Genomic DNA, 144,179 nt, shown 5'->3' with positions numbered 1-144,179 from the left:
TGGGATGCTTAACGGCCATTAGGTAGAGTGTGGTCTTTGGGAGGAAATTAGGAACAGCCAGGGTCCATTTGACTGTCAGGCCCTTGGCATGGCATATTTTGAGACTTGTGCAATCTTTTTAGAAAATTGTCTTCTCGTCTCTTGCCTCAGCTAATGGCCTCATTCATTCATTCATTCATTCACTGATATAAAATCTTAATGATCCATTTGTGTATGGCTCATGCTTTAGACTTTAATTAAATTACTTCTAGTTCTTATTGGATGGATTTTCTTAGACCCATTTTAGAGGTGGAGAACCTGAGGCTGAGATAGAAAATATAACTTGTCTCAGGTCACACAACTAGAAACTCAAACCCAGTTTGTTTTTTAACTCTGAAGCCCATAATCTTTGCTCTTGTCATAACTTCTCTCCTCTTCTATTTATTCAGCCAGTATTTTTTGAGAATCTCTTATGTGCTTGGTTGTACCCTAAAGGCTGGGGCTATAGTGATAGACAAGACAGAAATCATCTTTGCTATGTTATTACCCACATATCCAAATACCTGAAGAAAATACTCCCTGGATAACCCACCTCAAACTCACCAGGCCCCCAAACAGCCTTCCCCTAGAATCTTCTCCCCACTCCCCCATCCTGATCCCTCACTTAGCAGGGCTCCTAATAAGTGTTTTCTTGCATATTCATGAAATGTTTCTGAGTGAGAGATTTCAAAGTGAGCATTCAACGTGGAGTGCTATGAAAACCAACCCCACAAGTGACGCCTGGCCTTGTATTTGCATGGGAGCTGTCAGCCCCAAACACTTTTGCCTCCTTTGCTTGTCCTGCCAAAAACAATTTAGAAGGGAGGCTGGGGAAAGAGGTGGCTGGGTAGGATGCCAGGTGACATGTACTGGATTCCAGAGGTTCAAGTCGACATTGGTTTTGTTGTGAGTTACCAAAACACAGAGCCAGAGCCAATGGAGGGAAGACGCCCTGTTTCTTTTTTTTCTGCTGAGATGTAGTTTTATAAGGAATACAAGACATTCCCATCACTGAGCAGCTTTAGGGGATGCAGAATTTCCATCCCTCAGCACTTCTTACCCACCTGAGAGCTTCCTGTGTTTTGTTACCCAGGGAATAATTCCTATAGGGACACCATACACACACACACGCACACACACACACACATACACACACCCCGCACACACTCTGGCTCCTTCACTTCATATGCAGAAAGCCTTCAGAGAGAAAATACAGAGTGCCAAGTTGGACAAAAGCTTGTGTAAAGTCTGTGTTGTCTTTTTAAATTTTTTATTGTGTTTTAAAAACATCCCCCCAGGATGTGACTATGATGAAAGACTGTGCACGAATGGAAGCTTGAGCTTCTGGAACTTTCTCTTTGTAAGTACATAGAAGGGCTGTACACATGGAAGGGGCAGATGCATCCTGCTCATCCTGCTTTATGGCTTGGCCCACATCTAAAGACCACAAATGTCCCTCTTCTCTCACCCAGTGAAGAAATCCTGAGCTGCAGAGGCAGAAAGGACTTGGGGGCTTCCAGACCTGCCTTCTCCCTAGGCTCAGCCTCTCCCAGGCTTTGTGACCCTGGCAAGTGGTTCAGCTTCTCTGAGCCTCAGTTTCCTTATCTAGAAAATGAGGATGAAACACCTATGGGTTAGTTGGTTGGGAGCAAAAAAGAGAACGGGTCAGGGAGACCTTTAAGATGGCAGAGGAGTAAGACGTGGAGATCAACTTCCTCCCCACAAATACATCAGAAATACATCTACAAGTGGAACAACTCCTACAGAACACCAAATGAATGCTGGCAGAAAACCCCAGACTTCCCTAAAGCTGTGTGGCTGACAGGGTCTTGGTGCTCTAGCCGGGTGTCAGGCCTGTGCCTCTGAGGTGGGAGAGCCGAGTTCAAGACATTGGTCCACCAGAGACCTCCCAGCTCCATGTAATATCAAATGGCAAAAGCTCTCCCAGAGATCTCCATCTCAAGGCTAAAACCCAGCTCCACTCAACAACCAGCAAGCTACAGTGCTGGACACACTATGCCAAACAACTAGCAAGAGAGGAACACAAACTCACCCATTAGCAGAGATGCTGCCTAAAATCATAATAAGGTCACAGACATGGCAAAACACACCACCAGACGTGGTCCCACCCACCAGAAAGACAAGATCCAGCCTCATCCACCAGAACACAGGCACCAGTCCCCTCCACCAGGAACCATACACAACCCACTGAACCAACCTTAGCCACTGGGGGCAGACACCAAAAACAACGGGAACTACAAACCTGCAGCCTGCGAAAAGGAGATCCCAAACACAGTAAGTTAAGCAAAATGAGAAGACAGAGAAAAACACAGCAGATGACGGAGCAAAGTAAAAACCCACCAGATCACACAAATGAAGAGGAAATAAGCAGTCTACCCGAAAAAGAATTCAGAGTAATGATAGTAAAGATGATCCAAAATCTTGGAAATAGAATAGCAAAAATACAAGACACGTTTAACAAGGACCTAAAAGAATGAAAAAGCAAAGAAACAATGATGAACAATAAAATAAATGAAATTTAAAATTCTCTAGAAGGAATCAATAGCAGAATAACTGAGACAGAAGAACGGATAAGTGACCTGGAAGATAAAATAGTGGAAATAACTACTGCAGAGCAGAATAAAGAAAAAAGAATGAAATGAATTGAGGACAGTCTCAGAGATCTCTGTGACAACCTTAAATGCACCAACATTTGAATTATAGGGGTCGAAGAAGAAGAAGAGAAAAAGAAAGGGACTGAGAAAATATTTGAAGAGATTATAGTTGAAAACTTCCCTAATATGGCAAAGGAAATAGTCTATCAAGTCCAGGAAGCGCAGAGAGTCCTATACAGGACAAATCCAAGGAGAAACATGCCAAGACACATATTAATAAAACTACCAAAAATTAAATGCAAAGAAAAAATATTAAAAGCAGCAAGAGAAAAACAACAAATAACGTACAAGGGAATCCCCATAAGGTTAACAGCTGAACCTTCAGCAAAACTCTGCAAGCCAGAAGGGAGTGGTAAGACATATTCAAAGTGATGAAAGGGAAAAACCTACAACCAAGATTACTTTACCCAGCAAGGATCTCATTGAGATTCAACAGAGAAATTAAAACCTTTACAGACAAGCAAAAGCTAAGAGAATTCAGCACCACCAAACCAGCTTTACAACAAATGCTAAAGGGACTTCTCTAGGCAGGAAACACAAATGAAGGAAAAGACCTACAATAACAAACCCCAAACAATTAAGAAAATGGTAATAAGAACATACATATCGATAATAACCTTAATGTAAAGGGATTAAATGCTCCCACCAAAAGACATAGACTGGCTGAATGGATACAAAAACAAGACCCGTATATATGCTGTCTACGAGAGACCCACTTCAGACCTAGGGACACATACAGACTGAAAGTGAGGGGATGGAAAAAGATATTCCATGCAAATGGAAAACAAAAGAAAACTGGAGTAGCAATTCTCATATCAGACAAAACAGACTTTAAAATAAAGACTATGACAAGAGACAAAGAAGGACACTACATAATGATCAAGGGATCAATCCAAGAAGAAGATATAACAATTGCAAATACTTATGCACCCAACATAGGACCACCTCACTACATAAGGAAAATGCTAACAGCCATAAAAGGGGAAAGTGACAGTAACACAATCATAGTAGGGGACTTTAACACCCTGCTTTCACCAATGGACAGATCGTCCAAAATGAAAATAAATAAGGAAACACAAGCTTTAAATGATACATTAAACAAGATGTACTTAATTGATATTGGTAGGACATTCCATCCAAAAACAACAGAATACACATTCTTCTCAAGTGCTCATGGAACATTCTCCAGGATAGATCATATCTTGGGTCATCAATCAAGCCTTGGTAAATTTAAGAAAATTGATATCATATCAAGTATCTTGTCTGACCACAACACTATGAGACTAGATATGAATTACAGGAAAATATCTAAAAAATACTAACACGTGGAGGCTAAACAATACAATACTTAATAACGAAGAGATCACTGAAGAAATCAAAGAGGAAGTCAAAAAGTACCTAGAAACAAATGACAATGAAAACATTATGACCCAAAGCCTATGGGATGCAGCAAAAGCAGTTCTAAGAGGGAAGTTTACAGCAATACAATCCTACCGCAAGAAACAGGAAACATCTCAAATAAACAACCTAACCTTACACCTAAAGCAATTAGAGAAAGAAGAACAAAAAACCCCCAAAGTTAGCACAAGGAAAGAAATCAGAAAGATCAGATCAGAAATACATGAAAAAGAAATGAAGGAAACGATAGCAAAGATCAATAAAACAAAAGCTGGTTCTTTGAGAAGATAAACAAAATTGATAAACCATTAGCCAGACTCATCAAGAAAAAAAGGGAGAAGACTCAAATCAACAGAATTAGAAATGAAAAAGGAGAAGTAACAACTGACACTGCAGAAATACAAAGGATCATGAGAGATTACTACAAGCAACTATATGCCAATAAAATGGACAACCTGGAAGAAATGGACAAATTCTTAGAAAACCACAACCTTCTGAGACTGAACCAGGAAGAAATAGAAAATATAAACAGACCAATCACAGGCACTGAAATTGAGACTGTGATTAAAAATCTTCCAACAAACAAAAGCCCAGGACCAGATGGCTTCACAGGCGAATTTTATCAAACATTTAGAGAAGAGCTAACACCTATCCTTCTCAAACTCTTCCAAAATATAGCAGAGGGAGGAACACTCCCAAACTCATTCTACGAGGCCACCATCACGCTGATACCAAAACCAGACAAAGATGTCACAAAGAAAGAAAACTATAGGCCAATATCACTGATGAACATAGATGCAAAAATCCTGAACAAAATACTAGCAAACAGAATGCAACAGCACATTAAATGGATCATACACCATGATCAAATGGGGTTTATCCCAGGAATGCAAGGATTCTTCAATATACGCAAATCAATCAATGTGATACACCATATTAACAAATTGAAGGAGAAAAACCATATGATCATTTCAATAGATGCAGAAAGTGTTTTCAACAAAATTCGACACCCATTTATGATAAACACCCTCCAGAAAGTAGGCATAGAGGGAACTTACCTCAACATAATAAACGCCATATATGTCAAACTCATAGCCAACATCGTTCTCAGTGGTGAAAAACTGAAAACCATTTCCTCTAAGATCAGGAACAAGACAAGCTTGTCCACTCTCACCACTATTATTCAACATAGTTTTGGAAATTTTAGCCACAGCAATCAGAGAAGAAAAAGAAATAAAAGGAATCCAAATCGGAAAAGAAAAGTAAAGCTGTCATTGTTTGCAGATGACATGATATTATACACAGAGAATCCTAAAGATGCTATCAGAAAACTACTAGAGCTAATCAATGAATTTGGTAAAGTAGCAGGATATAAAATTAATGCACAGAAATCTCTTGCATGCCTATACGCTAATGATGAAAAATCTCAAAGAGAAATTAAGGAAACAATCCCATTCACCATTGCAACAAAAAGAATAAAATACCTAGGAATAAACCTACCTAGGGAGACAAAAGACCTGTATGCAGAAAACTATAAGACACTGATGAAAGAAATTAAAGATGATACAAACAGATGGAGAGATATACCATGTTCTTGGATTGGAAGAATCAACATTGTGAAAATGACTCTACTACCCAAAGCAATCTACAGATTCATTGCAATCCCTATCAAACTACCAATGGCATTTTTCACAAAACTAGAACAAAATATTTCACGATTTCTATGGCAACACAAAAGATCTCAAATAGCCAAAGCAATCTTGAGAATGAGAAATGGAGCTGGAGGAATCAGGCTCCCAGACTTCAGACTATACTACAAAGCTACAGTAATCAAGACAGTATGGTACTGGCACAAAAACAGAAATATAGATCAATGGAACAGGATAGAAAACCCAGAGTCAAACATATGCACATATGGTCACCTTATTTTTGATAAAACAGGCAAGAATATACAATGGAGAAAAGACAGCCTCTTTAATAAGTGGTTCTGGGAAAGCTGGACAGCTACATGTAAAAGAATGAAATTAGACCACTCCCTAACACCATACACAGAAATAAACTCAAAATGGATTAAAGACTTAAATGTAAGGCCAGACACTATAAAACTCTTAGAGGAAAATATAGGCAGAACACTCTAGGACATAAATCACAGCAAGATCCTTTTTGACCCACCTCCTAGAGAAATGGAAATAAAAACAAAAGTAAACAAATGGGACCTAATGAAACTTAAAAGCTTTTGCACATCCAAGGAAACCATAAACAAGATGAAAAGACAACACTCAGAATGGGAGAAAATATTTGCAAATGAAGCAACTGACAAAGGATTAATCTCCAAAATTTATAAGCAGCTCATGCAGCTCAATATCAAAAAAACAAACAACCCAATCTAAAAATGGGCAGAAGACCTAAACAGACATTTCTCCAAAGAAGATATACAGATTGCCAACAAACACTTGAAAGGTTGCTCATCATCACTAATCATTAGAGAAATGCAAATCAAAACTACAATGAGATATCATCTCACACCAGTCAGAATGGTCATCATCAAAAAATCTAGAACAATAAATGCTGGAGAGGGTGTGGAGAAAGGGGAACCCTCTTGCACTGTTGGTGGGAATGTAAATTGATACAGCCACTATGGAGAACAGTATGGAGGTTCCTTAAAAAACTTAAAATAGAACTACCATACGACCCAGCAATCCCACTACTGGGCATATACCCTGAGAAAACCATAATTCAAAAAGAGTCATGTACCACAATGTTCATTGCAGCACTATTTACAATAGCCAGGATATGGAAGCAACCTAATTGTCCATCGAGAGATGAATGGGTAAAGAAGATGTGGCACATATATACAATGGAATATTACTCAGCCATAAAAAGAAACAAAATTGAGTCGTTTGTAGTGAGGTGGATGGACCTAGAGACTGTCATACAGAGTGAAGTAAGTCAGAAAAAGAAAAATAAATACTGTATGCTAACACATATATATGGAATCTAAAAAAATAAAAAACAGTAGTTATGAAGAACCTAGGGGCAGGACAGGAATAAAGACACAGATGTAGAGATGGGCTTGAGGACACGGGGAGGGGGACCGTAAGCTGGGATGAAGTGAGAGAGTGGCATGGACATATATACACTACCAAATGTAAAATAGACAGTTAGTGGGAAGCAGACATATAGCACAGGGAGATCACCTTGGTGCTTTGTGATCACCTAGAGGGGTGGGATAGGGAGGGTGGGAGGGAGACGCAAGAGGGAGGAGAATTGGTGATATATGTATATGTATAGCTGATTCACTTTGTTATAAAGCAGAAACTAACACACCATTGTAAAGCAATTATACTCCAATAAAGTTGCTAAAAAATCCCCAAACTATCCTTATACTTAAAGCTGCTTTGAAACGGTTTTCTTGTACTTGAAACCAAAAGCATCCTAACTAATATATTGGTCTCGTAGATAAATTTCTCCAAATTTAGTGTGCACCCAAATCACCTGGGGATCTTATTAAAATGCAGATTTCAACTTAATAGATCTGGAATGGGGCCTGAGAATCTTTATATCTGACCAGGTACCAAGAGATGTCAATACTTCTGGTCTGCGACCACACCTTGAGTAACAAGGTTCTAGACTGATCTTCTTATTTTCTTATATATTCTCTCTTTTCTTCTTATATCTTTGATTTTAAAAATTCTTTCTGGGATATTTCCTTGTTACAATGTGTTTTTATTGTATTTTTTAATTATCATTAATAAATCAAGATATCTTTAAAAAAAAGGAGAGAGAACGGGGCAAAGCCACAGGCACATACAACCGATAGATAATGGTTGTTACCCTTTGCTTATTGTGTTAGAAAAAAGAAAACTTCCACTTTTAAGAGTTTACATAAGGAAGTTCTGAGCTACATCCACAAGCCATTCTTGTGCCATGGACTTTAGACGGTCAGATGTGTTGAATATCCATTATGTAAGCCATGGGGCACTGGGTGCTTTAGATTTATTGACCAATGAGCATCTTACAACAGCTCTAAAGCTGATTACATTATCCCCATTAAAAAAAGTTTAACGGTAAGGTGATTCATTAACCTGGGTAATTGCAAAGTCTGAAGATAGAGCAGCTTCTGGATTGCCTTGGTTTAAGCAATCCAATAATATTATCAATAGACTTTTATTATTATTATTCTGCTCCCCATTGTTGCCCTTCCTTTCTCCCTTCCTTCCCTCCTTTTTTCTTTCTTTCTTCTTCCTTTTTCCAGCATCGAAAAGTGCTTAGCACAGTGCCTGGTGCATAGCGAGTGAGAGAGAACTATTAGTGTTGATGATGTTGAGGATGATATCCAAACGTACTCTGATGCTGTCACACTCTGGGTGGTCATTGACAACCCTCCATGTAGGTCCTGGTAGGCTGGTGAGTGTAGGAGGCCCCTCTTCCACCCCATCTGCCATTCCTCCCTGACATCAACTCTATAAAGACTCCAGAGAACAGTACTTTTACCAACTTCTGCTCCTCGCTTTTTGTTCTTTGTGGAATTGTGACACGACACTGGGGCTACATCCTTCTCTCTCCCCAGCTCTTGAATTCAAACCCTTTGAGATCTTTCAGACTAACATGTAAATGACTAACAGCAATGTCACCCCTGCATCCCACCACCTTCTACCCATGTGGCCTTTCCCATCTTTTAGGATTTTTCTCATCTCTTTGCTTTCATACATCTGTCATCTGCCTAATGTGCCTCCATTCTGCCCATTTCCTACCTAAAGATACTCTCTCCAAATTCCAACTCCAGTATCACCTCTTCTGTGAAGCTCAACCTGAGATCTTCCAGAAGTTTCTGCCTTTTCTCTCTTGTTTTCTGCCCTGCCTTTCCCCCTTGTGTTGGAGTCTTCATCTCAGGGCGCTGTACTTATCTAGACCCATCTAGTCCTGAAATGAGCTCCCCGAGGTCAGGAGTCCCACATATGGCGAGTGGTCATGGGCAGCCCGGACTTGAATCAGTGGAGGGTGTTCCTCTATCCTGGGTTCAAATCCTGCCTCCCCTCTTACCGTCTGTGAGCCCCTGACAGGTGTCTTCATCACATTATGCTCCAGGTGTCCCATTTGAAATCAGTTCAGTAAGTATCAAATACCACAGACCAAAGCATGAAAGTATGAAGATAGGGATTCAGGAATGGGCCACCTTATGGGATGATTTGGGATGAGTGGTGAACAGGATTTTTTTCTACTGATATATGAGGACCAGTTTATGAGTTCATTGGAACCAACATAGAGAAACCAAACAATGGTTGAACATATTCCTGAAAAACGCACAGAGCTTTATTATATTTGGTAATTGGGCAGAAAGAGCATTGCACTGAAATCATCAGTCTGGCTCATTCAGCTCAAAGAGTGGTCCTTACTGCCCATAGAAACATAGCTTTGTGGGCCATGGAAACATATAGAGGTCAACAGCCTCTTAAAATCACATGTAAGGAAATGAATATAAAACAAATTCCAAAATACAGAAACAAAAATTATAAAATCTGTTTAAATAATCCATTGCACTCCTACAGCACAAATGTTCATCTTACAGGGAACTGGGAGATCTTTACAGCATATGGCAGGGCTTTGACGTGACACCTCCTAATGGACTCTGTTCCCTTTTGACCTCATTAGCATGAACTGCCCTGTACCATGGACACGAAGAATTTGCAGAAAGAGCTCCAGGGCTCCCCACAGTACTCCAGGGCCGTCTTCCTCTGGTTTACCAAGTCTGGGTCTTCCACACACTCAGGATCTTTGGTGTTCATGGTCTGGGTCTTTGCTGGGCTGGTGGGGGTGGTCACTTTGGCCTTGCTCTGCTCATTGGGAGACGGCTCCATTAACTCCTGGCTGGGCTTCTTGATCTTAATCAGAGTGGAGTTAACCAGCTTGAGATTGGATTCTGGAAACTTCTTTCTGCACACCCTGGTCTTCAGGATGCTCTTGGCATCACCACAGATGACCTTCTGCGAACGCAGATTCCGGCCAATTTGTTTCCAGTAGGCATTCTTTTTGTCTGATTCTAGGCATGAGGTTGGATTGCCGGTGAAGAAACAGGAAAACTCGTTGTCCTGTCGGGTGCACTCGACCTTCAGGGCAATGCCCTCCTCCTGCTTGGTCACCACCCATCTGCAGTCAGCATGGTCTTGGGTGATGAACTTGCCTTTGGTCAGGCGCTTGGATGGCTGGCTGCTTGCCTCAGTCTGGGGCGCGCCTAGAGTATGCAGTTTATCTGTGCTGACTTTGTTGCCCTGTCTATTCCTCCCTTCCTTTTTGGCCTCCACCGAGAGCATTGGAGCAGCCAGAAGGAGGAAGGAGAGCAGGGCGAGGCTGTGGATCCTCATGGCTTCAGCTTGGTGGGAACCTGTCTGACAAAAGGCAGGTGAGTCAGTGCTGGGCAGCAGTTCAGCAGCACTAGGCTGCGAGATGACCCTCCCTCCAGCCTGACACATGGCTGCCTGCTTCAGAGTGAGATCAAGGAACCTTCTGTTTCCTCGACTTAGTAGACAAGCAACCTGTGTATTCGCATGTCTGCTTGACTTGAGTCTTGAACATCAGAAACTTCCTACTCTTCATTCATTCTTCCCCACCCTCTGTACCTCATTAACTCTCACTCCCTCATCCACTCACTTAGTTACTCCTCACTCCTTCATTCACCAGTCAGTAAGCATTCGTGGGGCACCTACTACTGGCCGTGCACTAGACTAGATGTTGAATTTATCAAGGTGAAAAAGAAAGTCTCACATCTTAAAAACTTAGAGGCAACTCTTTGGGGAATCTAAATAGCATTGATCAGGAGTCTGTCCCAACTGGGTCCCCAACTTGATCTTGGGCAAGTCACTCTCCCACTCTGGGTCTCAGCTCCTTTATCTGGAAATCAAGATGCTGGATGAGATAACTGTCAACTCTCTTCCAGCTGCAGTGGACTGAATTTCTATCTCACTGTCCTACATGGACTCAGATGACCACACAATGAGAAAGGACATGGTAAGTGACATGAAAGGTGATGCTTGACCCAAGGTTAAACACGCATGAGGCTTGGACATTCTGAGATGGGTGGGTTTGTGAGGAGGGGTATTTGGGATTCAGTAAGAGCCTAAGGAAAGGCATGAAGGAGGGGTAGGCCATCCGAACTGACTGGGCAAAGTGAACCAGGGGAATAGAGGTGAATTTCTATCAGAGCATTTAGACTGTTGAGGCACTGTGCCTGGCATAGAGAAAGTCCTCAATCAATGCTTTTAAAAATAAATCATTTAATAAATAGGATGACCTTAACTGCTACACTAAACTGCATAGATTTTATCAGGTGGGTAACAAAAACCACATTTCAAAGAAGAGAATTAGCATTTCTATTTGACACCGACTATGTGCCAGAGCACTTGACCTGTATTTCATTCTCACCTTGTTAATTAGCACAAGAGCCCTTCCTGGTAGGTAATAATCCATCACCACCAGGTTACAGATGCGACAGTTAGGTTCAGACTGGTAAATAAATTGCTCAAGGTCCCATAGTGGGCAAGCGACAAAGCTGGGACAGGCAGCCAGAACTTCTGTCTCCGGTTCTTTATACCACCCCTTCCTCATTGAATACCTCTTGCCTTCACCTTACTCTGCCTTTCAGAAAATATTGGCAAGAAATAAAAAAGCAATTATGAACAACTCATTTGGTTTGGCTTAGTTTATGACGATAACTCATGTTATCAGTGCTCCATTTGAAAAGAACATAGAATTTTGTTTAAAAAGAAGCAGGTCTAAGTCTGATCTCATTCTACCCTGGGCATATGGCCTCTCTTTAGGACTGATAAAGGGGAGACAGTCACAAACTGTGAGTAATGAAACTCTTAAGAAAGCCAGGCTCTTACCTTGTTCTGAGTTTGCAGGTCCAGTACGATCCAGATGTGAGAGGGAGCTTGAAGGCTTACTGCTGTCTCATCTGCAGTGAGGCAATGAAGGCCCTTTATATAAGAGCCCAGGCAGACCGGGTTTTTTACAGCTCATATACTTGTGTAGCTTTATTCACACTCCTCCCAGCCACACCCCTTCAGAGAGAGCCAGTTCCTACAGGGAAAGTGGTTGGTGTAATCCTGTGGGAGGCGGGTTACATGCATGGCATTAGACCTGGTTCTTCCAAGCCCTTTTCCTTTCCCCTGGCAGCCAGTTGAGGAGGACACCTCAGCCTTGCAAAGACCCTCCATGAAGGGATGAGGATTCCAACAGCAAAATCTGTGGGGGAAGTTATAAACAATAGGTCCATTTTACTCAAAGCTTTCCCTTAATTCTCATCACAGCCCCTCCATGATATGGTAACATATAATTCATCCCATTTTACAGATGGAATATTGGAGCTTGGAGACATTCAGGGCTGGTCCAAGGTCACAGGACTAGGAGGATGAGGAGCCTAGAGTTGAAAGCCTGGACTCCTGGGCCCCACTGTCTGATCTCTTCTTACCTGACATTCTGTAAACATTTGGTGAACTGAGCTGGGGAAGCCATCTCAGTGTCTGAATTCCTGTTTTCTCTGAAGCACCTGAAGTTACTGTGTGGGCAGAGGAAGCCTCGGGCCTCGAGAGGCTGGTAAAGAGGAAATTCCTGATCTGGGTTTTTGTTAAAAGTATTCACCTTTTGGTCACGGGTGGGGACCTCACTCTGGTGAGCCTTCTCTAGGCAGAGTCTAGTAGCAGGATGACCTAGTGGAACCCTGGATACAGCATTTATTTAGCTGTGATCTTGACTTCTCTGACCCTCCATTTGTTCATCTATTGATAGCTGACAATAACAGTACCTCATTTAGGGTTTCAAACTAAATTTTTTAGGAGGCTGAGCTATTAACATCAAGTGGGGCAGAACAGATTTGGTTCATAAGATGGCCTTCAGTTGTATTCTTTAAAAACAGATATATTTTGTTTCCATGTTGAGCATATAAAAAGAACTCACTTCCACAAAGATGTGGACCTCACTATATTTTGTTACTTTACTTTTCATGATGTTTGAGCATAAGAAACTCTTCATTTTCTTCTTGACTCAGCTGTAAGGAAAACAGTAGCACAAGAGCTATAATAATAATAAATAATAAATGGCAAGTGACCTTTGCCTTTGGGGCAGGAACAATAAGGAGTGGTGGGGACTGAGGCAAACTGTGTAGTTCCTGATACCTAAATGTCAACACTCAGTGCCAGGTGACTGAAAACATGTTGGCATGGAGGTCAGTATCTTCAGACCTAGTGAATTTTGTTCACATACACATTTTTTTTAAAAAATGGACATTTCATGAACTTTTAAGAGATTTCTAACTTCCAGATGTGTGTACATGGAATTGGCTTCTAACTGAAATTTTCTAAAACAAAAGATACAAAAAGTTGTAACAGTGGTTGGATTTCATCCAAGTTCCACCTGTTCAATAATCCAAGGTCACAGAGTTGTGGATGTTGACTGGTTCACTCAGTGGTTCAATGGGTTTCTTCATGAATTCCTTCAAAGTAGGTTATTTCCCCAAACTCCACGCCTCATGTAAAATTGGCTCACCCAGAGATCCATTCCCACTGTTCTGACAAACACGTTATTGAACCATGACCTGCACAAACAGGCACTCACATTGTGGTATTTTGAGGGATTATTTGGACCCAAGCAAGACAAAGCTGCTTTGTTCCACAAGGAGATATAGACCAAGGTACTCTCCTGTAAAACAAGAAAATCATCTTGATCCTCAAGTGGCAGCCAGATTCTTTCTGGATAAAGACTGTAGATCAGAACACAAAGCAAATTTAGAAGGAAACATGTGGACTCCAGGATCTTTTCTGAGAAGTGACTCTAAGCTTTGGCAGGGAACATGGAACTTCCCCCACTGGCTTCCCATGGACCTTTGGCCTTCCTGTGATCCCTTCCCAACTTCTGTCTTGACCTTTCTTTTCCAAACAGGGGACACAATATTAGACCAGGCTGTGTAGCCCTCTCTCTGTTAGCTCAGCCTATTATTTCAAACTCATTTCTAGACACACACACACACACACACACACACACACACACACACACACAGAGTCCAATCTGGCCACACTAAACCCCTCACCCACCATCTCCTAAATACTTGGTGAGCTTGTGCCCTTCCTGCTTTTGCTCCTGCTGTTCCCTTTACTTGGAATGCCCTTCCAGTCCTACTTTGCCAGGAACACATTGGCTCATCCTTCAAGATCCAGATCAAATATTATCTATCTGTTGGTGTCATTTGTCCCCTGATCCTTCCCCATGTCCCTCTTTTTATGGATGTTCATGGAGAGAAATAGACTGTCACTCCTCCAGTGAGTGTTTACAGCGTGCCAGCATTGTGCTAAGGATGTGTCCACACATTAACTCACAGCTCGATATACTGAGAAAATGATACACTTGCACTACAGTGCACTGGGGAACCGAAGCAGGTTTGGAGCCCCAGCAAGGGTGCCCACTACAGGTTCTCCCCAACTCCCCATACTACCAGGACTGAGGGGTTCCCTGACTCCTGGAGAATTGACTCTGGATCCTTGTGGTACAGATGACATACAATTAGAGAAAGACTAAATGGAGGCCACTTCTAATATTTTTATTAAAAACAAAGTAATGTATCCACACTTTGATAAATTGTAAACTTCTCTCTCTTTAATATATATATATTTAAAAATATTAGAATAGTATTACCTTTAAAAAATGTTTGCAAAGACAGTTCCTTTGCCCTACATCTCACCCACGTTCCCCTATCATTGACTTTTTGCATTATAATTCTGCATTTATAAAACTATTGAACCAATATTGCTATGTTTTTACTAAAGTCCATATTTTGTTCAGCCCTCCTTACTTTTTACCTAATGTTCTTTTTAAAAATGATCAATAGGATTTATTTTTATTTTTTTAATTTTTTAATTTAATTTTATTTTTGGCTGCGTTGGGTCTTCGTTGCTGCACGTGGGCTTTCTCTAGTTGCGGCAAGCGGGGGCTGTTCTTCGTTGCAGTGCTCAGGCTTCTCATTGCGGTGGCTTCTCTTGTTGCAGAGCACAGGCTCCAGGTGCACGGGCTTCAGTAGTTGTGGCTCGCGGGCTCTAGAGCGCAGGCTCAGTAGTTGTGGCATATGGGCTTAGTTGCTCCGCAGCATGTGGGATCTTCCCGGACCAGGGCTCGAACCCGTGTCCCCTGTATTGGCAGGCGTATTCTTAACCACTGAGCCACCAGGGAAGCTGAATAGGCTTTATTTTTAAGAGTAGTTTTGGTTCCCAGAAAAATTGAGTGGAAAGTACAGAAAATTCCCATATCAACCCTGTCTTTCACAAACACAGCTGCCCATGCTGTCAATATCTTCCACTAGAGCAGTACAATCGTTACAGGTGATGAACCTTCTTTGATACATCATAACTACTGCAAGTCCATAGTTTTCATAGTAGCTCACTCTTGGTGTTGTACAATCCATGGATTTTGACGAAGATATAATGGCATGTTTTCACAATTATAGTATCATACATAGTATCTTCACTGCCCTAAAAATCCTCTGTGCCCCACCTATTCATCCCTCCCTCCCAGCAACTGCTGGATATATCCCATCTTTTTACTGTCTCCATAGTTCTGCCTTTCACAAAGGTCATAGAGTTGGAATCGTGCAGAATTTATTCTTTTCAGATTGGCTTCTTTCACTCAGTAATATGATCTTAAGGTTCCTGTGTGTCTTTTTCCGGCTTGATAGCTCATTTCTTTTTAGCAGTGAATAATATTCCATTGTCTGTTTGTACCACAGTTTATTTATCCATTCACTTCTTGGAGGACATCTCAGTTGCTCCAACGTTTTGGCAACTATGAAAAAAGCTGCTATAAACATCTGTGTGCAGGTTTTGGTGTGAACATGTTTTCAACTCCTAATGGTCTTTTTTTGTCCAAGAACCCATCCAAGATTCCATGTGACATTTAATAGACGTGACTCTTTAGGCCTCACTTGGTTGTGACGGTTTCTCAGATGTTCCTTGTTTTTGATGACCTCGTCAGTTTTCAGGAGTGCCGCTCAGGGGTTTTGAGAATGTGCCCCGTTCGGAATTTGTCTGGTGTTTTTCTCATGATTAGATTTGGGTTATGTCATTCTTCTTTTCATCAAAGATTTAAATGATGGATAGCAGGTTTCCTTTGGGGGTTCCATAGAAAGTCTGAACACAAGTGGTTGAACACATGTCTTAGGCAGTCTGGTCTCTGATAATTTTGAAGTTCAAAAGCTGATTTTACTCTCATGCATGTTACTACTACATGGTTCCTTGACCTAGAGGGCTGGCCCCTGTGGATGCAGTCATCAGAGATATATCAGTGGGTGTGATTTTGTACTGTGGTGAGTCTTAACTGTACATTTTATCAGGTCAAATTTGCTCACAAATTAGTCCCTCCTTCAAAAATAACCTCATATACAGACAAAATACTTTGTCACTGTGTCAAAGCAATATTAATTTTTTGGTCAAATTTTGTGCATTAAAAACTTATTCATGGGGCTTCCCTGGTGGCGCAGTGGTTGAGAATCTGCCTGCCAATGCAGGGGACACGGGTTCGAACCCAGGTCTGGGAAGATCCTACATGCCGCGGAGCAACTGGGCCCGTGAGCCACAACTACTGAGCCTGCGCGTCTGGAGCCTGTGCTCTGCAACAAGAGAGGCCGCGATAGTGAGAGGCCCGCGCACTGCAATGAAGAGTGGCCCCCGCTTGCCACAACTAGAGAAAGCCCTCGCACAGAAACGAAGACCCAACACAGCCATAAAAATAAATAAAAATAAATAAATTAAAAGAAAAAAAACTTATTCATTGTCAGAAAATGAGGAAATTGGCCAAGTAAACATCAGCTAAAATATAACTAGCCTGACAGGAAGCATTCATCTTAGACCTACAGAAGAGTACTTGCACTACAAATTTAAACTGCTCATTATTCATGAGATTTAAGTATTCCTGTGCAGCAAATCTAATGATATATACTACTAAAGTTTTACTTTAGAACAGTAAGAGTCAGTGAAGAGTTGATGGCACAGCATTGTGTATGGATGCAAAAGGAAAATATATTCATTTTTATTTATCTTAAAGGAGTGTCCTATGTCACACCTCATAACATTGAAATTATTTTTTTCAAAGCCATGTGCAATGCTTGGTTTTGATTCTGAATCCATCTAAAAGGTAACTCATGGTTTTTGAATTAAGTTAAACCAAATGAAATTGCTGTTTGTGGTAGGTTAAAATGGTAGAATATCAACAATCTTGAATAGATCAAACTAATAATAATTAAAGGTTTTAGAAGGTTTTTTTCTCAAGTAGTACAGCTGTTTTAAAGCCTTATATATACTTTTTTAAAACTTTTTATTTTATATTGGAGTATAGTTGATTGTTGTGTTAGTTTCAGATGTACAGCAAAGTGATTCATGCATGTACACACTGCTATATTTAAAATGGATAACCAACAAGGACCTACTGTATAGCTCAGGGAACTCTGCTCAACATTCTGTAACAACTTAATTGGGAAAAGAATTTGAAAAAGAATAGATATATGTATATGTATAGTTGAATCACTGTTGTACATCTGAAACTAAGAAAACATTGTTAATCAACTATATTCCAATATAAAATAAAAAGTTTTAAAAAGTTATACATATACATGTACCTATTCTTTTTCAAATTCTTTTCCCATTTAGGTTGTTACAGAATATTGAGCAGAATTCCCTGTGCTGTACAGTAGGTCCTTGTTGGTTATCCGTTTTAAATATAGTAGTGTGTAAAAAAATTTTTTTAGTGTTTTATAATAAACTCCCATACAAGTTAAGTTCATTGATTATCTCTAGGTTTTTAATATCTTTTTTTTTTCTTTAAAGGAAATCACTCTAAAACATCTAATTCATTCTTTAAAGAAGTCTGCTTCTTTTGGATAAAATCCAAAGCACACAAATTGCTGTGCACCTCTACACATATGCACACACACATACACATACACCCACACACTCTCGTGCAGGTACATCACATATGGATACACATACATATGCATGCCTGCCACCTCTGCATCTTGGGGCAGAAGGTCTTGGAGAGTTTCCCTTTGGAATTATCAGTCTCTAACCTGTGTCTCTAACCCACAGTCTCTTTTTTTACAAAGAGCGTCAGTTGCCATCCTGGGAATCTGGAAAAGAGAGAAGACAAGTTGCCCCTTGCATTAATGCTGTGACTCATTGTGCACGTGGGCATGTTTCGCTGCTTTTGTCACATGAAAAGATGAAGAGGTTTAGATGAAAGACATCAGAAAACAGCTCTGAAAAGGCCTGTGATGGCACTGGGGCAGACGGTACCCACGCCCAAAGAGCAAAGCACTCTTGCCTGCTATGGGCTATAAGGAGAAGACAGGGATGGCAGGGAGATAAGAGACTGTTGGCTCCAGGAAGAACAGGGCTGGCCTCTACCCAGATTTCATTCGTTCTGTCACTCAATCTGTCATTCTTCTGTCACTCATTCATTCTTCCATTCATCCAGAGAGCACTCCTGAAGCACCGCATGTCCCAGGCTCACTCTGTCATTGAATGAAATGCAGTCAAGAATGACATGATCCTCAAAAAGATGGAATTAGGGGGGCAAGATAAGGATACCAGTCACAACAATGTAGGGGTGATTGAAATGTTGGAGGGAAGGCTGGAATGCCCAGGCTGGAGACATCTGACCTAGCCAAAGGCAGGGAGAATTTCTCAAGAGCCTTCAACTGGTTAAGAGAACTCAACGGCTGGAGAGAAAAGAACAGTACTTATTCAGTGATTACTCAGTAACCGCTCTATGTAAAGCACAGTATTAGTCACTGTGTGGAATGCAAGGAGAATGTGATTTGGCTCCCAGCTTCAAGACTGCCGGCTCAGTTGACAGCTCACTCTCTGAGGATGGCTGTAGGGACGATATCTCATCGCATCCCAGCCTCAAGCCTCTGATGCTTTTCAGCTGCTTACAGAAAAGGTCCAAATTTCTGAGTCTGACATATGAGGTCTTTCCCGTCTTAACCCTAGCCAACCTCAAGGTCAATACCCACCACATCCTACATGTGTCCCTGGGCTCCAGCTATATCTTACTGTCCACTCTTCTCCCCACATGTCCTGTTTCAGGACACATTGCCTCTGCCAAACTGTTATCTTTGCCTGAAATTCCATTCCACCCATATCTACCTGGCAAATTCTCTCTCTACCTGACTCCCTGTGCCTTCGACAGAATTCACTGTCCCTTCATCTGGGTTCTCATAAATTTTTACAGACTTCACCATTATTACAGTTGAGGTGTCACCTTGTTTTGGTTCATTCATGGGCTTGCCACCATCATCATCCTGGCTAGTGACATCCCTAGCCCAGAGCTCAAGAATGAAGCTTAGAAAGCACTTAGCAAATGTTTATTGGATTGAATTGGATTTTGTATTTATCAAGATTATTCTGATTGTAATAATAAAAAAACTGAAAACGACAGAAACAAAATTGAGAATTTATTTGAAGTTTCTTATAACTCATGGAAGGCAAGGGTTGTGTAGGACCACTGTCTCAAAATGTACCTTTGGTATTTTAATTTAAGGAATTTACTAAGTGACTATACAGAGAGTATAAAGCTTTTGAAAAAAGAATTTATAACTTACATTTTCCACTAGAAGGGGGCCTCCGATGCCATGCCAGGCCACATGGAGAAGCATCTGGTAAAGAGCCTTGGATTGGCCATTTGAATAGCTCCAGTGGGATCTGGGGTACAGGGGTCTCCCTAGCTATCTTGTACAAGGCCCTGGATGGATTTAGGGCAGGGAGAATATTGGCCTAATGTATGAGTGCTGAATAAAGGAGGTGCTTAACTTGCAAATGAGAGGTATGCTCCCAATTAAGTTGTTTGCTATCATTAGGAATTAACTACCCTGGGAGGGGCAGTCTCTCCTCAAGTTTACAAGGCCCTGCAAAATATGGAAACATCATAAAATGCAGAATATTAAAAAAAATTAATTCAATCTATCCTCTGATGTTTTAACATCATATAAGGAAATCTTGGTGAGATGATCATGGAGATTTTTAGGGAGTAGGGCATAAGTTGCCCCAAACAGCAAAGAAAACATTTTGTTATGGAAGTGAAATAGAGGACCACAAGTAGAGGTGTATGGATTTCTTGTAGGCCAGTCCATAAACAGGTTTTCAATTTATATGATGTAATCCAAGAAAATAGATCTGGAATTTGGGGAGGTTTCTAACAGTACCTTGGTGGAGTTGGAAATCATTAAAAGTAAGAGTTTAACAATAATGTCTTTGTGTACCTACCTTGGTTCAAGGTGGTAGGCCTGGCGTTATGCTGTTAGAGGATATAAACTAATAAATGAGTACAGTATACGTAACGATTAGTGGTATCATGTGCAGTTAAGGGGAAGGACTGGTTATGGCGGTTGCATGGGAAATGCAAGGCAGGAGATTGTGTGGGTAAGCGGTTGGGGGGGGGCGGTGGTAGCAGCAGGAGGCACTGAGGAGAGGATAGTCCTCTACCCAGGGGCCCGAGGTGATTGACTGATATGAGGCAGGAGTCTCCTGGGGAACGCCATAATCTCCACTGATCTCTACAATGGCTCAGACAGTGGCAACCTCTACGAGACTTCCCTTTAGACATGGAGTATAGTAATTTTAATAATGCTGGATATTGGGTATGAGGGCCCTGGTGGATGGGAACACAGCACTAAAGTTGTAGTAATCCACCAGGAGGTGCCCTCTATTTTTTCCAAATTTAAGAGCAGGCAAAATTGGGCTGTCCAATGGAGAAGAAATAAGGATAATCATCCTTTCATTAATTAGGTTTTATATAATAAGTTTTCATCTCTGAAGGTCCTGTTTTAACTTACATTGAGCCCGATATTAACTATTTTAATGGGGAGTCATTGGGTCCAATTCTATCAAGCAAATTTATAAGTGCCAAAAGCTGTTTTAATTTTAATTTGTTATTCATTATGTTGGAGCATCTATGCTCAATATGGGCTGCTTTAAGGCAGTGGGTGCCATGACCATGGGGAATTTAGGCAAGGCTACAGTTATAGGGAGGCATATCTATTTTTCTTCTATTTTATGTTTCCTTACTTTTAAGATTACACTTCAATAAGTGGTGCTGGGAAAACTGGACAGCTACTTGTAAAAAAATGAAATTAGAACATTCTCTAACACCATATACAAAAGTAAACTCAAAATGAATTAAAGACCTAAATGAAAGACCGGATACTATAAAACTCCTAGAGGAAAACATAGGCAGAACTCTCTTTGACATAAATCGCAACAATATTTTTTTTGGATCCATCTCCTAAAGCAAAGGAAACAAAAGCAAAAATAAATAAATGGGATCTAATTAATCTTAAAAACTTTTGCACAGCAAAGGAAACCAAACAAAATGAAAAGACAACTTACTGAACGGGAGAAGATATTTGCAAATGATATGACCAATAAGGGGTTAACATCCAACGTATATAAACAGCTCATCCCACTCAACATCACAACAACTTGATTAAAAAATGGACAGAAAAACTGAATAGACATTTTTCCAAAGAGGACATACAGATGGCCAACAGGCACATGAAAAGATGTTCAACATCACTAATCATCAGGGAAATAAAATCAAAACCACAATGAGATATCACCTCACAGGACTTCCCTGGTGATGCACTGGTTGAGAATCCAGCTGCCAATGCAGGGGACACGGGTTTGATCCCTGGTCCGAGAAGATCCCACATGCCGCAGAGTAACTAAGCCTGTGCACCACAACTACTGAGCCCACACATCACAACTCCTGAAGCCCGTGAGCTCTAGAGCCTGTGCTCTGCAACATGAGACGCCACCGCAGTGAGAAGCCTGCGCGCCACAATGAAGAGCAGCCCCGCTCCCCACAACTAGAGAAAGCCCACCTACAGCAACAAAGACCCAACACAGCCAAAAAAAAAAAAAAGATATCACTTCACACCTGTCAGAATGGCTATCACCAAAAAGAACACAAATAACAAATGTTGGCTAGGATGTGGAGAAAAGGGAACCCTCATACACTGTTGGTAGGAACATAAATTGGTACAGCCATTGTGGAAAACAGTATGGAAGTGTCTTAAAAAACTAGAAATAGAACTACCATATGACCCAGCAATATATCCTGGGTATATATCTGGAAAAAACAAAAACACTAATTTGAAAATATATATGCACCCCTATGTTCATAGCAGCATTATTTACAATTGCCACAGTATGGAAGCAAATGAAGTGTCCATCAAGAGATGAATGGAAGAAGAAGATGTGGTGTATACATACAATGGAATACTACTCAGCCATAAAAAAGAATGAAATTTTGCCATTTGCAGCAACATAGATGGACCTGGAGGGAATTATGTTAAGTGAAATAAGTCAGACAGAGAAAGGCAAATACTGTATGATATCACGTATATGTGGAATCTAAAAAAATACAACAAACTAGTGAATAAAACAAAAAAGAAGCAGACTCAAAGATATAGAGAACGAACTAGTGGTTACCAGTGGGGAGAGGGAAGGGGGGAAGGGACAATACAGGATGGGGGAAAAAAGTGTTATTATGGGATCACATGAAATCATGTGTGTGAAACTTTTGAAAATTGTAAAGCACTGTAGAATTTAAAGAATCTTTCATCCAATAATAAAAAAAAGATGACAAGGGATATAATGTTTCAATTTAGTGGGACCCTCAGATATAACTATAATTTGAGCCACAGTAATGAATAATTCTGCAGAGTTTTGTCAATTTGTCATTTGCCAAAGCTAAAGTTACTTTTTAAAATCTTTTGTTATTGAGAGATGTCCATGCCACCCACTGCCACCCACCACACTCACGACAAATACGTGGTGCCTTTTTTAGCACCACTTCTCCAACTCTCTGACATCAATTTGGTGTTTTACAATTCAATTCAATTCTGACATTACCTGCAGTCTGTGCAGACCCCCCAGGTTAAGGGCTCAGTCCCGCAAGACTGCCCTCCAATTCCGAAGCCAGCCCCAAATGGGGTGCCCAGGCAGCTCACATGTCTATTGGGCAGACTACAAATTCTGGGGTTTCCACAATGACCCTCAGGATAGATAATTCAATCGAATGAGTCACAAAACACAGGAAATTGTTCTACTTACTATTACTAGTTTATTATAAAGGAACAGCCCAATGGGAGGGATGCAGAGTGCAAGGTCGGGGGAGGGGAGGGTGAAGGGCTACCATGCCCTCTCGGGGTGCACCACCCTCCCAGCACCTCATGTGTTCACCCATCTGAAAGCTCTCCAAACCCCGCTGTATAGAGATCCTTATGCAAGTTTCATTAATATAGGCACAATTGTTTAAATATTTCAATATGACGCAAAGGCAGGGCAGAGTAAATAGTTTAGGATTGGTCAGTGTGAATAATTTTGGCAGGCTTGGGGCATAGGGCTAGCAGTTTGGTATCTGGCCGTGGGTTGACTTAAGGAAGGAAAAAATATTGGTTTGGTGTATTTAGAGTTAGATAAAGGGATAGTTTGCTTGCATATGGGAGGTGTGCCCATAATTACACTGTTTACTATCTTTAGGAATAGCTAGCCTTGGGAAAGGCAGTCTCTCTCCGGGTCTGTTGGCCACCCCACCAAGATGTCAAAATTTCATAAGATACAGAAGATGAACTAGATGATTAAGACAACCACTCAGGCCCCTAGGGACTTGAAAATCACCAGCAATCTGTCTAATATCACGTCTCAGTTTTCTCTGCACGTGTGCTTTGTTTTCTCAGAATGCTTTTCTCTATATGGTTGGAAACATGGATGTCAGCAGCTCTGACTCGAGGTACAGTGTGGAAAATCTCAGGGAGAGACTTTGATAAGCTGGGCTTGAGTCACGTTCCTGCTGGTGGCCTCATCCACCGTGGCAAAGAGCAGGACTGGAGGGGAAAGAGCCCCGTCCCCTGACACACGTGGCTGGATCTGGAGGAGGAGTAACTGTCCTCAAAGACGTGGAGAGCCGTTCCCAGCAGGGAGAGAGTCCAGGGGTTTCATGTCGCGTGGGAGATAGTTATGGATCAGGTGGATGAGGAGGTGCGCAGGAGGGCATTCTAGAACTCACCTGAGGCTGCAACCACAGCAGTGGCTCCCTGTCTCCCCAAGATCGAGGACCCTTTGATGACACCCACTCCCTGGGCAGGTCTCCCCATCATAGTGCTCACACATTTAATAAAGGTGCTTGAGCAGCCATATGATGGTAAGAGTGACCGTGTGGGGGAAAGTGTCACCTACCTTATCAGTAAACAAAGGATGTTGCTACCATCAAGGCTGCAGCCACTGCAGCTGCCCCGACTGTGCACCCTAAGGGGATTCAGGATGGAGAGAAGCAGGATATGGGTCCTAGATAGCTAAGGTGCGTATCAAAGAAATGATTTCAGTGAGCCCAGACTCTTGCATCTTCCCATACATAGAAAAGCGCTAGGGGCTTCCCTGGTGGCACAGTGGTTAAGAATCCGCCTGCCAGTGCAGGGGACATGGGTTCGATCCTGCTCCGGGAAGATCCCACATGCCACGGAGCAACTAAGCTCATGTGCCACAACTACTGAGCCTGTGCTCTAGAGCCCGTGAGCCACAACTACTGAGCCCACGTGCCGCAACTACTGAAGCCCACACGCCTAGAGCCCGTGCTCCACAATGAGAGAAGCCACTGCAATGAGAAGCCCACGCACCGCAACGAAGAGTAGCCCCCACTCGCCACAACTAGAGAAAGCCCGCGTGCAGCAACGAAGGCCCAACACAGCCAAAAATAAATAAATAAATTAATTAAATTAAAAGAAAAAAAGAAAAGCGCTAAATTCCTTAACTTAAGATGTCTGGTTTTCCTTAATGAACAGTCATCTTTGGATGTTCTGACTACCTGATCTTTGTTGCAAAAGCTCCTATGTATCCGGACTCCTTCCTTACCTCTTCGGAGGAGTCCCTCAGGGCGATCTGAGAGGCCGTCTCCCGGGTTTAAGTCCTCAGAAAGTCTGCCAAATAAAATGGAATTCTCAACTTTTAGGTTGTGCTTTTTTTTTTTTCTTCAGTTGACAACAGCAGCTATCACTTGAGCTGTTACTCCACAAAATTTGCATGGATAGTAGCACTTAATCCTTGAACCATGCTTAGGAGATTGGTGATATTATTACACACATTGTGGAGAGGAGGGAATTAAAGATTACCAAAGACCAGACAGCTAGTGACTGGTGAAGCCGTGTTTTCAAAAAGATCATTGAGACTCTAAAAAATCTGTGCACCTAAACTAATTTGCTGTCAAAAAGTGCCAAAGGGACTTCCCTGGTGGTCCAGTGGCTAAGACTCTGTGCTCCCAACGCAGGGCGCCCGGGTTTCATCCCTGGCCATGGAACTAGATCCCGCATGCCACAACTAAGGGTCCACATTGCCGCAACGAAGATCCTGCGTGTCCCAATTAAGACCCAGCATAGCCAAAAAAAAAGGAATAACAACAAGAAGGTACCACAGAGCCAATGAAATTATGCCTTTAAATAGATATGCAGTTAATTTACCACTATACTATGTACTGTCGTTTGAACATGAGTTGTATATCTATGTACAAGCTGTAGTAGTAATTTAATGGCCCCAAGATTCCCTGTCACATCTGTCCTTGAAACCCTATGGTCCCTCTACTCCTCCTCTCCCTGCCATCTTCTTACTGGGGCCCTTTGGGACGAACAGTTAGAAAACCCTGAGATCACACAGGCTGCCCCCTTCCAATGAGAGAAGTATAGAAATCCCAATCTGGGACTGGGAGGGGATAAAGGTATAAGTAATGCTGTCCCAGCCCATCCAGGTTCTGACCTCAGAACTGACACAGCTTTTCAAATACAGGAGAGTCAGGCTCCAAGAACGACAGTGGCATCTGAGTGTGACACGGGAGGGAAAGAGAATCCGATGTCAGCCACCTGGGACAAGCTATGGTTTAGTAACTGGCTCCCCTCTCCTTTTGACTTCAAATGATGTAAATGCAGAAAAGGGGCCTCTCACTTTTCCTTAACTTCTCTTTAAAACAATCACTTGAATGAATTCAATGGTTGAATTTGTCTTAGACTCCAACTTATAACAAGACTCCAACTCCAACTTATAACAACCAACTTTTACAACAGATGTTCATGGTTACGGGTTCTGTTTAGGCTAGTTTAGACCTTTGTCCTCAGTAAGATCGGGAGCCTCTTGTTACCAGATTTCAGAAGCATTGTTGACTCCATATCACTGCCTTGTGGTGATCTTATCCTGGAAGACCACACTGGGATATGAGGTTTTTTTTCTTCCTTTTTGAATATTTCCATCTCTTTTCTACTTGAGTGATAATCAGACTACACATCCACATAGCACCATGTCATTGTTATGCTTTCACTGTATATTATTACATTAGATTTTTATAACAACGCTGTAAGGAGTGGCTTTTATGCTTAAAAGAAAGATGAGAAAAGTGACTTACGGGACTTCCCTATAGTCTCAGAACGCCATCCTTTCAAATGCGCCCAGATCTCCTACTCCAGTTACAGTATTCTTTCTCCTCTGATAGAAGAAGATTTTTTTTCATCTTTTTGTGACACCACAACCCCAGATTAAGCCTGACAGCAAATGAGTGCAGGATTCTTGAAAAAAAAAAATCAGGAGATAGAACTGCACATAGAAAATCCTGGTAAGACTTCAGTTCACAGCCTGGGGGCTGAGAAAGGAAGGAGAGGCAGAAAGAGAACAGATGCTCCTGGTGGGTGTGGGTACCGGGGGAATGATTCAAAGGCTGGAGAAGGATGGGGATATATACCTTTGCATAAAATGGTCACTATCTTTAGCAGGTCTGAAGTCTTCTCCAAATCTGATTTCTAAAACATTGATGGATATATGACTTCAGGGGAACATAAAATATATATATTGTTAAAGAACAGACACAAGACTCCCCAGCTGCCTCCAGGATGGCCTCAGACTTGAGCTCTCCAGGCAGAAAAAAGTCCTTCAAAGGGTTTCTTTATGCTGATTATAAATTGCCATCACTGTGGAGCTCAGAAACCTGCATATATTTGCAACTAGACACACAGCAAGGGATTTTTTGTGCTCACATATTTCTTAGCCGTTAAACTCAAAGCACTTAGACCCCTTACCCCAATGCATTTCTCAGGCATTTCTTAAATCCTTCCTGCAGACAGTGATATTGTTGTTAAAAAGGTCAATAATTGGCCCAGTGTCCAAACTGGCCCAACGTTCAAATAAACTTTGAATCTCTGAATGTAAGAGGAGGAGTATATGTGAGAGATGAGTGAAGAAAAAGTTACCCTAAAGACCTCACAACCCAAGTAGGAAGTCCTGACTCGGTGGGGCTGTTTGGGAACAGGAGACAATGTGGGCTTCATCCAGGTATTTTGTTGAGCCGTGTGTACAAAGTGACCAGAAAATCTGCCAACTATACCCGGGGACCTGGGTAGCAGGTGTGCTCGACTTCCCACAAGCTACCTATGCTGGGGCCCCGTAAACCCCAAGGATTTGGTGAAAACTGGCTCTCTGATACTGCGAGCTTTGCTGCGGAAGGTAGTCTCTGCCCAGTCTGCCCTTGGGGTACTGGCTTCTTGGAGACACAGTTCCCAGCAATACCCCACTTTAAAAAAAATGGCTCCTGCCCTGCTCTTGGGCACCTGTGGAGACCAAGGGCCTTAGAAAGGACGGCCAGATATCATCGCGTCCAGGGATCCCCATCCGGCATTGGTCTCCTCAGATGTTAAAGGCAGAGTTGGAAAGGCAAACAGATTTCTCATAAAAAAATGAAAATGGAACATTCCAGAGCATCCAGCCTGGTCCCACAGATGAGTGCTCTTCACACAAGAAGGTTGAGGCCATACCCTTCAGGATCCATTTTATCTCCTTTGGTTACTCTCAGGGCCAAGTTTTGGCTACCTGGAGATGGCTCCTAGGAAGCCCTGAAGATGCTTGGGTCTGGTTTACGGAAGGCTCATCCCAACTAAAAACTGATGGAGTCCCCTGGGTGGAAGGTTTACATCTGTGTGCCCAGGGGACTGGAGTGGCTCTCAGGATGTGGTACTGTCAGTAGTTCATCTGTCTTTCTGCAGGTAAACGGGGACCCTTACAGCTCTAAGGGTGAGCCTTGCCCTTTTCTGGCAAATAGACTACATGTGTCCTCTGCTGCCATCTCATGGCTACTTACGGCTTCTTTTTAATAAATTTATTTATTTATTTGTTTGTTTGTTTGTTTGTTTGTTTTTGTCTTCGTTGCTGTGCGCAGGCTTTCTCTAGTTGTGGAGAGCGGGGGCTACTCTTCATTGAGGTGCGCGGGCTTCTCATTGCGGTGGCTTCTCTTGTTGCGGAGCACGGCCTCGAGGCATGCAGGCTTCAGTAGTTGTGGCACACAGGCTCAGTAGTTGTGGCTCGTGGGCTTAGTTGCATCACAGCATGTGGGATCTTCCTGGACCAGGGCTCAAACCTGTGTCCCCTGCATTGGCAGGCGGATTCTTAACCACTATGCCACCAGGGAAGTCCCTACTTATGGCTTCTAATGGCCTTTGACACTTAACCCCCTAACTGGAATTGCCATTCTGTGCAAGTGGCAGATTTGGGCCACACCATAGTAGCACTTGAGACAAGGCTCTGCCATATTTTTGGATATTTGGTTCATTTACGGTCATAGATGCCATGCCACTGGCAGCAAAGGGCCCCTGACAGTGGGCTAATGAACACGACATTCCACAGACGTTTCCAATTCCTTCTCATACTCAGCTGGTGGCATCATCCAGAGGTAGAAGGGACGTTGAAAGACGTGGCTGGAAAAGGTTGCTGGACAGACTGTGCTCCCAGCACTGTGGACTACCATACAGCCAGACAAGGTGAGCGTTAATGCAGCTGGCCCTCAGAGGGAGTGAAAGCAGGGCCGCTCACTTCTGCGTCTGCACTTCTGTGATTAGAAGCAGCAACCAGGGATCAGAACACAGACCTCCAATATCTGAAGGACAGGGTCCTTAATGCCCATTCTTGCCCTCAATGTCTGTGTGCAAGCTACTCCAGGAACTCATGCACCACTGACTGGCTGCCATCGGAGTAGGGTGGGGGAATAGGTAGTGGCTACAGAGCTTAGAGTTGAAATTGACCAAAATTAACCATAATTTACCATCCAAGACTTCCTCTGGAATTTGGCAGCCTTCAATAGACTCCAGGGTTCCATAATAATTATAGCAGACAGATTCTGCCTGTGCAATTCATTTTCAAGTGGGGAGATAGATCCTGGTACTCCCTACTCTTCCACCTTCCCTTTCCTTTCCTCTTTGAACTGAATGGAAACACCTCTTCATGGCCTCTCACAGGTAGGATAGTTTGACCAGCCTTCCTTGAACCCCCAGTGACAAGGAGTTCACTGCCTCAAAAAGAAACATGATCTGCTATATATTGAAAGCCTACCATGTCACTGGCAGGTGACATTAGCTCTCCTTTATTGAGTCTACTCAGTGCTAGCCATCATGATGACCATCACATCCACCCAATGAGGTGGGTGTAATCCCCTCCCCATTTAACAGAGTGGGGGGGATGAGGCTAAAGGAGCTTGAGTTGCTTCTCAAGGGAGAGCACTTTTGAACTGAGGTCTCTGAGTCCAATCCAGTATCAGTCCATACTGCCTCTTGATGACATATTTAAGATCATTTAAAAATCAAAATGGAGTAACTGTGGTTCAGACATCCAAAATGGAGCTGGGTGGCCTTTGTGGTTGTGCTTTCAGACATGTTCCTGTGTCCCTGAGAACTTGAATTTTCTCTGAGTAGTATCAAACTCAAGGGTACCACCAGCATTACATTTGCAAACATTATCTGCTAGCAGCTGCTAGTTGCAACCCTGTAGTTTCAAAATCCCCTCTGCACCTCACAACACTGTATTCATTCAAACCCCAACCAATCCTTCCTTAACAAGCACCTTTACTTCTTGCCAGCTCCAATTCTAACTCTTGACAAACAACTTTATGTCACCGTGAGGTGTTTTGCCTTTATAAGCTTCCCCCATTTTCTAGTCTGGTGGAACACAATTCAAGTGCTTCTTTCTTATCAAACCAAACTTGGGTCTGCTCACCCGTGTGCAGTAAAGCCAATCTACTAACACCAGCTGTAGTGAAGGAAAGTGCAGCATTTATTGCAAGGTGCTAAGCAAGGAGTCCAGGCAGCTAGTGCTTAAAAGACCTGAACTCCCAAATGGCAGGAAATGTTTTCAAAGACAGGGTGAGGGAGAGGGTTGCAGGGTGTGTCATCAGCTCATGGACATTCTTCTGACTAGTTGGTGGTGAGGTCATCAGGAGTCAACATCATCAACCTTCTGGTTCCAACTGGTCTGGGGTCTACGTGCTTGTGGGCAGCATACAGTTAACTTCTTCCACCTGGTGGGGGTTTCAGTCTCTGCAAAACAGCTCAAAGGACATGGCTCAGAATATTATCTAGAGCCCCTGGGGAGGAACTAAAGGTCATACACTTTGTTTAATTGCTAAACAATTATTATTTTGTCTTGCTTGACTATTTTCCTTTGTTTCTGCATTTTCTCACTTATCTGATTAAATTTATTCTTTGCAACTTGGGGAAGGCCAAGGAGACTAAAGTTTTTCTACAAACAAGAGGCAGGCAGAGGACATGGTGGGGTAGGGGTGACTGTCCTGGCAAGGTCCCATAGGGTCCTGCTTGGTTACATCTTTAATCTGTGTCTCCTGGGATGCACTCCTAACAAATCCCAAATAAACACCTCTCTAATCAGATGTCCATTTCTGAAATTGTGGTTAACACTCTAAAGGGCTATGGGGACTCAAAGGAACTTAAGACCTGGGCTTTGTACACAAGGGTTTGAGATCTTGTTGGGGAGAGAGAGCAATAGAGTAAATGCTCATTTAGAAGAGGGCGGAGAAGTGGTGGGTGTCACTCATCTGACTTGATGGCAGTGGTGTTTCAGGGAGGGAATGAAGGCGTGCAGGAGCCCCTTCTTCAGGAAGATGGGAGTGGAAACAGGCATTTCAGATGGAAGGATGGTGGGTTTGGGCCTGGTGGTTAGCCATGAACATGCTCTCAGGACTGCCTCCACCCTCTCCCCTTTCCCCTGCAGCCCTTACATAGGCACCAAAAATCAGTAGTTTGCACTGGGGCTTAGCCACATTTCTTGGACAAAAGCTAGTTTCTAAATGATCTTTTCCATCAGGGTGATTTGAAGTATGCTTGGCCAACTTTATGTACTTTGGAGTCATCTGGAAAGCTTGTTAGAATACACATTCCTGGGCCTCACCCTCAGAGACTCTGATGTAGGGTGTCTGGGGTGGAGTCAGAATTAGCCTTTTTTTGAGCTCCCCAGGTGATCCTTCTGGTCCTCAGGCCACACTTTGAGTAGCACTGATTGATACTGCATTTCATCATTAGAGAACCCCAGACAGCTATCTGGTGATTTTAGTTTGAAATGTTGTCAGTAAGCGGTCTGTGCCAAAACCCACCCTAGCTTGTGACGTTGTGACTGAGTCCAAGCTCGTACTGCTCGCTGTAGGATGGGCCAATAAATCGAGAGATGAGGTGTTGAGGCAAGGAAAAGCGACTTTATTCGGAAAGCAGCAGACCCAGAAGATGGTGGACTAGTGTCTCAAAGAACCATTTTACCCGAGTTAGAATCCAGGCTTGTTTTACACTAAAAGGGAAAGGGGTGCGCTGATTGTTGCAAACTTTTTGGTGCCGGAATCCTTTGTTCTTACAGGTCTGGTCACAATGTTCCTATAAACCTCACAACGGGACAGATATCATTCTCTGTTTATCTCTATATGAATGGCAAAGCGTTACACCTCTAAAGGTCAGAGCCTTGAGAATGGGCTATCCTGTATATTTCAGGTTGTAGGCAACATTCTTTTACAAAAGATGCAGAGCCAGCATGACTAAGCAGAGGCAACAGAGCACTAAGGTTAGCGCTAATGGAATAGATTCAACAGGAGAGCCAGGAGCTATGGCATCTGGGGGACCTGGATCCTCTTCTGACCCAAACACTTATGAGCTGGGTGATATTGGACAACTCACTTCTGTAAGCTTCAGGCCACTTCGTTTATAATTAGAACTAAAACTGCTGACCCCATAGGGATGCAGTGAGGATTACAGGAGGGGACAAGTGAAAGGCACAGAACCTTCATAAGAAACAGATTTGTTAAATGTGTCATAGGTTTTTCATGCATATATTTTTCAGAAATTCAACTGCAGGAACCCTCCCCTGACTTCCACCACCCCACAGCCTTCTGTGTCTCTCATATACTCATCAAATGGGTCGTCTTGGTTTCCACCACTGACACTGAGCTCCTAGGAGGCTGGATCTAGTCTGTTAGCTCACCTCTTCCCCATCCAGTGTCTTGCACAGTGCTTGGGACATAGTAGATGATCAATGAATATATATATAAATCAGATGAAATGCATGTAGAAGCTGTATCAGTAATTCTCAACCCAGGTTACACATGAGAATTACCTGGGATACATCTCAGAAATTCTGATTTAATTAACCAGAGGCAGTATTTCTCAACCCTGGCTGTACATCAGAATCACCTGGGAAAAATTTTAAATCCACATGCTCAAGCCACATCCCTAACCAACTACATAAGAATCTCTTGGGATGGGACCCAAACATCAGTATTTTTAAAAAGCTCCTCCCTCAGATGAATCCACTGTGTAGCAGGGGCTGGCATCACTGGGTTAGATGGAGAGACAATCGACTGACACATGCAGTGGGTTATTAATGTGCTCTTAGATACAGACAAATCTTAAAGGTTAAAATTAAGAGGGAAATGAGTCACTATTTTGTGTATGTCTATTAACATTTTTTTATTTTCTGCCATTTCTGATTTTGGTAATTTACCTTCATTTCTGTGTGTACAGTGTCACTTTCTTTTGTGTCCAATTCTCTATCTCTTTGGCTATTTGCTATTGTTGTTGGGTGACTGTGTGTGTTTTGTGAGGGGAATAATCTCCCCCTCGCCTACCCCGCCACCAAATTTATGTCCACCTAGAACCTGTGACTGTTTGAAAATAGGTTGTTTGCAGATACGATGAAATGAAGGTGAGGTCATTCTTGCTTAGGATGGGCCCTGACCCAGTGACTGGTGTCCTTAGGAGATAAGGGGAATTGGGACATACACACACAAGGGGAAGCTCCATGTGAAGACAGAGGCAGAGACTGGAGTGATACATCTACAAGACAAGGAAGGCCAAGGATCGGCAGCAATCATCAGAATCTCGAAAAGAGAAAAGCCCGGAACAGACTCTCCCTCAGGCTCTCTGGGAGGAACCAACTCTGCTGATGTGTTGATTTCAGACTTCTGGCCTCCATAAAAGTTCAAGAACACGTTGCTTTAAGCCACTCAGTTTGTGTGATGTGTTATAGCCGCCCTAAGAAGATAATACAGAGACTTCATTGACATCTGTAGTTTAGATCTATTTTTCAATAAGAAGATTAGAGTCATAATTCTGAAATCATTCTTTTATTGTTCACACACAGATCTGCTATTTTCTGGACTTTCTCTAACTAGGAGTCGAAGTTCCCATTGGATGAAATGTGCCCAAATTCCTGTCTTGCTCCAAAGGCTAAAGTGGGAATTCATGAATGTTTTACATATTAAAATTTTCATAGAAGGCTCAGATGATTAAAGCAAAACTTCTAAAAATTAGGCGTGTGCGCTTTCCACTCTTAGGCCAGTCAGTGCATACTCCATGTGACCCACTGAACTCTGTAAGCTCCTGAATGGAAGGTTTCTTTCCCAATATTTGGAGATGCTGCAGGTCATGAACTCGTGCAGTTGGATCTGTTTAAAAACTTTGTTCACTTTGTCTGGGTGTCTCGATGTCTATGAGAACCGATATTGGCATTTTCCATACTGGGGGCTTGATGTCTACGAGAACCAGTATTAGCATTTTCCATACTGTAACAAAAATAAATGCACCAAAAACACCATGTTATTTCTAAGATGAAGCATTTACATCATGGATTACAAAGACAATGTAATGGTTGTAAGAAAGTATATAACAATTTGTTAAATCTACAAAGAAAGTAAAAAAGTATATTTACATTTTCTTCCCTTTAAAAAACCAAAGATCCAAACAAGCATTTTATATATTAATAAATTTAACATAGACAATTTTCATTCATTCAACAAGGATTTCTCCACGCGCCAGCTCTCATTTTAAGAGGCATCAGCATTTATTTTTATCCGGGCGTATTTATTGTTGTTATGTAACTTAATGTTATTATTTTAGTTTTAAAAGTTTGTCATCTAATAATAAAGCCCTCCCCAGTCCCACCTTAGAAATATGGCTTAAAAAAGAAAAGGCTTACTTTTTTCATGGGTATAGTTTCAACACTATAAAACACAAAAAAGGGAGATAAAACGATTTTTCAATTACAATTACAGTTCAATAGCTGCATCCCCCCACCTTTTTACTCTAATACAGATGTTGACAAAGCAAATTCAGGAGAAACACATATTAAGAAGGAGGTAAATGAAGTCAAAGTGAACATATTTTGAATACAAGTTCACCAGGCACAGAGTGAAGGGTGGACCATGGAGCCAAAATGAAAACTAGTAAAAACAGTTATAAGGTAAAGTGCCAAGTCCCCGAGACAGAGGAACTGCAAACAAGAAATAAGAAGGCTGGTTAAGGAAGCTGAGACAATTAAGCAAGCGGAAAAATAGTTAAAATAAGCATAAGAAAACCAGTACAAAAATTTCATCTGAATAGGGATGACCTATTACACCAATATGTATAAAATGGATAACTAATAAGAACCTGCTGTATAAAAAAATAAATTAAAAAAAAAAAGAATGTCATATAGTTGTAATCATAAAAAAAAAATGGGAGATTGGGATTGACATATATACACTAATATGTTTAAAATGGATAACTAATAAGAACCTGCTGTATAAAAAATACATTAAAAAAAAAGAATGTCATATAGTTGTAATCATAAAAAAAAAAAAATCGAGTTTAATTGCATCAGAGCCGTTCTTTAGCAAGTGCTTGGAAGGTAGCGCCACTTAGAAAATGATTCCCCAGCCTCTTGTCTACTTACTCATCGTCATATACATCTTCAGAATCCATTCGACGGTAGTACTTAGCCAGCTTTACAGCAAAAATGATAGCCGGAAGTAAAAATGCGGTAGCTTTTCCTATACCAAACCAAAACAAATTCTGCGGGGAAAAAGGAAAATCATGAGGATTAGATGCTTGAAGATGGGAAACGGAAAACAACACTGGCTTGGGGAAAATAACTTTATTTTGCAGTTTTTTTAATGGATTCTAACTTTGTGAACTTCAGACGAGCCGGCCACTGTGTGAAGTGCTACCTGTTATGATAAATCATTCCATCTTTCTGAAAACCTTGAATAGATCCTATTGTCATATTTATTTTACAAATGAGGAACAGAGGCAGCAAGTGCTGAAGCAAGGTTTAGCATCTAGGACGCCCCCAAACAACAGCTAACCATCCCACTAGACGGCTCCCGGCTTTGAGGCCAGCCATAAGAGCACGGACAGCCTGCAGGCCTGAGCTCAGATCCGTCTCTGAGTTGTTCTGATGTGAGGGTGGCTCATTAAACTTCCTGGCTTTGCTCTGCCTCTGAACAGTGGGATTGGCAGCAGCCTCATCCCAAAACACTATCATGTGAAGAAAACAGATGCAATGCTTGGTACTGTAACGATGCCCCCAACAAACGTTCCATGATGAATTTAACCAATCTTTAAGGACGGTCATGGGCTGAATTCAATCCTGTTCTGCCTAAAAAGCGATGTTAAAGTATTTTTTAAAAGACAGCTGCCTATATTCCTAAGTCAGATGTCACACAGAAACCTGGCTTTACGTCTTTTCTCGAAAAGTCTCAAGTCGGATCTCGTAATGCTGAGCCCTCGTTCCCACAAGGCAACATCAGCTGGAGCTGAGTGATGGTTCTTCCTTCAACAGGGGTATCTGTCCTCAGTTTGTTGCAGGCCATACCACTAGCTCTTACAGGGGTGATACCCAACATTATTTAACCTGACCCACCAATCAGAACAGAGATGGCTGTGCACAACCAGTATGGCCCTGTGGGTACCAGACACTAGCCAGCATCTGGCCTTGGCCTGTTTTGTAAATCTACAACCTTCCAGATCCCTGTAGAGGCTCAAGTCTGCGGCCCCTGCCTTAGGATAACCCTATAACACTAGAGCAGCCCTCCCCAGCCCACTGGGAGGTAAAAGGCAGCTCGGACATAAAAACAACTGCCCAGACCCTCATGTCTCGGCCACTGCGCTTCTGCTTTGTTCCTGGTTGAGTTTAGCGTTGGACAGAGTGGCATCACTTGGCCCAGAATTTTCAGTAAATTTGTTCTCCTTTCCCACATATTCTTTTATTGGTAGATTTCTACACTTTCAACCTTGTTTTGAGAGGCTTAGAGCGTTATGACAACCATACCTTTTACTGGAAGCTGCCTCAACCCTTCTGGGTACAATCAAGATATAAAAGAAACATGTTTGCCAGCCGGGAGTCGATTTTCCTGGCAGAGCCAAAGGCCAGAACTCTTCCTTACTCTTTAAACCACCTGCTACAAAGCTCTAGCCTACAGTCTTCCTGAGCACCCTCCAGGCCTCCCCTCCAGTGGTCCCCGATTGTTTTGGAGAGGCATCTGCTAGTTGGGTGATCTGACTGGCTGCGGGCAGGCAGTGGAGACTGGGCGCAAGGAGATCAGTTCAGAATGAACCAGCCTAACTAACCGAGGGCTCCCCTAATGAGGGCTTTAATCAAAGCCATCAGCAGGGGCTCCAAGCAGCAGACAAAAGGGTACAAAGTCAGAAGGGGAGGGAAGCAGCCAGGAGACCAAGGCGGGGGATCTGCATGGCTGGGAAAGTGGCAGGATCATTTCCATCCAGGTACAAAAGTCCCTCCCACAGAGACAAGTGATAATGGAACAGAGAGATGGACGGATAGAGCAATCTGAATGTACTGTGACAGGCAGCTATCTGATCATCCTACGGCCTGTGCCAGACAACACTCCAGATGACAGGGTCACAGCAGTGAACACACAGCTAGTGCTCATTGAGTTCAGAGTCTAGTGTGTGTTGCGGGGGACAGGTCTTACCAAAGAGCCACACCGATGTACAATACAAACAGCAAAAACATCTCTACAGGAAAAGCAGAAAGTTCCATGGGAGTGTACAAAAGGGAGCCAAATGTAGTTGGGAAGATCAGAAAAACCTTCCCTGAAAAAAAGATATGTTTGAGCTAAGACCCGAAAACAGAACAACAGCTAATAACAGTGAACATTTATGGAGTGTGTTAATGTACCAGGAAAGGTGTTAAGGGCTTTCCATGTAGTCTCTCTTTGAACCATCAAAACAACCCTATTAAGGTGAAGAAGCTCAGAAAAGATAAATAATTTTTCCACGTCACGGAGCTCAGAAAATGTAGAAGTGGAATTTGAATTCAGAGTCTGTGTTCTCAACCATTATATTATAAGACCTAGAGGAGTCAGCTAGGTGGGGTATGGGTGTGGAGGGGAAGAATGAGAGAGAGAGAGGGAGAAGGAGCTTGTGTCTAATTTCTAGGCAGCGGAACTGGCATATGCAAAGGCCCTGGGGTGGGGAAATCTAGATTTTTTTTTTTTAACATCTTTATTGGAGTATATAAAGAAATGAAAGAAAACACTGAAGCACAGTGAGAAAAGTGATCAGATAGTACAAAATGTGCCAATGGGCAGGTACCCAATCATGCAGGGCCTAGAGCATAACAGTAAGGATCCTGATCCTTCCTGTGGTATTAACAGTAAGCCACTGAGGTGCTTTAAGTGAAGGGAATGAGAGGATTGACTCATGGAGAGAGTCAGTGTATATCGAGGAGTGAACAGAGCTGAGGAATAAACTTGGTTAACTGGAACTTACCAGCCCAATGGTAACATCTTAAAGGGCTATTAACTCAAAAATTAAACTAAGTTTGCTATAGCTTTAGGGTTACATATATAGCTGCACTAAGAGTCCTTTGGAATATTGGCCATCTGCATACCAGTGATGTTCCTTTCTAATTATTTCAGACAAACAGTTTTCTTCATGAGGGCCTCTTGACTTCTGTAAATAAAATTCAAGTAAGGAATGAAGATACGCAGTGAGGACTTTGACTTTTCTAGCTTATTAGTGTCAGAACACATTCATCTACATTTTAGATCTTAGGTCTTGGATTCTACAACTGTAACAGACCCAAGCAGAAACCTATTTTATATTATAGTGTGAACTACCATCTGAAAAAAAAATCAAAGATAATGAGTTTATTGTGTTTTCTTCTTTTGAAAGATGAAATTCTTACCAGGGGGTCGATAATGTAGCTGCACAGAAAGACATCAATAGCCGAATCTAGGGCGGTGGCCACTGGTTTGCAGGCTGCCATTTGCTCAGTGATCTATGGGGGTAAGAAAAACAGGCAAACTTTGATGAAGCCACACCCACAAAATTCCACAAGAATAAAATTAAACACCCTATTCACTTCTGGCCTGTTCACAAAAAGAATCCTTAGGCCCTCTGGATATGGAGCTGATAGCTGATTTCTATGGATGAGTTCTACGACATAAAAAAGTATGTACTTGAAAGGAAGACCCCAATTCTCTCTGAGCCTCGGTTTTTAGTTCCCTGGTTTGTTATTTGGAAAAGTAAGACCCATCTTGCTGGACTCTGCAGAGACTTAAAGAGTATACGTGGTCAGCACAGTGCCTCAGTCTGAATTTCTTACCTGACCCCTTTGTAGTCTGACAAAGGATGTGGGAAAAAAGTGGAAAGTTAGGTAATGAATAAGTCTACATTTTAGAACAGGGGTTGGCAGACTTTTTTCTATAAAGGGCCAGAGGGTAAATATTTTAGACTTTGCAGGCTGGGCTGAGATATATCTGTCGCAACTGCTCCACTCTGCCATGGTGGGGCGAAAACAGCCACAGACAATATATGAACAAATGGGTGTGGCTGTGTGCCAATAAAACTTTATTTACAAAAATGGCAGGACCTGCTGACAGAAGACAGAAAACAAAGTACTCATTACTGAGGTAAGACTAAACAAGTTTAATGAATCACAGACAGATGCTCCAATCCCATTAGCTTAAGAAAACAATATTTATTCATTCAAAAAACTCTGGAGTAAGTACAATAAGCTAGATGCTAGTTCCTGGGGTGGGGAGTGTGCCTTATTTCTTTTCCTTTATTGGTTGGCTCATCTCCCCCTTTTCTTCCACCTCTACCTTACAAGGCAGCCCATATTAATAACATTATGTTTCTCCAAGCTCAAACAACCGTATACACTCTCTTTATAGGCTTTTTCACTGTTAGTTTTATAAAAAGTGGGGTAAGGGTACACATGGATCAGTGGAACAGGATAGAAAGCCCAGAAATAAACCCACGCACTAATGGTCAATTAATCTATGACAAAGGAGACAAGAATATACAATGGAGAAAAGACAGTCTCTTCAATTAGTGGTGCTGGGAAAACTGGATAGCTACATGTAAAAGAATGAAATTAGAACATTCTCTAAGACCATATACAAAAATAAACTCAAAAGGGGTTAAAGACCTAAATGTAAGACTGGATACTATAAAACCCTAGAGGAAACCATAGGCAGAACACTCTTTGACATAAATTGCAGCAATATTTTTTGGATCCCTCTCGTTAGAGTAATGGAAACAAAAGCAATAATAAAGCGATGAGACCTAATTAAACTTAAAAGTTTTTGCACAGCAAAGGAAACCATAAATAAAACAAAAAGACAACCTAAGGAATGGGAGAAAATATTTGCAAACGATGTGACCAACAAGAGCTTAATTTCCAAAATATACAAACAGCTCATACAGCTCAATAACAAAAAAAACAAACAACCCAATCCAAAAAGACAAAAGACCTAAATAGACATTTCTCCAAAGAAGACATACAGATGGCCAACAGGCACATAAAAAGATGGTCAACATCGCTCATTCTTAGAGAAATGCAAATCAAAACTACAATGTGGTATTACTTCACACCAGTCAGAATGATCATCATCAAAAAGTCTACATATAATAAATGCTGGAGAGGGTGTGGAGAAAAGATACTATAATTCTCCATAGGTTGCGTGCGCCACTGGAAACTTCACTCTGCTCCTCCACTTCTCTCTACTCATTTATTCATGGAGACTTAACTTTATGGACCGAATTTTGTCGCCCAAAGGTTCCCATGTCAAAGTCCTAACCTCCCGTACCTCAGAACGTGACTGTATATGGAGATAGGGTCTTCAAAGAAGGAATTCAGGTTAAATTAGGTCACTAAGATGACTAATCCAATAGGACTGGTGTCTTTATAAAAGAAATTTGGACACAGACACAGAAGGAAGACCACGTGGGGACACAAGGGGAAGACGGCCACCGACAAGCCAAGGAAACAGGCCTCAGAAGAAACCAACCTGCCGACACTCTGATCTTGGACTTCCAGCCTCCAGAACTGTGCGAAAATAAGCTCCTGTTGTTTAAGCCCCCTAGTCGACAAATACACCAATGACATAGCAGGTTCAGTGCTGCCCAGGGCGTGTACAAACCACAGCTGCAAATGGACTCTAACGTAAGGAGCTCACGGTTTGCCAGGGGAGACACAGTCGAGGAGACCAGAATTCCTACAGTAATGAGCAAAGGGAGCCGGGGGAGAATGCAAGGGGCATGCTGTCTGCGGTGGGCAGGCCCGGGAAGCTGCCCAGCATGGACACACTTGTGCTGAGTCTCATGGTGCCTCCACCCGTGGCTCCTACATTCAAGGTCCTTTTACTTATCTTCTGTCTAATTTCTGTGAATTTAATTTGATTTCCTCCTGATTTTATCCTAGAAAATAACTATCCCAAGACACAGCCCCCTTATGTTCATCAATGATAAACCACTTACAGAGATCTTGACCCACTGCAGATAACGTTCAAAGTAGCTCATTATCGAATTCCCATACTTCTTACTTTCCTGGAAAGACATCAAAGAGTAATAGAGCCATTAAAATGACTCTACCATACTCTATGTAATCATGCAGTTATGGTCACACACCCACTTATTGGCATAACAACTTACTTCAGCAATAATTGTGGAGATTCGGTTTGTGATGAAGTCCTGAGCAGAATCCAAAACGAGACTGATATTGGCCACTTTCACCTGGAAAACACAGCAACGGTCGACACGGTATCAAGTGATAAAAGAATTTCATCAGACAGTTTGTATGTTGATGCGAGTACTGTTAACTCAGCCCCACACCCCCATGACTTGCTAGTTAAGACTCTACTAGCTGTTCATGATTAGTGACATCTTCCCTGGCTTGGCTTCCCAGGAGATGGGTATACGTCCCCACCCCATGATGGTGAGCTTGGCTCTGTGACTTGCTTTGGCCAATGGAACACAGATGGGGTGGTACTGTACTGGTTTTCTAGTGAGAGTGAAAGTTTGTGTGTGGAAGGCACTGGGATTTGGAGGCTGTTTGTCAAGCAGCATTATCTCTGTAAAAGTGACCGATGTACCACCTATACTTGCATCCTACACATCCAAAAACAGCTTTCTCCTGTGTACATAACATGCCAGGATGAGGTCTTCATTTACAGAGGTCCTTGTAGAAAGGAGAGGGTGGGAAAACCCAATTTGGTGTTTAAAATGGGTGGATAACTGAGACTTGATTTTACTTAAAGTACCTGCAAAACCCAACATCTCTGAAAGTCTGTGTGTGCTTTTGTAAGAAGACCCCAAGACAGAGAAAGAAAACAAATCCTTACCCCCAATCCACTGCTTTTCTGTTGAAGCTCCTTCAATTTTTGGTGCACAGCACTCTGGTGAATAAACACAGATCATATTTCCTGACCCGTTACATGAAGCTGCAAGATCACGTGCTTTGTATCCCCCCGACCCATAAGTCAGCAATCAAATCCGACTTTACTCTGTAATAGTTTCATTCGAGAAAAAACAACAGACACGAGGAACAATATGCACCTCACATATTTGGGTATAAGAAAACCTGAAGAAGAAAATTGGGATACATATTCTAGAGCTTGAAAGGGCAGCACACCATGTGTAAGGTAGCCACAAAACTCTTTTGAATCAGGTTTGCTCAAAGTGGCAGGCATTGTTTACAGTAAAACCTGTTCAACAAGAGTGGCTTAATTTGCATGGTTTAGATGAGGAATTGGCAAACTTTATCGGTTAAGGACCAGATAGTATATACTGTAGACTTTGTGGCCCATACCCTGTCCTAATCTCTCAACTTTGCCCTTGTAGCCAAAAGCAGCCACAGATCATCTGTAAACTAGGTGGGCCTGGCTGTGTTCCAGTCAAACTTTATTTGTAAAAACAGGCAGCAGAGGAATTCCCTGGTGGTCCAGTGGTTAGGACTCTGAGCTTCCACTAACTGGGGAACCAGGTTCAATCCCTCATCAGGGAACTAAGATCCCACATGCGGCAGGGCGTGGCCAAAATAAATAAATAAACAAATAAGTAAGTAAATAAATAAATACAGGCAGCAGGCCGGATGGGGCCCATGGGCTGCAGTTTTCAGGGCCACAGTTTGCTAACCCCTGGTTTAGAGTGTAGGTCACATCCACAGAACAACTTGCCTAATTGTAGGTTGCCCGAACTCTGAAAAGGCCAAGGAGTCCTGTGTCTACTTGAAGGAAAGCCTTTAAGGAACATGTCAACACCAGCTTAAAATGTTAACATATTTGTGCTAGGCATAAAGTATAGCAGAGAGAGAACTGTGATGAGTGCAGCACACAAATTAAGAAAACTGTAGAGGAGGACTTTGTGAAGACTCGACTGAATTAGAAAGGCAGGAGAAAAAATGAAGAGAGAGATGGTAAACACTAGTTCTAGAAGATTCTGAAGTTGGAGTCAAACGGACGAATAAGCTTCTTCAAACCTGAGCAGGCTGACTCTGTAACCTGGTTCCCACGCAGTCGCCCCCTTGATGACTGCAAACATGACCCTCCCACATGCAAGCATAATAATAATGGCTCCTTTTTGCAGAGTCCCTCTGGGAGGTCAGATCCTTCATGTCCAAGAGCCAGGTAACAGTGAGGCAAGGACCCTTCCCACCATTTTTAGATGAGAAAACTGAAAGCCAAAGGACTTCGGGGAGGCAGAAGCAAGATTTGAAATCAGGTCGACCTGACTCCAGAGCCCATGTTCTTTCTCTGTTACAAACTGCCTTTCTGGCATTTAGGAAAGAAGCCAGAAGGCAGAGAGGAAAAAAAAGAAAGGAAAAGTGAGAAAGCTGGATGGAAGAGAGGGGCAAAGAACATCAGAACAGGGAGTAGAGCTAAATGAATGTGGAAAGAGAGGGCATCGCCTTGCCTCACATATTTCATGGCAGGGTATGAAGACAGAGAGTTTGATAATAATAAACTAAGTAAGAGTGAGTCCAGCACTTCAGCTGCTGCACGGCTTAGGGGAGCCTGTTTAAGGCCATGGAAACGAGAGAAAAACATAGGAGGCAACCACAGATTTAAAATAACTGTTCACACTCAAATAGAAAAAGGCAACAAAAAGGCAGAAAATCTGTGGTGAAAATTGAAAATGTGTCCTCTTCAAAGCCCAGCTACTATCATTTATTTTAAAAATAGCTCAATTTCTTAGCCTGAGGTTAACCAAATTTGACCTACGCGTGACATACGAATATATCATTAAGCTAGGTGAAACAGAGTTTGCCCAGGTCACAGCGAAATATCAAAGGTTGTTGATTGTTACCATTAATTTTTGCAAAGGAATGATTTCGTCACGATGAATATTTCTTAAGATTCCTGCATTATTTTTCAGGGTCTGTTTCAAATTTCCTTGGGGCTACAAAGAGAATAAAGTAAATAAATATTAGTACCTGTTTCCAGACTCTGGAGCACTCTCTCTAATCAGGACAGAAGTATGCAACCCTTCTTATATGATGATGAACTTGGAGGGATGGTGCCAAGACGCCCTCTTTCAAATCATGGAACCATGAACTCTCAGCAATAACCCACCCGCATCGGTTCTTTCTGAGTGCCTGAGGCTGCCTTCTCTCTCTCTCTCTCACTTCACCATAATAAAGCCACTGTAAAGCCGCTTTACAGTAGCTATAGCTTCATTTTACAGATGAGAAAACCAAGGCTCAATCAACTGAGAAATTTTATTTAACCCACACCTAAATCATTTTTAGTATAGTAACATCTAACAAGCGTTACTACTGCCTCCATTTAACAGATGAGGAAACTGAGGCACACAGGGGTGAAATATTGTGCCTAAGTTCCCACAGTTAGGAAGAGGCTGACTCAGGATTTAAATCCTGGTCTTCCCCCAGAGTCCAGGTCTGCTGCTTTGTGAAAGGGACCAGTTACAGCCATTAGTCACCAACCAGCAGGGAAGCTGGTAATGGGGAAGCTTATGGGGCTTGGATGGTGTCTTTGCCCTCCCTTATCCGCTCATTACTGGCGATGCAAAGCACCAAACAGGATCTCCCTTCCATGTCCTCACTTACCATTCCCTACACTGCAAGAAAATGTGTGCACAGGTGTTTGGCAGTGGAGGGGTGGACGAAGTGAAAGCAGGTCCGGTGCTGAAGCAGTGAGGGCAGCAGCACCACGAGCAGAGGCTGGAAGAGCCTGCACCCTGAAGCTGCCCTGGGAACCTTCACAAGCTCACGGACTGTGAGGCCGCGTGGCAATGGCTGCTGATGGGAACTTTTAACGTGCACAGAGCGGCGTGTTTAAACAAGGCTTCCATAGCTTCTCTAAGAACGGTACTGACATTTCACAGCTACAACAATGACAGCCTTGAACCGGACCGTCTGAACTCACCAAATCGTTGGCTTTTACTTCTAGATCATTTGCAAATGATAAAAGATTCACTTTTGTGGGATTTTTCCCAGTCTACAAAAGAGATGTAAAAAGCTGTGTTATGGATATGGGATTTTTGAACCTTAACAACATGTAATAAGCAACAGAGTGAACATGGGTCCATAACCATAAAGTAAGGCTAGACACTCTAAAGCTAGACACATCTGCATTCTTGCTTATACACACAGTATTATTTGTATGCAACCATAAAGAGAAATAAAATACTGATACATGCTGTAATGTACATGAATCTCAAAAAACTTGGGCTACATGAAATGGACCAGTTAAGGTTATCAGACACAAAAGGTCATATACTGTATGATTCCATTCATATGAAATATCCAAAATAGGTAAATTCATAGAAACTGAACATAGAGTGATGGTTGCCAGGGGCTGGGAGTGGGAAATGGGGAACAATTGCTTAATGGGATCGAGGCTTTCTTTTGGGGTGATGAAGGTGCTTTGGAACTAGATAGAGATGATAGTTATGTAACATTGTGATTATACTAAATTCTAGTGAATTGCTCACTTGGTAAAAGAGTTAATTTCATGTTGAGTGAATCTCATCTCAATAAAAAAACAAAAATAAAAACAAAAAACATTTTATATATATATATATATAAACACACACACACGATGCCCAAACTTTTCCCCAAAAGATCAAGTGCGAACATATGGGTCATACCGCAGCCATGAAGGCACCATAGTCTATTTTGTCTATTCCTGAAGAGCTGAAATCCATAAGGTTTCTTTTTCCTGCCTCATCCAGCAGAACTATATTGTCAATTCTTATATTCATATTTTCAAAATTATTATTTATGTTTCCGGTATGCTGCATAATAAAAAGGAAAGATATAAATAAATCCACTCTTCTCCAAAAACTTCACCTACTTAATGCTTTAAAAGAGCAATAAAATTACACAGACCAAAACAAATGCACATGTACCTGACTGGCGTTTGTTCCCGGTTCTCTTCTCTCCCCTCCCATTCCTTCCCCGCCTCCCTGCCTTCTTCCCTATGCCTTATGCCAAGCACTATGTGAGGAGGTGGAATGCAAAACAAAATCATATTGCATCTCCGCCCTCAAAGATCTCAAAGGGAAGAGGCAGTGTCGTGATAAAGGCACATGAAATGCATTGGGACACCAGGGACAGAGCCTTTCAAGGCAGGAGGCTGGGGAGGGCAACAGAGAGGAGGTGGCTTCTGAGCAAGTCTTGACAAACAGAGATGCTGAAAGGGGCTGGGCAGGCTGCTTTCCAGGGGAAGGGGGCAGCATGCACTGGACTTGGGTAATAGAGAGACTTGAGATCAACGGGAACGTGGTTCATGACTCGGGGGCCTGCGTGTCTAGGGCACTCTCCCACCCTACGCATCATGGTGCACCAAGAAAATGGCACATGGCATAATGAGTAAATGAGTAGAGGGCATCGATTAGGGCTTGCTTGCAAAATTATATTTTATTTATAAATACATGCAAGCTATATTTAGGGAAGAGAATCCAAAATTTGTATACAGCTTTCAAATAAACCTCTTCACATCTGAAAATCATCAGGCTGTTGTGGCCTCATGGCAACCCCGGAAGCTTTCTGTGATGCCTCAGTGGGTAAGCCATGGGGTTTGGGGAACAACCTCTGCCCTTGATTTTCCTCGGTAATTGCTTCTATATCGGAAGCCCAGAAGAAAGAAGGTTCCTTAAGATTCTCGCCTGCACAGCTGAGAAGGCCAGAAGGCCTCCAGGTATGAGGGAGTGGGCACAGCCTAGGCTAAGGGCGCCCTCGGCCCGGGCTGCTGAAGCCCCCTTGCCCCTTCCTCCAGCCAGTGTACTCTGCAGGGGTCTCTCCTTGGAGTCTGAACACTCAAGACTTGGGTGCCGGTCTGGGCAAAGGAGGAGGAGAGGTCATTCCCTTCTGTCCCTTCCATCCTTGTTGCCACTCTGTCTCTTGCTAAGGGCCTACCTGGGAGCCCTGGGGCCACAGCCATCATTCATAAGGAGTGAGGACTCTGTGGGCCACGGTTCTTGTCCCCACTCAGGGATGTGACAGAAAAGGATGGCTGGTCTGGGAGAGTCAGTATCCCTGGGAAACAAGTGGGGTTTGTGCCTCCAGGAAGAGGGACACTCAAAGGATAAACTCTTTCCCCGTGAAGTGTCTGCAGGGAGGCCCCTGGAGAGGATCTTCCATCATCTGCTAGAGAAACTCATGCCTCAAGAAAGTCAACCGGTCGGGGGTGCTGCAAATGTTCTGGAATTAGGTAGAGGTGAGAGTTGCATAGCCTTGCAAATGTACTAAAGTCACTTTAAAATGGTTCATTTTTATCTTATGTGACTTTCATCAAAAAACAAAAAAGACAACTGAATTTAGTAAAGAAATGTCAATTTCCTGATTGGTTCTAATTACTCACCTCTTTAATGCTGAGAAATTCACTGATATTGTAGGTGTTCTCTAGCTTAAGTGTGGCATAAATGCCTTTATTTTCTTTGCAATCACTGAGGGAATAAACAGAGAAATCAGGATCCAGAAAGACAGTTGTGGCTACCTCTGTCCACTGCTAAGGATGGAGAGAAAGGCGAACTGTTCGTCTTTGTTTAATCTGTGACCACAGACGTGGCATCTGGGTGTCGACACAGAAGGCCATCACCAGTGGCTGCACGAATCCCCCGGGTGCCCGCCATTCCTGACTTCGTTCCCTGTTTTACTAAATGTCCCATGTTTGCAACAGATACACTAGGACTGGTAAATACTACATCCTTCTATCTGTGTCCTTTGTGTTCTTTCCAGTGCTGTGAGTAATAACAAGTTTACAAATTGGGAAGAAATAAACTCTAATCTAAAAAAAACAACAGATGTCAGAAAGAGGTAAGTTACAAAGCACTATCATTAAAAGATTTCATAAAAGATTAAAACTCTATCAAGCCCCTGCCAGACCATCTCCGTCCATGTTTCCAGGGTTGAGCTTCACCTACTAAACTTAAGGTTGGACTAAGGGTAGGATGGAGATAGGGAGGGGGCAACAAACATCCAAACGGTCAGTCCACTTCGGCTATAAACCTAACTTGGCCTCACTTCTCCGTGCTTCTTTAAAATGTGACAAACGCCTCCTCGGCTGAGCTAAGCAGGGTGGTCTCATCTGATGCATATCCTTGCCACCCAGATGGCCACCTCCTGGGGCGCCTCTTCCTTGTGCAGCAGCCAAGGCCCTCCAGTCCCAAGGTATGCCTGGGAGAAGCAACTTTCCCACATCCCCAAGAGGTGTGACACTCCTCTCCAGGGAGCCCCAAGTAGGTTGGCATTGGAACAGAGAGTCTGATACACTAACCAACAGAGGTAAGACCAGAGAGTTCCACAGGAGCCAGAATCACAGAGAGCTGGCAGACCGGGCCAAGGAGCTCGGCCTCCTCCTCTAAGCCTAGGGATGGATTAAGTGTGCACAGAAACTCCAATGGATTGAAAATGTCTACCGAGAATATGCTGTTGAGAGGGCTCCTGTGACCCTCTGGGCAAAGCAGAAGACCACAGTTGATGACCAATGTCTGCCGTGGAGGCGAGGTGTGGGGAGGACTGACACCTGTGATGCTTGTTTGCTGTCTCATGCGCTAGAGGTGACGGGGAGCTGGTGATACTCAGACTACTATCATCATCATCCCTATTGAAGCGACAGGAAGTGGAACTGCCCAAGATCACAAAGGCCCCGATGGTAGAGCCAGGACTGGAGCCCAGGCAGCCTGACTGTACAGCCTGGATCTCCAGCTGCACTGCAATTAGCATGTCTGAGATTTGGACCTGACGAAAGAAATGTTCACATACTGAGGTCTCGGGAAGTCATTCTGGCTTCTACATGATTTAACTCAAATTTTATGCTAACTAAAACAAGCTGTTTGTGGCCTGTCAAACACACACTGTACAACGGCTTTAATTATGAAAGAAAAGGGTGCATTGACCAGAAGTAGAGAATGTCCATGTAAAAAATAAAGATTAAATATCTCCCTCCCGGGGACATCTATGTTGGTACACCTTCGATGATAAGACTCCCTTCCCAGGTGCCAAGGCCATAGTGACTCACTGTGTATATCCTGATTTTTTTTTTTTTTTTTGAAACCTTTAATGAATGTATCCCTGACTTGTTTAATGTTCTTTGTTCTGACAAGATATAAAACTATTCTGAAAGCCATGGTTCTCTGGAACAATTCCTCAGAGCTATCTGAGAGGCTGTCTCTGGGGCTATAGTCCTCAGTTTGGCTCAAATAAAACTCTTTTCTACTCCTATTATAGACTGTTTATTGATTTTTTTCTTTTTTTTTTTTTGCCACACCATGGCTTTCGGGATCTTAGTTCCCTGACCAGGGATTAAACCTGGGCCCTGGCAGTGAAAGCGCCGAGTTCTAACCACTGAACCTCCAGGGAATTCCCATGTTTACTGACTATTTCCATCAACAGACCCATCCAATGAATTCTTGTTATATGGCATTTACTTGGGGCAGGGTGATTCTTAAACAAGAATGCATTTTAGGGTCACTGTTACCAGTGAATTCTAGTAATTAAGACAGGGCGGCTTGGGACAGCACCATCCTAAGGCCTAGAAGGCTTTCAGGGAGAGGATTATCTTTTTGGTCTTACTGCTAAGACCAGAGAACAGCTTACTTCTAAAACTGGAAAGCTGACCATTAAAATTAAAGACATGTTGAAAGCAAAATTCTCATTGTAAAAACACAACATTCTAAGTAGCAAAAAATGCATGATGCAATTATTTATACCTGTAAACTTGTTCAAAAGTGAGATGAATATCTGGTTTGTTAAATACCATGCCAGAGAGATAGTATTTCCAATCCGCATTTAGTAAATATGGCGTGTCCAAAACCTAGAACAAATTAAAAAACTTTTTTTTAAAGACAGTTTTACACAAACATACATGCATATAATAAAATGAATATTCTGTTCAAGATACGGTATTTGGGGGATTTTTATATCATGATTTTCCTCATTGATTTTCAACTTAAAACTAGAAAATAATAGTGTGATTGGAATAAAGATATCGACCACTGGATAGCATCAGTAGGAATTATTGAGACTACTTTTTGGGGGGAACATTTCATTTTAGTAAAATAAACACATTAGAAATGGGAGAAAAATAGATAATTTGATTCAGAATATCTAATAGAAAGCCATGAAGCAGTAGACCCAGATCTTCACTACTTCCCTCTAGACAAAAGGAATTAAATCTGGCACAATCTTTGACTTCACATTATGTATATTTAAGGTGGGATAATTGGTACATGACTGTATATACACTTACGGAGTGTAAATGGTTTCAAAATATCCTCTGTTTTTTAAGAATTCCTTTTTAACAATTTAACACAGTACAAAAGATGATGAAGTCTGGTTTGATGTGTTATTATTATTTTTTATCAAGAGGCCAAATGGAGATAATTTGACAAACTGATGCTCCCAATTTAATTTTCTTCAACCAACTGAGTAATTAAAATACCACCACCACAACTGGTTTATTTTAACAGTCATTCACCTGATTTTATAACAGATTTGAGGTGAAAAAATAGATACAATAAAATAGGAAAACAAATATATTTTAAAAATCAGAATCTAGAGAAAAACACTGGAAAGCCAAAGTTAGAAGACAGACATGTAGATCAAAACTTCCTCATTAATTAATGAAGCTAAACTTGCACCTGTGCCCTAGAGTGTGAAGTAGTTGGTCTTAGATGGAGAAAGTGAAGCTTGAATTCAATTCCCAACTACCTCGTCAGATTTCCACCAGGGACAACCCTCAGCTATGAGGTGTGTCATTTATCAGTCTCTCTCACTTCAAATTTACGACCCTCAAACCATCTGTTTGGGCAACTGTCATCTGGGAAGTTATTTGAAATGTCAGAAACCTCTTGAGGTATAGAAGGAACCCGGGAACTTATCCTCTGATGTTCTGCATTTGGGAACTACTGCTGAGGAGAATTGTATTCTCTCTAAATATTACAATCAACATTCAAGAGCAAGCCTTAATTCCTGGTACTGATTTCACTTACATTAAAAAAAAAAAAAAAGAATACAGTTGACCCTTCAACAACATGGGTTTAAACTGCGAGGGTCCACTTATAAGCGCATTTTTTTTGGTAGTAAATACTACAGTACTGCATGGTCCAAGGTTGGTTGAATCCAAGAAAGGAGATATGGAGGAACCATGCATACGGAAGGCTGAATATAAATTGTACGCAGATTTTGAGTGCGTGGAGGGTCAGCGCCCCTAACTCCCTGTGGTTCAAGGGTCAACTGTACTGCCATATTTTTTTGCTCTGACAAATAGATGGAATCTCAACCTACTGAATACAAACTACCTGCTCACCTTTTTGCTCTCGAAGAAACCCACAAGAAAGGGGAAAAGAAAAGTTTTGGCTCAAGCTCTTCATAATGGGCACAAAAACCACGTTTACCTGGAATAACTTTTTGTTTTGGTAAGGTTCACAGACCAGTTTTTCCACATTTCCACCAACAACAAAAGTCAGAACCACGATGGTCATCAATAGCCAACAAAAGAAGAAACTGAATCCAACCCCGCTGGAAAAAAATAGAAATAAAGTTAATAATTCTACAAGGAATTATTCAATATTACCTACTAGTACTTACTCATTCTACCTATTCAGTGTATAAAATGACCTGGAGTCTTCAGCTTTCTGCAGGTTAAACGGGTCGGCCTACCGAGGGGTGCAGATAGGAAGTACGAGGCGCTTGTTTAGGGAACACTCAGGACTGAGTCCCTCGCCTGCTTGCAAGCCCAGCACGGTGGTTCAGACGTGGGCTCTGGAGTCATGTGAGTGAACCAAGGCTTTCCAGTGAGGGAGGAGGTTGTAAGGCAGTGTCAATGAAAAAATGTTGCCTGCCCTATCAGTAAACAAAGGATGTTGCAGCCATCAAGCCATCACATTATATCTGCCCCATCAGCGAGCACTGAGGGAACTCAGGATAAAAACAGGATGCCCGCCATCAAGCCGTCAGCTGCTGCAGCCACCTTCCAACGGGGCACCCTGAGGAGACTCAAGATGAGAAAGCGCAGGATACTGGCCCCAGATAGCTGAGGTGCAGAGCAAAGGAATGATTTCAGTGAGCCCAGACTCTTCCATCTTCCATACATAGAAAAGTGCTAAATTCCTTAACTTGGGATGTCTGGTTTTCTTTAATGAACAGTCACCTTCTGATGTTCCTACCACCTGGTCTTTGTTGCAGAAACTCCTCTGTATCCGGACTCCTCCCTTACCTCTATGGAGTAGTCCCTCAGAGCGATCTGAGAGGCTGCCTCCTGGGCTTAAGTCCTCAGTTTTGTCTGCCGAATAAAACATAATTCTCATCTTTTATGTTGTGCATTTTTTTCAGTTGACAGTAGGAAATGTACTCTTGGGAGTCTGACGGGGCTGACGTAACTCTGCATCCAGAGAGATGGCAGAGAACGAGCAGTGAACGGCAGCTCGAGAGGCGGGTAGGGGCGAGCTGGGTGGGGCGTGGGGATGCAGGGAGGGAAAGCTATTGAAGGCCTTTAAGCACCGGAGGAACACACCCCCAGTTCTCTCTGAAGAAAAGCCCTCCTAGCAGCGCGTGAAGGATGGAGGGACAGGTGCCCATGTGGAGAAGGATGCCACCAATGAGGCTGCTTCCAGCCCCGGACGGTGGCCTGATGCAGCTGGCGGTGGTGGAGGGGCGCCAGCGGCTGAAAGAGGTGTGACCTGGGAGGCAGATGCAGCAGGACGTCGTGAAGACGTGCACTGGAGGTGAAGGAAAGGGAGGGCAAGGGGCGCCAGGGCTTGTCAGCAGCAGGGACAGGGAGGGCAGAGAAGATCGGCTTCTGGTCACTTTGCCCCGGAGACATCTCGGAGGACATGCTGTGGAGGAGTCCACCAGGTGTTTGGAGCGCAGATGCCTGGGTTACAGACCTACTTTAGCGAGTCAGTGGCTTAGAGATGATGATTGATCCCTGGGGCTGGGGTTGGAGGGAGAAGCAGCCTAGGACTGGGCCTGGGGGACCTCACCATTTGGAGAACAGGTGGTGGAGAGACAGTCAGCAAACGAGACCAAGGTGAAGGGTCAGGGAGGTGGGAAGGAGACCACGAGGGTGTGAGGTCACTGATGGGGTATGAAGGAGTGTTTGCAGAAGGAGTGGCGGCTGTTCCAGTCACTGCTGTGAGGACACAGTCGAGAAGGACTCGAAGAAGTCCACTGTATTGGAGACACAGAAGTCACTGCTGACCTGACAGTGGCAGGCAACGAAGTCACCGTGGTGTAGGCTAGGCAGGAGGTGGGAAACCAGGAGACGGGCAGCAGGCACAGATCTTTATTTCGAGACGTCTGTGCAGAGAGTGGAGTTAGATGGAAGAAGCGGTGTTGGTAGGGGTTTTCTGTTTTGGTTTTTAAGGAGGGGAGAGAACAGAACATGTTTAAGTGTTGAGAAGAAAGTCTAGGAGAGGAGAAGAGAATGGAGATGCAGGAGAAAGAAGGGAGGCTTTGTTCCATCCTCGGGATGGTGGGTGGGGATGGGCTGAGAGCACAGCGGGGGTGCTGGGTAGCGGGGGAGCCTAGATGGGAGAGACCCTTCTGCCTCTGGCTTCCCATGCGTGTGAGCACAGGTGCCTTCAGAGGTTTGGGGGTGGCAAGTTTACGATGGCTTCTATTTTCTCCGTGAAGAGAAAGGTAAACCCATCAGCTAAGAGAAGAGGAAAATAAGGAGGATGGATGTATCAGAGTGGAAAGACCATGGCAGAATAAAGGAAGGGAGGGAGGGAGGAAAGAAGGAACTTGCAGGGTTGTGGAGGGTCCATGTGAGGTAGGGAATCAAAATTCTGTAGGGATCCTAATGTGCTCTGTTGTATGACTTTTCTCTAGCAGTGCTCAGTGGCCCCGGTGGAGACACAGAGGGAGCAAACTCTTAAACCAGTCTAGATGGAATAGCCAAACCCTATACCATCGCTGGTGCACACCAGGAAGGACCCTAGGAAGTGTGAAGGCTGATGCTCTCAATCACAACAGTGTTCCCAAAGGGCACGACTCTCCCCAGTGCAAATGCTCAAGGCATAATTAGAAACAGTTGCATGGCTCCTCTGAAATAAATAGCAAGGTATGTTTGCTGGTGGGGCCCTACGTCCTTTTGGACCTTCTCAGACCGACAGGGCTACCGCGTTAGGGAAAGTGTGAAGAAGGGGAAGGTGTGTGCATAAGGGGAAGAAGGGGAAGGTGTGTGCATAAGGGGAAGGTGTGTGAAGGCTCTGCCAGGCACCAGGTTTCTAACTGTGGGCATCAGAGGGTGCGTGTGTGTGTGTTAGTTACACAAATAATCAAAACCTCTGAGAGAACACTTCGCTTCAAAACAACCCCACTACTCTAAACAGCATGCTGTTAACACTTCCAGCCTTTGTTTTCTAAATATGCATGTATTAAGAGGGAGGAGATATGGGGATGTATGTATAATGTAGAGCTGATTCACTTTGTGATACAGCAGAAACTAACACACTGTTGTAAAGCAATTATACTCCAGTAAAGATGTTAAAAAAAATGCGTGTATTCAGGTCAGGAATAGGCATGCAATTGCCCAGGGCCTGTTTTTGTAAGATCAGTGGGATAAGAACGGCTGCTGTGCTTAAAGTGCTGTAAAGGAGGAGGAGGAGAACAGCTAGAAGAAGAAAAAACAAGAACAAGAATGATAATACCCAACGAAGACTGTATGTGATCAGCAGAATCTAAAATATTGATTATCTGGACCTTTCTAGAAAAAGTCTGCCGACTCCTGATCCACATGGTTATAATAACACGTGCATAATTTTGTGGGCCCTTGTCGAACATCTTAGAAACTTTCGTCAGCCACCCAGGACAGCCAACCTCTCTGTCCTTTCAGCGGCCACATAATCTACTCCAGCCTCCGAAGTGGCTGACATGTGTGTCACTTCGAATGCCTATTACCACTAACACCACAAAAACACATCTCTGCTCAAAATGCTTTTCCCATAGTTTGGTCTACTGCCTCAAAATAAATTCCCTAAAATGGGAATGACCTGCTATAGCCTGACAAACTGCTCTCTGAAATATCTATAACCACTGAAACTGCCACCAGCCGTATGTAATATGCCCATGGAAACACGTGATCTTAGTTTTTCTTCAGAGGTCTCGATAATCTGGGCATTGTTTTCAAGAGCTAAAATTGGAAGTTTTATAATGGTCTTTTGTACAACAGGTTGTTTTCTGGTTGCCTTAATTAGGTCTCCTTATCTCTGGGGAAACCATCCATATCCCCCCCGCTGATGCACGTTCACCAATGCATCCCATTCAGCCCCTAAAATGCTCCCTGGACCCTCAGAAGACACAGGATAGGAGCCAGGACTCTGCTTCCCTCCTTCCAGGTCTTTCACTAGGATCTTCTTGGGAGGCAAGGATTCTTGCTTGGTTGTTAAAGAGACCACGCTCTTGATTGGATAACGTCATCGTTTTTAAAGAGCAGGTGGTGTTTTGGTTGAAGCTGAACTAAATATACTCTTTCTCATTTCTACAAGCAAGTAAACAATTATAAAGAAGAAACGGCATTCTTCTAGTTAGTCTGATTAGTCTATCCAGTTGTTTACCAGATGTCTCAAGAGAGAGATGGAGAATTCTGCTAAGCGTAGCAAAGCATGCCATGATGAGTGGTAGGCTTCAACAGCACAGAAATCTCAGCCTGCAGACCTCGCAAAATGCATCTGACAGCAACTTAGAGTTACCAGCCTTTTCCCTACTGCTGAGATAAATCCTACGGCTCCTAAGCCATAGATTTCCATGTGACTTTAACCCTTTAGAGATTCCTTAATCTGCAGAAGTGAGTATTGCAGCCAAACTGAAGTTGCTCTTAGTCTCCACCAATTTACTCATGACTCTCCTATTTTTAATTTTTTTTCTTTGAAGCTAGATATCACATTTTTTGGTTTCATCCCTAAAAGTGGAATAGAATTTTATGAAACTTGTACCTTTTCAGAGCAAGTTACGCCCTCCTTTCAAATAATGAAATAGATGTAATACATAAATGTATGTAATAAATAAATTCACCATCAAAACACTGACAAAACAGCCAAGTGTCAGGATTATTAAATTCTGAACATTAAATTAATTTTCTGTCTGTAGTTGTGTACATTGAAACAAAAAGGCTGGGCACATATACTCTTCCTTGCTGGCTAAATTTCTTAAGTTTAGGTATGTAAGCAAATAGGCTTTTCCATGTGTGGAGCTCTGTCCAAGTCTGTCCAATTCTGGCAGACTCCCATGTCATTAGCTTTAAGGTTATTTTTAAAACTCACTTAAAAAACACACACACACAAATGAACCTATCTACGAAACAGAAAGACTCACAGACATAGAGAACGGGCTTGTGGTTGCCAAGGGGGAGTTGAGGAGGGAGAGGGAGGGACTGGGAGTTTTGGGGTTAGTAGATGCAAATTACTACATTTAGAATGGATAAACAACAAGGTCCTACTGTATACATAGGGAACTATATTCAGTATCCTGTGATAAAGCATAATGGAAAAGAATATAAAAAAAGAATGTATATATGTGTATAACTGAGTCACTTTGCTGTACAGCAGAAATTAACACAAATTGTAAATTAACTATACTTCAATTAAAAAAAAGAAACTCGTGTGCCTGTATTAATGTTAATAAAGTGTACTATAGTGGAGCCTGAAGGTTTAAGGAAAAGGCCTTAGAATCACAGCTCATAAGCAGCATGATTATTATAGTGACCCAAAGTTTAAAAAAGCAAGTTAATGCATGTCACTAGTGACATAAGCAAAGAAATGGCTGTGGTTTTGATTCTCTATTGCCCAAAGGACTTCTTCCAAATCTTTACACACCCCTCGAGCCCCATCACACCCCTCGCCGCTGATTCTCCACGAAGCTTATCAGAAAAGAGAATATCGAGTTGGAACTCACACAGATTCCCCTCTAGGGAGCATTTGAAGCTTTTACCCCTGGTTACTGGTTTACATTACTGGCTCCATCTCCAGTTCCACCCAGCTCATGCCCCCTCTGCTTTGTTATACCCTATAAAGGTTTTTTTTTTTCCCCCCCAAAAATATGAACGTGGATATGAATGTAATTGAAATGGGGATAACTGCTCCAGTCCACTGCTGGCTCACCACTCGCTGGTACTTCACACCTGATCGCATCACGAATGTAGGCTACTTGTCTAACTCCAACGGTGCCAGGTAGGCAACCTCTGTTCTAAATCAAGTTTCAGAGTGAACAATGTCTGTCTGCCAGGTCAATATTCAGCAAGTATCGTCGTGAATGCATGGATGAATGGATGGATGGATGGATGGATGGATAGATACGCAGATACATAGATATAGGGAAAAACAATGAGAATTAAGAAAGCAAACTTGGAAATAATTTCCCTGATAGCTGCTTTAAAGAGCTATCAGCTTTTAAGCTTGTCAATCAAAGTGCAACCAATCTAGAGTTTCCTTTACTTTTCATGCTTAATGGAATTTCCCAGACCGATGAAAGTACAGTCACACCAGCCCGCCTACGTCACTGGAACCCAGACTGCTTGACCCAGAGACCACCGGGTCCCTGTCACACCAGAGTTACCTCCCTGCATTCCCCCACACGGCAAGGAAGAGCCAACACTCACACCATGAGGAAGATGCCTCCAGTGTTTGAGACGCAGCCTCGTCTGGTTGGGGTGGCATTCTGGTTGTAGCCGTACGTGCCACACAATAAGCCCAGGCAATAAAAAATCACTATGAGGGTCAGTAAACAGCAGACGACCAAGGAACCCAGCCACCTGGTGGAGCAAACACAGTGTTAGCAAACGTAAGAGGTGACATCATCACAACACAAAAGCTGCTAGACCTGGGCTGGAGTGGTTGAAAAACCCTTGGCAATCAAATATCAGATTCCTCTGTTAATTCCTCAGAGGGTGAGAGTGCTGTGAAAAGACCCCTTTTCACCCCTAGTCCTCCAATCCAACCAAGACAGTGTTTATCTTGGTTTCAAAGAGCTCTCAGTGGTCATGGGATTGTCGTTTCTTTCCTTTGCTTTATCTCCACAGGGCCCAGAAGCAGGTTTGACTCAACCTCTCCAAGGCTACCGATAACCATGCCCCTTAAGGTTTGTAAGTTCTTTCAAGGTTCCTGAGGCTGTAAGTGCTTATTATAATGATGATGAGATGGAGACAGATCATGATTAGACAATAGATAAGGAAATTCGGGTCTCCTTCCTCTGGTCTTTTACCTAAAATGTTTTGTGGTTGCAGGAATATATGGGGGTGGGGTGGGGAGTGAATTGTGTTCTTTACTGAGCCAGACACTTTCTATGTGATGAGTGCATTGAATATTTTAGAATTCTAGGAGCATCCTAAATCAGACGCCTGCAGAATGCAAGTCTCGATTTTGTAATCGTCCTGTGAGACGTTCCAGAATGGATCCTCAATTACGTCTTACTGGTATTCCCGGAATGTACATCAAACTTTTCCAGCAACCCAGGAGCATTCAAGGGTAGAAATGCTTCCCAACCTTTAAAACACTATAAAACAAAGAATTTACTTATGCGACAAAAGCTGTCACTACAGTTTTTCATTCAATTAAGAACAAACTCGTGTAAAATAGTTAGCTAGTGGGACACAGCAGCATAACACAGGGAGATCAGCTCGGTGCTTTGTAACAACCTAGAGGGGCGGGATAGGGAGGGCGGGAGGGAGGCTCAAGAAGGAAGGGATATGGGGATATATGTATGCATAAGGCTGATTCACTTAGTTGTACAACAGAAATTAACACAGTATTGTGAAGCAATTATACCCCAATAAAGATCTATTAAAAAAAAACAACTCGATAATTATAATAACCACCTGCACCCATTCTGTGACTTTTTGTTCCAGATACTGAGGACACAAAATTAAATAAGCCATGGAACCTGGCCTCAGAAATCCTTTACAGTTAATGCAAACCTCATCTGCTTCATTAAATTTCTTTTTAAAATAAACTTATAGTCTCAGGGCAGGGGAAGGTGGAAGGAAGGGGGAGCTGGTATGTAGACAGATCACTGTACCATTCTTTTCATCTGTGAAAGTCTGACCTCTGAGATTGTAAGTTCATTGGGAAAGGGTCTGTCTTATGTTTGTTCCGACACCTGCTGGGGTGGCCAAGCCACACAGTAGGAAATGGCATATTGATAATTAAGGGCATAGTCAGGTGGGAGTTGAAAAATCACTTCACCTCCCTGAGCCTCTAAGAAACAGGATTATAAACAGAATACAACCCAGGAGATTTTTCTGAGTATTAAATGAGATGCCATTTGGACAGCACGTGGCAGGCACATTGTGACTCTTCCCTAAAGGCTAGCAATTATTGTTATTATTTTATTATTTATCTTGTGTTCTTGCATAATAAATAACCTGAACAGGAATGGGAGTGTCCAGAATCTCCGTGGGTTTGAGTAGTAGGAATACTTCCAGTGGGCGGTGGTGGGGCTGAGCCTTTCAGAGAGGAGAGTACATCTTACATCTCACATGATCCTGGAAATGCCTCGAGTCTCTAAGTCCTGCCTTCCCTAGCGCTCTTGTCTGAGATCTATGTCCACCATCATCTCCCAAGGCCAAACCCTACCACTAGCATTTTTCTAAAGGGCAAAGAGCTGGGAACGACAGCAGCTTCACACAGTTCACTGGTTTCAAGGATGCTCTTTCTGTAAGAACCAACCTCTACATATTTCTTTTATAAACCAACAAAAAGAAAAATATTATCCCAATGCCCTTTTTTAATTCCTTTTAAGTTTTAAAATCCTGTTACATGCCTTAGATAATTATAACCAAGATTTCAGAAGCCACGGATGACATCAAAATTGCAAATAATTGACTATTTGGCTCAAGAACTTTCAGTCCTCAATTAAAAAAAAAAAAAAATGGAACGCTTCATGAATTTGCATGTCATCCTTTCGCAGCAGCCAAGCTAGTCTTCTCGGTATAGTTACAATTTTAGTATACATGCTACCGAAGTGAACACTTCAATTTTTTTAATGAACATAAACTAGAGTGAATACATATCACATTATGGCCTCTTTGTACAATTTGCTCTCATAAGATTATCCTGGTTATATTGTCAAATTTTTATCTCATTCCATAGCAAGTTTCACTCTTTAGTGTACCAGCTCAAAGGAGGCACTCACCTGTATGAATCATATTCTTCCAAAGTGGGTAAATGGCGGTGGATGTAATTTTCAGTGTCGTTAAGGTAACGAATGAAATTTGACAGCTTATCCTGAATAGGAATATTTTTGCTTATATTTTTGATGTCAGAACCAATGGAATCCAAGGTCATTTTGACATCTGAAAACAAAGATGCCCCAGTTATGCATTTTCAAACCTAGAGGAGACAAGAAACTTTGTCTCGGAACTCAAGTGAAAAGCTTGAAATGCTTTTAGTTTTTCCCATGTTATGTATGTGTTTAAAATATGAAAAGGTTCTACAACAAGCATGAATGCAGCTAAGCCCATCAAAAAGCAATTACTTAACAAAAGAGCAAGCTATGAGAGCTAACTTAAATGACATGGTGCTGAAATCAAGCCAGAGTTTTCTTCTACTTATTTCACTAAAAAAAGAAAAAAATGGATCGGGTGATTAAAATGTACTGTGTGCCAGTACAATGGACCAGGCACTTTTATAAATGTTAGCCCATTTCTTATTCCCATTTCACTAACGGTGATGCTGAGGGTCATAGGGGTTAAATCACTTGCCCATATGTCTCTTTTTCAGAAAGCACTAGAAATGGGATGAAAACTCGGGTTTATCTAACTGTAAAGCTTCTGTTAAATGATTTTGCAAAAATAATTTAATAATATAACAATTCCTCCATCTACGAAATGGTACTCAGGAACACAGTAATTCTCCAGGACCAATTTTTTGAACAAGTGACCCCAGGTGACACTTTTGTTAAAATTTTATTTGACTCATACAAATTGAGACTTGTTAAAGCACACCTGTGTCTCTTACATGTAAAAAGCAATATTATTCCCAGCAGCCAAATAGTTTCTATTAATATCTACCTTAACCTTTCAGAGAGGAGGTAAGTTCCAGTTTTCTGGACAGTGTCTGACCATCATGGCAGGTCCTGGGATCAAAGCCACCAGGGGTGGGAGCTGTCATGTGGTCCAACACTCACACCTGATCTGAAGGTGGCCTTATCCACTGTGATTATTGACAGGGACATACCAAAAACATACTAATTGGTTCAAGGTCCACTGATCCTGAAAGGTGGATAAGTGTCTCTGCAGCAGCAGAAAAAAGATTGGCAGAGCTCACAATGCGATCCCAGGGCCCCCAGCGAACTTAGGGAAGGTGGTAGCCTTGTCCAAAAGGAAATTACATAACAATGGTGGGAATTCTTTTTCAAAGCCTGTGGTTCACATGGAGAGCTCATAGGAGGAGAGCTCACAGTGGCTCGATGTCTCCTCCAAATGGCTCGTGTGCCACAAGACCCAAGGACCCTCCACGAGGTAACTCTGCAGGTCTCTTTTTTAACCTTGGGAATTCTGGGGGTTTGAGAGATGTGGTATGTAGACGTTCCCTCTCCTACGCACAGTTTCCTCAACTCAGAATCGGGCCCCTTCTGCTTCTCAGGCTCTGCTGCCCTCCTACACTCCACAGCCTTGGTGGGTCTGTAAGGGGCTGGTGCCTCCTTCAGGCCTCCGTCTGGATGTCGCTTCCTCCAGGAAGCCTTCTGCTACCCTCTCTCCACCTCAGATCCCTTGCACACACCTCATCAGGTTCCCAGAGGGTGATAAAGGGCATCTGTATCCACGCCCAGCTGAAGGGTAGGCAGGGGTCGTGCCTTCTTTATCTACCATCCCCAGAGCCCAGCAGGGCCTGGCACACAGCAGGCACTCAAAATATGTGTGCAGGGTAGGACCTAATGCCCAAAACATGGGAGGTAAGGGTTATTGGTTTTGGAAAGACATAAAAACCAGCGCTTGGTCTTCAGTCTGATGGAGTGGCACTTGCTTAGATTCAGGAAAACTCTGGCTCGTGTTTATGTGATGACAGTGTGTACACCCAGCCTCACTCACACGAACTGCAAGCCTCACTTGGCCAGACTTACAAGGGAGGGCTGCATGTATTGGCAGAAGAGGTCCAGAAAGGGGAAACAAGAAAAGTAAACACAGAGATTAGTAAGCAGGTGGCTATCAGATGTACAGCATGGGTTAGCCCTCAGATGCTAGCATAGGAAAGCGTGAACTCTGTTTTGAATATCTTAATATTTTAAATCAGAAGGGAACCCACAAAACATCCAAAGCACTATGTAGTAGGATAAAACCCTTTTTACCCAAAGTCTTAATGGGTTGAAAGAACAATATTAGGGGAAAAAAAAAAATCAAATACCTCTAACACAACATTTTAAAACCACTCAGTCAACAGATAAAAAGAAGCCCTGCGATGATTTTTAAAAAAGAGAGAGAGAGAAGATAGTCTTACATAGCTTCAGAGATGTCTTCCCTTAGCAAACAACCCAGGTTTCTTCCCATTCCTGCATAAAGAACTGTTTATACTGCATTCTTTCTCTGTACATTCACCCCAGATACCATAACCTGAATTCAACGTGATTCGGTCATTTGAGACCAGTGGAACTCTCTCAACTGACAGACCTCAGTTCTGTCTCTCCAAAATTGTAAGCAAGCTTAAGACCCTAAAGTAGCATTACATCAGCCTCCGAGGCAGATGAACATTTTCCTAAAGAGACAAAGTAAGTCCCTAGACAGAGTATTCTTTCTAAAAAATCAATTTTAAGTTCGTTTAGAAAATAAAATAAATTCACAGTGAGAACAATCAAAATGTGATGTTCCAAATCATAAACTATGGCTGTTGTCAGCTCTGATAGCTCCTGATGAAGGCTGTCATCACAGTGTGGCCCTCGGCCCTGCAGCTTCCAGCCACAGGAGGATGGTAGTCAGCGTTTAATAGAATTATTATTTTTTTAAATCGACATCAGTTGGTGAAGGTAGCACGATTGAAATATTCATTTAGTTTTTAAGGTTTTAGTGAGAGAATATTTTTTTTAAGAGGGAAAAAGAACAATTCTTAACAATACATTTCTTTGTACTAACCAGCCAATTCTTAACAAGAAGAGATACACAATTACTTCCATTTGGGAGTCTCACCTGATACGACGTTCACGGTTTCATTTTGCACTATCCCAGGTATAGCATTAAAAGATTTGTAGCCCTAAAAAATAATTCAAAATCAATGGATATACAGTGTAAGTAGAAGAGCAGTTCACTAGGATTCATGGTAAGCTTAGAATGGAGCAGAGGAGCAATACTAAAATGTAACCTTCATCTTAAGGCCGAAAGGATCATGATACAGTCATTAAAAGTCTAGAAAAAAAATTCCCTTTTAGTGAGGGCTTGCTTTAGATTGTATCTGTTGAAGATCATGTTAAGAGTTTTTAATTTTTAACTTTTAACTCATGTTAAAAGCTTCCATGTATTTATACCAGTGTTTCTCAACTGGGGGCAATTTTGTCCCCCAGGAGATGTCTGGCAATGTCTGGAGACGTTTTGGTTATCATAGTTGTGTGGGTGCTCTTGGCACTGTGTGGGCACGGGCCGGGGTGCTACTAAATATCCAGCAATGCACAGGCCCCACCACAAGGAATTATCCAGCCCAAATCGTGCTGAGGTTAAGAAACCCTGATCTGTACAATGTACCATGTGCGGTTATAAAGTGAATTTCTAAAAGTAGAATCTTACTTTCCAACGCAATAACACAATAAAATTGAAGATCTAGTCTCATAGAAAATAGTAACGTCCTAAAACACAACTTGGAAAGAATACAAATTGTAGTGAGGCTAAAACAAAAACCCAAACAGCTATGCCAAGCTATATCACTTTGGAGCTAAATCCATGACAGGTAAATGTCATTATTTCCAAGCAACTCAACTAATCAGCACAGCCTTTCCTCTGGAAGGGGCTTAATTTGTGTTTCTCACTGTCTGCTGGCATATTTAGACATCTGCTAGGGAACACTGAAGTGATTACAACCTCTTATGAACCAAATGTCTATCTCCCCAAAATGCATATGTTGAAATCCTAATCCCCAGTGTGATGTTATTAGGAGGTGGGGCCTCTGGAAGGTTGTTAAGTCATGAGGGTGGAGCCCCCATGAACGGGATTAGTGCCCTCTTAAAAGGGACCCCAGAGAGCCCTCTTCACCCTGCGAGGATACAATGAGAAAATGGCTGTCTGCAACCTGGAAAGTGTCCTCATCAAAACCCAACCCTGCTGGCAAACTGATCTTGGACTTTGAGCCACCAGAAGTGTGAGAGATAAATTTCTGTTGTTTATATACCACCTACTCTATGATATTCTTTTATAGCAGTCCAATCTAAGTTACAAAGTTTATAAGATTTATGGTGCCAACAAGTTTCCACTTTAGCTTAGCAACATCAATGCCATAAGAAGAACATTCATGACTTCTGTTTCCTCAAAGGCAACTAAACCACCCAGCACACTGGTGCTTGTGTTGGTTTGGTACAACTGACCCCTCTACATTTATCTGTGTTTAGACTTGGGGAGGTCACCCATCATAAGAGGTTTAATCACTGGAAGAGGACTTACAGATCTCCTGGTTCAATTCCCTCATTTGACAAATGAGGTGACATCAGAGTGCAAAGACCAAGAGTTTTCAATGACTTGTTTAAGGGGACACTTCCTTTGTTAGTATATGTAGATGAGTGTTTAATAGATATTTGATGAATTTTTTATACCCATGATAAAAGACAGAGTCAAGAATAAAGCTGTTCTCTTCCTTTTAGGCTACTGGGGAAATCACAGTATTCTAGCCCAATGTGACCCCTGCCTGTTTTAGGATTTACAGTCTTGTGGCACAATCAAGACATGAAAGCAATAATCACAGTCGTGAGGAACTTAACAAGAATATTTGCAATGCTGTAAGAATGTATTAAAAAAGGTTTTGATCTGGTCAAGATGCCCAGGGAAGGCCTCGTTAAGAAGTGATATATAAAGCTTAAAGTAACTAGTCCCTAGTAGCCCAAGAAGCTGGGCAAAGAAGAGGGAGAAAGAAGAGAGTGTCAGGCAGAGCACACAGCCTGTGCACATGAGCAGAAATGGGAAGAAACAAAATCAACATGGCTGACTCACCGGCAGAATGGGAGAGCATCTTGTGTCAGAATCAGCATGGGGTCCAACACTATACCCGTCCAATTCTGAGCCCCAGGAAGATGAGATCATGTTTTTCTTTTTATCTCTTATGGTCCTAGCAAGGTGCTTTGCATACAATAGATGCATAATAAAAAATTCTTGAATTGGAATGAACAAAATTACCTGGAGGATAACATCTATCACCCTTCTTGGCAACTCCTGTCCAGAATTTCACTGCTTTTTTGCTGTTACCTATTTCCTTATGTACTATTCTATTCTTTAAAATAATCTACTGTATTTTTTTTTTCCAAAAAACATACCTTTTGGACTAGGCTGGACAAATTTGTTTGAAGAATATCATTAAGGTTACCAATTTGTTCATCCAAAGATGGGAGCTGAAATTTTATAAAACAAGATATAAAGCAAGGTGATTACCTGCCCCCCAAATTATTTGTCATAAAAAAGGGAATCATCTTAAATCCAAGTCCTGAAGTCTCTATATTACAGGGTGTGATCTAAGTTTCCTATGAACAATATTGTATTGTTGGAGGAAGACACATTAGCTTGGAATGGACTCTACAAGCACTAATTTTAGATGTTTGAAGGTCTCTTATTGCAGTCAGCTAAAAATAAGGGCAAGAAATTTAACACAGATTGAATATGTGTGACCTCACAATTTCAGGTACTGAATATTGTTGAATACAGTTGTAAACAACCTCTTAAAAAACATGTTTAAAAGTAATAGTGGTTATATTGGTAAGTGGTCTGGAATAAATTCTTCATTTATAGTGTTATACATGGATTTAAAGTGTTCTATCTCTTACCAATTCTGGGACAAATATCATGGGCCTCCTGACACAATGTATCAAGAAGGACACAACATCACTTTTGTGAAATCCCTGATAAATAGGCATAACTCAAATCGAATCATGAGGGAACATCAGACAAACCTAAATCGAAGGTCATTCTATAAAATAAATGGCCTACAGTCTTAAAAAATGTCAATGTCACCAAAGAAAAAAGATTGAGAAACTGTTCCAGATTAAAGGAACTAAAGACACATGACAACTAAAGACAATGTGTACTCTAGACTGGACCTTAAACTGGAGAAAGGAAAAGAAAAAAGTTTTAAAGAGCATTTTTTAGAAAAATCGGCAAAATTTGAATATAAACTGTGGATTAGATGGTGGTATTGGGTCAATGTCATATGTCCTAATTTTGGTAATCATAATGGTTATGTAAAGTTAGGAAATGCACTGAAATATTTAAGGGTAAAAGGGCATAATGTCTGCAACTTACCTCCAAATGATTGAGAAAAGAACAAAATGCGTAGTATTGTACGCATATATACAGTAGTACGAATAGATGATAGATACATAGATAAATGGATAAAATAATACCATTAAGCAAATGGAGGAAAGTATTGACAACTGGTGAATCTGGGTAAAAGATGTAAACAGGGCTTCCTTGTACACCAATCTTGCAGATTTTCTGCATGTTCTAAAAGCCCATCAAAATTAAAAGTTACCCCAGACGTAAAAGGGAGGAGATATGGGGATATATGTTTATGTATAGCTGATTCACTTTATTATACAGCAGAAAGTAACATACCATTGTAAAGCAATTATACTCCAATAAAGATGTTAAAAAAAAAAGTTACCCCAAAAAGAACTCAATTTCAAACAATTTAAATGCAAGTATAGGTCCTACACTCTGAAAAACTGTTCAATGACAACAAAAGTGATTGTAGTAGATTCAACACAGATGTTGAATGTGAAGTGTTGTTTGAATAAAATTGATTCATGAAATGTGAAAGTCAGAAAAATCTGGCTATATTAAAATATTGTTTTATATAAAGTGTGATGTATACATATCACTATATTGATACATTAAAAACCATGAGTAGACATGATTATTTTATCTACATCCCAGAACTTTATATATTCAAATTGCTCCAAATTCTTTTTTTTCTAATCTTCTCTTTGGGAATGTGAGAAATTACCTTATATTTAGGCACCTGTGGTTAATACACTAGGCCTATCATTTAAAAATATATTTTAATTTTTAAAGGTCTACAAAAATGCCTTCTGCTTCCTTTTTCCTCTTTAAAGCTGAATTCATCACAGATACAGAGAACAAACTAGTGGTCCCCAGTGGGGAGCGGGGAGGGGCAATATCAGGGCTGGGGATTAAGAGGTACAACTATTATGGATAAAATGAGCTACAAGGATACATTGTACAACACAGGGAATATAGCCAATATCTTATAAAATGCACATTGAAACTGTCAAAATAAAATAAAAATTAAAAAAAGAAGAATCTGAACAAAAAGAAGCTAAATTCATTCTGATATATTTCATCAAATCGATGGCAGAGAACTCTCAAGGAGTATTTCCCATTATTCCTTCTCTCCTCCTGCAGCCGTTCCAACATGGCGGCTAAATAACCAGGAAGGCTGACAGAGACCCCCAGCCACTGGGCACCTGATGGGTGAGCCCATGCTTAGCCCTCCCCAGCTGTCCCAATGACACTGCCCTGGAGCCAGGTTACCTTCCTCACCTGATCAAAATCGATGCTGCCATCCAGAAGGCGTAGAGAGTTCATAATGTTGCTGCAAGTGGTCATTACCGGCTGCACAGAGCACATGGGGTCATTGAGTGCTTGCTCCAGGTTCCTTTTCACGTTACTCAGGCTGTTGCTAAGATTTGCAGATAAGTGTCTCATGTCCGTTAAGATACTGTTCACTTCGACCAGGGTTTCTCTGGTCTCTTGGATTTCTGTAGGAACACAGCCCGCTTCAGAACAGAGGCACCCACTGGGCTGGCAAATGGAAAAATCCCTTCTCATCTACAAAAGTACCCTAAAGGAACTTGCGATAAACTTGTAAATGACACTGGAAGGCAACCAGAGGCGCCTGCTGTGAGGGGCAGCCTGAAGGGGGATACAGGGACATTGATGGCCTCCTCTGCCTCTGCCAGCTACTCCAACCGACTCAGCTTTCCTACCTGGGGGCTCCTTCAAATACGCAGAGGTGAGTACCAACCTAGGAATGTGACCGGGACTTGTGGGCACAGCATTAACTGGCTAGCACTGGAGCAGAAGCCACAGGAAAAGGTGTCACCGCCCTAGCCTTGCCTAGCTTTGGAGAGGTCAGCCCAGACAGGCCAGCATCTTCAATCCCAAGCAGTTTTAATTCACATAAAAACTGATCACACCCAGAAGGAATTTAGTGATGGATATTCAAAGAGCTGGAAGTAGACACAGCGACGGTTAAGATCACAGATTTGGATTCAGGCGAGTCTAGGTACAGATCCCAACTTCGCTACTTGCTGTGTAACTGGAAGTCGATTCCTGAACATTCTTTGGCAATGTCTTCATCTGAAAAATGGTGAAACCACCACCATGTTCATCACAAAATGTGGGGATTAGAATGGTCAAACTGAAATTCCTCAACAGCAGTGAGTCCACCTGTTTTAATTTTGGAAGTCTCACAGCCTAGGACGCATCCTTATACTAGGTGATCCCTAAAAATTGTTTGCTATCTTGATTTCTCTGGGGTATAGAAATCCATATTCATGACTTGGGAGGTAGCAAAATACAACTCTTTTCTACAGCGACTTAAAATCACAGCAGTAAAAGATGTGAAACTTAAATTAGAGGGCACTGATTTTCTTCTAAGCAAATAAGTCTTCCGGGCTCACAGAACAGATGTCAGGGCATCAGGCCACAACTGCATGTTGCTAGGAAAGTGTAAATGCCCTTAAAAACTGGTTTTCCCAATTTTCCCTGGCAACAACATTAAACTTGGTTCTAAAACCACACACACACACACACACACACACACACACACACACACTTTAATGCTTTGGTGTCGTGGTCTCTTGCCGAAAGTATTATGAGGGCTCACCCCAGTTCCTCTACTACCTTCCAGGATTGGACCAAAATTCAAGAGAAAAGATTGTTTGAAGCAGACTCCAAGATTTTCTATTCAGATAAGGTGATAGAATTGGGGATGAAGGGTCATACAGTCCAATCCTGGAAGCCTCCCCAGGTCTCAGAGTAAATCATCAAAACTAGGTTGGGGTGCCATCTTGGATGACATGGGCAATGCCATCTCCTAAGAGCAAACCTGCTAAGGCACAGCCTAGAATCACAGATTCCCCTAGTAACCAGGAGATGACCCAACCAGCCTCCTAATTTACAGATGAGTAAACTGAGGTCCTGAGAGGTGAGTTTGCCAAAGGTGCTATAGCAAGGTAGCAGAAGAACTACTATCTGAACAGTATTTGAGATAATAATAATAATAATAATAATAATAATAATAATAATAATAACAACAAAGATTTTATCAAAGAGTCACTCTGGACCTCAGTTTCTCATCTTTTCCACCTACCTCCCAGGATTATCAGCAAAGCATGGAGCTAGTACCCAGCTCATATTAGAGGCTCAATAAATATCTGCCACAGGGAAACAAGAATCAAAGAACACAGCTGCAACTAGAAACACACAACAGAATGCAAAAGAGCATTGCAAAATATAACTCACATCACACACCTCACATTTTAATGTTCTGTGGTTTACCTCTCATTGCCTTTTCCACTTTGACTTCAAGATGAGTTATTTTAAGGCAAGAAACAAACAAACAAACAACAGCAACAACAAAGAACGATGGATGATAAAACAAGTTGATGGCCCAGAAAACATGTGTCCATTTAGGCACCGTGAGTAGACATTCTAGGTTATGGGTGCTACGCTGTCATGTCCCAAGAAGGACTCAGAAGTAATAATTTTTTTTATTTTCCAAAGGCTTCAAAGCATTTTATAAAATGTCTACTGGGTTATAACTCTGGGGGTCATTCCAAGCCTACCAAGATCACATATATTATGCATCTGGAGTCAGTGGAAAGATATTTCAAATTCTCAATTTTAGCTAATTAACATTTTACTAGTTCATAGAACATTTTCTTTATAGGTCCTGGCCTGCAGCTCAAATATGATTTGCACAAATCCATTTGCATGTTTCTGCTTTCTCCAAAGGCCACCAGACACATAAGGTTGCAAAGGATTTTTAGCAAAAAACTTGCCAAAGCAGTTTATTGAGTACATTTTAAGAAACTCTGGCAACATCAGAGGCTAAAGTTTAACTTATTCAGGCTGGCTTTAAAAAAAAAAAAAAAAAAAAAAAAATATATATATATATATATATATATAAAATATATAAAACACTTCAATAATACAGGAAGCACTGAAAAGAAAAAAAAAAATCTGTTTTAATTGACTTTAATCCAGCTAGAATTGTAATGCAAACATTAAAAACTGGGCAAACCATGAGGCAAAAAGTAAAGGTACATGCCAACCACGTTGCACCATTTTGCACAGCATTTATCTTCACATAATTTGGGAGCTGGAAGGGATCTTGGCCGACCACTACTCCAATGAACTGACTTGAGAGGGATCTGGGGTGCAGAGTTGCCTGGCATCATTCTGTGGTCACACCAGCTCTTGAACTCCAGATTCCTAACTGTTCTTTCAAAGTTACACTGTGCTGTGTTGCCTCTGTTTCAGTGCCTCTGTCACTGAAGAAATCAGAAATATTTTCATTTAATATTCAGTGTTTGATGATATCTGGCAGTATTGTGTCTGCTCATCACTACTTTGAAATTACGGTAGTTATCAGACCCTCCACTACATACTATTAGTTAAAGGGCTTAATAAACAAGCACATGTTGCTCCATTGCAAATTCACTTTTTTAGTATTTTGATATTTCAACCTGACACTCTACTTATGTAGGGTGTCATTTTATGACTAATGCCATTTAATTTTCAATAAAGGACAATAACACACGGTTTGGGGGCCATCTGTCGGCCATGATGACAAAGAGTTCGTTTTGTGTCGTAAATGGGGTTATTGGAGGAAAGAAATGTAACACTCAGTTGTAAGAAAATGTACTAATTAACAGGAATAAGAGGTTACACTCCTTGGACACTGAGCTCTTTATCTAAAACAATGCCCCTTATTAGTCCATTGTGTTACCATTTTTGTGCATTTTTTCTTTCACTCATTATTTTTTGTTTCCATAGTGGGCCATCTTTCAGTTTTTAAAGATTACCGTATTTCCCTGATTCACTGGCTCCTTTTGCTTTCTTTTCTACATTTTAACTTTAGTGAAATGAGCATGCAATCAATTTTGCATTTAATGTGGTACTTTCCTCTTTTCCCCAAAAAAGACATTAATTAATCCAATGGTCTATACAATATATGCTGCCTTAAAATCAAGGAGTATTATATTCTGATGAGTCACAAATAGCATAGTATATTGACTAGGAAATCAGAAGCTTTTAGTTCTCCTTCTCCATGTGTTGAAGGCTGGATAGGAAATTGATGGTTTAGGAAAATAGCTGCCACTGCGGATTGTGCACCGTATTAGTTATCTATTGCTGCAGGAGATATTATTCCAAAAGTCAGCAGCTTAAAACTACAAAGGTTTACTATCTCACACAGTATGTGAGGGTCAGAAATCTGGGATTGGCTTAGCTGAGTGGTTGAGCTCAGGATCTCTCCTGAGGTTGCAGTCAAGCTGGCAGCAGGGGCTGCGTTCATCTGAGGACTGACTGGGGCTGGACAATCAGCTTCCTCGGTCAATAACACGGTTGGCAGGAGGCCTCATTTCCTCACCATGAGGGGAAGGAAGGAAGGAAGGACCCCTCCCCAACCCATCTCCTTCCGTCAGAAATACGGCTAATGGACAGAACCAAAATTAACCACTGGCTGAAGATTTATTTCAATTGAGTTTAAGTGTATTTGTTGTGAACTTCGGACAACTGTTGTACACTAACAATATCCCAGTAAGGACAAGAGCAAGAAAACTTATTTTTTTGTTCGTTTTCTTTTTTCCTCCATCTATTTTCCTTTATTCAGGTACCACTGAACCTCTGCTGTGATTGACTATGATTCAACCATAGGGGTAAGACTCATTCTAAAGATAAGCCTTGCTGTTTTAAACTTCAGTCTTTGTCAAGGCTAAATACACATTCTAGGAACACAATTTTCTAATATGTATGTTAGATGAAGAAGGTTCTGTGGCATTTCAGGCAGAGGAAGCCTGTGAAGTACAGGGTCTGGGGAAGAATAACACCTTTGGGGACTTACATCAGAATGAACACTGAGATTCACGGGTGGAATGGAAAGTGGGGTGCTGGTGGAAGAGACTGGAAAGATAGGCAGGGGCCAGGTGTGGAAGGAAGGAAGGAAAGAAGGGAGGGAGGGAGGGAGGAGGGAAGGGAAAAAGGAAGGAGGGAAGGGAGGTGGGAAGGATGGAAGAGAGAAAGGGAGGGAGGGAGGGAGGAAGGAAGGACAGACTGTGGCTCTGCCCCAGCTGACCCTCAGGGAAAACGAGAAAAGGGCGAGGGAGCCTCGGAGGCTGAGCCTTCCGGGTGGAGGCTGTCTTGGTCCTGCTGCCACAGTGCTCACCTTCTGCCATGGCCTTGATGTCATCCAGCACAGGGACCACTCTAGGTTTGAGGTGTTCGAAAATTCCGCCTCCCAGCAACAACTTAATATCTACATTCCAAGAAGCAAAAGGGACAGTGAGGGTGGGGTCTCTTTCTTTAGTCTCCTCTTACATCTCAGTCTCTTCCCGATGCCGATTTCGTTGCCTGGTTTAGTCTCTCCCGACGTGAAATCCCACTTTTCACTCCACACCCCATACGGCCGTGGACTCTCGTGCGGAGATTTCTTGGCACACTTCCAAGCCCTCACACCAGCTGCGCTCCCCGTGAAAACTTAACCACCGCAAACTCGGGGTTTCTTTGTACTAGGAATAGGTTCACCTCATCACCTTGATTCACGGCTGCAGGTGTCCCTAACCTCTCCAGCCGGACCAGGGTTTCTGAACCCGGGCTCCATCGACGTCGGGGGCCGGATCCGTCTTTCCTGTGGGACCTGCCCGGTGCGTTGCAGGGTTTTTAGCCACATCCCCGGCCTCTGCCAAAGGATGGGACCCAACCGGGACACTGAAAATGCCTCCAGATGTTGCCAGATGTCGTCTTGAGGGCAAAACAGCCCATGGTTGCTAACCACTGAGCATGTGGGGACCAGCACCACCCACCCCTCTAATTCCTGAAGCCACTGGCTTCTCCGGGGGGCCCATATCTGTCTTTAACAGCATATCGGACAGAGACCCAATTCTTCTCTCGCATGGGGAGTGAAGAACAGGTGCCTGTGACTGCAGGAAAGCAGAAACATTTTTATAATAAATGCTAGGCTTTAATGGCTGAGTAACAAACTACACGTTGTCAGTAATGCTAGGGAATTACTGTTCTGCTTTCCCCCTTTGTTCACGCAGAAATTGCAGAAACATAATACTACATTTCTTAGTCCATGTTTTATGGGACATGGCCATAGCATCTTCTCGCCAAAACAAACACATTTGAGGCAACGTTCAAGTTTACTCACTGTCCAGATCCGAGAATGCCCTTGCCTTTGTGGTGGTATACTGGTCCAGTACATAGTCGATTTGCTTAAAAAAAAAAAAAAAAAAAAAGATTACATGAAACCTCTTCTTCTGGAGGTTTCCCAAACCACAATAAAAAGAGATTTAACATATGAAAATTATCCTGAATCAGAGTGTTTTTTAAAAGAAAGCAGGTTCTTAGAGATATTTCTATTTTTTGGATGCTCAGACTTCTTACTGGCTTAAGAACTATGATTTCTTATTTCTCCTGATTCTGTGGATTGGCTATGCCGATCTCCTGGTTGGCGCTGGCTTGGCTGGGGACAAATGGATCCCTCTCTCTATGTGGTCTCTCCTCCCAAGCGGCCAGCCTGGGTGTTTTCATGTAGTGGTCCCTCTAGCAAGAGGACAAGAGTAGACACTGCAAGGCCTTTGGAAGCCTAAGGTCAAAACTAGCACAAGGTCACGTCTACTTCATTCGTTTGGTCAAAGCAGGTCACAGACACATCCAAGATTTGAGGAGATGGAAAACAGATCCACCTCTCGAAAGGAGGAACTGCAGAGAATTTGACACTGTGTGAAATCCACCACCCTAGGATCATTTTACTTAGCAGCTATTACTGACCTCTGCTGGGGCCACGCACCCTTCTGCCTACTGTGTCTTTGTGGGTCTGCTTCCCCACACCCTCTGCAACACTGGGTGTTACCACTTTTAAATAAAATAACTATTGCCCATCTTCTTAGTGAAAATGTGCATTTTTAATTGTTCATTTCTCCAATTACTAGACTAAGGTTAACTTGCAAATGAAACAATGGACAAAGGATTAATCTCCAAAGTATACAAACAGCTCATGGAGCTCAATATCAAAAAAACAAACAACCCTATTAAAAAATGGGCAGAAGACCTAAATAGACATTTCACCAGAGAAGACATACAGATGGCCAAGAGACACGTGAAAAGATGCTCAACATCACTAATCATTAGAGAAATGCAAATCAGAACCACAATGAGGTATCACCTCACACCGGTCACAATGGTCAACATCAAAAAGTCTACAAACAATAATTGCTGGAGAGGGTGTGGAGAAAGGGGAATCCTCCTGCGCTGTTGGTGGGAATGTAAATTGATACAGTTGCTATGGAGAACAGTATGGAGATTCCTTAAAAAAGTAAAAATAGAACTACCATACGACTCAGCAATCCCACTACTGGGCATATACCCTGAGAAAACCATAATTCAAAAAGAGTCATGTACCACAATGTTCATTGCAGCTCTATTTACAATCGCCAGGACATGGAAGCAACCTAAGTGTCTACTGACAGATGAATGGATAGATAAGATGTGGCACATATATACAATGGAATATTATTCAGCCGTAAAAAGAAACGAAACTGAGTTATTTGTAGTGAGGTGGACGGACCTAGAGTCTGTCATACAGAGTGAAGTAAGTCAGAAAGAGAAAAAGAAATACCGTATGCTGACACATACATATGGAATCTAAAAAAAAAAAAAATGGTACTGATGAACCTAGTGGCAGAGCAGGAATAAAGACGTAGACATAGCGAATGGACTTGAGGACACAGTGGGGAGGGGGAAGCTGGGGCGAAGTGAGAGTAGTATTGATATATATACACTACCGACTGTAAAATAGTTAGCTAGTGGGAAGCAGCTGCATAGCACAGGGAGATCAGCTCGGTGCTTTGCGGCGACGTAGAAGGGTGGAAGAGGGAGAGTGGGAGGGAGGCTCAAGAGGGAGGGGATATGGGGATATATGTATGCATACGGCTGATTCACTTTGTTGTACAACAGAAACTAACACGGCATTGTGAAGCAATTATACTCCAATAAAGATGTATTAAAAAAAATTTATGATGTTTGGGACCAGTTATATTTCCTCTGTAAATCAATTATTGACATTCTCTGCCCAATTTTTTCTAGACTTGTTAGAGCTCTTTCATATATTTTGAACTAGATAAGTTTCCCCCAAAGCCATAACACTTTAGTCTCTTTCCAAGATTATGAAAGCAATCGCAAAGTTCACCAGCCATGATTGCTATGTGTTTAACTTTGCCAACTTTTTAGGAAACAGATTTTACTTTGGCATCTTTAGAATGATAGGTAAAAAATACTATGAATTTTTACTCACAAACTGGGGAAATGAAGCATTTCCCTCTCTGCACAGGCTATAAAGCTGAATAAAGTTAGCTTCTATAATCTCAATATTAAAAATTACTGCACTCCTTGCATTTTTAGTTCCAACCACATATTAAAAAACTAGTACCATATTTAATGTGTTAGCATTTTTTTAGAATATATTAAACCTATAAGAACACATCCCTGTGTAAGGAAGCCCATGGATTCTGGCAGGCTCTTAGTGAATCTAATAGGATAGCATCCTTCTCTCTGCATGCTGGTACCCATTAGCTCAGCATCATATGTTTGATGGTTTCTGCTGAGAGGTTTTTATTTATTTATTTATTTATTTATTTATTTATTTATTTAATTTTTGGCTGTGTTGGGTCTTCGTTGCTGCGCACGGGCTTTCTCTAGTTGCAGCGAGCAGGGGCTACTCTTCCTTGTGGTGCGCGGGCTTCTCATTGCAGTGGCTTCTCTTGTTGCAGAGCATGGGCTCTAGGCCTGCGGGCTTCAGTAGCTGTGACTCATGGGCTCTAGAGGGCAGGTTCATAAGTTGTGGCGCATGGGCTTAGTTGCTCTGTGGCATGTGGGATCTTCCTGGACCTGGGCTCGAACCTGTGTCCCCTGCATTGGCAGGCGGATTCTTAACCACTGCACCACCAGGGAAGCCCTCTGCTGAGAGGTTTTTAAAAAAGATGTTCTGAATAGGCAAAGCATCAATGTGCTTCTGGGATACAGAAAAAAGGTACCCTCAGGTCACCCTGTCCCCAGAGACAACCTCCGTGCGTATGTGTGTGTGTCTCTCCTTCCCAAGGAATTTTACACATCTATACAGATATTAGCAAATAAGTTTTTATAAAACAGAAAGGTTTCATTACCAGAGTAACTTCAAGGAAACGATGGGGAGTTAATGATATTGTGAAAAAGAAAGGACAGTGGCACCAAAGATTTTTCTTTTTTAAAAAAGTCATGGGGCTTCCCTGGTGGCGCAGTGGTTAAGAATCTGTCTGCCAATGCAGGGGACACGGGTTCGAGCCCAGGTCTAGGAATATCCCACATGCCGCAGAGCAACTAAGCCCGTGCACCACAACTACTGAGCCCATGAGACACAACTACTGAAGCCCGCACGCCTAGAGCCCATGCTCCGCAACAAGAGAAGCCACTGCAATGAGAAGCCCGCACACCGCAACGAAAAGTAGCCCCCGCTCGCTACAACTAGAGAAAGCCCGCACGCAGCAATGAAGACCAACACAGCCAAAAATAAATAAATAAAACTGAAAAAGTCATGAGACCTTTAAAATGGTTAAGCACTTTTATAATAAGTAATATAATTATATGTTATACTTTAATAAAAGAAAAGAAATAAAGTAAAATGCAATAAAATAAAAGCACCAATTCTGAAATTATGCTTTGTACTCTTTTGAAAATCACTTGCTAGGCCTTTATTCCTTTATCTTTAAAATAAAAAGACAACACCTGTCTACAATGATTATAGGGTTTCCAGAAGGTCCAAAGAAGATTCCAAATATATACAGGAACTCCCAAAGGCCTCAAACACAAAGCAGCATGGGACATACAGATTGTGGTCCTTACCCCTGGAGCTGCATTCAGGAGAGTTCTCAAGTCGTTGAAATTACTTTCTGACAATTTCCGAGTCTTTTCAACGTGAGTCCTTATGTGTTGGTTCGCCACAAAACCATAGATGATACCAATGCTGCAGGAAAAGGAAAGGAGAGCATTTACTGTGGGAGCCATGGCCGTGTGGCCAGGTGCGGAGCAGCCCACAGCCGGGGGGGAAGGCGGAAGGTCTTCCTGTGCAGAGAACCCCTCCTCCCCAAGCCCAGCCCCTCCACTGCTACAGGCTTCCTGCCTCCATCCCATAATCCACCCACCACCAAATGTGGGCCACAGAAGAAGACTCAGTCTTCTCAGGGAAGACACATGTCCATTCAAGATACGTTGCTCTTTAAATATGAGTCTTATAAATGGAACAATGTTCAGGAAATAGAAGTTACAAAGGTTATAAGACAGGGTGTGGAATACAGTCCCACTTCTGTACAGATGCGAATGTAGGTATACACTATCCGTGCAGGGCGTGCACACACACACACTACATGCATACCTCTGCTCCCCTCAAGAAGACTGTCAGGAAAAATACTAAAATGATAAGAATGGTTTGGGCTTTCTAATGTTTTTGGTTAATCTAATTGTCTTTGTTAGCTACTGCATTGCCCAGGTTGAAAACAAACGTGAATTACTTTAGCATTAAAATACTATATAAGCTGCAAGCCATAGAGTATATACCGTCTCCTTCCACTTTATGTGAAGTACAAAATCAAACAAAATGATGGTGCTAAAAGTCAGTGGTTATATTTGGGGGAGGGGTGGGTAATGGTATAGTTACTGTGTTCACTTCATAGAAATTCGCACATATGTGCTTATGATAGGAACACTTTTCTCCATATAAAATGCACTTTAATAAAGAGTTTCAAGAACACTACATGAGGGCTTCCCTGGTGGTGTAGTGGTTAAGAATCCGCCTGCCAATGCAGGGGACACAGGTTCGAGCCCTGGTCTGGGAAGATCTCACATGCCGCGGAGCAACTAAGCCCGTGTGCCACAACTACTGAGCCTGCACTCTAGAGCCCGTGAGCCACAACTACTGAGTCCAGGCGCCTAGAGCCCGTGCTCCGCAACAAGTGAAGCCACCACAGTGATAAGCCCGCACACCTGCAACGAAGAGTAGCCCCCGCTCGCCACAACTAGAGGAAGCCTGTGTGCAGCAACGAAGACCCAAGGCAGCCAAAAATAAATAAATAAATAAAAACACCACATGAGAGGCATCTTACATGAAAAGCTACTCTACATGAAAATAAAAACCATATTTTTCGAGCCATCTGAAATGTCTACATTTAATCATTGTAAGAGCTCTTAATGTCTACTAATTACTAACAATCCCCTGACAAATCCCACTGGTTTGTTTTTGTGTCAAGGCCTTTAAACATTAAAATGTTACATTTAAGATTGCTAATCACCAAGGTCCTGTTGAATTTAGCCACTAGATGGCAGCAAGAAATTATATAAGCTCATAACACACCCTACAGAAGTTACCTCCAGAAGTTAACAAAATTTTTAGTTTGTAATAAATTGTTAGTTTGTAACCATCCAATGGAAGGTGTAACTATGTTTCTAGAAGAAAGTTTTGCAAATAATACGCAAACTTTGGGGGGAAAATTCTGATGCAGAATATGAATACTTCTGCTTCTTCACCAAAAGCAACATCTTAAGCATGATGCATTCATATATTTACATGTAGGATGGCCAACTGTCCATTTTTGCACCAAAAGTCCCACATTCCCAGGAAACCTCTCAGTCTTGGGTAATTGGGGAGTCATTTGCCCCATTTCTGTCATGAGTCATTCCAAGGAGCATTGCTGGTCTGGTTACCAAAGGGGAAGGGGGAGGGGGATAAATTAGGAGGTTGGGATTTACATATACACACTACTATATATATAATATAGATAACCAACAAGGGGCTACTGTATAGCATAGGGAACTATACTCAATATTTTGTAATAACCTATTAAGGGAAAAGAATCTGAAAAATAATATATATATATATATATATATATATATATATATATATATATATATATCTCACTGTGCCATACACCTGAAACTAACATGATAATGTAAATCAACTATACTTCGATAAAAAAATAAAAATTTTTTAAAAGATAGAGAAATAAACCTATTTTCCCATAGCAATATTACATAGGTGCATTGCCTTTCCAAACTAATCCCCCAAAGTCTGTAACACTATGTTGCACAACATTTTTTATGGTTAACAAGGTGCAGTGGGGACTTCCCTGGTGGCGCAGAGATTAAGAATCCTCCTGCCAATGCAGGGGACACGGGTTCAAGCCCTGGTCCGGGAAGATCCCACATGCCGCGGAGCAACTAAGACCGTGCACCACAACTACTGAGACTGCGCTCTAGAGCCCACGTGCCACAACTACTGAGCCCACGTGCCACAACTACTGAAGCCCGCGTGCCTAGAGCCCTTGCTCCGCAACAAGAGAAGCCACCGCAGTGAGAAGCCTGCGGACCGCAAGGAAGAGTAGTCCCTGCTCGCCACAACTAGAGAAAGCCCGCGTGCAGCAACGAGGACCCAACACAGTCAAAAATGAATAATACATAAATTAATTTTTTAAAAAAACAAAAAAAAACCCCAAGGTGCAGTGGAATATGCAATAAAGGAGGAACATGAGACTTGGGTTCTGGTCCCACAACTGCCACTATCTCATACTGTGTGAGCTTGAGAATGTCCCTTCCCTCTGTGAGCTTCAGTTGGCATCAAAAACTAGAAATTAGATTAGATCAGTGCTTCTCAGACTACAAAGGAGAGGGGTACTGGATGTCCACAAGGTGTCTTCGATTTTTTTTTAAGTTTGGGTTCATGTTGATGATAATCTTTAAAAGATCTAATTAACAATATCCTCTGACATTTGAAAGGACCACCTTAGAATCCATTTTTGTTGGTCTTAAGTCTGCACTGGTATTTATGAGGCTGGCATTACACCAGAGCAATAATAGTTATTAAATGATTCACTCATGCAAAATAAGACCAAACGACCCAAAATAATGACTTTGGAGTAGTGTCAACAGAAGGGGAAAAAAAAGCTGAGTCATAGTAATGTACCTGGAGCTTTATTTACCACGCCAATTTTCAACCATTCTACACCATGACAAGTCAGGATCACCACCTGAATATACCTGCCCGCCAGAGAATTTCACACTGGGGGCCCTTGCTCTCGCCCCATCATGTCCAAATTATTTGTCATTCGTCATGCTCCAGACCCATTTTTGTCATATAAGTCAAAGTGAACTTGGGAAACAAACAGCAAGTCCAAGTCCACGTGGCTTTCCCTGAACCCCCTGGATAGGAGAAGGACATCTTGCCTTGAACTCCCAGAGGTCTCGCCCTGAAGTTCTGATGGGTTTTTCTCACTTCATACTCTATTTTGCCTTTATTTCCAGCTATGTTTAACTTCCCTAAAAAGAGGTGGAAATGACTTCTTTGTCAACCTTGGCTAATGCAGGGTCTTGTGTCCATGGTGGGTGCTCAGTGAAGGCGGATTTAAGGACTGGGCTTTGTTTCATCTGATCCATTTAGAAGATTAGCCATATGTTCAGAATGTCCAAGTCAGAAACTATCTTTGTTCCTTTATTGTATAAATGCTGTTACTCCAAAAATCATCAATCAGTAAACACAGCATTGCAATACAATGCTGAATTTCAATACACCATATTTAAAAGGACACATTTCTGTTACTCAGTTACAGATCTAATTAAAATGAAAGCATTAATCATTTAAAAAAAAACTGTACTAAACAGAATTCTGGGATAGAATTTAGCAACTTTCAAAGCTGATTTTCACACTCATAACTCATTGTAAGTTTTATATTTAAATTAAAGACAGCAAATTCAAATGCCTACACAGGCAGGCAGAAAGCATGAAGGGCAAAGTGCCTGGTATGGACCTGTGGGAGCTGGAGATAAAGATGGGGGTGGGGCAGATGCTCTGTGGCTCCAGTAAGTGCTACTGTGATGGAAGAAGACCAGATCTTCCAATTATTCACCAAAATCTGGGAATCTGGATTCATACGTAAAGTCTCCCATTTAAAAAAATTTTTCCCATTTTTAAATATTAGCAACAAATCAAAGAAAAAAATTTTAAATACTACACAAACCAATTGACGGTCTCCATTTGTAATCCCAAATTTAAAACCCTTAGTTAAACACAAATAGAGAATTAAAAAGTTATTCTTTTTGTTGTTGTTGATTTAGACATTCCTTATTATTCAATGTTCTTTTAAGCATGCACACAAAAAAATCACATGAAATTAATGTTTTGTTTTGTTTTTTTAAACACCAGTCAACTATTAGGATATGACAATAATGAGGGAAATTCACCTCACACAAAAAGGGAATAAAATTTCAATCAAATGATAGTCAAACGACTATCAATTCTCTGGCATTGACACAAAAGCCTTTAAGCTATCGAAAATTTTATGTAGTACAACAAAATCTCTTGAAATTTTTAGCAGAAGATAGGAATTTATTTTTATGACATATTAGCACTATAACTTCTGTATTTTATATGGACAGACCGATTTTCTCTACTTAAAAGTAAATACTTAAAGTTTTTAGAGTATGGCTAAACATTTAAAATTTGTAGCAGTTTTTTCTACCAATTTCTACTGACAATGAAATTAGCCAATAAGAGCCAAATAAATGCTCTGTCTGTAACTGATCTCTTACTTTTTAAAGATAATTTTTCAATTTCGATTTCAATTTTATATAACTAACTCTCTCATTAAGCAAGTCTCATGATTTCCAAGGCATGCTAGCTCAATTTCTTTTCTGGAAGCTTGTGACCTCCACACCAGGAATTGACATCACATTGTAACAAAAAAAAAAAAAGTGAACTTTGAAAATAGCCATCTTAAAAAAAAAAAAAAAAAAGAAAATAGCCATCTTCCTGAAAAGGACTGGGATTCAGTTTCACCACAGTAATTGGCAAAAGCTGACTTACCATACTGGGAAACTTAGAAATAACCTCTATTCTGGAGAAATAAAGGCACAGCTGTTCCTTTTTGTTGTTGCTTATAACCTTTTTGAAATTCTGAAAAATGCAGTGATGACAAATGCAAAGGAAAGGAGAGAAAAGTTGGCTTTTTCTGGAGTAAGACACATCTGCTTAAAACAGTCCACAGTGAGATGTGGAAATGTAATCTTCTGCTGATGGTCAAACAGACTTACGTAAACATATGTCAACGTCTGTGGAATTCAAACACTTTGCAGCTGCCTTTGGAAAAGCTCAAACGGAAAAAGAATATGACCACATATATTCCACATATACTAGGGGATCTTTCTCATTAACACCTATGCCTTTCTCAATTAAAAAGAAAAGATTTCAAAATTTTTAATAAAATGGGATGGATGAAAAATCAAGACTAACTTAAAAACCAACTTCTTTTTTAATTGTAACAGTATACAGCCACAAAAAGGAACTGAGCCTGATAAAAGGCAAGTAGACTGCTCTGGGCTTCTGAAAGAATTTTTTTTAAATCATATACAAAGATTATTTATCACTAGTATCCAATCTCTGCTGAGGTCAATGGAGGAAGCAGAGGCTAATACCTCGTTTTCTCTCTCTTTCCGCCTTCTAATTTTGTGGATATTCTTTCCCCTCTTATTTTATTCTAATCTTCTGATTTTGTGGACATAAGTTTCTTCTCCTTTTTATCTAATCATAATATGGAAATTTCAGTTTTCTCCTGGTCTTTTAATCTTCTTGGCTAGTTTTGATTACATGCAAACAATTAGTCAACTCATGCTGTTGAAGATACTTGCAAACCACTAGGTGCTCTAAAATGATGACATGAAAAAAGCTATTTAAATTTTAAAAAAAAATTCAAAGCAAAGAAGTTTAAACTTCTAGTCTGAATTTAAAGTAAACAAAACAATCTCAAATACTACTCTTATTTAGAACTATTTATAATCCTTATATAAATTCAATGTATTATGTGAAATAAATTAGTTTAAATTTGTCACCTAGCCTCAAATAGTTGATCAACTTTAGTTTAATTGTACTGAAATTTAAAATTGTTATATTAATAAGTTTTACTCGGGTGGGGAAAATATCTTAACTGATTGTGTAGGAGGATAGAATCACAGATTTTTTTTTTAAAGAATTTTCTAAACTAAAATGTACTCAGGAGAAAAAAACTTACCTAAATGTGTTTGATGGGTCTGAGTTCTCAAGAATAAAAGATATATTTAGCATTCATTTTATATAAAAGGAAAGCCAAGTTTACTTCTGACATTGTAGCTTTAATGTTTATATATCTCTGTATTTAAAACCTCATATAAATAATTCAGTCAGTTCAGGGTGAACTATAAAGTGTATATTGCATAATTATATGTAATGCAAATAAAAGTGCAATTTAAAAATAGAAACCCAATACAGGACATATGCTCCATTAAAAAAACTGAAAGTCCATTATTACATATGTGAACATTTATTTGGGTAAATGAGTACATGCAATAAAGAATTTTCCTGAAGTTACATCATATGTATTTATATCAAGTGAAAATTCTTAACTTGTTAAATAAGTAATCATGCTAACAAGAAGCCCTAAGGGCAAGTGTTTTCAAAAGACACTTTGTCACCTGAGCTTCATCTTTGATGTCTAGGGTATACAAAAAGGAAGACACACGTCTGTCCAAGTCTTTGGATGAATGAAGGATGTAAGTTTCAGGCTTAAAGGAAATGCACAAGGATCTAACTGGTCTTTGGGCTATAACCGACATTCTTCTGGTAGCTGGGGGGAGGTAACTACTCCCACAGCTGTAGGGTCTGTACATTCCTGAAAACCTTTCAAACACAAAGCAGAGAGACAGGGGAAATCTGTAATTACCACTGCCCCATCCTAAGCTGCCTTTCAGAATTCAATGTGAAGAAGCAGTTAGATGCAAATTATGGACAGAGAGAACAGGGACACACAGGGAAACAGGAGAGAGAGAGACAGAGAAACCCACACCCCCATCTTGCAGATGAAACACACCCACAAAAACTACCTGGTGGTTAAACAAGGGTGCAGGAAATTAGCTAACACATTCACTTGGATCCTGTTTATAAGTATAATGTTAAGGTCTATTTTTTTTTCTTTTTTAACGTCTTTATTGGAGTATAATTGCTTTACAATGGTGTGTTAGTTTCTGCTGTATAACAAAGTGAATCAGCTATACATATACATATATCCCCATATCTCCTCCCTCTTGTGTCTCCCTCCCATCCTCCCTATCCCACCCCTCTAGGTGGTCATAAAGCACCGAGCTGATCTTCCTGTGCTATGTGGCTGATTCCCACTAGCTATCTACTTTACATTTGGTAGTGTATGTATGTCAATGCCACTCTCTCACTTCGTCCCAGCTTACCCTTACCCTTCCTCCTCCCCGTGTCCTCAAGTCCATTCTCTACGTCTGTGTTAAGGTCTGTTATTTCACTATTTTCAGCAGAAGGATATCTGTTCAAAAAAACTGACTGCTCTGGAATCAGTGGCAGTGCACTGGCTTTTGCTTTTTGTGGGGATTTTTTGGTTTTCCAAATTTAATTTTTAGTGTACTTAATTCGGTAAGTAATACCTGAGTGTGGTAGATAATTCAAAAGAAACAAGAAGTCTGGTTGCAGTAAGAAGCGAGTTCGCTTCCCTGCCCTTCACAGCCACCAATTTCCTTCCCAGAGGCAACTCGCCTGGCCAGGGTCTCGGCAATCCTTTCACATGTTCTCTTTGCAACCGTAACCAAGTGTTCACATCCCCCTCCTTTTTTGTTTTTAATCACTGGTGTTGTGTTCTACACGTGGTCTGCAAACTGCTTTTCTCACTGCATCTCACTTGGGGACTGTTTCCTATCAGCAACTCTAGAACTGGCCACTGCTCTCCAATGGGTATATGGCAATATACCAATATTCCAATGAATGGTCCCCCAAAGCATACATCTCACCATGCTTCTACTGATGGCCACACTTCAAGAACTTTTCTTCTTGGGTTAGCAGTCCAAACTTCAAAACTTTAAATTGTTCTGTTTAATTTTGTTTAATTTCTGTTTAATTCTGTTTTCTGCTTAAATTCCCCAATATCAGTTATTCAGCAAAATTTGAAAGATCTTACTCATGGCTACTGAGCAACTGCGGTGCTCGGAGACACATCAAGGAGGATGTGACTGACACTCCTCGTTGTCTCTGGGTCTCCTTGAAGCCTAGCATTACTCATGTCATAGGCACTTTATTTCTGGATATGACACACTGACTGAATGGATGAGGGAATGTGTAAAGATGACCAAGTATCACAACCAGGGGTCCAGTATTGTGAAGCACAATCCTCAGCTGAGGAATCTGATTTCACAACTAAACTTCTTCGTCTTAAAAGCAGTGTACATCTAATCTGTCAGTCCATTTGAAAACTTATGGCAGCAGCAGGGGCTGCAGAAGAAACATCCTAAATCATGAAGTGTGCCCCAGACTTCATATTATTTCCAAAAGGAAGTACACATTTAGAACCAGAAATATGCAAATTCTATAACTGGGTAATATATCACTAAAGTATAGGTTTCTGCCTCCAGATTACCCTGCAGAAACACTGAAGGAAATGTTTAATGAAAATGGTACACTATAGGAGCTGGACTTTTAGATTTATTTATGTATTATTTATAATAATTATTATTTATTGTTAACTCAATAATAGAGTCTTTTTTTTTTTCGGCCATGCCTCAAGGCATGTGGGATCTCATTTCCCTGACCAGGGATCGAACCCGCGCCCCCTGAAGTGGAAGCGTGAAGTCTTAACCACTGGGCCACCTGGGAAGTCCCAACAGAGTTTTGATGCTATGTTTTAAAAGTCACAATTTTGAAGATAATTCTCTAAAGAATCTGTGAATGCTACAACAAAGGGTAATTACCACCTTCAATGGAGAGAAAGGCATAATGAACTGATTTCTTTCTCACAATAAAAGTCTTCATTTAACAAACTTGAAAAAAAAAAAGACAGGTTCCAGCTTAATTGCAAACTCAAGAAAACTGGGTATATAGATAATGTTTTGGAGACTGGTTCAAGATGGCGGAGTAGGACATGCGCTCACTCTCTCTTGTGAGAGCACCAGAATCATAACTGACTGCTCAACGATCAGACAGGAAGACACTGGAACTCACCAAAAAAGATACCCCACATCCAAAGACAAAGGAGAAGCCACAATAAGACGGTAGGAGGGGCGCAATCACAATAAAATCAAATCCCATAACTGCTGGGTGGGTGACTCACAAACTGGAGAACACATATACCACAGAAGTCCACCCACTGAAGTGAAGGTTCTGAGCCCCACGTCAGGCTTCCCAACCTGGGGGTCCGGCAACAGGCAGAGGAATTACCAGAGAATCAGACTTTGAAGGCTAGCGGGATTTGATTGCACGACTTCGACAGGTCTGGGGGACAAGAGAGTCCACTCTTGGAGGGCACACACAAAGTAGTGTGCACATGAGGACCCAGAGGGAAGGAGCAGTGACCCCACAGGAGACTGAACCAGACCTACCTGCTAGTGTTGGAGGGTCTCCCGCAGAGGCGGGGGGTGGCCGTGGCTCACTACGGGGACAAGGACACTGGCAGCAGAGGTTCTGGGAAGTTCTCCTTGGCGTGAGCCCTCCCGGAGTCTGCCATTAGCCCCACCAAAGAGCCTATAGGCGGCAGTGCTGGGTCACCTCAGGCCAAACAACCAACAAGGAGGGAACTCATCCCCATCCATCAGCAGACAAGCAGATTAAAGTTTTACTGAGCTCTGCCCACCAGAGCAACACCCAGCTCTACCCACCACCAGTCCCTCCCATCAGGAAATTTGCAAAGGCCTCTTAGATAGCCTCATCCACCAGAGGGCAGACAGCAGAAGCAAGAAGAACTACAATCCTGCAGGCTGTGGAACAAAAACCACATTCACAGAAAGATACACAAAATTAAAATGCAGAGGACTATGTACCAGATGTAGATGATGAACAAGATAAAACCCCAGAAAAGCAGCTAAATTAGGTGGAGCTAGGCAACCTTCTAGAAAAACAATTCAGAATAATGATAGTGAAGATGATCCAGGACCTCAGAAAAAGAATGGAGGCAAAGATAGAGAAGATGCAAGAAATGTTTAACGAAGACCCAGAAGAATTAAAGAACAAACAAACAGAGATGAACAATACATTAACTGAAGTGAAAAATACACTAGAAGGAATCAATAACAGAATAACTGAGGAATAAGAATGGATAAGTGACCTGGAGGACAGAATGGTGGAAATCACTGCCACAGAGCAGAATAAAGAAAAAAGAATGAAAAGAAATGAAGACAGCCTAAGAGACCTTTGGGACAACATTAAATGCACCAACATTCACATTATAGGGGTCCCAGAAGGAGAAGAGAGAAAGGACCTGAGAAAATATTTGAAGAGATTATAGTCGAAAATTTCCCTAATATGGAAAAGGGAATAATCAAGTCCAGGAAGCGCAGAGAGTCCCATACAGGATAGATCCAAGGAGAAACACACCAAGACACATATTAATTAAACTCTCAAAAATTAAATACAAAGAAAAAATATTAAAAGTAGCAAGGGAAAAGCAACAAACAAGATACAACAGAATCCCCATAAGGTTAACAGCTGATCTTTCAGCAGAAACTCTGCAAGCCAGAAGGGAGTAGCAGGACATATTTAAAGTGATGAAAGGGAAAAACCTACAACCAAGATTACTCTGCCCAGCAAGGATCTCATTCAGATTTGATGGAGAAATTAAAACCTTTACAGATAAGCAAAAGCTAAGAGAATTCAGCACCACCAAACCAGCTCTACAACAAATGCTAAAGGAACTTCTCTAAGTGGGAAACACAAGAGAAGAAAAGGACCTACACAAACAAACCCAAAACAATTAAGAAAATGGTCATAGGAATATACATATCAATAAGTACCTTAAATGTAAATGGATTAAATGCTCCAACCAAAAGACAGAGATGGGCTGAATGGGTATGAAAACAAGACCCATATATATGCTGTCTACAAGAGACCCACTTCAGACCTAGGGACACATACAGACTGAAAGTGAGGGGATGGAAAAAGATATTCCATGCAAATGGAAATCAAAAGAAAGCTGGAGTAGCAATTTTCATATCAGACAAAGTAGACTTTAAAATAAAGACTACTATAAGAGACAAAGAAGACACTACATAATGATCAAGGGATCAATCCAAGAAGAAGATAAAACAATTTTAAATATATATGCACCCAACATAGGAGCACCTCAACACATAAGGCTAACACTAACAGCTATAAAAGAGGAAATCGACAGTAACACAATAATAGTGGGGGACTTTAACACCTCACTTACACCAATGGACAGATCATCCAGACAGAAAACTAATAAGGAAACACAAGCTTTAAATGACACAATAGACCAGATACATTTAATTGATATTTATAGGACATTCCATCCAAAAACAGCAGGTTAGGGCTTCCCTGGTGGCGCAGTGGTTGAGAGTCTGCCTGCTAATGCAGGGGACACAGGTTCGAGCCCTGGTCTGGGAAGATCCCACATGCCACGGAGCAACTAGGCCCGTGAGCCACAACTACTGAGCCTGTGCATCTGGAGCCTGTGCTCCGCAACAAGAGAGGCCACGATAGTGAGAGGCCTGCGCACCGCGATGAGGAGTGGCCCCTGCTTGCCGCACCTAGAGGAGGCCCTGGCACAGAAACGAAGACCCGACAGAGCCAAGGAGGTGGATAAATAAATAAATAATAATTTAAAAAAAAAAAAACAAAAACAGCAGGTTACACTATCTTCACAAGTGTACATGGAATATTCTCCAGGATAGATCACATCTTGGGTCACAAATCAAGCCTCTGTAAATTTAAGAAAATTGAAATCATATTAAGCATCTTTTCCGACCACAGTGCTATGAGATTAGAAATCAATTACAAGGGATTTCCCTGGTGGCACAGTGATTAAGAATCCACCTCCAGTGCAGGGGACACAGGTTCAATCTCTGGTCCAGGAAGATCCCACATGCAGTGGAGCAACTAAGCTGAGCAACTACTGAGCCTGTGCTCTAGAGCCCGCGAGCCACAACTACTGAGCCCATGTGCCACAAACTGAAGCCTGTGCACCTAGAGCCCATACTCTGCAACAAGAGAAGCCACCGCAGTGAGAAGCCTGCACACCACAATGAAGAGTAGCCCCCACTCGCCGCAACTAGAGAAAGCCCACGCACAGCAACAAAGACCCAATGCAGTCTAAATAAATAAATAAATAAATAAACTTTTTAAAAAATCAATTACAGGGAAAAAAACATAAAAAACATAAACACATGGAGGCTAAACAATATATTACTAAATAACGAAGAGATCACTGAAGAAATCAAAGAGGAAATCAAAAAATACCTAGAGACAAATAACAACAAAAACACGACAATCCAAAACCTATGGGATGCAGCAAAAGCAGTTCTAAGAGGGAAGTTTATAGCAATACAATCCTACCTCAAGAAACAAGAAAAGTCTCAAATAAACAACCTAACCTTACACCTAAAGGAACTGGAGAAAGAAGAACAAACAAAACCCAAAGTTAGCAGAAGGAAAGAAATGACACAGATGAGAGCAGAAATAAATGAAATAGAAACAAAGAAAACAACAGCAAAGATCAATAAAGCTAAAAGGTGGTTCTTTGAGAAGATAAACAAAATTGATAAACCTTTAGCCAGACTCATCAAGAAAAAGAGGGAGAGGACTCAAATCAATAAAATTAGAAATGAAAAAGGAGAAGTTACAATGGACACCACAGAAATACAAAGCATCCTAAGAGACTACTACAAGCAACTCTATGCCAATAAAATGGAAAACCTGGAAGAAATGGACAAATTCTTAGAAAGGTATAACCTTCCAAGACTGAACAAGGAAGAAACAGAAACATGAACAGACCAATCACAAGTAATGAAATTGAAACTGTGATTAAAAATCTTCCAACAAACAAAAGTCCAGGACCAGATGTCTTCACAGGTGAATTCTATCAAACATTTAGAGAAGAGCTAACACCCATCCTTCTCAAACTCTTCCAAAAAATTGCAGAGGGAGGAACACTCCCAAACTCATTCTACAGGGCCACCATCACCCTAATACCAAAACCAGACGAAGATACTGCAAAAGAATAAAATTACAGATCAATATCACTGATGAATATAGATGCAAAAATCCTCAACAGAATACTAGCAAACAGAATCCAGCAACACATTAAAAGGATCATACACCATGATCAAGTGGGATTTATCCCAGCGATGCAAGGATTCTTTAACATACCCAAATCAATCAATGTATACATCATATTAGCAAATTGAATAAAACCATATGATCATCTCAATAGATGCAGAAAAAGCTTTTGACAAAATTCAACACCCATTTATAATAAAAACTCTCCAGAAAGTGGGCATAGAGGGCACCTACCTCAACATAATAAAGGCTATAGATGACAAACCCACAGCAAACATCATTCTCAATGATGAAAAACTGAAAGCATTTCTTCTAAGATCAGGAACAAGACAAGGATGTCCACTCTGCCACTATTATTCAACATAGTTCTGGAAGTCCTAGCTGTGGCCATCAGAGAAGAAAAAGAAATAAAAGGAATCCAAATTGGAAAAGAAGAAGTAAAACTGCACTGTTTGCAGATGACGTGATACTATACATAGCGAATCCTAAAGATGCCACCAGAAAACTACTAGAGCTAATCAATGAATTTGGTAAAGTTACAGGATACAAAATTAATGCACAGAAATCTCTTGCATTCCTATACACTAACAACAAAAGATCAGAAAGAGAAATTAAGGAAACAATCCCATTCACCATTGCAACAAAAATAATAAAATACATACGAATAAACCTACCTAAGGAGGTAAAAGACCTGTACTCAGAAAACTATAAGACACTGATGAAAGAAATCAAAGATGACACAAACAGATGGAGAGATATACCATGTTCTTGGATTGGAAGAATCAATATTGTGAAAATGACTATTCTACCCAAAGAAATCTACAGATTCAATGCAATCCCTATCAAATTATCAATGGTTGTTTTTACAGAACTAGAGCAAAAAATCTGAAAATTTGTATGGAAACACAGAAGACCCAAATAGCCAAAGCAATCTTGAGGGAAAAAAAGGGAGCTGGAGTAATCAGACTCCCTGACTTCAGACTATACTACAAAGCTACAGTAATCAAGACAATATGGTACTGGCACAAAAATAGAAACATAGATCAATGGAACAGGATAGAAAGCCCAGAGATAAACCCCACGCACCTATGGTCAACTAATCTATGACAAAGCAGGCAAGGATATACAATGGAGAAAAGACAGTGTCTTCAATAAGTGGTGCTGGGAAAATTGGACAGCTACATGTAAAAGAATGAAATTAGAACACTCCCTAACACCATACACAAAAATAAACTCAAATGGATTAAAGACCTAAATATAAGACCGGACACTATAAAACTCTCAGAGGAAAACATAGGAAGAACACTCTTTGACATAAATCACAGCAGGATCTTTTTTGACCCACCTCCTAGAGTAATGGAAATAAAAACAAAAATAAACAAATGGGACCTAATTAAACTTAAAAGCTTTTGCAAAGCAAAGGAAACTATAAGCAAGACGAAAAGTCAGCCCTCAGAATGGGAGAAAATATTTGCAAACGAATAAATGGACAAAGGATTAATCTCCAAAATATATAACCACAACATGGAGCTCAATATTAAAAGAAAAAATAACCCAATCAAAAAATGGGCAGAAGACCTAAATAGACATTTCTCCAAAGAAGACACACAGATGGCCAAGAGACACGTGAAAAACTGCTTAACCTCACTAATTAGAGAAATGCAAATCAAAACTACAATGAGGTATCACCTCACACCACTTAAAATGGGCATCATCAGAAAATCTACAAATGCTGGAGAGAGTGTGGAGAAAAGGGAACCCTCTTGCACTGTTGGTGGGAATGTAAACTGATACAGCCACTATGGAGAACATTATGGAGCTTCTTTAAAAAACTAAAAATAGAATTACCATATGACCCAGCAATCCCACTATTGGGCACATACCCAGAGAAAATCGTAATTCAAAAAGAGTCATGTACCACAATGTTCATTGCAGCACTATTTACAATAGCCAGGTCATGGAAGAAACCTAAATGCCCATCAACAGACAAATGGATAAAGAAGATGTGGTACATATATACAGTGGACTATTACTCAGCCATAAAAAGGAATGAAATTGGGTCATTTGTAGAGACCTGGATGGACCGAGAGACTGTCATACAGAGTGAAGTAAGTCAGAAAAAGAAAAACAAATACCGTATATTAACGCATATATGTGGAATCTAGAAAAATGGTACAGATGAACCAGTTTGCAAGGCAGAAATAGAGACACAGATGTAGAGAACAAACGTATGGACCTCAAGGGGGAAAAGCAGGGGTGGGGTGGTGGTGGTGGGATGAATTGGGAGATGGGGATTGACATGTATACACTAATATGTGTAAAATAGATAACTAATAAGAACCTGCTGTTTAAAAATAAATAAATAAAATAAAATTCTTTTTTTAAATTTCCTAATAAAAAATGAGAAAAATAAAACAAAAACAAACAAAAAGAAAACTGGGCATATAATTAGAAAGTTAACTCCATTCAACAATATTCTCAAATTCCCCAATTCAGGGACTCTACCCATCTGCATAGCACAGGGAAAATACTCAGTATTTTGTAATAACCTAAAAGGGAAAAGAATCTGAAAACAAATACATATATTTATATATATATTATATATATATATATATATATATAATATATATATATAACTGAATCACTCTGCTGTACACCTGAAACTAACATAATATTGTATATCAACGATACTTCAATTAAAAAAAAATTTTCTTGCAAAAGATCCCTTCAGACGTACAAATCAACTAGAAATAGTTGCTCTGCCTTCCTGCATGCTGCCTGTTTCGAGAGAGCTATTTAAGAGGAAGGAGGCACTGTCCTGGGAGGTGAATGCTTTCTTCAGTCCCAGATTTATCGGGATGTCTTCAAAATGAAAAAAAACACGGGGCTGGCTTATCACGTAAACTAGAGCAGCTTGGTTACAGCACTAACTTCTGCTTATAGTGATGTGCTGGGCAAGCATTTTTGTTCTCTCTTTTCTGTTTTCTGTTTTTTGAATTTCATCGTTGTTGTTTCCAACTCATGCTCAACAGTTAAAACACAAGACATTTCTCATCAACCTAAAACACAATCAGCTGTTGTCCAAGACGCTACTTGCCTTATAAATATACAAATCACCAAGAGGGAGAGTGTAAAGTAGTTCTTGAGGGCGGCCCCATTTTTCTTCTGTCGCTGGTGCATTTCTCCACCACACTTGTTACAGCAACGACACAAACTAAAGACAAACCCCACCAGAGGCATCAGAATAATAAACAGCAATCCCAGGACAGCACAGATAATAATCCCGATCTCATAGTAGATAATCTGCAAGTCAAACAAAAGAAACAGCACATACTGTAACATAAAATTACATGTAGAACATTCCACAGTGTACACATTTCATGTTTTTTAAGCTATTTGCCATCATGACTTAAATCTTGAGGGGAGGGTGTGTGTGTGTGTGTCCATTTTGAAGATCCTTCTTGAAACAAAGGAAGCAGAGATCTGAGTTATCAGAGTATGGGATCAAGCAGTTACTACCTTCTTTCAACTTCCAGGAAAATATCCAAATTCAGGGTCAAGTTGCAAATGGTGTCATTTCAACCCCAAAGGTATTTTGTTTGTTTTTAAACGGCATGACAAATTTTGGCAGAAGTCCTTGCATAATGAATAATCTATACCAAGGATGTTTTTCACCAGAAAGATAGAACTAGTAATAGTTATTAAGGATTCAAAGTAGCCTGGATTGGATCAATTAATGACAAATTCATAGTTAGTTATGAAAGAATCTGGAATATATCTAAATTTAGAAAAAAAGGCTCAGACTTTCCAAATCAGACATGTTACTCACAGGCCACTCAGTTTCCCCACCCATGTACTGGGAATAAAATACGTACCCTATAAGGTCCTTGTGAACATTGCAGATAATGTATGATTAGTGATAAGGTGCCATGGGAAGTACCTGGCGTGGAGCAGACACTTGCTAAGTGCCCCTTTCAGGCTGGTGAGGCTGGGCTCAGCAGCCTAAGTCTCAGATAGTTCCTAGGTTCCTAGGAACTAGCACAATAGCTAGACACAATCATGTGACCTAAACCTATTTTCATAATCACTGACGGCTTTATTCCAGGCGAAATAAAAATTAATGCAACAGGATGATAAAACTCGTTCTCATTCCAATTCATGTATGCAGTTACTCACATTTCCATATAGCAAGACACTTTAAAAGAATGGCAGAAAATTACAGGTTGGCGGTTTGCAACCTGTAATGGTTTGTAATGAACCAGCTAGATAGCAATACATTCTGAAGCCAAGCTGAGCAAAGGAAAACAAAACCCAAGCCTTGTTCCTAGAAGCAAATGTGATGTCTTAGGAGAGAGCATTGAACTTGGAGTCAGAGGACCTGCTTTAAATCTCAGCAGGGGCGGCTTTTAATTCTCTAAACTAGGAAATGTTACATTAGCATTAATGTCATCAGCATATTGTGAGGGACAGATAATTAAGTGAGTTAATGTGTAAACAACTAGCAAAGTGCCCAGCACACAGCAAATGTTCAATCAGTATTAGCTAACTCGTGGGCAAACGCTTATGAGTATTAAGCTAGATGCACATGGCACTTGAATATTATCTACTTCCATATTAAGGTTAAAATGCTAAAAACAAAAAAAGTGATTGCAATTTTGATGCAGGCTTCTTAAGCTAAGCTGGACACCACGGCCATGAAAAGTCGTTATTTGCTGGTGTGTAACCCGCCCTTGAAGACTCACATCATTGGCCAACTGAGAAACCAGCTCCAGACACTCCAAATTCGTACTTATTTTGCTATCTTTCTCAGCAAATATTCTAAATTGTTACTATTTTTAGAAATTGTTTCTGGGAATTTCCTGGTGGTCCAGTGGTTAGGACTCCACGCTTCCACTGCAGGGGGCATGGGTTTGATCCCTGGTCGGGAAATTAAGATCTTGCAAGCTGCGTGGCACAGCCAAAAAAAAAAAAAAATTGTAACATTGAACCCCAAACCCAGGAGAGAAGGTGTACTTAAATGTTTTTAATGCAGTATCTTTAGCTCCAAATACAAATTTTATATTTTGTATATAAGCTTTCCAATGTCACTACTAAATATTAGGTTAAACAGTATCAGGAACAAGATTATGTCATTTCCAGAGTTCACGTCTACACTTAAAAGTCTGGCCAAGATCTGGCAAGAACCTAAATTATTTCCTGATATACCAAGATCTCCGGAGTGCTTTGTGGATTGTGTTGAAGAGAAGCTCAAGATTTAAATTTGCAGATGGGTTGCTATTCTTTCGTGGACTACAAAAGCTGAAAGAGAAGATGGAAGATGATGGCAGAAACAAAAAGGAAACAATTTAAAAATCATCACAGTGGAGATGACAGTGAACAGAAAGTTCTGGCAAAAGCGTCACACCACTCGCGGGCTTTAGACAGAGCAACATGAAACAGCAAGTGAGGACTTTACCTTCAGAATCAAGACTACATTTTCTGGCTGAGGAAGTCAAAGCGGTTGCAGAGTTTGTGCAAGCAGAGGCAGCATGCATCAAGAAAACAGAAAACATTACTGGAGTGATTAACCACAACTGAGACCATTAATATCCCACACAGAGGAAATCAAGGGAGAGGAGGATGACACAAGACAGGAACATAAAAGGAGCATTTATTAGACAAACAGTGTTTTGGGTACAGTCAAGCTCTAGGGCTCACATTTGGATTTACATTGGATTTCTTGAAAGGTTCTTAATCAGTATGCTAATCAGTTATGGACAAGGGGAGCTAGAGGGAAAGATACAAATGCTTAACACATTAACCACAACCACATGGTCTCCATGAAACAGAGAATCAGTGGCTGCCGAGAACCCCAGAGCCCAAGGCACCAACTTCCAAGTGCCCTTTCTAAAATGACAATCTTATGGTATCATTCCCTTGTTTAACAGCATTCCGTGGATTCCCACTATGTCTAATTCAAACTCCTCCACGTGGTCCTATGTTATTTAATTCTGGCTTCATGTCCCCATTCTTCTTGACCACTCTAGTCCCCAGAAAGCATCATGGTCTCTCTCCCTTTCCTCACTTTGGGTTCCCTCTTGCTTGAACCTTATTCCCATCACTCTTCCCCTGATGAAACTCAAGTCTGAGTGTGGATGTTGCTTTCTCCAGGAAGTCTGTCTTGATAACAACGTCTGGGTTTGCTGTACACCCCTCCTTCATGATGCCATGGAGTCCTATACTTGCCCTTTCACAGTGCTTACCTCATTTGCTCAGTTTATAAGACTATCCTTCTTTTTGGAAGAGGGAGGTGACATATGTATGAAGAGGGACAAAGTCATTATTGTTGTTATAGTTGACTTAAAATGTCCTCATGTGGTTAAATAAAGTTATGTGGCTCCATGGTGTTCTCCAGATGACGTTTTTCAAGTTGTCTGGTCCAGGAAATCCAAGTTCGGAAGCCATTGCCTTAGCTGGCAGATTTTCACAGGTGCGGAAGAACAATGTTTGTGATGTTAATAACCTTTAAAGGAGGCATCATCTGAAATGTTGGGATGGGCAGTTCAGATACACATGCCCCTGGGGACCCACAGGGCATCTTGAATGACCCCAGCCTCCCTTCCTGGGTCCGGGCCCCACGGGCTTGTTACCTCCCAACCTCACCAATCATAAGCTCCTTTTAACAGCGTGTGTTAAAAACACTGACTTCAGGCCCCTCCCCTGGAGAAGCATCAGGAGATTTGGGTAAGACCAGGAATCTGTCTTTAAAACAAGCCCCGTGTCATGATTATGATTAAGTGCCTCTTCAGTCTTGGTGTATAGATACCTCAGCTCTCTCACTTTCCCATGGGCTAATTCCCACACTGGTGTCTTCGGCGTCTATCACAGCTCCTCTACAGGATGGAGCTCTGCTGCCCCCTGTGGCGGGTGGCGGAATGATACACCCTCTACAGGCGGCCCTCCCTCCGCTGTGTCACCTCCCACTTCACAGCCAGGGTTCTCTGCACCTCCCAAATTAGTGACTTGCCCTGGAGTCCTTGACTCAGGGTCTGCTTCTGGGACTCTGACCAAACACACCCAGCATTCATCTCCCTAAAGCCAATCAGAAAGCTCCCTTCCCAAGGAGCCGTGGCTTGTTTGGTGTCTTTGCTTAACCAAATCCCTCTTCCTTGGATAACCGGAAAACATGACCCAATTCCACACCTAGGGTAGGATTCCGTTCATTCCTGTGGGCCCAGTTCTGGCTCCTTTCTCTACACCAGCTCCACCCAAACGGTTTTTATCCGTTTGTAAAGACACCTGAGGTGGAGAGGAAATCAGGAAGTAGGGGGGGTCCCCAAGTTTACAGGAACTCCAAGTCTAATATCAAGCCAACCATAAAGGACTCGTCCAACTAAGAGTCCTGCCATGGATGGTGGCAGCCAACTCTGGCTCATGCTTGTCAGGCTGCCCAGAGTCACCTCAGAGTCTGAGGACCTGGTCCTCTAAGGCTTGGGCCCAGATGAGAGAGTCCAGCCTCTCACGCCCAACCCATTCCTTGGCAGAGCAAACTGGCATTCAGGCTGGGCTGCTAATGGCATGCAAATTTTCGAGATAAATATAAAAGCAAAGATCCTTTTATTCTGCCCAGGGAAGCAGGCACACATGGGCAATCACGTTTGGAAGATATAAATGAAGCCAGTGGCACTGAAGAATGAAAATGCTTTCTATGGTAGGAGGGAAGGTGTAGGCACTAGCGTGTATCTGGCTCATCCTCTTTTATACACATAAATGGCCTTGAGATGAGAACTTCCTCTTTGGCTTCTGCATTCACTTTTCCCTTAAGCATCATTTTATTGCAAATTGAGAATATGCGGCCACCGTTCCCACCACTGGGCGAGAGTTCACTGCCTTCACACCCGTTGGAGACACTGTCATTCACATTTGTTGTGCTGGCCATTAAATAAATAGAAGTCCACTGGTACCTTTATTGTTGTCTTGATAACTACCTTCGTACCAGGAAAGGATAGAACGAATCGTCTGACCCTGCAGGACTAATAGCTTGACACACAGATTCAACTAATTTTTATTATCCTAACATTCAATGCAAAAACATTCGTCTGTTGATTTCATTGGCAACCGACATTCATCATAGGCCAAAATCGAAATAACACACTGTTCTGTTTAGGTAAGTTAACCTCGTGGATGCAAACAGAGTGAATTAACAGCACCTTAACCCTAACCCTAACCCTAACCTTGGTATTAAGTAGAGACATGAAAGGTGCCTGGATACTTTCTGACAATACTGTCTACTCATTGGAGTGAGGCCTTCAAGGCCCTCCCCTGATCTGGCCCCAGCTCCCCTGTCCTTCCCCTTCCTCCTCACCCACCAGCTCCATCCCTCTGCTTCCTCCTCTCACACCTCATCCTCTGCTCACGTGGTCCCCACAGCTTGGAACGCCTGCAAAGCCGCCTCCCCACCTGTTGCAGCCCTGCTTATCTTTTTAACAACAAGCCCCCAAATCACTTCCTTGTGGAAGAGCTCTGGTAAGAATTCATTCTTTTTCTTCTACAAGTATGCATGTGTATGTTAAAAGTACACATGCCTGTTTCTAGGGATGTTCAAACCATTCCATTTAGTTAAGGGGTTCTCATCCCTTGTCTAAAAAAAGTGTCATAAGACTTCCTTTAAGGAAATTTCAGTTTTTCAATAACATATAGCTTGAAAGGTGAATGTTTCTTCAAATGCTACTTTTGAAATTTCTGCTGTAGTTCAAATGGGATTTATAAGGCATTTCAATACTCCATAAAGCTTCTTAGTCAAGAAAGGTTACTCAATTCACAGGTAAAACAACTGGTTGTTTAAAGATTTACTTTCAAGTCAGCCAAAGTTTTGCTCATGTTTATTTTTTGCTAACAAATTCATCAATCAAAATTACCTTCTCATAATCCGTTGAGAGGTCAAACTTCTTCTGGACAACTTTTCTTAAAATATCTGGGGAAAAAAAGCCACAAAACAATGGCACGATTACTTTTTCAGTAAAAATATAAAATGCATATTTAGAAAATAAAGGTCTATATGTGCTCACAAATTATTGAACCTCAATATAGTATTCTTATACTTTTATTCCTCTTTCTTAATGTAGGTAAATAATTGACCTAATGAGGCTCTAACCAGAAGCAAAGAATGGAGAACAAATATTTTCGACCTACGATTTTGCCAGTGGCAAAATTAGAGGGTTGCCATCTTTAAGAGTTCTCAATTTCTCACAAAACACCTTAAAGTTTACCAGCAAACTACATATACCTCATTAACAGTCACTAATAAAATGTTACATTGATACTGCTAATTCTTTTTTTGTCAATAAATCAAGTTTAATTAATTATGATTTATTAAATTTCCAACACCGCCACACCCATATGTTGATTCCGGCTGCTCAGCCATACAAACTACAAGAGCAGAGCGACAGAAACCATATGGTCTCCAAAGCCTCCAATCTTTATTATCTGGCCCTTCACAGAAAAAGTCTGCCCTCCTGGTCTATATGAACATGTTGACAGGACACTGAATCACAAGGTTTAAAGTTTTGATGTGACCAGTGTGCATGATTTTTGCTGGTTAATTTATGTAAGCCAAGTTGGACTTACAGCACCACCACTAGCCACAGGAAATAAGGAATCTCTAAACTCTAAATGTGATTTTTCTTTTAAGTTGGAAAATGCATTAACATTTGCATGCAGATTAGGAACATCAGATTTCCTTAGGGAACTGTGACTCCATTTACCCCTAATGTTTTTTGCCCCACAGCCCATGAAATTGCTTTCTTAATTATTTGGAACCACAAATGCAATTTATTCTTTAATACTTCCACTTTTACATAATATTTTACAAATGAAAGGAATCTTACAATTAACCTAATCCAAGAGCTCTTAACATGAGATGTCCCTCTCCGTCTCCAAGCAGTGCACGAAAAACCCAAAATGCTAAGCAAAACTGAATTTTTCTGTGCATGCTCATTTGGGGCGTTTTAAAATTCTCACATAGGTCAGGAGCCACCTTGTATCCTGATTCCCCCATCTAGTAATGATATAGCATAGCTGATGGCCAGATAGGGAGGGTGACTTGTCTAAAATCAGTGATCTGTGAGGCCAGACCCAGGCCCAGGTCTTCCTTCCCCTGGTGCGAGGTCCTTCCCACACCGCACATTGTCTTCTGCCCCAGGAATGAGCTTCTGGAATGCTAGGACTGTATCCCGTATAAGCACTTCCAAAGTATACTACTGGGGGTCGCAAATGAAACCCCACGGTGAACGTTTTTTTAAAGCAAAGACATTCACATGTACAGGCCAGGAAACAAAGCAAGCCACTTCCCCACACGGCCTTCTGGAAAACAACTTTCCACCTGCACAGAGCAGATAGATACATGGCGCAGACCTTAAAGGATGTGCTGCAGGAACAGAGATTTTCAAACTGGTAGGAAACCCTGGGAAACCTAGAGTTTCTCCAAGGTACCTTGGGGGCAACCCAGGATCACAGGTGGTCTCCGGCCTTGAACCAGTCTCTTTGCTTTAGTCTGCTGCACACACGTAGCAGGCGTTGCTCTAGTAGAGCTCTGTGGAGGTGAGCCAATGCCAGAGAACATGGCTTGTGTACCCATGGCAACCTCTGGGAAACAGTGACATTCGTCTCTGCCAAACAGATGCCCCCATCAGTTTGCTTGAAGACCCAGCCCCTCCTGAGTCCTTCTGTGATGCTGGTGGCCCTGGGTGTCCCAGGCATGGTCCCAGCTACATCCAACGACAACACTCACTGGCAGTTGATCCCTGTCCTTTGGCTGCCAGCTGGCCCTGACCCTCTGGCAAAGCTGATCCTTGCTGTACTGGCTAAAAACCCATCCCAAGACTTTGGAGCAGAGATGTTCTCCCTTCCCGTGGTTTAGAGTAGCACTGTCTTACAGAAATCTATCTCAAGCCACATAAGTAATTTCAAATTTTCTAGTAGTTCCATTTAAAAACATGATTAATTTAAAATTAATTTTAATATGTTTTACTTACTCCGAATATATGCAAAGTAGTATCATTTCAAGATATCATCAGTGTAAATATTAATGAGCTATTTACAGTCTTGTTTTCATACTAAGAGTTCAGAAGCCGGTGTCAATGCCCTTTAGTTCAGACAAGCTACAGTTCAATTGCTCCATGGCCACACGTGGTTAGTGGCTCCTGCACTGGACAGCACAGGCTCAGAGGCGGCAGGTCACCCTGCCCACTCTCACCCAGGAGCAATTCCATTTCCCCCAAAGCCCCAAGGCCTCTATCCGTTTCCTTATTGGCCCCTCCTTCCTTTCCAGCATCCCCTGTCACAAAAACACAGAATGAGCGTCCTTCATGATCAGGACCACAATATCCATTTTTCCCTTGGCTTCCCTGTGTATCTCTAATTAAGCGGCTCTTAATCAGGGTGAGTGAACATCAGAGAAGCCTGTACAACACAATCCAAGCATCTTCACTTGACAAGTCCCGACATTAACCTTCTGCTGCTCACACCTCATCCGGGAGCCCATGGGACCCCACACTAGGAAATTCTATCTCAGATCTACTTGGTTCACTGCTGATGAGAACTTTGAATCCATTATGGTCCATCTCAGAAAGCACGTGGAAGAACCGGGGTCTCACTTCTGCCCCACACTTTTCATGGTTCCCAAGTGTCACACTCGTTCTACTGCATCCAGTCCTTTGTCTTTGTCTTTCCTGGCCAGCTCATAAAAGGCTTCTGGTGGAAACCATCTCGGCCTCTGGATCGCCTGCATCCTCATGTTGGAGGGGGCCATGGACAGGATGTGACCACTGGCTGGCCTGCGAGCTGGACCCAGACACTCAGAAGCTGCTCACCCCTCCCCTGCCCTTGGAACGTCCGTTCTGCCCACCCATCCCACACTAGGAGCTGGGTTCAAGGATGCAGTCTTGAGAGAGTAATGTGTAGTTGAGACCATCTGAATGGTCTACATAACTGAATCCAGTTGAGACCACTACATAAACTTTTAAGATTCAGGCAGGTGGGTGCGGAGATCTACTCATCTTGCAGCTGCTCAAGACAAGCCTCGTAAGTAAGTTCCTTTCTTTCTTAAACCTGCCACTGTCCCATCTGGAGGGGTCCGCCTCTTTCTCAGTCCCTCCTTGCCCCCAAGTTTCAGATTTCACTTGGGTCCCTCCTAAGGCTGCGAAGCAACCCCTCAGCAAGTTCCAGGGCTCCAGAACTGTCTGTGGTATGGGTGCCGCACAAACACAATACTTCTTTACCAAAAAAAAAATGCTGCTTCCACTCCATAGATCAGACAGGACCCCTGAATTCTGTGACTGGTTCCTTGTATTGCCCGGTGGGTATTAGCCATTAACACGCAGGTGGCACAGAGCCCCAAACAGAGAACACGCAAACTGGAAACCTCGGCTTAGCCTTGGTGCTCACCAAAGATGACCATACCGTGACCAACACCAGCTCTGAGAGCTTCCAAATGAACAGATTCTACCCTAATATTCTCCACTGTGTCTACCTGCTTCTTCTCAGCCCTGACAAGGCGTGCACAGCTCAAAGCAGGTTGTAAAATGATGTCATGATGGCAGTGCGTTCTGTTTGTTGCACGAATCCTGGTGACTTAAACCTGACCCAGTCTTCGGGTCATTCAACAATATTCAACCACCATATTAAGCGCCTACAGGGTGCCAGGTGCTGTGATCATGATAGAAAGGAGTAAGACCTCTTGCTTGAGAAACCACGGTCTTCTCCTGCCATCCATGTGACTTCAGTGTGGACAATAGTGACCCCTTTGTCCTTCCAGAGCTGAGGGAGGATCTGCTGAGATGGGGCCTGAAAGGCACCGAGCACCAGACTGGACGGCTCCAGGAGGCCGGTGAGTTCTCCTTGCCCTGAGCTCGGAGGGCGGCCTGGCCACCTTTTTCATGCCCTGCTTCATTTCTCACTATATCTTTCCATGCTCTTTTCCATAACATAATAGTTGCCTCTTTAGGTACAGCAGTGGGAGGGAAATATGTAAGCAGGCAGATGAGAAAGCTTTTTTCATGGTAGAAGACTGTTTCTCGGCATCTGACTCTGTGGGTCTTCCTGGAATGACAGGGACCGTCCGCCTCTCTGTGCTCAGCCCCTAGACCTTACAGTGTCTTCTTATCCGGGACTTACTTTAAATTTCATGTGATGATGGAAATTAAGAAATGTTGCAGCAAGAGCGAATTCTGACCCCTTGGTTATACCACCAGGCTACAAAGTAGGTTGGTTTTGTTTTTGGCTCTTCGTGTGTGTGTGTGTGTGTGTAACTTCTCTATGAGTTGTTTGATGTCTGAAGCTACACAAGCAACATAAAATAAGAAAAGTGCCTTGTGCAGGATCCATCTATAACAGACCCATCTTCCTCATCTTTGACAAGATATTTGTTTCCTAACTGGTTTCTTTTAATACATATGTAGGTTCTGAACCAACCCAGGCAAAGTGCAAGTTCACTTTTGGAATGTTCTCTCATAAAATGGATAGAGAACTTGAAAACCCCAGTTGTTGGCAGGTGATTTATCAGATTTGTGACAAACTTAAGTGCTCCTGGAAAGACTTTGCTGATAATATCTATTTGACAACTTAATTAAAGTTAGGTCTCTTAATTTAAAAATGTACCACAGGGCTTCTCTGGTGGTGCAGTGGTTAAGAATCTGCCTGCCAATGCAGGGGACACGGCTTTGATCCCTAGTCCGGGAAGATCCACATGATGCAGAGAAATTAAGCCTGTGTGCCACAGCTACTGAGCCTGCGCTCTAGAGCCCGTGCTCCGCAACAAGAGAAGCCACCGCAACGAAGAGTAGCCCCCGCTTACTGCAACTAGAGAGAGTCCACGCGCAGCGACGAAGACCCAACGCAGCCAAAAAAAAAAATGTATCACACTTTTCATCTTCTAAATTGTGTTCCTGCCATTTACTGGGAACAGAATCTCCCAAAAGTGCGAAACTATATTAAAAAGTATTTTTGATAAAGATATTTTTATTTCTGATATAAAATAGGCATTTAGTATGTTGTAAATCACTCTACTCTATGTAAAACAATATTATTGTAATGTAGTTCTTGCTAAAATATTATGTAATGTTAATTTTGTTCATAGTTGTTCATTTTTCTGCCAAAAGAATTCTAATTTTAGGTTGTTTTGTTTTAAAAGGCTTTTAGAAAAGCCTTTTAGTCAAGTCTTATATTCAGGTTATTTTAATTTCTACCTGATGTTTTCTAGTTTCTTTGACCAGATGCAACGATATAGGATTACTAACATTAAACCTAAAATTAAGTTATAGACTTAGAAGCATTATGGTGTAAGCATTAAAATTAGGAGAGTAAAATGTTCAGAACAGGTTTTTCTTTTTTTTTTAATTATTTATTTATTTATTTGGCTGCGCTCAGTCTTAGTTGCGGTGTGCATGTGGGATCTAGTTCCCTGACCGGGGAACGAACCCGGGCCCCCTGCATTGGGAGAGAGGAGTCTCAACCACTGGACCACCAGGGAAGTCCCCAGGTTTTTCTTTATGAACAAACGTTAGAGGGTGAATCATTTTTTTTTCCTAGATGTCAGGTTAAATTTGTTATTGTACTGAGAACTCTTATTAATAAAAAATTACCCACACACAGAGTTATTAGCCCTCTTGGGCACTTAAAGTGTCTACCTGGAAATGTGATTAACTAAGAGCATAAATAGTGTTGTGTCCCCCTGTGGAGACGCCCACAGGGTCCCCCATTGACCCCCAGTGGCACTCTTTTATACTCACAAGGTCTGGGGGGGTCTCTGTACTAAGAATGACTTAATCTGTTAATTTGTGCATTAAATCAACACTGGTCAAAGTGAAAGAGATTATTCACATTTTTACTAAAGCTATTAGTTTTATAAGTAGAATAAAATGATACTCAAGTTCAATTTAAAATCCTACCAACACTGGGCTTCTAAATACATAACTTCAGTAAATTAAACATTACTTAAAACAAAACTTTAATTGTTTCTTTCCAGGCACAAAAGACTTCCGTCTACACCAAATTCCTGAGAGGATGAGGGGCAGAGAGGCAAACCAAGTGGAATGCCTGTCAAGTCCTGATAAAACACAAACTTAGTTTGAAAAGTGTGAACTTCTTGGATGTGCTGGCATGACACCGGGTGTGGAAGAGCTAGTGGCATTTTGCCCTGAGAAGGGTGTTTAGGGCAGTGCTCAGTATGTTACACTAACCTGAAAATGTTGGCGTCTGTCCTTCACCTCCACCCTTGTACCGCACACGCTTCACTGCTCTGCCCTCTCCAGTTCTTCAGCCTGTGGCACCAAATGAGTGCTCAGCAGAACCATGTGTGGCCTCAGTTTCCTTGGCCCACTGCCTGATTCCCCAGGCCCCCTGCAGTTAGGTGGGGGCCCGTGACTTGAGTTCTGGTCAGTGGAATGTGGGTAGACAGGTGTGCACATCACTTCTACTCCTGGCCTCTACAACCTCCTGTAAGACCCTTGATGGTCGCTCACTTGACCCATCTACCCATCACCCACTGGAGGAGCCAGTGGAGAAATCCAAAGCCCAATAGGATGACGGAACCATTACAGAGTGCCCAGCCCTCACCACTCCATCACTTCTACATTGGACTGAGCTGTTAGAGAGAAATGTTTTTCACCGAAATTTGGGCTTGTTTGTTATAGCAAATGGTGTCACTTACCCTAACTAAAAAAGCCTTAGCCAATTAAGACCCCCAACATTTTCCATTGCAAGCCTCCTCTACAAATAGCCTAACCTGCTAGCTTTGACCAAACAAAGGCGAACTCACTTTTCTCAGGAGCAAGTGTACACATAAATAACATAGCCGACTAAGACTTACTGAAGCCAGTAGGATGGCACTAGCATAAACCAGGATTTTAAAAGACATCTTCATTCAAAGATCAGAATTTCTGTATTCATGATCCAGCAATCCCACTCCTGGGCATATACCCAGAGAATATTATAATTTAAAAAGATACATGCACCCCAGTGTTCATTGCAGCACTGTTTACAGTAGCCAATACATGGAAACAACCTAAATGTCCATCGACAGATGAATGGATAAAGAAAATGTGGTAGGGCTTCCCTGGTGGCGCAGTGGTCGAGAATCTGCCTGCCAATGCAGGGGACACGGGTTCGAGCCCTGGTCTGGGAAGATCCCACACGCCGCGGAGCAACTAGGCCCGTGAGCCACAATTACTGAGCCTGCGCGTCTGGAGCCTGTGCTCCGCAACAAGAGAGGCCTGGATAGTGAAGAGGCCCGCGCACCGCGATGAAGAGTGGCCCCCGCTTGCCGCAACTAGAGGAAGTCCTTGCACAGAAACGAAGACCCAACACAGCCAAAAATAAAATATAAAAAATAAAATAAAATAAATAAAAAAGATTACTATAAACCACTTTAAAGTAAAAAAAAAAAGCAAAACAAGACAATTTAAAAAAAGAAAATGTGGTAGATATATACAACAGAATATCACTCAGCCACAAAAAAGAATGAAATAATGCCATTTACAGCAACATAGTTGGACCTAGAGATTATCATACTAAGTGAGGTAAGTCAGACAAAGACAAAAATCATATGATATTGCTTATATGTGGAATCTGAAAAAAAAAGATATAAATGAACTTATTTACAAAACAGAAATAGACCCACAGATATAGAAAACAAATTTATGGTTACTGAAAAGGAAGGGGGGGAAGGATAAATTAGGAGGATGGGATTAACATATATACACAACTCTATACAAAATAGATAACCACAAGGACCTACTGTATAGCACAGTAGGGAACTGTACTCAATATTTTGTAATATCTATAAGGGAAAAGAATCTGAAAAACAATATAGATGTTCAGTTTCATATATATATATATAACTAACATGATACTGTAAATCAATTATACTTCAATTTAAAAAATTATTTTTTTAAAAGAATTTCTGTATTCATAAAAGAATGCATGAAATGGCATTTGAACCCAGAAAAATCACTACAAAATGCAATGCAATATAGCTCAGATAAACTCTCTTGCTGCCTGCTCCTCATCCATGGGTCTATAAAGCCTTGATAGTCATTAATAGGCTTAGCTGATAGGTCCATAAGCCTTTCAAAAGCTTCACTACCAACTGAATTTTCCTCACCTACAAAACATATGTTCATAATCAGTTTAAACCATGAATTCAAGCATGTCTCTAGTGCTAGACTATTTACGTAAAATACTCTCAGGTAACAGTATTATCCTGGGAAACGTGCATCAGATAAGGAGTTAAGACTAAGTGGATGTAAGATCTTGGTACCCTCTCCAAGAGTTATGTGCACAGGCTGGCTGGTAAAACGGGTTGTGAGCACCAGCTAACAGGTCCAGGCTGTTCTTTCTGGAGGAGAACGCAGATTTAAATCAACATGCACGGCTTTCCTGGTGGCGCAGTGGTTAAGAATCCGCCTGCCAATTCAGGGGACACGGGTTCGAGCCCTGGTCCGGGAAGATCCCGCATGCCGCAGAGCAACTAAGCCCATGCGCCACAACTACTGATCCTGCACTCTAGAGCCTGCGAGCCACAACTACTGAGCCCACGTGCTACAACTACTGAAGCCCACCCGCCTAGAGCCCGTGCTCTGCAACAAGAGAAGCCACTGCAATGAGAAGCGCACGCGCCGCAGCAAAGAGTAGCCCCCGCTTGCCGCAACTAGAGAAAGCCACCGCACAGCAACAAAGACCCAACACGGCCAAAATAAATAAATAAATAAATAAAATAAATTTTAAAAATAAAAAATAAATCAAGATGCAAAGGTAGTTGGTGAAAATGTACATTTACATAATTTGTATGTGGTCCCTAGAACTTTCCCCAGAGCCCCATGTGGAAGAGATCTTATGTTGGATTACAGACAGAGGTATTCCACTGCAGTTGGTTGAAGCTTGTCTTCTCTCTTTGGTCTAGGTTTTCTGTGGATTGTTTTTATGCTTTAGAGCTTCCTGATTCTGATTTCTAAAATGAAATTTGATTCTTCTCTTGACAGGAAAATCTCACTAATTCAAACAAATTAGGAAACTTCTGGTTATTTGGATAATTTGACTCAGTTTACCTTTTATCAAGAAAAATGTTTAAGGAGCCAACTCATTGCATAGAAAATGTTTAAATCTACATTACATTAGCATAGTAGGTGTGATCCATTCTGATAGCTGACAGGTTAGTGGAAAAATAAAAAGAAGGGACTCATGCCTTAGACATTTTATTTTAACTTAAAGTATATAAATACAAATATATTTGACCATCATTTGATGCAAAGCCGAGGTCCTTTATTGGATATCAGTCCTCTGGCTAGAATGGAGGTGAGTTAAGATAGTATACAAGGTTTAAAAAAAAAAAAAAAAACACACAAAAAATCTCCTCACTTATTTAGAGGCAGACTTGTGTAAACCATCCCATCACCAAGCCACAAGGTTAGGGTAGATGAAAAGAGCCCACATGGGCTCACAGAGGGACACTGTCTACACAGAACGTGGTTACTTCAGAGAAAGAACTTGGTGATCATAAACTCTGCCTCAGGAAAAATGGAAGGACCTTGCTTATTTGATTCTTCAGTGGTTGGAATGCGGGAGAGGGCTAGAATTTTCTCCAGCTACACACTACTCACCACCCTCATCCCCAAACTTTGGGAATAACTGCCTCTGTCAGTCAGGTTCTCTGAAGAAACAGAACCAGTAAGTGGTGAGATAGAGACAGAGATAGAGATAGAGACAGAGACAGAGATAGAAGAGATGGAGATAGAGATAGAGACGGAGACAGAGACAGAGATAGAGATAGAAACAGAGATAGAGACAGAGCTAGAGCTACAGCTAGAGATAGAGATGGAGAGGGAAAGAGAGGAGAGAGACTGATTTTAAGGAACTGTGGGCACTAGCAAGTTGGAAATCTCAGGGCAGGTTGGAAACTCAGGCAGGAGCTGATGTCACAGTCTTGAAGCTGAATTTCTTCTTCCTGTGGAAATCTGGTTTTGCTCTAAAGACCTTTCAGCTGATTGGATGAGGGCCACCCACATTATCGAGGGTAATCCCCTTCACTGAAAGGGTTCACATGTAGGTGTGAACCACATCTACAAAATACCTTCACAGCAACACCTAGATTAGCATTTCATCAAATCACTGGCTACCCCAGCCTGGCCAAGTGGGCACAGAAGACTAACCACGACTCAGTCACACCAGCTATGTTCCCCCATAGAATGGGTACGCCCCGTAGGTGTGCTGGAGCAGAGCACATCTGAGGGGCCCTGTCACCACCATTAATGGCAACTCCTGACAACCTGATCCCCCAGCCAAGTCATCGGGGTCCAGTTAATTCAAGGACAGGAGATCACACATCGTCTCTGAGGACGACCGACCTTGAATGATGGCCCTGAACAACCCCCCAAATCAACTTATATTTGGTGTGTGCAAAACTAAAAGGCAAATAAATATATGCCTTTTGAAAAGATTTCCATCAAAAACGACAGAACTAAATTAGTTTGTCACTCGCAAGGTTAAGTGTTGCTCCTCTGAAGAATGTACTTTAGCAAGCCCATCTTCCAGCCGCCTGGCTTGGTTAAATGTGTTCGCTGTCCTTTGACATTGGGATGAACGTTACCCACCCGCTCCTTGGCTCACATCTTCCTTTGGCTGGTGTGGATGAGGATTTGGGCACCCAAACGATGCAACTGCCTCAGGTCCTGGAGTTCACCATATTTCCTTCTGGAGCGGCTGCAATGAGTCTGTCCAAATTTATACTTGAGAGAATGCATTTTAACAACCCCTTCAAGCAGCCAAAGTCCTGTACCTTTCAGTTTCACGGAGCTCTTACTTCTGCTGTTCAACTCCTCCATCAACATGACTAAACCCTTTGGTTTGGTTTTTAATAAAGGGATTGATGCTTCAGACATTTGGAAGCCAAGCTGGGTTTATTAGAACTTATCAAAAGTATGCTCCCTGCCTCCAAGTATATAACCAAGTATTCCAGAGGGCAAGCCCCCTTTCCTGTATTTAAAATCCAATTCAATCACCCTTGGTGCAGTTTTTCCCTTCATTTCAGCTGTCAGCACGTGACTGTGCAGTCCTCCTTTAATTGATTGGAGCAGCTTCCCTGCAGGACTGACACACATCGGCTTGCCTGAGAATTCACGATGGCACTAACTCGCTCTTCCAGAAAAGAGCTCAGAAAAATGCTGCACAGGAAGCAATTCTTGGAAAAGCATCTGGGACCAGTCTGGCCCTTGTAGCCTTCCCCCGGCCACATGTTCACACAGATCCATGCCGGGGGATTCTATTTCACTGTAAGGCCACATGCATTCAAGCCTGTGACTGGGCAGGCTGGCCCTTAAATCATTTCAAGTGCTTTTAGAGGAAACAGGCTCTCACATTGCACAGGAGCAGGGAGACATCTGGGGTGGCCTGAAGCTCGGAATCCTTGACCAAGATGCAAGTCAGATAAGGGCTCAGGGCTCTGTGGCCTCCCTGATGATGGGACAGGGCTGGGAGGGGGCCGCTGGGCCTGAGACTAAGACGGTCCAGCAGCTGTGTTACCATCACTGTTAAATCCAGGGAGGGAGGCAGGCAACATGGCCAAGGTATCTGTGGAGTCCCAGAGGTTGTTTCCTCCCCTAAGACATTCCTGGGAAGCGTCATTTGTCTCTGCTGTTCATTTAAGGAACATTGGCCTTGAGGATGTTTGAGTCGCATTTTTTGGTCTGCACCAAGGTGCACATGATCGCACAGACACTCCCATGAGAATGTGAATCAACACCACCCCATTTTGTCCTGTTGTGTGACAAAAGAAGGCTCAGCTACTGACCATGACCTCCCCCAAACTAGGGACCGAGAATGGAACTAGGAGCAGAATGAAGGGGGATTTTTTTTCCTGTATATACTTTGAGCTCACTTGAATTTTTAAGAGAATATTAAAAAAATTTTAAACAAAGTTCTTTCATTGACATATTCTTCCACCCCTTTCCCAATACTCTCCTCACCAAAAAAAACACAAAAAGACAGAATTTGTAATACTACCAAGTTAAAAATTCTAGTTCCTGTAAATGTAAATCAGAGTTGACAGTATCTTGTGTAGGAGATGTGATCCGGAGCCATTTTTACAGTATGTCAGCATGTAGTATTTGTCATGTAAAAAAAAAAAAAAGCCTGAAAAGAAATGAAGCTAAAATTTGCACAATTTTAGATGCTTGCCAATAAATAATCATTGGAAAAGTAATAATCAAATATTCAAGACTTAGAAAAGCCCCAGTTTTGTCCCAACAAGTGTGTGGTCCAGGCAAAATATACTCTTCTAGTGTTTTGTTAATAATGCACCAGAAGCACCTTTTTTGTGGTTTTGTCTCCACCCTTTCTGCTCGTGCCAGCTGAGCTGTACAATCTCCAAGAGTCTCTGGTGTTTGTTCCCAAACCACTGTCTGTTAGTTGTACTTATTGGTGCAATTTCAGAATTTATTTAAATATTATGTAAACAGATAAAACATGACTACAAAAAGCAACAGTTGTTTATACAAATTCTAAATTGAATGTTTTTTAAAACTCAGTCAAGAGGGGTTGTTTTACAAAGAAAAAGAGCTGTTGAATGCAATGTAGGAAAGGCAACTCTAAAAGCCCTGATAGAAAACCAATAAAAATCTAGAAAAAACATCAGCGCTCACAGTGGTTAAGAACCTGCCTGCCAATGCAGGGACACAGGTTCGAGCCCTGGTCCGGGAAGATCCCACATGCCACGGAGCAACTAAGTCCGTGCGCCACAACTACTGAGCCTGCGCTCTAGAGCCCGCGAGCCACAACTACTGAAGCCTGCATGCCTAGAGCCTGTGCTCTGCAACAAGCGAAGCCACCGCAATAAGAAGCCTGCGCACCGCAACAAAGAGTAGCCCCTGCTCGCTGCAACAAGAGAAAGCCCGCACGCAGCAATGAAGACCCAACACAGCCCAAATAAATAAATTAAAAAAAAAAAAGCGAGAAAAAATGTTGTTTTATATCTATGTATATTGCTTTTATATATGTTGCTTTTATATTAAAAATAAATGTAGTTTTATTTTAATAAATATTGAGCAAGAAACCAATGTATACAATTGGACTCATTTGCTGATTCAGATTTTTAAAAAATATTTATTTTATTTATTTATTTAGACTGCGCTGGGTCTTAGCTGCAGTACATGGGATCCTTTAGTTGTGGTATGTGGACTTCTTAGTTGTGGCATGCAGACACAGTTGCGGCATGTGGAATCTAGTTCCCCAACCAGGGATCGAACCGGGGCCCCTGCACTGGGAGCGTGGAGTCTTACCCACTGGAGCACCAGGGAAGTCCCTTGATGATTCAGATTTAATTCAATACTTATTCCTTCTCTGTTCAGGTATCCCCAGGAGCCCTTGTCACCTTTAGTCTGACTCATACAAGATGTTCCTCACATCACAGCTATTTCTCGCCCTTGAGCTCTTCATAGATATTTAATTACTGTTAAATTTGGTAATCTTGTTGGCTAAAAAATTATAAACTTGAGTTTTCCCATGAAAGTAAAAAAAGCAGCAATCTTGGTAATAAAGTTTAAGTTTCTGAAATATAAATAGCTGTTGCAAAGTTAATACACTTTGAATTCTATAGGAAAAAGTGAAGCCACCCACTGCAACTCACCCAGATAGTTGTATAAGGTGAAGTGTATAAAGTGAAGTATTAGGATTTGAAGAAAGCGGAGATAAATTAACAGCTGACAATAAAGAAACAAAAAAAATTCAAAAATCTGACAGTAAGGGAAATTCTAGAAAAAAAATTAAAAGCAGAGCAACATGCTCTTTCAGAAGGGCTCATTGCCCTGCAGATTTCACTGTATGATAGTTCGGTGATATCATCGTGACACTAGTATTTTAAGAGAGTACACATAGCAAATAAATGTTCAACCTTTGTTAAGTAAATAGAGAAAGAAATTTGTAGTGGTTAGAGGAGAAAGTACAATATTTTTAAAAGTTCAAAAATACCAAAACAAAAGCAAGAGATTATGAAGGGTCTCCAATGTGCCAGGCACTGCTGGCATCAATAAGTGTACAATCTAAGACAGCAAACTATTAAAAGGCAGTGTTAAACATGCAATAGTAGAAGTGTATAAATGACACAGATAGTACAGACAAAATGATGTGATGAGAGTCACCAGATCTCCAGAATAGGTATCACATGAAGAAAGTTTTAAAGGAACAAAAGGAGTTTGCCAAAAGGCAAGTGGAAGGAAGAAGGCAACAGAATGAGGTGTTTGATCTCCAGGGGGTTAGGTCCTCAGGTCAAGCAGGAAATGCAGTGAACAAAAAGCAGGCAAAAAAGAATTGTTCATGAAAGTCCCTTAAATCTCTTGTCTCAAGCAAGCAGTGACAACTTATAAGCGCTGACGGAGGAGTCGGCTTCATACTACATAATGCAGTTGTACAACAGTAGGAAGAAACATTTGTACTATTCAAGTTATTTCTCTCTTTTTTACTCTTCAGCACATAGAGTTGAATCTTCATGAATTAAAACTTGGACGATGTGACTATTCAAACGTACAGTGGAGGCTCTGGGAGCTAAACCCCACTTTGCAGCTGACCAGATGACCCAGCCATCAATTTCTTCCCTCAGAAAACATGGTTGTGCACCAGCCCTCACCATGAAGTCACCGTTACCACCTCTGTTGGGTACCCTTGGCCCTCTGCAAACACCAGTTCACTTGTTCACTTCCAGGGTGGATTAGTGTGCTAGAGCTGTTGCAACAAAGTACCCCAAATGGCTTAAACAACAGAAATTTATTGTCTCACAGTTCTGGGGGCTGGAAGTTCAAAATCAAGGTGTGAAAGGTGCTCTCCTGAAGACTCCAGGAGAGGATGTGTCCTAGATCCCTCCTGGCCTCTGGTACTTTCTTCACTTGTGGCAGCATGACTCCAGTCTTCACGTGGCATGCTCCCTGTGTCCAGATCTGTCTCCAAATTTCCCCTTTTATAAGCACACTAGTCCAAGTGGATTAGGAGCCCACTATACCCCAGTATAACCTCATCTTAACTAATTGCATCTACAACAAGCCTATCCCCAAAGAAGTTCACCTTCTGCAGTACTGGGGGTTAGAACTTCAACATATGAATTTTAGGGGGAAACAATTCAACCCATAATACTAGGTTTGCTCCCAAGCTTCTTTCTGCCTCTTTATATATAATAAGTAATTAAATATTATACAAATGTGTAATTAAATATTACACAAACTAAGGAAATATGAACATAAAAAGAATGAGCATTGAAAACTAAGTCTAATGTTCTATAAAGACTTAGAAAAGGCAAGTACATGTGAGTAAGCTGTAAAAGTCTGGGGAGAAAAAAATCAAACTAAAAATCCAGAGCTCTCAACTCTGTTTTGCTTCACTTCAAAGAAATCAAAACGAAGAACCAAAAATTATACAGGATGCATTATAGGTGCTCTTTATATCAATTATATATCTAATTGATGTTAAACTTCAAACAATTAACTCATAGTAAAAAAATGTAAGCCTTGGCCGTACATCAAAAGATTGGTGAACGAATGTTTTAGGTTCCTTGCTTTTAAATTTTATTTTAGGCAACACACTTATAGGAACAGACATGAAGAGATGTCCACAATAAAATGTTAAGTGAACAAGTCAAGTTACAAAATATGCAAAGAATTCCATTTTTTTCTTAAGAATTCCAATATGTTTGAGAGTATATTTGCAAACAATTTTGAAAGGATTGGACCTGCTATGAATGAATGAATCTAGATAGTGACCATCAGTGCTGCTAACATCACAAAAAAAGAGATAACCATATGTTATCCATCTCCTGATGCAAATGTTCAATACCATCTATAAACTGTTATTTCTCCCAAAACAAACCTGCATCTGATCTTTATAGGTCCTAGTTTATATGAAATGCAGAGGACAGAGAAACATGTAAAGAACACCATGAAGATGGAATCAGCAAAATTCAGCCCATGGGAAATACTATAGGAACAGTAACAAGGCTCTTCAACAAATAAATTGCAAGGGGGAAAAAAGACATGGCAAGGCATCCTATAAGTTAAAAACAGACACAAAGAGACAAATTAACCAACTGCAATATATTGGTATCATTTGGATCCTGATTCAAACAAACTGTTTTAAAAACTGCATTTATGAGACAACCGAGAAATCTGAATATTTCCTGAATATTTTATTATATTGAAGAGCTACTGTTAACTTTCTACAGTGTAACAGCATGATGTCTTTATTTTTAAAGAAATACACTGAAATATTTACAGATGAAATGATAGAAAAACTGAGATTTGCTTCAAAATGAAGGGGGTGAGTAAAAGGAGTGGGTAGAGGTAGAAATAAACAAGATCAGTCATGAGTTGAGTTGTTGCATCTAGGCATCCTACAAGCTCCTGTCTCAACTTGCATCACTCAGGCCTCTGCTTGTGCACCTGCAATGCTCTCCTCTGCTTCCTGAACTCTTCCACACCCGCAAAGTTCAGTTCAAATGTTCCTTCCTCCAGGAAGTCTTCTGCAATTGCCCCATCATGACTAATCCCTCCTCTGGACAGCCATGAGCACACTATTCAGGCCGGACAGTCAGCATGGGCCAGCCCTCCTGCATCATAGCTGACTGTGGAGGTGGAGGTCTCTGTGCTCAAGGTCAGCCTTTTGAGAGCAGGGGAACCCAGTCGATGCCATCTCTGCCAAACAGCAACAGGTCTAGCTCACTACATACTTACAGGATGGAAATTCAAGAACTTGGAATCAGACAAGTCAGCTCTGAATCTGGTTCCATCATTTTTCTGAAATATGACCTTGGGCACATCACTTAATATCTCTGAGCTATTCTCTGGAAGAACTAAAGAAGTGTGTCATAGGTGTCATGGGCTGAATGGTTGCCCCCAAAAAGATATGTCCAAGTCCTGACCCCGGGAATCTATGAATGCGACCTTATTTGGAAAAAGGGTCTTTGAAGATATAATTAAGTTAAGGATCTCGAGATAAGATCATACTGGCTATAGGATGGGCTCTAAATCCAATGACAGATGCCTTTATAAAAGAAAGCAAAGGGAGATCTGAGCCAGAGACACAGAAGGCAGATGTGAAGATGGGCAGAGATTGGAATGATGCAGCCACAAGCCAAGAAATACCTGGAGCCACCAGAAGCTGGAGGAAGCAAGGAAGGATTCTCCTCTAGAGGCTTCAGCCTCCTTGAGCGCCAATATCTTGATTTTGGACTACTGGTTCTCAGAACTATGACAGAATAAATTTCTGATGTTTGAAGCCACTCAGTTTGTGATTATTTGTTACAGCATCCCTAAGAAACCAGTACAGTGGGAGTCAAATAAATACTTGCTCTTCTGTCCATGTGATCATCAAGATGTAAGATTAATTTAAAAGCTTATAATGAATATGGGTTTTATACATTCATATTTTACTCAACAAACACTTATATAGCACTTAGTTTATCAGACAAGGTCCTCATTGCTTTATAAATATTATTTAAATATTATGATGATCCCCTAAGTACTATTATTATTATCTTCATTTTACAGAGGGAAAACTCAGAAACAGAGAGTTTAAGTCACTTGGCCAAGGTCACACAGCTCGTCAACATAGAAGCCAGGAATCAAACCCAGGCGGAGGCTCCAGAGTGCAGGCTCATCACTACCACTCAAGGGTTGGGCTCATTTCCAAATCTAGACCCCAGCCAAGCAGAGGGTATGTGGCAAGCCTGCCTCAGGCCACCCCTCCTGTAATGTCCCTCCTGCTGTATGCTTCTGCCCCAGCATTGCCCCATCCAGACCACATTGGACAGCTGCTTCTCCAAGTGTACATTTTAGAACTTCTCTTCCACCCAGTAGACAGCGATGTCTAATACCACATAGGCTTCATCCAGCAGCTGCTGGGGTGGCCTCTCTTTATTTACATTCATACTTAATCTCTCATTTCCTGCATGTATTTGAAGAGACCAGGAAGCTTTCCTTCTTGTGTCTTTCACGGCACTGGCACACATTTATTTTCCAGAAGGGCACAGCCTACCTCTACTGCTCACTTACAGGAAGGCAGGGAGGGGCATGTTTCAGGACTTTGTGGACAAGCTTATGGGAATACAATCAACAGGACTCATTTTTCAGTTTAGCACTGGAAGCTGTACTATGAAGCAGAAGACACATCAGATGGATTAAAGGAGTGCCTGTTACAGTCTCCAGACACGCCCCCTTCCAGGGAGCACAGGGGGAGACAAGCCCAGGCGCGGGCATCACAGGGCTCTGGGTCAAACCTTGGCTTGGTCCCTTAGCCGTCAGTGTGTGTGACCTTGGAACACTCCCTTAACTTCCCTGAGTCTCACTTCCCTTATCAGCAAAATACAAGTGGCAACTATGAGTCTAGACCATCAACCCAGCCTGCCTGAATTCAAACCCTGGCTCTGCCACTGGCTAGTTCTGTGACCCTGGTCAAGTCAGTTAGCTCTCTGGACCTCAGCTTCCTCTTCTGTAAAATGAGATTAATAGCCCCTAGCTCACAGAGTTGTTGAGTTGTTCAAATCCCTGAAAGCAGGCACATACTAGCTGTTTGCTGTTATAATTGTTCGGATGCAAAGAGATGACAGCCGTAGACTGCCCAGCACAGTGAGTGACACTGGGGAGACAGGATCAATTAATGTTAGTCCTTTCCCTCCATGACCTTATTTATGGCCAGGCCCATTGCCAACATGAGTCACGTGATGTAAAGAAGACAGTGCTGACTCCGTCTGATTAAGTAAGAACACACAGGTGCTGGATATAATAAAACATCCTAATTCCAGGTGGACATTGGCACGGACACACCTATCGGGCTGTCCGTCCAGCCACCCCTCTTCTGGAAACCACCTCCCTGCCTGTGATGCCACGGGGCCAGCAATGCCTCACAGTGCCAGGCTCGCAGCACCCGGCCCAGGCACGAGGAGTGACCGTAGCCACGGTCACCCGAAGGGCCCGTGCTTGGTGACTGGCCCCGGGCAGGACTGGAATTGAGACTTGGGACTAAAAGAGAGAGAATGCCCAGCCACTCACTCTCCAGGACGCTGGCCTGAAACCTATGACGTTGGCAGCCTGGTTCTCCACCAGGAGGATTACAGGATGGGAGAACCCAGAAAGGGGGGTGGGAAGGAGGAGGAATGAAGAGGCCACGGGGCAGAGAGGAGCCAAGACGGGAGCCCGGTCGAGTCCCTGCTGCCTTGATCCCCTCCCCAACCCCCGTGAGTGTCAGGAAGTAACCCGGAGTCCTGATGATAAACCCCCTTTTTTTCTAAATTTTTTTTATTGAAGTATTGTTGATTTACAATGTTGTGTTAGTTTCTGGTGTACAGCAAAGTGATTCAGTTATACATATACACACACACACACACGCACACATATATATATAAAAGAATATATACATATATCCTTTTTCATATTCTTTTCTATTATGGTTTATTACAAGATATTGAATGTAGTTCCCTGTGCTATACTGCAGGACCTTGTTGTTGATAAACCCCTTTTCCGATTGCCTTTGCTAATAGGTTTCTGTTACCTGCAACAGAAAGACTCTCAGTTAATATCACATCCTGGTGGCATCTCAAAGTCTGAGGAAACCAAGCTTAACTCTTCCCTCTTCCCCACTTCTACCACCTCCCTAGCTCCGCCACCAGACCCACCAACTCCCGGGAGCAAATCAGATTAGCAGAAAATGCTGTTACAAATAGGTCAACCATCCTAAAATCTAATTTAAAAATATGACAAAACAGAGTGGAAAATGATTTTAGAAAATTTCTATAGAAATAAAAGCAGGGCTTCCCTGGTGGCACAGTGGTTAAGAATCCACCTGCCAATGCATCAAACGAGCTAACACTTTGCACAGTGTGCGTGCCTTACAGCAGATCCTGGGGAGGGGAGGAGAGAACAGAGAAAAAACAAGAGCCCACGAGATGCAGATATTTTTGTGGGAGTAAAGACTACTCAGTAAACTAGCATTGCATCCAAATCCTGGCTTCTAGAGCCAGTTCTGCTGCTGTGGGGCTTGCTGCACCCCAGTGTTCATTGCAGCACTGTTTACAGCAGCCAATACATGGAAGCAACCTAAATGTCCATCAACAGATGAATGGATAAAGAAGATGCGGTACATATGTACAACAGAATATTACTCGGCCATAAAAAAGAATGAAACAATGCCACTTGCAGCAACATGGATGGACTTGGAGATTATACTAAGTGATGTAAGCCAGACAGAGAATGACAAATATCATATGATATCACTTATATGTGGGCTCTAAAAAAAAAAAACAAAAAACAAATGAACTTATTTACAAAACAGAAATAGACCCACAGACATAGAAAACAAACTTATGGTTACCTAAGGGGAAAGGGGAGGTGAGGGATAAATTAGGAGGATGGGATTAACAGATGCACACTACTATGCATAAAATAGATAACCAACAAGGACCTACTGTATAGCATAGGGAACTATACTCAATATTTAGTAATAACCTATAAGGGAAAAGAATATATATATGTATAACTGAATCACTGTGATGTACACCTGAAACCAACAGGACATTGTAAATCAACTATACTTCAATTTAAAAAAAAAGTCACAGGTCTTCCCTGGTGGCGCAGTGGTTGAGAGTCTGCCTGCCAATGCAGGGGACACGGGTTCGAGCCCTGGTCTGGGAGGATCCCACATGCCGCGGAGCAACTGGGCCTGTGAGCCACAGCTGCTGAGCCTGCACATCTGGAGCCTGTGCTCCGCAACAAGAGAGGCCGCGATAGTGAAGAGGCCCGCGCACCGCGATGAAGAGGCGCCCCCGCTTGCCGCAACTAAAGAAAGCCCTCGCACAGAAACGAAGACCCAACGCAGCTAAAAATAAATAAATAATAAAAATAATAAAAATAAAGGAATTCCTTTAAAAAAAAAAAAGTCACGTGCCAAGGGGAAAAAAAAACCACGAAAAACCATGATTGTCTCATAGTATCCTTTATGTTGCAAAGCACCTAATGAGCACTTTGAGGCTATTATGAAACCTCGTAACTGGGTGAAAGAATATGAATAATGGGATGGTGGAAGAAAGCCAACACACCAAGACAGCACCTGCTAAATTCAGTATTATATTCGCTAAGCAACCTGACAATTTTTTCTGAAAGGGGTAGTGCTGGTCTGTTTCTGGGAATTTCTTTCTCCGAAGTAATAAGTATTGACGAAGGTCAAGGGACAAGCAAGGCTAACACCCTCAGATTACATTAGGATTTAAATTCTAGACTAATCATGATGTTGGTGGTGAAAACCCTAGAATGCATTGGAAGCAGGATGTCTTTTAACCTGATCATTTGAATGAAGACCTTTAAAGATACTGTTTTCCCTTGTGAAACAAGTGTGAGGAAGCCTTCACATGAAATCTAGAGGGAGAAAAATAAAACGACATATGGAAAGAGATTATAGGATTAATTACATGATCTGCCTTAGAATGACACAGGAGACTTCACAATCTTTTTAAAGAAGTCACTGTAAATTCGTATTAAACAACTGAATTCTATGCTTTTTACATAAAAAAACAAAGAAGCCAAGACTAAAAACACTAGTAGGTGTTTATTTATTCAATTATATTTACATCAAGTCCAAAAGTAAACAAAAAGATATTTATTGAGAAGAGTGAATTTGTATTCAACATGAATAAATAAACTCAATTTGTTTTCTACTTCTGTCCTTTGGATTTCCAAATTTAGTCTTTTAAGCAGCGACATAAACAGTAAGCAGTACTTGTTCAGGACTCTCTTCTGTGACAGTAGGGCTCAGGGTGATTTACTTCATTGAATCGAATTTTAAACTAACAAAAAATTGAAAACTACACTTCAAACTGTTTCAATTGCTTAATCTGAGACAAATAAATGTAAAAAATTCTATGTAAATGTATATTAAGAAAATCTGTAAACTGCTCATAATATAAACAGGTGCTGAAGTTCACTAAATACATTTTCTCTCTGTCTCTCTGTCTCTGTCTCTGTCTCTCTCTCTCTCTCTCACACACACACACACACACACACACACACACACAAATAATCTGCTTATGAACAATGGCTGGCCAGCTAAGGAAGATGATAAAGATTACTACAAATTTTATAATATTTAGTAGTCACTGATAATATTCAAATCTTTGTAGTTTAAAGAACAAACTTAAGCTAGACTTAACATTAAATCAATAAAAATTTAGACTGCCAAACCCTAATAGCAAACAATTCCCACAGACCATTTAAATTTTCATAATCCCATTCCTGAAAACATATACCCGGAAGACTTCCGAGTACAGATGAGCCGCAGTGTTAAGGCCAGATAGTATGCACGCAAAACAACAGCACGATGCCATGAAAGTTCCCTCCTGGCTTCACACTCAAACTCTTAGACCTAAAGCAAACAAGTTACCCAGGTAACAGGTATGGTCCGCCCTGGCCTTGCCCTAAGCAGTGTCAAAACTGCATTTTGCGGTGGGTGGCAGAGAGTTAAATTTGTAACTTTAAATGGCCATGAGAGGTCATTATTAACTTCTCGTTTGATGACAGAGAATTTGCATTTTTACCCTAACTTTTACCTTTGGTATGAACTTGAGAATAATTCAATACTCTAACCAAAAAACAAAACAAAGCAAAACAAAAAAGGAGGGGAAGAAGGATAAAGAATTGGAAAAACAACATAGCAACACAGTTTGATTTCATTTTGTCATCACATTCCTGACAACCTATTTATTTTTCTTAACTTCTGGCTAAATACTTTCTGCTCCTGTGCAATTCAATCACTTTGAATCTCATACTTTAATATACGGAGTATATTCTGCACCGATCGTGTTGTCATTAACAAACAATATCGTGTGTGTGCCCGTGAGTATGTTTGGAGATATACTCTATCTTGTCCCGCCACTGGCGCTTACCTTCAGGGAAAGCATTCGGCTGCACCATGTGTAGAAAGATGTGCACAATTTGAAAGAAGATGCCAGTGGGTCCAACTTCATAAGAATCTTTGGTCTCATAGTTCGTTGGAGGAAATTCAAATTCCAAACCATCAGGAATGTATGTGGATGATGGCGGCGGCCCCTCTGACGTGGTGTCCCCGTGAGGCTCCAGCAGCAGCAGGAAGCCAAGGAGAAGGGCCATGGCTAGCAAGATGCCCCAAACATGAGGTAGAACTGGGGGCCTCCCTCTTCAGAGGTTCTGGAAGCCTCGGGGGAGACAGGAGTGTGTTTCTGTGCGGAAGAGGCGTGGCGAGGACTGCGTCTGCGGAATCCTTGGTTTTCTGGCTGGGTTGGCATGCGGTGAAGGGTGGCAGAGAACCTTCTCGGCTGGGGGGGTACGGTCAGTCGATCAAAGCACCATCCCTGGCAGGGAGAGAAGGGGCGGGGTCACTAATGCCTGCAGCCTGCCTGCACTGGCAGCTCCCCTGGAGGAGAGGCTGCAAGGCTTTAGAGCAAGCCCTCAGCCTAATCCGCTGCGGAGGAAGCAAACACAGAGACTGCTTCAGGGCACAGGGGCAGGAAAGCTGGAAGGTTCCATGCTAGGGGCCAGACCCAGAAATACCAGCTAGTGTAACGAGTGTGTGGTCTTGGAAACTGATATTCATTAAGCACTTACCACATTCCAGACACGCTCTACATGCTTTACGGGTAGGACCTCGGTTAAGGCATTATCCCATTTTACACATGAGGAAACTGACTCAGAAATTCAGCAACTTGCCTGAGGCCATGGTTGACTCATGGTGGGGTAGAATTCAAACCCAGCAGTTTGCTTTCAAAGCCCAAGTTTGGACTCTCCCAACTCCAAGACACTCTCCCTACAGAGCCCTCTCTCGCAGTCAGAGAAGCAGAGGCCCCCAGCAATAGATGAGATGCTTATTCTTCCTCCAATTTTGGGTTGTTCTCCCCATCTCTGGAGATATGTCTTACTCCACCTTTTATTTTATTAATGTGCTCACTGATCTCATTTCAACCCACCTTCACTCACCCCCAGCCCAAACTAGACAAGCATGGCCTCAAGGGCAGGGAACAAGCTCTTTAAGGCCAGTGACACTGGTTTCTGTCTAATATGCTCATCAGGTAGCCGTGATGGAAATCCCTGTCCCAAGTCACCACCTGGATGACTCGGGGTCCAGGCGATGAGAGGCAGAGCAGAGGAAGACTCCCGCCCTCCCCTGGGGAAAGGGAGAAAGATCAGGAACCTAAAATCAGCTACCAGCCCACTGTCTAGTGAGGGCAGCGGGGACCCGTCCTCCTTGAGTTTCTCTCCCCAGAACTGAACATAAGGCAGGCATACAGTTGGCTATCAGTAAGAGCTGCTGAATATAAAACCAAATAAGCCAGAACAGCTGCTTTGCTTGTACCACTGCAACAGGCTAGATGAATCAAAAACAACTGGGATGGGGGCTTCCCTGGTGGCACAGTGGTTGAGAATCTGCCTGCCAATGCAGGGGACACGGGTTCGAGCCCTGGTCTGGGAAGATCCCACATGCCGCGGAGCAACTAGGCCCGTGAGCCACAACTACTGAGCTTGCGCGTCTGGAGCCTGTGCTCCACAACAAGAGAGGCCGCGATAGTGAGAGGCCCGCGCACGGCGATGAAGAGTGGCCCCCGCTCTCCACAACTAGAGAAAGCCCTCGCACAGAAACGAAGACCCAACACAGCCAAAAATAAATTAATTAGTTAATTAATAAAGTTCCTCTTTTAAAAAAAAAACAACTGGGATACTCTGCTTGCCCATTCTTTTCTGGGGTCAGGAACACCCTGATTTCCTTTTCTACATCAGATACACACTCAGGAACTTTCAAAATAAAGACAGGGTGCTCCTGAAACACACACTGCAAGATGGAGGAGAGGGACTACCAAGAAAGTGACACACTGCACAAAAGGCTAGAGGACCCGCTACCTATATTCCACCAAGTTGAAGAAAGCTCCACACAACAGGTAGGATTTAATGAGCTATTTGAATGAAGACGTTCATTCATATCGGGTCCCCTTAGATACTGCCTCATCTTCTAAGCCTCACAACCACTCCTATTACTTCTGCACAGGCCTGCCAATGGAATGACCCTTGACTCTCCCATTATCAAATCATGGGCTGCTCAGATCCCCAGTGACACCGAGTGCCAACCTCATGGAACCCCTAGCTTCCAGGTCCATCTCACCCACAGACACAGACACACCAGGACCCTGGGGACCGTTTCCAAAGGGCCATCCCTGCCAGGCATGGCTGCTGCCAACAACCTGTCCTCAGGCTCTGAAGTGCTCTAGCCTTTCACTGGTTCTACCAGGCACCAGCACCCTGCTCAGACTTCAAATCATATCCAGGGAGAACAAATAAGAAGGAGGAAACAAAGCAAGTCGGCTTTTGCAAGGCCCCTCTCTGGAAGCCTGCAGGGCTGCACAGGGCAGGAGGAAGAAGTGAAAGGAGAGGGGGCGTGTGGTTATTCAGGTAGGACAGGGCCGTGCTGCTTCAGGCAGGCAGGTGGGCATGCACACACACGTCACACACACCGTGCATGCACTCACAATGACACACACCTCACAGAGACGAAGCACACACCAGGAACGTACACTCCACACACTGACACACACAGGCACACACCACATTCCCGTCCTCTCTTGTTATCTGTTAAAGGACAGGCAGGAGTACAGCAGCTGGACGGATTAGAGGCTCAGCTGCTAAGAAAGGCTGACTTCCTGGTAATGCCACCAAGCCTCAGCTAGGGACAGAGGGAAACACAGCGGGAGGGAAATGGCAGAAGGCCCACGGGAAAGCTATGAATAAACAGACTTCCAGACATCCTTGGTGAAGAAGCAGGGGAAAAGAAATCCCAACGGAAATGCAAAGATGGGGTGTTCCACTGAGTCAGGGCGACACCTGAGCAGCACGTGCGTCTTGCTCCAGAGGGTAGGTCCCTCTTAAAGTTTAGACCACTTTTAGGAACATCTCACTACTTATGAAACACTAGACAATGGATAAAAGTCAAGGCAAAAAGGAAAAAGGTTTCATCTCAGTTTGAATCGTTGTTCCAAAAAAGAAGGTCTGGGTACTTCCCTGGGAAAGCACACTAGGTAGCGAGAGCCACTGAGAGCAGCTCAGGGAACTGCCAGCAGAAAACCCAAGACGGCTCCCGACCCAACAGCCGCATCAGCGTAAAACGGAGTCTGTGTTTAAAATGAAATTATAGGACCTCATTTCTGGAGATGTGGCCCATTAATCTGCATTTTTAACATGCTCCCCTGGTGACAGATTCTTAGACAACTAAGGTTTGAGAGCCAGCACTGTTCCTGAGTTCCCTCCTGGCTAATCCATGCCGCTTTCCAAAGACACCTCCATCTTCCCAAACACAACTGCAGAACAACAGACGTGAGGCAAAAGCACCCCAAACGCCCTTCTTGTATCACCTTGAACTGATCTAGCCCAACAGCTTGGTGGGGTCCCTGACTTCCTCATCTTCTCCATACCCTTGGAGTCTGGCGCACAGTAGGCACTCAATAAGGATGGCTGACATCAAATGGTGGCAGGTAGAGAGAAGACTGACACAAAATGGTCAGGTTGACCTATTTCAAAATTGGTCAAGCACCTGTGTATGAGCAGTCTACAGCCCGCGGGAGGGAGGTGTTGGATTGCTTGTAGCTGTTTCCTCCAACACAGGGAGCAGACTGTCTCCTCACTGGATTCATCCATGACGGAACAACTGGTCTACCACTCTGGGGGGCCATACTTTCAGCTGCAATCCTTGACTTAGCAGGCTTTGGAAATCGCTCCCTTGGGGCCTCTCTCCTCAAACAGGCACTAGACTAATCAATAAGGTAGGTTCACCATTTTCTGGTTTATGGGATGAAGATTCCTGGGTCCCCTGGAAAGGGACCCAAGAACACGAATTTTAAGCAAATACCTCACATGATTCTGAGCCTGGGGTCCAGAGATCGGCACTTCCATGAACACTGGTTTAAAAACAAATACGATGACCATCCAGCTTCACTTCTTCTCTACTTTTTCTTTTTGATGGAATTTTTTGAAGGAATTTCTTTTAAAAGGATCTGTGTAGGTGTTATCTAGGGTTTTTGGGGGGTGGGCGGGTGGATGGGAGATGCCCAACTTCTGAGCCCACCTTTGTGAGTCTGGGGGGTGGCAGCCCTGCCTCTCATTGTGAGGCCAGCTGAGGTGCCCAAACTGAGCCCAGGCTCAGCCAATCAGACGCTTACTCCTGGGCTTGTGCATGAGACGCACTGAGGCAGAGGAAGTTTCCACTTCATCCTAGCAATGATGGCAACAAGCCAGCAGCCACAGCCAGAGTCTAACGGTGGCAGCCATGGCCATACACCCATCCGGGGTCCTGTTGCATGTCCTGAGTCCCACTCCTCCGGGCTCCTGAGCCTGGCTAGCCAGCCTTTCGGTCACTTCGCTAAGCCACCCAGTAACCAGTCCCTTTTTGACTAAAATTACCCAGAATTGGCTTCTGTCATTTTTAACAATGCATCCTGACCTTGATCAAATCTCAGAGCGAACTCTTGACCCCTGCAAAACTGATTTCCTTCATATTTTAAACAGTCCCGACGAAACAATATTTGGTTTAAAGTTTTATTATTTTCAACCTATCCTTTGATGCACTTTGCTTCACCTTACTAGATACACAGAAATAGTCCAGCGTGGAACTCATAAGGAAGTTCATTTAAAAATTATGGGATACATTAAGAAAACAAAACTAAACTAAGGGGCGCTGCTGCAGGGACCAGAGCCCTGGCTTTCGAGACTGGGAAGTCTCTAGTCCCACTGATGAGCTCTGTGACAGCAGTTGCTTACAATCTCCACGCTTTCCTTTTTGCTAGTCTGTAAAATGGTGTTTTAAATAGCGTGGGAGGGTTGGAAATGGAATAGGTACAACGCCTGGCACACACACAACTGGCCGTCGATTGAGGGTCTGGACTGCCCCTGCGAACAGCAATAATCTCAACTCCACCATGGCCGCGAGGCTCACCCTGACAGGCAGAACAGCTTCCAGAACACTGAAGGAGGAAACTCACAAATGAGTGAGAAAAGCCTAAGTAGTTAACTTCACACACATTGAATAATAGGAAGTTGGTGATATTCAAGTCTTGCGAAAACGGCAATTTCATACGGTCCAAGCAACCAAAGAACAGCAGCTGTTTGGGTCTCCGGTGGGTCTCTGTTGGGATGGGGGGAGGGGACGTTCAAGGACCTCAATCACACCTGCTTGTGTTAACAAAGATCAGCCGCCTCTCTCAGAAACCCGGGAAAACCTTCCTCCAGCCCGGGCAGGAGCAAGGTCAGCAGCCGCCGCGGGCTACAGGCGCAACCTGTTGCTACAGAAAGCTGGTGGCGCCGCTTCCCCAGCCTTCCCCTCCAACCCACCTGCAGGCCGGGGCCGCTCGTGCCCTCGCTCCCTCCGCGCCAGGAACCTCTCCCCGGCTCCGGGACAAAGGATGGGCGGCAAGGCGGGCGCGGGAAGCCAGGAGACTCGAGGAATCCGCCGTCGCCTGGGGGAGGGGGTTGCCGGAGTAACTTGGCTGCCCCGAGAGAGTCGGCGCCGGTTCCCCGCCGAGGCGCGGGTTGGCGTGGACTGGGGTCGCCGTCCTAAGCCGTGTGCCCCAGGCACCCCTGATCGCATCCCCCGCCGCTCTCGGAGAGGGCTTTCGAGGAAACTGACCTGGGGCCCCCGACTCTCCCGCACCGCGAAGCTCCTCCTCTGTCCACGCTTCCCTTTGTTGTCCTGGCCGGCGCCTAACCCAGCGGGGTGCGCCTCCATCATCCCGTTCTCCATCAGGCAATCACCAAAGGTCCCCGCGCTGTGCACCCAAAGCGGACCGGGGGGGATGCATCAAGCCAGGGGTGCGTGCGCTCCCAGATGGGCAAGGCGATAAGGCCTCCCATGGCACCCCCAGAGCCCCCCTCCTGTGATGGTCGATTGCACCGCATACTTCTTTTAGCAAACCAGAGTTAGGTGACCCCTTTCCATACCCAGCTGGGGAGAGTCAGTGTCCCGCACCCCTCGTTCCACTCCCCAGGACTCCCCTCACCGCCGAACAGTTCCCAAGCCCCGGACCAACCTCGCCTCGTCCGTCGCCCTCTCAGAGAACGAGCCGGTGGCCTCGGGGTCTGGGTCCCCCACTCGCGCTCCCACCGCCTGCTCGCGCCCCGGAACCTGGCCGCAGCCGCCAGCTCCCCTCCAGTGGGCGGAAAGAAGACCCACCACGCAGCCCGCAAAGTTTGCGTGCGTCTGCGCCCTGCCCGGAACTCTCGCAGGGTCCACGTCGCCGGCCCTGCAGCCCCTCTGGTTCCCCCGACGCTCCCGGGCTCGCACCACCTGCCGCGGCGCCGGGGAGGGGGTGCCGAGGGTTGGGAGGAGAAGGGAGCAGAGCAAGCCCCTCCATTCCCCATTCCCCGCCCCCAGCTTTCTGGAAAGGGGTGCACTCAGCCCCCGGGTCTGGGACGCAGACACCTTCCGAGCTCCGGCGTGAGGACGCAGCTACTCACCGTGCGCCCGGTCCAGCTACCGGTCAGCCCTCGCCGCCGCTGCCGCCCCCCTCTTTCCTCCCAGCCCTGCTCGCCCGGCCCCGGCTCATGAATGATTTATGAGTCGGCTTCGGGGACCACCGGGATGGCTTCCGGAGAGGCCGCCCCGCTGCCCCGCGCGCCGGCCAGACCCCGGGACGGGGCGGGTCCGGAAAGGCGCCTGCCTTGGAGGCGCGCCGGCGAGGCCCAGGGTGCCCTTGGGGACCTGTTGCGGCCTCCCCAGCTCCCGGGCGGGACTTGCGAACGAGGCTGCCGCAATGCACTGCTTCCTGAAATGTACTCACCCGCGGCGGGAGAGCTGAGCGCGCAGCCAGGTGGCCGGTGGGCACTGACTCGGTACTTCAGAGATAGCTAATCCTGGAGTTCGGCTCGCGCGCTCCCGGTTGGACCAGCTGAGCAGCTTCGCCACGATACCCCGGGGCACCCGCTGGGACCTAGCTGCATCCATTTCCTGAGGCTAGAGTCCCGCTCCACAGAGCACGTCCCTCCCACAGGACCCACGCCTCCTTGAGGCAGGCTGAGCGGTTTACTTGGAACGCCGCTCCTCTTCTAAAAACTTCGCATCTCTCTGGTTCCACCTCAGACCTGCCTCGGTTGACTCCCTCTGCCGCTTTAGACGATTCTATTGCGTTTCCAAGACTTCAAAAAAAAAAAAAAAAAAATTACTCAGATAAAACAAAACCCCAATCATTTGGTTCCTTAGCGTGTACCAAGAGTAATGCTAGTGGCTGGAGCTATAAAACCGGCACAAAGCAGCCCTTGCTCCCATGTACGCACACAGGCATCCGCTATAGCTCCAAGCACACGGAGCTTTCATTACTCATTTCATACCGGTCTCTTGGCTGTGCGTTGCCTGCCATCCCCTCAAGCTGAGGGATGGGGACCTTCTGCCAGAAGCAACCACTCCCTCTTCTAACCGTGCTCACCTCACTGCTCACTCACTACTTCCTATCTTGAGTGGAGAAGTACTCTCTGGTAGGAAAAATAAGACTAATGGAAGAAAAGCACCTTCCGGACGGTGTCTAGCACACAGCAGGTGTTTAATGTTTGTGATATGGATGGATTGATGGATGCATGGAAGGATGGACAGACTGACAACTGAATGATGGCCAGGAAGGTTAACTCAACAGCTCTTTCACTTACCCCAGAATCTAGCATAAAACAGGTGCTCGAAAGAGCATTATTTTTGTTTGATTTAAAGTTTAAACTGATCTTGAATGTGCATCTTTCCTGGATAAATGCTAGTTCAGGAAACTTCTGAAAACTGCACTATAGGCACGCAAAGTTAGGTGGTGCCCTGAGACATCTAATCAGGCCTGCTGTTTCTCCCTCTGAAACTGGTCAGGGCCTCTGCTTGAACACTTCCAGAGGCCCCAGCACTTCTGCTCAAGGGCAGCCCTCTCTGGGTGGGGCCCAAAGGTGAGTTCTTCCCGCCTGAGGGCAGCCAGCTCTGCCCTGCCTCAAATTTTGGCCCTGTCCCTTTTCATCGCTGTGGCTTTGGCTGCTTAATCTCACTGAGCCTGTTTCCTTGTCTGCAAAGTAAAAATAATTATGCCTCACGAAGCTCATTTTTACTCCTAATAATAATGATGATGATGATAATAATAATAATAACAATAATAGTGGTGATAGCTGAAACTTAATGAATGCTCACTACAGATGAGGCAGTATGCCAAGTGCTTTATGTGCATTATTTCATGTAATCTTAGCAACAACAGCAGCATAGTATTATCTCCATCTTAAAGATAACGCTAAAAGAGTTTCAGTAATTTGCCCAAGGTCACAGAGCTAGTAAGTGACGCACTGAATCTGAACCCAGATGTGGCCTCCAGAGCCCATGATTATCCTAACATACCAGTGCCCCAAAGACAACATAAAACCCTCTGGGGCCTGTACTCTCCTGACAGATAATGTAGTGTGGATTGAAATGGTTGGCCATCAGTCTTCCTGCAGGCACTGAATGCTTTAGCTGTTTTTATCCGTTTCATACCCCCAACACCTACTCTACCTGGGCCATCATAGGTGTTTAATAAATGAATGAATAAATAGCAAACATAGAACACAATGTTAAGATGTGTTCTGAGCAGCCTTAGGCAGACTGTAACAGGAACTAATGATTTATTCTGTTCAACTTGGCTTGGAGTTCTAATCCTACAGTCCCACTATTCAGCACAACTGAATTTCTTTTCTCTTTTTTTTAAATTGAGGTATAGTTGATTTACAATATTGTGTTAGTTATAGGTGTACAACACAGTAATTCAATTTTTTTTTTTTTTTGCAGATTGTATTCCATTATAGGTTGTTACAAGAAATTCAATATAATTCCCTGTGCTATCCTTGCTGCTTATCTCTTTTATGTATCATAGTTTGTAACTGTTAATCCCATACTCCTAATTTGTCACTCCCCACCCTCTCCTCTTCGGTAACCATAAGTTTGTTTTCTATGTCTGTGAGTCTCTTTCTGTTTTGTATATGATTCATTTGTATTATTTTTTAGATTCCACATGTAAGTGATATCATGTAGTATTTGTCTTTCTCTGAGTTATTTCTCTAAGCATAATATTCTCTAGGTCCATCCATGTTGCTGCAAATGGCAATATTCCATTGTTTTTTTATGGCTGAGTAATATTCCATTTTGTGTGTGTGTGTGTGTGTGTATATATATATATATATATATATATATATATATATATATATATATAAAACATCTTCTTAAGCCAGTCGTCTGTTGATGGGCACTTGGGTTGTTTCCATGTCTTGGCTATTGTAAATAGTGCTGCTATGAACATTGGGGTGCATATATCTTTTCGAATTAGAGTTTTCGTGTTTTTTCCAGATATGTACCCAGGAGTGGATCATATGGCAGCTTTATTTTTAGTTTTTCAAGGAACTTCTGTACTGTTCTCCATAGTGGCTGCACCAATTTACATTCCCACCAACAGTGTAGGAAGGTTCCCTTTTCTCCACACCCTCTCCAGCATTTATTATTTGTAGACTTTTTGCGGATGGCCATTCTGACCAGTGTGAGGTGATACCTCATTGTGGTTTTGATTTAGTGCAACTGAATTTCTATGTCATATGTTATATGCAAGGCCAGAGGGGGTGATGTTATTCCCATACACACGCTGAGTCATTAGATGCAAAAATTGTCCCCCTTTCTGAAATTGCTTCTCACTTTGCCTGCCCAAATGAAATCTAAACAGGAGGCAGCAGGGCATCCTAGAAGGATCCAGAAGATTCATTCAGGTTCAGTCACGAACAGCCAGTGTGTTCCCTGGTAAGTCATGTAACCCCCCTGGGCTTCACATTCCTCACTGGTCAATAGCCATGCTCAATGACCACATAAGACTAAAGGCTACCATCTTGGACAGTGCAGACAGGACATTTCCATCATCACAGACAGGGCTATTGGACAGTGCTGGGTTAAATAGTGAACCATAATAAAAGGGAAATTACAACAGGACTACAATAACAAACTTAAGTTTCAAGAAAAGTGATCAGGGTTATGTAACATTAGAAATGAAGTGTTGATTGAAATCAGTTATTGTCTGAGTACACAACACTTGGTCATTCAACAATCCTTGATCTTTGACAAGATGTTCCTTATGAAGAACTTTGAATATTTTTCTCTGAGTTACTAAGACTAAAACAAAATAGGTTAGTGAGTATATTATTCTAATTAACCTGAAATTTTCTATAAATAACTATGTTCCCCCAAAATAATGTATTTGTATGACCAACAAACATTGCATCGTATGATGCTTTAGAAAAACGGGTTTATGCAATCTCAACATCCACTGCCTTGTCTTCTTAAGACTGAAATTTGTGTAAGAGACAGCCAGGGAGAGAGGGAAAAGGAGAGAGAGACAGAGAGCCAGTGAGAGGGAAAGAGAAATTGTTCTAAATAGAAATTCCACTAGTTTTGAAGGGAATGACTTCATGCAAGCCAAGGTTCTCCTATAAATGTTTTACCTCATGATTTCCTGTTAATCTTGCTTTTTTCCACTTGCCTCTGGGCTTAGATGCCAAAAAATAGCATTGCTGGTGTTTAATAACCAAAAGCCAAGAATACATTCTTCTTGTACTTTGAGAACATTCAGCTAAGATTTGTAACTCATCCATCAAGCCCACTGCATAGTAATTCAGAGGAAAAAAACTTCAATCTAGTTTGGACCAAGAGGAGGAAAGAAAGAGAAGGGGCCAGGCCAAGGATAGTACCTCAGAGCCTGGATTCCAAACCTGGGGAGAACTTGGAAAACAGTCACAATTTAATGAGGCAGGTATTGGGTAGTTTTATATTTTATGTGCTGTATCTGTCTTTCGGTAACTGTTTCAAATAAATGCCTCATCTCTAGGGCTGGCTTTCATCTGTGGCTTTCCCCCTGACATCATTTTTAACATGCACTAACTCAGATGGGGCTTCATAATCTGTCTTTAGTAACAGTATGGAAAAAATGAGAGCAGCAGAAGGTCAGAGAATTATAAAGTGTTAGGATACTTGCTCTTATTTTCTTGAGAAAAGCAGGGTTCTTTCCAGCTAAATTGCAGAGGAGGTAGACAGGAAAATTCCACAATTTCTGATTCTATAGTTTTCAGTTTTTATTATATCCCAAAAGAGATTCACCCAGGAACTTTTATTTATACAACACAAAACTTACATCTATGCATGCAGTGTTTTACCCCTCTGGGAATACTTACTATTATTACTTTCCTCTAAAGAACTATTAATTTGCATTTATCTTCTGCATCATCTGAAAGCACTTATTAAACATCTGTTAATCATTCATACATTCATTCATTCAGTAACATTTACTCAGCACCTGAAATCGAGCATGACCCTGAGGAGTCCTCCCAGCTAACCAGAGATTTATGGCTCAGATAATGTTCCAACCACAAGAGAGAACTGATGGATATTTGGAACCATGTAATCAAGACAATCATCTCTGAAAATAGAAGATTACCCCCTCCCTAGCATGTAGCCCCTTCCTCTTTTCCCTATATAATCTCCAATCAAAACCTGGGGAGTTGGGAGTTGGTTCTTTGGGACATGAGTCCACCTTCTCCCCAGGATTGCCAGCTTCCTCAATAAAGCTATCTTTCCTTTCACCTAACACTTGTCTCTCAGTATTGGATTCTTGAGCAACAAGCAGCTGAATCTGAGTTCAGTAACACTGCTACTCGTCAGGAGCTAGAGATTCTAGTTACCCTGACCCAGAACATACTTATGAAAAGTCAGTCACACTGTTAATAGGGGCAGGTGTGGGGAAGTTTTATATTTTGTGTGCTGAATCTGTCTTCTGGTAACTGTTTCAAATGAAACTTATGAAAAAAAAATATTTTATCAAACACTATCTTTTCTTCTTATTTACCCTCATTGTGAGACTTTCTAAAAAAGCATTCTCTGCAAAATTCTCTTTTGCTTCATATTTGATGTGCTACCTAAGCTATCATCAGATATTTATTTTAAATCAATATTTAAAATATTTATTTTAAATCCACTAAAATTTCTGCTAATTAAAACACTATTCACTTTTGCCAGAGCAATTAAGGTGTTAAATTATAGTCCCAACCACCTACTCATGCCAGAGAGTGAAAGGTGGAACTAGGTTTTGTGGTATAGTGTGGAAAACCTGGGAGGTGGAGCTTGAACTGAACTGGGAATGAGCCCTAGCTCTGTTACTCCATTCACTCACTCATTCATTCATTTTTCTCCTTCATTCATTCACTTACACATGCATTTGACAAATGGTGATTGACCACCTTCTGTGGGCCAGACTGAGCAAAGAGGTAGGGCAGAGAATAACAAAGGACACCCTTGGCCTCCCAGAGCCAACCCCCTCATAAAGGAGACCATGAGACACACAAGCCAACAAATCAATAAGTGTGTTCACTGTACACCCTTCAGTAAGTACTTGACATCTCTGATCTTCAGTTTCCTCACCTATAAACCACAGGTTTTGCAAAGATTAAATGAGATGATATATGTAACATACCTGTAGGTATGTTGAATGGCAGCTATTATTTCTGCTCTTACTATTTCTCTGTCAAACTCCCTTTTACCCCTACCCCCCATATTTATTTCCAATTTCATAAATTAGGGTGTAGGGCTATTGGGTCCACAAGCTAAATATTCATCCCATAAATATTTACATAATACGTCCTAAGGATTTGTAAGGCTCCAAGCCAGAGAGGTTGAAGAAGCTGGATATATTCTGACTTCTGCTCTGCAAAAGAAATTGTCCAAAACTTGGAAATGGGCAAAGGAGATGACTGGGCATCTTTTCAGTGGAGTGAGGGGCATGATCTAAAGGACCTTCTGGGAATTATTGGATCTTACAGAGGTGTGTATTTGATAGTATTTATATTGACTAGGCTATATCACAACTGTGTAAAGGTAGAAGTTAAAACTGTAGAACACCAGGACTTCCCTGGTGGCGCAGCGGTTAAGAATCCACCTGCCAATGCAAGGGACATGGGTTCGATCCCTGGTCTGGGAAGATCCCACATTCCACGGAGCAACTAAGCCCATGTGCCACAACTACTGAGTCTGCGTGCCTCAACTACGGAAGCCCATGCTTCATTATGGAGGGAAGAAAAATTACAAACGAAGTGAGAATATTGTTCTAGATCAGGGTTTTTTAACCTCAGTGCTCTTGACATTTGGGGCTGGATAACCCTTTGTTGTGGGTCTGTCCTGTGCATTGTAGGATGTTCAAGCATCCCTGACTTCTACCCACCAGACAGAAGTAGCGCCCTGCCCCCTTCCCCCGAATTGTGACAAACAAGTATTTTCAAAATCTAGAGTTTGATTTTTTTTTTTTAAGTCACAGGAGGAATGACTGAGTTTGGGCAGAATTTATCAGCTATATTAAAGAGGGAGTCCCTGGTATCAGTTTTGGCAAGTGCTAAGCGTGACGGTCATGAACTGAAGCATACTGTGCACCCAAGCCACTTAATCCATTCACATCATCTCCCCAGCCCTGGGGAGTCAGCCCTCAGTGACTTCCCATCGCCCCAGTCACAGCCTGCCCTGGAAGAATTGCAAAGTGAGTTGTTTTGAGAATGCAGCTACCTGCTTGGATTCCTCCGCTGTGACCTTCACAAACCTCCCCTGCTGGGTGCTTGCTCTGAGATTAGCCTACCACTTGGAGAAACTCGACATCTTACTTATAACTGTGAGCATAGAAGCATTCAGAAAAAAGAATAGGACAATTCATGAAATTTCCCATGGGCTAACGAGAAAGCGCCCGGTATGTAATAGGGCTTCAATAAATCTCAGAGGAAAACAAGGGGAATGAGGGGAGCTATGAGCTCATAAGAAGACAAATGAAAGCAGTGATGAGATAAAAATTCACATTTTAAGGCAAGATAAGAAAAATTTAAACATAAAACTTCTTCTCTGCCCTTTGGCCTCCTCCGTCCCCACTGGTATGCATTGCGCACCTGCACTGGGTGTTAACCAGACCTCCCCAGAGATAAAGATCAATTTTTCTCCTACTGGCGCCAGCCATGTAACTCCTTAGAAGATAACATTCCTTTCTCAATCCTGTAAAAGGTCATGATGACCCACCCTCACCTTGTACATGCAGAGATCTTCGGTGAACTTTATGTACAATGCCAATGCAGAATTTCCCTTAAAGACTGGTGCTGAACAGACTGGTCAGTTGACCTGGGGAGACACTGGACTGCACCTAATGGAAGTTCATAGCTTAAATACTTACTTATGCCCTTACTAATATTACCAGCTATACTACTTGTATTCTGCTCGTTTTACAAGATTATTGTTTCTTGCATTACCAAATGTGTGACTGAGCCTCAGATAAAATTAATGATGATTAGGTGACTTGAAATGATTGACCAAACGTATAGTTCTGTGAGATCAGTGATTGTGGGACTTCGCTGGCGGTCCAGTGGTTAAGATTCCACACTTTCCCATGACAGTGGGGGACCAGAAAATCTGCAGAGCATGGAGGGTAGAACCCCAGGCCTGGATGATAGAAAAATAACAACAGCTAACATTTTACTGAATGTTCTTCATGCATTGGGCAGAATGCTAGTTTCCATGTGCCAACTCATTGGCCCTTATAATAACTCTATGAGGTTAGTTCTGATATTATTTCTGCTTTACAAATGGGGAACCTAGTACCAAAAGGTTAAGCAATGTTCCCAGGGTCCAGGCTCCCCGTTAACGTGTGGGGGGCTCAGGGCAAGAGTACATGGAGGTCCATAGACCACATGTCAAATATTTGAAAGTTAAGAATCCAGCCAACAAATTGTTAAATAAAATATGTTCTCTCATCCTAAAAAAAAAAGAAAAAAGAAAAAGAAAAAGATTCATGCTTCCAACACAGGAGGTGCAGGTTCAATCCCTGGTCTGGGAACTCAGATACCACGTGCCATGTGGCGCAGGCCAAAAATTAAAAAAAAAGATCAGTGATTGTAATAGTTAGTGTAACTCTAGATATGGGAAGAAGCAACAGGAGGGAACCATTTCCTGGACCATAACAGACCAATGAGACAGGCGGTCCAGAGGCTTTTGCTTACAGTTAACAGGGCCTGGTCCAGTAATAGCACGGTGAGTGGCCTATCAACGCAATCCTTGCCTGACCTGGGGATGAGCATTCCTGGCGCCGTGGGACAAATTGATCACGAAATGCCTCCCAAACCTGGGTCAAAATTAAGACCAAAAAGGAAGGGATTGTAAAATAAAGAATGTTGCCCACCATCCAGTCCGTAAGAATCAAGTCATTAGGCGCTGCAGTGGCTGACCTACACTACACCCTGGAAGGAATTCAGGGCGAAGATCGGGATGACACGCTCTGTGCTCTGGGAAAACTGGCAGAACAGGCCTTCGGGTAGTTAGATATTTTCAGGAGAAATTTTTTAGGAGCCTGGATTTCTGCATCTTCCCATACTTAGAAAAGCACTGAAACCACTAATTAAGATGTTTATCCCTCAGGGCTAGCAGCAACCTTCTACTGAGATGTGTGCTTGATTGCATGTACCCCCTTCACCAAAATCACATATATACCGGCTGGCCTCCCCCCTTACCTTTTTGGAGTAGTTCTCAGAGCTCTCTGACAGACTGACTGTCTCCCGGGTTCACATGGGTGAACCTAGAGATCATCATACTAAGTGAAGTAAGTCAGACAGAGAAAGACAAATATCATGTGCTATCACTTATATGTGGAATCTGAAAAAAACATGACACAAATGAACTTATTTACAAAACAGAAATAGACTCACAGACATAGAAGACAAACTTATGGTTACCAAAGGGGTAGGGGGAGGGATAAACTGGAAATTTGGGATTAACAGATACATACTACTATATATAAAATAGATAACCAACAAGGACCTACTGTATAGCACAGGGAGCTGTATTCAATATCTTGTGACAAACCACAGTGGAAAAGAATTTGAAAAAGAATTTTTATATACGTGTGTGTGTGCGTGTATGTGTGTGTGTATATATATATATATATATATATATATATATAAACTGAATCACTTTGCTGTACACCTGAATCATTATAAATCAACTATACTTCAATTTAAAGAAATTATGTATCTTAATTAATGAGCTTTTAGGCGCCCCTTACATTTTGTGCTGGCCCTGTGTGACTCTATGCAACACTGGCCAAGACCAGAGCTTATCCGCGCATTTCCCTTTGTTCACTAAACAAGTTCTTTGGGGCGTGGCTCTGCATGCAGCTATACTAAGCTCTAAGCCTGCAGAGATGACGAACACCAAGCCCAGCCCTCAAGATTGTCACCATCTAGTGGGGGAAACAAACAAAGGACACTCTGAATTCTAGGTGCACCAACAGAGAGCGAGGACAAGGTAAGTGTGGGCATAAAGAGAGGAAGCAAAGCTCCGCTCAGCCCCAGCTGGATCAGGGAAGGCTTCCCAGGGGCCCTGGTGCTCAAGCTACTTCTTTGGAGTGAGAAGTTCACCAGGTGGAGAAGGAGGAGGACATTCTGAGCAAAGCAGTCAGCATTCCTAGGTGTCTTTCTGAAACTGAGCAGGATCCTATGGGGCCCTGCTGGGGAAAAAAGCCTTTCAATGTCCCCCCATTTCTTGTTTGTAGGAAAAAGGCTTCAGCCTCCTAGGCCTTCCCTGAACTCCAAAGGGCAGATTCAAACAGTTACTAATTACTGGAGTGAGGGAAAGCAGAAACAAAGGAGGAGCAGTCAAGAAACAATGGTGCAGGGCTTCCCTGGTGGCGCAGTGGTTAAGAATCCGCCTGCCAACGCAGGGGACATGGGTTCGAGCCCTAGTCCGGGAAGATCCCACATGCCGCGGAGCAACTAAGCCCGTGCACCACAGCTACTGAGCCTGTGCTCTAGAGCCCATGAGCCACAACTACTGAGCCCGTGTGCCACAACTACTGAAGCCCACGCGCCTAGAGCCTGTGCTCCGCTGCAAGAGAAGCCACCGCAATGAGAAGCTCACGCACTGCAATGGAGAGTAGCCCCCGCTCGCCACAACTAGAGAAAGCCCACGCACAGCGACGAAGACCCAACACAGCCAAAAATAAATAAAATAAATAAATTATAAAATAAAAAACAAAAAAAAGAAAGAAACAATGGTGCAGTGATGGGGCAGGGTCCTGGTTCCTCCTCAAGGGATATACAGAACAATCTGATACACATTTCCGAGTTCTGCTACAGGAACTAAGGCCCCCACACAGGTGGAGGTTGGTACCTTCAGGCTGAGCACAAGCACGTGGACCCCTTCTGGTTGGAATCAGAAGGCTGATGATTGATATTCCTGGAACACCACCCCGTAACCTCAACATCAACCAATCAGAGGAAGGTCACATACCCTGCAACCCTCCCTTCAAATTCTGCTTATAAAAACTCTTCCCCAAAACCCATCAGGGAGTTCAGGCTTTTTGAGCATGAGACACCCATTCTTCTTACTTGGCCCTTGCAATAAACCTTTTTTCTGCTCCAAACTCTGATGTTTCAGTTTGTTTGGCCTCACTGTGCTTCCAGAACTGAACTTGGGTTTGACAACATTCAGATTCAGTCAGTGATATTGTAGGGTTGGATTGCAAAGTGTGTGGAACACAATTTGGAGAAAATGAATAATGAAAAGTGAATCTAGAGCAGGAGGTTGGAAGGGGTCAGGCTGTGAAGGGGCTCATACACCAACCATGCTAAGGGATTTGGACCATCTGAAGGCAATGGAGGAACCATCAATGGTTATAAAGTAGAGGAGTAATGGTATGATATTAGTTTTAGGTAGATTATTCCAGAAGGAGGGCTGGGGAGGAGGAAGCTGTGTGGTGTGGGAGAGAGGAGCCTGACAAGACACTACCCAGTGTGGGTGCTCAGGGGCTGGTTCACAAGGGCCTTGCTGCCCTATTCAGGAGTCTGGCTTTTTCCTCTACTTTGAAGAGCTCTGGCCTTTAGAATATCCATTAGATTAACTTCTCTTTGTGTTGCCTCCCTCCACCCAATTGCTGGCAAGAAGTCTAATTATTATATGCAGCAAATGTCTGCTGGCCTCAACACCCTAGATCGACAAAATAAAGTCTCGGGGACTTCCCTGGTGGTGCAGTGGATAAGACTCCATGCTCCCAATGCAGGGGACCCAGGTTCAATCCCTGGTCAGGGAACTAGATCCCACATGCATGCCACAACTAAGAGTTCACACGCCACAACTAAGGAGCCCATGTGCCACAACTAAGGAGCCGGCAAGCCACAACTAAGGAGCCCGCCTGCCGCAACTAAGACCTGGCCCAACCAAATAAATAAAATAAGTAAATAAATAAAGTCTCATTTACATTTCTGTCCCAATTAGAAGTCTCCATGCCCTGCCCCACCCCCTTACCTACGCAGAAAAGTAGATGCCTTTTAAAGTACCAATGAGGTATTTTGGGGAGTCCCCAAAGGTGTCTGTTCTCTGCCTTCATCCACCACCCAGAGCCCAACATGGCCTTCAGCTGCTGCTCTGACACCCATGGCCACAAAACCACCTGAGGAAGCCTGTCTCCTGCCCCTGCAGACACAGCCCGTCACAGGACCCAACATCCTTATCACCACCATCTCCAAATTGCTACAGGGCCCTTAAAACATGGAGCTCCACAGGTGCTGCACAGATCTGGGGTGTATGGCCTCATCCCCAGATCTGGGCCATAATTTGGAAGGCTAAAAGAATCCCCAGAGGGCGCCTGGCCCAATGGTTCTCAAACTCTAGCCCACCCATCACTGAGAGCTGGTCTGAGGGATTTCCCCACTAAAACCCAATAAGACCCAAATAAACCTGGATCTTCTTGCCCCTTAAGGCCGGCCTTCACACGCTGTGGCTTTCCAGGTACACCCCTCCACTATATCTGCCTCTTAAATGCCCTGCGTGGTGACTGCAGCCAGTCTCCCAAGGGACGAGGAAGCTGAGGAGAACATCACCCAGCATGAGGCCTGCAGAGCTTCCTTACCACCCCCCTTTTCTCACACCGCCACTCAGATCTGCCCCCTCCCTTCTTTCCAGAAACTCCCTGCTCACGTAGTCCTTGATGCTGGCAGGAGAAGCCGCAGGATTCAGTAGACTGTAGTTAGAGGATCACTGGAAGATGGGTACCAAAGGTTCCGGATCCTCAGCTCAGGGATCTTTCCTTCAATCGCACGATAGGGGAAAAGAGAATACTGGAGAAAGCCCAGACCAGGCCCCTGCATCACGGAAAGAGAGGCACCGTGGGGGATGGAAAGGTGTGGGCGTTAAGCTTTGCAGAACAAAAGGCACAACAGCGATGTGTATCTTACAAAGATAATACTTGATAAAAGCCCATTTACTCCTCCACTACTGGAAACCTTTTCTCAAAGGGCTTCCATTCTGAGTGTGGTTTTCTAACGCTGAGGCAGGGAGCCCTAGAGTTTGCTCAGGACAGGAGTCTTAAGTCCCAGCCCCATTTCAAGGGGGGCGAACACCCAGGTGTCAGTTACATATGTTAGGTTACTAAATAAGATGTTCATTTAAGAAAAAAGCATCTATCCTCTACCGCAACTCAACACTTAAAATTGGCCTAGGAAAAGCCCTGAACTTGACTAGTAGTCAAGCAGCACACAAACAATAAGGATGTGGCCAGGACCGCTCCTTGCCCACCAATGTCCACTCGCCCCTTCTTTCACTCATTGAGATCATGAATAAGCAGTACCCATAGCCTCCTCTAGTAAAGATTACATTTCCCAGCCTTCCTCGGAGCTATCACTAAATTCTGGTTATGCAGAATAAAGCCAGAGCGGTGTATGCAGTTCTCGGAAATGTCCTTAGAGGGCGTATTAATGAGGGTTCTCCAGAGAAACAGAACAGGAGATATATATGGAGATTTATTACTAAGAATTGGCTCACGTGATGTTGGAGGCTGAGGAGTTCCTCAATCTCCCAACAGCAAGCTGGAGCCCCAGGGAAGTCGGTGGTATACTTCAGTCTGAGTCTGAAGGCCTTAGAACCAGGGAAGCTGATAATGTAAACCTCAGTCCACAGACAAGAGAAGATGAAATGAAATGTCCCAGGTCAAGCAGGGGAAAAAAAGGGGGAAATCCCTTCTTACTCAAGCTTTTGTTCTGTTCAAACCCTCAACAGATTGGACAACGCCCAAACCACACTGGGGAGGATAATCTACTAAGTTCACTCATTTAACTGCTAATTTTATCAGGAAGCCCCCTCACAAACACACCCAGAAACAATGTTTAAACTGGGCACCTGTGGCCAGTCAAGGTGACACATAAAATGAACCATCACAGAGGGGGAGGGTGTCTCCTTCTTCATCTCTTCCTCCTACCTGCTGCCCAGAATTTGGATTGATGGTTGGAGCTCCAGCAGCCATATTGGGCCATGAGTTGACCTTGAGAAGAGAAGCCATGCACAGCAGAGCAACATAAAAGGAAAAGTGGATCATCACTGCAGCTCACACTGCCTTCCTTCCACCAGTGTTATCATGAGTGACAAACAAATTTCTATGAGGTTTAAGCTACAGTTTTTTGTTTTTTGTTTTTTTTCCGTTCTGTTACTTGTAGCCAAACTTCCTCAAAACTAATAAAATGCCAATATATCACATCCAATGAAAGATGGTGGGTCCTGTGGGGGTTTTTTTGTCATTCATTTCTGCCTTTATTAGTATAGTGTATTTGGACTCACTTTCTCTCTCTAACCACAGACTCTTCATTCAGGGAAGGTCTGGCTATAGTTGCTACACATTTGATAGATAGAGCAAGAGGCTGGGAGGAGGAAGGACAAATTCTAAATTTAAGGCAGAACAAACCACTTCCTCCCTGTCATTCGTTTGTTCTTTTTAATTTAACCAATGCTGACTGACTCTGTGCCAGGTACTATGTGGTATCTCATCTAATCCTCACTGACAACACAATGAGGGAGGCATCATCCCCATTTTTCAGATGAGGAAACTGAGGTTCTGAGAGGTAAGGAAATGGCAGAGTGAGAATCAGTCTGCCTCCCTTGATTCTGCATTGATTATTTTTTAAAATCATCAAACATATTTTCATTTGGCTAGTGGGAACTTGATTCCACAAACTTACTTCAACAAGGCAGAAAATGAAATAGTATGAAGCATCCAGTTCTCAGGTGATAAGGAGGCTGGGGTTGGTCAATCAGTTAACTACTATCTATTGAGCACCTACTGTGTGCCATGCACTATTCTTCAAGTGGGTCATCACCAATGTGATGTTTACAGAGCACCTTTCCTCTGAAGTGCAAGCATCACCGTTTCTGTGCAGAACGCACACTGCCATGGCGCACTCTCGTGGTTCAGAAGAAAAAATAACAGCCATGGGTACAGGGACCTAGGTCTGGTTCCACCTCTACCACCTGTCCACTGTGCGCCTTCAGATAGGTTGGGTAACCTCTCTGGTCTTCTGTCTCCCCTTCAAGGCCTTTGAGACTTTCCCCTGCCTTTGCTTGTGCTTCTTTTGAGTGTTCCTTAATTCAAACTTGGTCAAAGCTTGTCGGGCAGTGCTATTTAGAGTTGTCCAGAAAATTTCACTCTCAATGGAAATTCAGGAACCTTCCATTAGGTCCCCAAAATAATTCACATAAACAAACATCGG

General features: G+C 42.6%; 2 protein-coding genes and 1 non-coding gene across 6 annotated transcripts; all 3 read right to left on the bottom strand.

Moving 5' to 3' along the window:
• Positions 1 to 9,739: 9,739 nt before the first annotated feature.
• On the bottom strand, positions 9,740 to 10,453 carry LOC132366578 (fibroblast growth factor-binding protein 1-like). The gene has a single exon (XM_059924171.1). It carries the CDS (start codon positions 10,451 to 10,453, stop codon positions 9,740 to 9,742), a length of 714 nt encoding a protein of 237 aa, XP_059780154.1.
• Positions 10,454 to 33,580: 23,127 nt separating this feature from the next.
• PROM1 (prominin 1) lies at positions 33,581 to 129,573 on the bottom strand. 4 transcript variants are annotated; one of them, XM_059923303.1, is made up of 25 exons: positions 129,392 to 129,573; positions 122,489 to 122,932; positions 99,453 to 99,508; positions 93,653 to 93,858; positions 77,304 to 77,424; positions 73,576 to 73,639; positions 72,592 to 72,681; positions 67,680 to 67,897; positions 65,441 to 65,515; positions 63,120 to 63,183; positions 60,134 to 60,293; positions 57,603 to 57,755; positions 51,400 to 51,523; positions 49,714 to 49,817; positions 47,364 to 47,448; positions 45,649 to 45,795; positions 44,925 to 44,996; positions 43,846 to 43,938; positions 41,883 to 41,936; positions 41,194 to 41,274; positions 41,020 to 41,088; positions 38,441 to 38,533; positions 35,183 to 35,301; positions 34,448 to 34,472; positions 33,581 to 34,034 (listed from the first exon to the last, which is right to left on the bottom strand). In XM_059923303.1, exons 2-25 carry the CDS (start codon positions 122,709 to 122,711, stop codon positions 34,020 to 34,022), a joined length of 2,511 nt encoding a protein of 836 aa, XP_059779286.1. In that variant the 5' UTR covers positions 122,712 to 122,932; positions 129,392 to 129,573; the 3' UTR covers positions 33,581 to 34,019. The 4 variants fall into 4 exon arrangements, with proteins under 4 accessions (XP_059779286.1, XP_059779285.1, XP_059779287.1 ...); XM_059923302.1 differs by lacking the exon at positions 129,392 to 129,573 and adding an exon at positions 129,069 to 129,342; XM_059923304.1 differs by lacking the exon at positions 129,392 to 129,573 and adding an exon at positions 128,642 to 128,776.
• On the bottom strand, positions 59,864 to 59,970 carry LOC132366843 (U6 spliceosomal RNA). The gene has a single exon (XR_009503565.1). It is a non-coding gene; the product is annotated as a U6 spliceosomal RNA (small nuclear RNA).
• Positions 129,574 to 144,179: the final 14,606 nt, after the last annotated feature.

Source organism: Balaenoptera ricei, chromosome 5 (assembly GCF_028023285.1).
Source record: "Balaenoptera ricei isolate mBalRic1 chromosome 5, mBalRic1.hap2, whole genome shotgun sequence".
NCBI lineage: Eukaryota > Metazoa > Chordata > Mammalia > Artiodactyla > Balaenopteridae > Balaenoptera > Balaenoptera ricei.
Note: the sequence above shows the minus strand (reverse complement) of the source record. Positions and strands in the feature narration are given on the sequence as shown.

Bases quoted from the DNA above. Each gene is read 5' to 3' on its own strand.
- PROM1 (XM_059923303.1), bottom strand. From the start codon at position 122,711: ATGGCCCTTCTCCTTGGCTTCCTGCTGCTGCTGGAGCCTCACGGGGAC. The intron at 73,640-77,303 runs GTAAGGACCACA...TTTTTTTTTAAG, and splicing joins TCCTGAATGCAGCTCCAGGG to CAAATCGACTATGTACTGGA. The intron at 51,524-57,602 runs GTGAGTGTTGGC...ATTTTTTTCCAG, and splicing joins GGAGGCATCTTCCTCATGGT to CGGGGTTGGATTCAGTTTCT.
- LOC132366578 (XM_059924171.1), bottom strand. From the start codon at position 10,453: ATGAGGATCCACAGCCTCGCCCTGCTCTCCTTCCTCCTTCTGGCTGCT.